The sequence below is a fragment of the Odocoileus virginianus genome, chromosome 10 (genome assembly GCF_023699985.2).
Source record: "Odocoileus virginianus isolate 20LAN1187 ecotype Illinois chromosome 10, Ovbor_1.2, whole genome shotgun sequence".
Classification (NCBI taxonomy): domain Eukaryota; kingdom Metazoa; phylum Chordata; class Mammalia; order Artiodactyla; family Cervidae; genus Odocoileus; species Odocoileus virginianus.
In genome coordinates this window covers 28577534-28710389 of record NC_069683.1, presented here as the reverse complement: position 1 = coordinate 28710389, position 132856 = coordinate 28577534, and the positions used below count along the sequence as shown (strand labels likewise).

Here is a 132856-nt window from a genome sequence, read left to right as displayed (position 1 = left end):
AGTCTTCCCCACCTGACTACAAGCTTAATGAGGTAAAAGCTCATGTCTTATATTCCCAACATTTGCAGAGTGCTTGCTCCACGGTAAGCATGTAACAGATTTTTGTGAAATAAATGAGAGATTATTTTTAGTTTTCTTCAAAAGGTGAACACGATTTGGGCATATGGAGATAGAAGGGCAAGAGCATTTTGGAGAAAGAAAACATCACTTAAAATCGTGTGATGTAAATTGATACTGCATTCCTTTAAAACACTTATGGCAAAGATGCCCAGATCAGAATTTCATAACTAAAAATTGGTGACAGTGGGAGAGGACAGCCTTGGCAGCTCCATTGGGAAAGTACCAGAGCAGTTTTTTGTTTTTTTTTTTTTTCCATTAGTTTAAAAAGGATTGCTAATTTGAAGCCCATGAGTGTGATCAGGAATCTAACACACAGAAATCATAATACAATTACAGCTTGTCTTTCTGCCCCCAGAAAAAAATCTCCTAAGGGAGGACCAAGATTTCATCTTATTTCCTGTGACAGACACTATTTGTTGCCTATCCAACCCAACACACACACACACACTTCCACAATACATATTGGAAATGATGAATACTTTTCCAACTTCTCTTCAACTAAGCTATATGGGCGCCTGACTTTATCTGAGCTGATGGGATACAAAGGAAATGTGCCAGAGACTTCTAAGATAAATTTTCTCCCTTGATGAAAAGAGATAGATGAGGAAAAACTGCCACTTTTCTGCCACTGAGTATGGTTATATAAGGACATGATATCTAGAGCAAACACATTATGTGAACATTAATATATAATCCTGAAGAAAAAGGTCAACTCACTGATGATGGCTAAGCAAAACCTAAAAGGCATCATCGTATCACTGAACTTCCTCTGGGTTTTTTAGCAAAATAATAAATGTCTTTATATGTATTAATGTCTTCACAATATGTCTTTGTCATTGTTACTTGTGGCTGGAAGCATCTGATAGTCTCATCTTTAGATCCCTTGAAATACTTCACACAACTCCTTAAACATTAGGCACTCAATACTGTGTGTGTATGTATGTATACAGTAATAGTTACCAGACTGGAATGCCTTTTTCTGCTTACTACTCCCTAAAAAGAATTTATTACTCTTGGAGAGGCAGGAAATCAATAAAAGCAGAAAAATTACCCAGGTAAAAGAACTGAACTCATATTGCTCATATTTGAAACAAATAATAACTCTGGCAGGAATTCAAATTCCATCAAATGTGAAGCCCTTCTAACCTATTCTGAAAGTTATTAAAATCATTGCTACTAAAAATAATACTGGATCAATATTACAAAGCATAAAAATGACAAATGCCCAATAATTCAAGGTGACCAATTAAATGACCACAATTAACACAAGAAATATTTAAGCAAGTCCTATTTCAAAAGGACTACAATTAAAAAAAAAAAAGAAGAAGTGGGAGGCCTAATATCAAAACCTGTTTTCCAAATACCTTATGTGCTGTGGGAGTAGCACAAAGGTTATTCAGTCAAGGTGGAGGAGAAGGCAGTTAGAACCTCAGTGGAATGGTTCTTCCTATGATTATGGCCAATTCATAAGCTAAGTCAGAAGATATTTTTGCTACAGAGTGATCTGCACAATCTATTTTTGATAGTTCCATTTTGTTCTGTTCATGTGAATCATGGTCCCTGTTATGAATAATGTGGTTTCTCAGAGACTTAGCTGTGAGATGTTACTTCTAGGCTTTGAAATGCAGTGGGGGAAGAGGTTGCTTCTTTTAAAACTAGTCCAGAATGTGTAATACCTGACACATTGCTGGAGCTCTCGACTCCCCACACTCTACCCCCCACAAATAACAGTCTCCTCTAAGATGTGCAGGAGAATGAATCATCCCACCTGCTACTAAGAGATTATCACTCTCACAGAAGAAGAGAACAACTGCTTTTACTGCTGTTTATGTAAAGAACAGAGTATCTTAGGACAGAAAAATGAGACCAATACTGTTTGCACTTAAATGCCAACAGACCGTACAGCCAAATTTTAACTTGCCTAAAACACCAAGAGAAACCACCTTTTCATGAGCATTTTTCTGGATTTTTGAATTTTAAACAAAAATCAAAAGATATCAAAATCATTATTTTGTAGCTGAAACTATCCAGTGAGGTGATAAGCTACAGTATCATTTGGAAAAACTGAACAAACTTCCAGTTTTAGCATAGAAGATTAAAGTTGTTTCTGCTTTCTTCCTTCTCTGGAATTGTTCCAAAACAAGAACGAAAAAAATAAAATGCAAACTCTGGCTTTAACATCTCTAACCCAGTTCCATAATATTTTAAGTTAGGAGACAAAGAACAATGGTAGCTGACTGAACAGAGGATAGAAAGTGCTTACTGAAGGGGAAAGTAACAAGAAGCAAGTCAATCAGCCAAGCAGAACTCCAGAAAAGCTCAGGAATGTGAAGTTCCAGGTACCACAGAAGTTAGGGAGGAGAAAAGGGACTCAAAACAAAGGAATTGTATCAAAGATCATATAAACAGTAGTTACAAACCTATCCCTAAAAATGGAGGAATTGAACATACGAGGCTCTAGGCATAGTACCTCTAGGCATATACATATCAGGCATAGTAGAGTACTAGGGTGAGGTGCTGTCAGAAGATATGGGGCTTGATAGCCAATGGTCTCTCTCCAAGCACCTTTCGTAACACGGGCAGCAACTTATGTCTGAAAAAGAGATGGGAAGATCCTTCTTTATATAAGCTGAAACATCTCAGAGAAAGGGCCAGTAAATTCTGAATATAGAGGTAAATTCAGTCAGTTCACCATCAAATCATCCTATAATGAACCCTTCTAATCAGTAAATGCCACCCCCTCACACTGAGCTTCTGATTATTTTGATGCTTCTCTAAAAACCTGAACAAGCTGTAAAGGTTTGCTATATATTTGACAAAATCTCCAATATTAAATAGAGAATATAAATAAACCAGGAAAAAAAGGAAGATGTATGATAAAAGCTATTGCATTTTTGAAGGAAGAGCAAGATCCTATTTTTAAAAAATGGACACTTTCAAAACAGGCTTTCTTGGAAATTAAAATTATGACAGCCAAAGTTTAAAAATAAAATATTTGGAAAATAACATTAAAGAAATGTTCCAGAAAGCATAACAAAAAGCTAAGAAATGGACACTAGATAATTTGAGGAGTATCTAGGATTAATCCAGAAGACTCAGCATACAAATAATAGAAATTCTATAGAGAGAGAATAAAGAAAACTTTAATGCAGAGATTATTATAAAATAAATTATATAAAATAAGTTCTCACATCTGGGAGACATGAGTTTCCAAATTGGAAGGGTATGTCATACATCCAGCAAAAATAAAAATATTTCAGGTTACATCACTATGAAATTCCATATCAAAGACAAAAGAAGATCTTAAAAGTTTCCAGAAATTAAAACAACACATGTTGAAAAGATTAAAAACCAGAATGGCATCAATATTCTCAATAATAACACTGGAAATTGGTGGGGCGGGGGTGGCGTGTAGGGGGAATGAAGGAACGTCTAAGTGAAAAGATTTTCAACCTAGAATTCCATTCCCAAGCAAACTATCATTTAAATGTGTAGGTAGAGTAAAATACTTCCAGATATTTTAAAGGTCTCAAAATTTCATTCTTTTCAAAAAAGCCATTAAAGAAGCTAAATAACGAGTTAAACAAAAGAAAAGAAAGTTATAGATCTAGATATAGTAGATCTACACACGAAAGAAGTAAAAGGTATTCCTAGGAAAAGCCAAAATATAAAATCTAGAGAGTAACCAACCCAGACAGAAAAGAGTAAAGTTAATTTTACTCTTTGGCTGCACCACACAGCCTGTGAGATTTTAGTTTCCCTACTAGGGACTGAACTTGCATCCCCTGCATTGGAAGTAGCAGAGTCTTAACCACCGGACTACTAAAGAAGTTCTGAGACTGATGAAGTTAAATTTGACCATATGGAAAATGGAGTTGAAGGAAAACTTACCAACAAGTCAAAAAAAAAAAAAAACTAGACAAATGAAGAGAGAATTACAGCACCATTAGACTTTTTAAAACTATACGTATACACATTTTGATTAAATGTAATTGAATTCTATAAATGGTGTTGGAAAAACTGGACAGTCACATGCAAAAAAACTGAAACTAGAACACTATCTCACACCATATACAAAAATAAATTCAAAACAAATTAAAGACTTGAATGTAAGACTCGAAACAATAAAACTCCTAGAAGAAAACATAGGCAGTACTTTCTTTGACATTTGTCTTAGTAATCTTTCTAGGTGTGTCTACTCAGGCAAGAGAAATAAAACCAAAAATAAACAAACGGAACAACATCAAACTAAAAAGCTTCTGAACAGCAAAAAAAACTATCAACAACAATAAAAAAAAAAAAAACTAGTAAGTGCAAATGAAATATTCAATAAGGGGTTTATATCCAAAATAATAAAGAACTCATACAACTCAACGACAAAAAGCAAATAACTCAATTGAAAAATGGGCAGAGGAGTTGAATAGACATTTTTCCAAAGAAGACCTACAGATGACCAATCGGCACAGAAAAAGATGCTCAACAGCACTAAATATTAGGGAAATGCAAATGAAAACTACAATGAGATACCACCTTACAACTGTTGTTTGTTGCTGTTCTAGTTTCTAAGTCATGTCTGACTCTTTTGCAGCCCCATGGACTAGTCTGCCATGCTCCTCTGTCCATGAGATTTCCCAGGCAAGAACACTGGAGTTGTCATTTACTTCTCCAGGGGATCAAACCTGCATCTCCTGCATTGGCAGGCAGATCCTTCATCACCAAGCCACCAGGGAAGCCCCTCATAACTGTTAAAATGGCTATTATAAAAAAGGCAAGATATAGCATATGCTGGTGAGGATACAGAAAAATGGAAACACTTGTGCTGCACAATTGTTAGTAAATTGGTGCAACTATTATGGAAAACAGTATGGAGGTTCCTCAAAAAAGTAAGAATAGACCTAACGTGATCCAACCATCCCAATTCTGGGTATTTATCCAAATAAGAGGCAATTAACATGAAGATACTAATTCAAAAAGATATATGCACCCCTATATTCACTGTATCATTATATATAATAGCCAAGATAAGGAAACAAACTAAGTGCCCATCAATGGATGAATGGATAAAGATGTGAGATATATCTATCTATCTATATATATATAAAATCAAATACTATTCAGCAATAAAAAGATGAAATCTTGCCATTCATGACAACATGGGTGGACCTTGAGGATAATATTCTAAGTGAAATAATTCAGATGGAGAAAGACAAAAACTGTATGATTACACTCATTTGTAGAATATAAAATAAAAGACTAAAAAATGAGCAAACTAAACTGGACAAAAATATAGCCATAGATACAGAAAATAGAGTAGTGGTTACCAAGAAGGAAGTGGCAGAGGAGAGAGAGAAATGGATAAAGGGAATCAACTTCTATGGTGACAGAAGGAAGTGATGTAACATATATAGTGATGTAAGGTATAAGGTATATAGAATGTTTTATACATGAAATTTATATGATGTTATAAACCAATGCTCCCTCAATCAAAAAATAAATCAAAATTTAAAAATGTAAGTGATTCTTTTAAAGTACCGAGATGGTTTATGCCAGGCCACACTGATCTTTTCTACTACACATCCATTTTCATTCTTAAAATTTGTGCCAGTCCTTCATTAAGCATTAATCACATGTTACCGTCTATTGTTATTAAATTTCTTTCAGAAAACTAAATATTTGAGTGCCTATTAAGCCCCTAATTTAGTTGTTGTACTTTACAATAATGCTATGAAGTAGATATTATTATCTTCATTTAAAGATGAGGGAATAAGAGAATCAATCATAGAGCTAACAAGATGTGGGAATTACTTAAATCAGAATATTTACTGTCAATCTTGACCTTTTCTTCTTCCTTATCATTCATATTTAATTAGTCACCAAACCATATGATAGCTAATTCTTCAACATCCCTCTGTTACAATTAGTTCCATCTTCACCATTACCATTATTCAGTTCAGTTTAGTTCAGTCACTCAGTCGAGTCCGACTCTTTGCAACCCCATGGACTGCAGCACACCAAGCCTCCCTGTCCATCACCAACTCCTGGAGTTTACTCAAACTCAGGTCCATCGAGCTGTTGATGCCATCCAACCTTCTCATCCTCTGTCGTCCCCTTCTCCCACCTTCAATCCTTCCCAGCATCAGGGTCTTTTCAAATGAGTCAATTCTTCTCATCAGGTGGCCAAAGCATTTGGAGTTTCAACTTCAGCATCAGTCCTTCCAATGTATATTCAGGACTGATTTCCTTTAGGATGGACTGGTTGGATTTTCTTGCAGTCCAAGGGACTCTCAAGAATCTTCTCCAACACCACAGTTCAAAAGCATCAATTCTTCTGCGCTCAGCTTTCCTTATAGTCCAACTCTCACATTCAAACATGACTACTGGAAAAACCATAACTTTGACTAGACGGACCTTTGTTGGCCAAGTAATGTCTCTGCTTTTTAATATGCTGTCTATGTTGGTCATAGCTTTTCTTCCAAGGAGCAAGTGTATTTTAATCTCATGGCTGCAGTCACCATCTGCAGTGAGTTTGGAGCCCCCCAAAATAATGTCAGCCACTGTTTCCACTGTTTCCCCATCTATTTGCCATGATGGGACTGGATGCCATGTTACCACTATTAAGATAATATGAATGAATCTAGGCCTTTATAATTATACTCCTACCACAGGCCCATTTCAGCATGGCACCACAGTCCAAAGAAACAAAAAATATCACTCTCTCCACTCCGCTGTGTTCTCCAGTAGAAAGTCTCATTACACCTACAATCAAAATCAATCTAAGGAATCTCAAAAACAAAGATTAGGGAACCCCAAGCTGAAACTAGTGACTCAAAAATCTCTAAAGGTATGGCCTAGAAAATCCGTTTTTAACATGTTTATTAAATGGATTTTTATGCACCCTAAGTTTGAGAATCAACATGCTATTCTATACTTTCTTTGTGTCCTAGTTTTCCAATTAGATCATAAGTTATTCAAGGTAGGGTTGTACCTTGTGTATATAATATACTTATAGGGTCTTATAGTGTTTGGTGATCAGAAATACAGGTATTTTGGTGCATCAGAGTTAACATCATGAGTCATTGCCTTTCTGACAAGGGTGACATACAAGGGTGGCATACTGGCAGAATTTGAATAGATGAAAAGGGAGGAGAAAAAAGTAAAAGTACTGAAATTTGTATAAATAATATTGTAATAACTGCAAACAACCGGTGTCAATATTTATCTTTAAGTCTCCTGAATATAATTACCATTAGAATTCTCCCCTTAGATTAGAAAATTCCAGCACTGAGTGGTAGAATCAGGCTGAAAATCCTCGTTATTTTCATCAGTAAAAGCAAGAAGTTTCCATATCACTGATCCTAAAATACATTTTCCTAGCTTCACTTGACATGCAAATTACTGGTTTTTGTTATCTAAACCTGAGACTATCAAGGTTAATATGCAAACAGTCTTGTCAGAGGAGGTTTGCAAGAACATCTACATTGCAGCTTGAGTCCAACACAGACAACCGAGTCAACGTGTGCTCTTTGTCCATAGTCCACGTAGTCTAACGAGGAAAAGAAAAGGCATAGGTTATTTACTATGTTATCCTTTTACTGAAATTATCAGTTAGGAATCTTTCAACTGGAAGAAATAGAAAACTCAACTCTAAATAGTTAATAGTTTAAACAGTGGGGCAATTCACATAAAGAAGTCCCAAGTTAGGGCAGCTTCAGTAATTTCTATCCAACAATGTTTGTAAAGACTACTTTCTTCTGTCTTTCTGTTCTGCTTTCCTCAGTATATTGACTTTGCCCCTAGATACTAGCTTACCAAATAATCACAACATGGCTGTGGTAGTTCTAGATAGTATAAAGTCCCAAGAAAGAAGATATTTCTGTGTATCTTCTTTTTTTTTTTTCTGGCTCCATATGTGATTTGTGGGATCTTAGTTTCCCAACAAGGGATTGAACCTGGGCTCTGGGCAGTGAGAGCATGAAGTCCTAACCACTGGGCCGCCAGGGAATTCCCCAATGTATCTCTTTATAAGTGAGAAACTTTCCCCAGAATCTCCCCAGCAGACACCTCATTACATCTCACTGGCCAGAATTTCTTTATATACCCATCCTAAATTTGTCCCCAGCGAGAGAAATAGGATTACTCTGATAAATACATGTGTATGGCTGTGTGGAGGGAGATGGGTTATTATAATAAAATTACAATTTTCTAATAAGGAAGAAAAGATGGAAAATATCATTTGGCAGTCCACCACCAATGTGCACTACATTAACACACCATTTCAGTTTCAAGTGACATACACATTTATTCATTCTACAAATACTTTTACCTACTTTATACCAAGCACTGTGCTTTCCTACTGGAAAGACAAAGCAGAAAAAGATTTGGCCCCTGCTCTTGAGTTTATATCAATCTACTGGTGAGACACATATATAAAAGTGCTAAATTCAATGATATAATAGAGTTTCAGGTACATTAAAATTCTATTTAAAATACACAGTCAACTAAGAAGAGTGTATTATGGTCTTACATATAGTCTTAAAGACTTCAGAGATCATACACATATTCCATATTTCATCCACCACTTTGAAACTTTAACACAGTATGGGTGAATCTTAATTTCCTTTCCCAAGAGGAACAGTATTTATCTGCTCATTTGATGAGTTTTCTGTTGCATTTTATTACAGACAGAGAAGAGCCACTGTTGATGATAAGTAATTTTACTACTCTACTCTACCAGACTGGAGCTCATGGCACAAGTCTCAGCTGGAAATAGAAATTTTGAAGACATAAGTTTGTAGATGGCAGTTGTGGCCATAAAGATGAACACAATCATTTAAGTAAAGAGTACACCGAAAGGTGAGGACAGAACTGGATGGAATAGCAATATTTGAAGTCAGGGAGAGAAGATAATCTGTGAACTAGCAAAAAGTTAGGAGGGAAACCAGGAGAAAGTGATTGCCAAAAAGAAGGGAAGAGAAAGTTTCAACAGGAAAGGTGTGGTCAGTAGGGCCAAATGTATTCAGAGCAGTTAAGTAACTTGTGGACTGAAAATCATTCATTGAATCTGTTCTCAAAAGGTAAGTAACTGCAAATGGGCACAAGGCTCTTTTCTAAGCACTAGAAATGTTCTAAAATTTTATTGTGATAATTGTACGATGCTTTAAATTTACAAAAAAATCACTGGATTATAATTAAGTCACTTATTTTTATCATAGGTAAATTATATCTCAATAAAGTTTTCTTTTCTTTATTTTTTTTTCCATTTATTTTTATTAGTTGGAGGCTAATTACTTTACAACATTGCAGTGGTTTTTGTCATACATTGAAATGAATTAGCCATGGATTTACATGTATTCCCCATCCCAGTCCCCCCTCCCACCTCCCTCTCCACCCGATCCCTCTGGGTCTTCCCAGTGCACCAGGCCTGAGCACTTGTCTCATGCATCCAACCTGGGCTGGTGATCTGTTTCACCCTAGATATACATGTTTCAATGCTGTTCTCTTGAAACATCCCACCCTCGCCTTCTCCCAGTTTTCTTTTCTTTAAAGGGTCACTGGCTTGAGTTAGAAGTTTCAGTGGAGAGAGGAGGACAAAAGCCATATTTGGGTTTAGGAGGAAATGGGAGATTAAGAAATGGAGACAACAACAACAACAAAAAGAATAAAAGAAGAAATGGAGGCAGATGGAGGCTCTTTCATCTAAGGAATTTGGTTCAGAAGAGAAGGAAGGAAAAAAAAGGTAGCAAATAAAGAGGTGAGACATACAAGGTCAAGGAAGGGAAGAAGATAGTGAGTTTAGTTTTATACATATTGCATTTGAAGTAAGAATTTAAATAGCTAGAGGTAGATAATTATTAGTTTTTGTTTAGAAGTAGGAATTGTAGTACAAGGTTCCACAGTCGGTGGACATAGGATTGAAGCTGGAAAGGGAGCAACCACATAAAATTCCCCTCTTTGATCTCCAGGCAAACTCCCTTTCCCATAATTACTGAGCTCAGAGAATATCTGTAGGATTTAATCATCTCTAACAGTTTCTAGGCATATAAACATCAAATGATTCTTTAGTATACTATATAGTAAAGAAAATCTCTCCAACCTCCCCACTCCAGTTCTTCACTATCAGCAAGTTTTTACTTGTATTGAACTCAGCTTTCTCTTTTCAAAATTAAGTGCTTTCAAACTCATTTAAGAAAAATGTTGTGTGCTGTTGTTTTCTGTTATTAGTGTTTAAAAGACTGCCAAATAGCCTACAAAAATATTGGATCACATCTCTCTCTGTAGCCTTGATTTCTCCATCAGGATTAAATTAAATAATATCTGTAAAGCATTTAGTATATCAGCACATAGAAAGAACTCAATAAATAGTTACCATTTGGAGGGAAAGATAAAAAAATGTTTATGTAGAAATGTTGCTCTCTTCCACATGGGATAACATCCCTTTTGTATTGATAGAAAAGTTAATATTAGTATGAGCTACTAACCCATTTTACTTATAAACTCATCAATTGGTCAGTGAAATTATTCATATTGCAAAACAATTCATCCATTGCAAAGGGGTCACAGACTTCCTTTTAGTACCATCTTCTTGTTTGTTTATTTATTTTTATTTTATTTAATTTTTTGCCACACAGAGTGTGGAATCTTAGTTCCCCAATAAGGGATTGAACCCATGCCCTTGCAGTGGAAGCATGGAGTCTTAACCACTGCACTGCCAGAGAAATCCCTTTAAGTGTTTGTTTAGAGATCATTAAATTCAAAAAAAAAAAAGAGAGATCATTAAATTCCATTAAGTTCTTAACAGAAGGCAAACCAAAAGCTCAAGTATAACAAACCACTATTGATTAAATATCAATCACAAATGAAGATAAAGCAAGTTTGAAATTATAATGAAAAAAAGAGCATCTAAGTGTATAGCTTTCTAATTTTTCATTTTACTCTAGAGAGAATTAAAATATTGGACAGCACTGTTCAATACCAGTTTTTATGCTTTGGTAGCAACAAACAGAAAAACCATGCTAATTTCAAGATAGAACTTCACTATAGACGAAGGACTCTTGTTTTTACAAACACCTGAGAAGTACCAATATTCAACATTCAAAGAAATAAACTACAGAGACATTGACAATCAGTTCTATATATTAATTTTACTATACATGTAATTTTCATTTGCTTATATATAATTTCAGTGTCTGCCTGGTATCTTCCAATATTATAAAATCTTTGAGGACACACATTTTACCTTCAGTTTGACCGACAAAGCCTAGCCCAACATTTCACTATAGTGATGTTCAATAAAACATATTAAGTTGAAATAATAAATGCAAAATATTGGTATATTAATTGAATTGTGTTGCCGGATAAAACACTTGATACCAGATTAAATTAGAATTTAAAATTCTATATTCAAATTTAACTGGGCATCCTTATTTTTGTTTGCTAAATCTTGCAACTCTATGAGTAACCTTTAGTAAGAAATCAGATCTTGCACTCCCACAGATTGGCTAAGGGTTTCTTTCTGCCTTAATCTGAAAGCTTTAGAACCAAGCAGTCTCACATGCTCAACAGAGAGACTAAAATAGAAAACATGTACTATAATGGTCAGATTTTATAGAAGATAGATTAAAATACTCACTATAATCCTTATTCGCAGAAAAATTTGGAAGGAGATAATTATTATGCCTTTTTATATTCCTGAGAAGACATATGCTCTGCAGGTACAAAGATCATATTTAGACACACTTTTCTTTCAGATCTGTTTACTTTTAAAGGCAGTTCTGATAGAAGATGGGCTGAGGGTTGGGAAGGTTTATGGAAAGGTTTGAAAGAGACAGTATTATCATTGGCAATTTCTTCACTTTTTAAATTAATTGCTTAGTGAATGCAACATTTATTTTGGACAATTAAAAAAATTTTTTTAAGTAAAAACTTCCTTTTTTTTTTTTAAAGCACAACATAATATGGACAGATGGAACTGGAACCTCTGACTTCGGTGTGGTCATGTTTTTCAAGTATTACCTCAAGGATCAAGGAGACTGGGTCTATACAGTGAAGAAGCTTGACCCTATGGGACAACAGACTTGCTCAGCCCATTCTGGTCTGTTAACCTCAGACCACAAATACTCTTGACACCCAACTACCATCAAGGAATGCTTCAAGGTACTCATGACTCATTAACCATCCCCTCATCCTCTGAGGATTCTTAAAATTTCATGTCCCTTCTGCTACCTGCTAGCTCTCAAGAGACTTTCTGAAACCAAGCTCTTCAATCTGTGAGCCCTGAAGCCTTCCTACAACTCTTGCTGTTCAGAATCTGGTCTCATTATTGCCTTTGATCATGCTTGTTGTAAGGCAAGGTAGCATCCCCATACTTTGAATCACTGCCAGAGTATTAAAATGATTTGAAGAAAAAAGAACATAATATGACCCTACCAACCTTACCACCTACTTCAATTAGGACAGGGTCTAAGATCCCTCCTATTCCTGTGATTTCTAATTGATCTCTATTCCAAACTTTATAGTCTCAAGGGAAAATAATAATGCTATTAAAATGTCCAGAAATGAACATGATGAGGAAGCACTGGCACTATAGATACACCACATTTCTTCTTGACTTGTATACATGCTAAAAGGAGTAGCCTTGTTCAAGTCCTAATAGAGAGCACCATATACATTTCAGAGAAAGAGAAATTCATAATACTTACAAATTAATGAACAAAATAGGAATAAAGACCCTAACAGACCTAAAGTTCTCTATAGGTATTTGTTGAATAAAATGACTTTAAACTTCAAACATATGTGCTCAATTTTAAAGGCAATTTTGCAAGGCATTTCTATTCATGTACACTGGTAAAAAAAATTAAGTGAAATTGACATTTTGGCTCTTGGCCTCAACAGGGAGCCCCCTCAAGTAACTCAGACAGTAAAGATTTAGATTTCTAAATTCCAGGTATACAAGGTCATGAATTAAAGGGTCATTCTATAAATTTTATGTCCTGAAGTAAGCCAGGTTCTTGCTTGTTTCGTTCTCAAAGAGATCAATTTTTATTTGTTTGTTTAATACCAACTCCAAAAAATGAGTCAACCAGAGTTGTCCATTGTCACAATAATTTGAACTATATATGCAATCTTCTCTGGTTATTCTGAAGGTTCTATTCTATTATACTGTTTTATTATTGAAGGAAAAATTCCCCTCAATTTTTTAAGCATTTTGAAAAATTGATGGTTTTGAATGGAACTCTTGATTTTAGTCCCAACTGTCATTAATTGATGGCAACACTGAGCCCTCAAGCTTTTCCCCATGTAGTCTTCAATTTCTTCATATCTAAAATGAGATGGGCCATATGACCTTAGATTTGGCAGTGATTTCTTAAGTATGATACCAAAGCACAGGCAACCACAACAAAATAGATAAATTGGACTTTACCAAAATTAAAAACTTTTGTGTACTAACAAATATATCAAGAGAGGGAAAAGACAATTCACAGAATGGGAGAAAATATTTGCTAATCGTATAGCTGATAAGGAGTAATATTCAGAATATATAAAGAACTCCAACAACTCAACAGTTCAAAAATAATGGGCAAAGGACTTGAATAGAAATTTGTCCAGAGAAGATACACAAATGACCAGTAAGCATATGAAAAGATGCTCAATATCATTTGTCATTAGGGAAATGCAAACCAAAATTACAGTGAACTACCATTTCACACCGACAAGATGGCTATAAAAAGTAAAAACAAAAACTGGAAAATAACAAATGTTGGTGAGGATGTGGAGAAATTGGAATCCTTATCCATTGTTGATGGGAATGTAAAATGGTACCGTTGCTGTGGAAAACAGTAGGACAGCTCCTCAAAAGGTTAAAACATAGAATTACCATACAAACCAGCAATCACACACCTAAGTATATACTCAAAATAATTGAAAGCGTGGACTCAAACAAAATATGCATATGGGAGTGTTCATAGCAACATTATTCACAATAGCCAACAGGTAGAAACAACTGAAGTGTCCATTAGCTAGCTAGTAAATAGATAAACAAATGGAGGTATAACCAATGGAGGGCTACCCTGGCCACTCAATGGTAAAGAATCTGCCTGCCAATGCAGGAGACATGGGTTCAGTCTTTGGGTCAGGAAGATCCCCTGGAGAAGGAAACAGCAACCTATGCCAGTATTCTTGCCTGGGAAATCCCATGGACAGAGAAGCCTGGTGGGCTACAGTCCATGGGTTTGTAAAAGAGTGGAACACAACTTAATGACTCAATAGCAACAACAAATAACCAATGTAAGGTTATTATTCCATTGTATGGAATGAAGTACTCATACATGCTACACTATGGATGAAAATATGCTGAGGAAATAAGTCAGACCTGAAAGGACAAACACTGCATGATTCCACTTATGTGAAATATCTAGTACAGGCAAATTCAAAGAGATTATCAGGGACTAGTTCTGTTGGGGTTGGGAGAGTAGGGAGTTATTGCCTAATGGGTAGAGTTTCTGCTTGAGGTGATAAAAAGTTTTTAGAAACAGATACTGGTGATAGTTGCACTATACTGTGAATGTAATTAATACTATTTAAAAATGGTTTAAAAGAATTTGCAACACCATGGCTGGAGCTGGAGGGTATTATGTTACGTGAATAAATCAAAGACAAATCCTGTGTGTTCTCACACGTGGAATCTAAAAAATAAACAAATGCATATAAAAAATAAATACAAATTTAAAAAGTACATAACAAAACAGAAACACACGTACAGATACAGAGAACAAACTAGTGGTTACCACGATGAAGCAGGGTGGGGAATGGGCAAGATAGCTTAAGGGGATTAAGATGCATGAAGTAGTAGGTATAAAATAAATGATACAAATATGTAATGTACAGCTGATGTAACTTTAAATGGAGTAAAAGCTATAAAAATATAGAATTAGTATGTTATAAACCTGAAACCAATGTAACATTGTAAATCAATTACACTAAAATTAGAAAATAAAAATGAGAAAAGTTAAAATGGAAGTGTTTGTTACACACATTTCAACACACACACACACACACACCACAAACAAAAGAACCGGGCCTAGGATCTGATGATCTGGAGTAGGGTGGCTCTAAATTTCCAAACAGTTCACATTTATGACTGTTGTGTCAATGCTAATTATTAACAGTATTCCCTTAGGCTTTCAAAGCTGTCGCAGTTTGAATAATAAACTCTACGGTCACCCTGTCTCTAATGATCTAAGGTTCTGAGACCCTAACTACCGGGCATTAGGACCTTGGAAAGGTTTTGCGATGACATCACCTCTGTAAAACTAAAAGTCCCACCGGACTCCCGGGAACTGGAGGCGAGGCAGGAGACCTCTGCTCGTTACTCGAAAGCCCCACTACCAACTGGGCAAATTGCCCTTTCCTCTCGGTCCTGATAACCAGAGACTATAGAGAAACACAGGGAGGGGTAAAAGCCAAAGCGCCAACCACACCCACTTTTACGCCCCGCCACACTCAGTATGGCTACTCCTGTCGGAAGTGGGGGAGGGACGCACCACCTTTAGCAGGCCCGGGGGGCGGGCTCTAGAAGGCAAATAAGTTTCAGTGGACCAATGGGGAGAGGCAAAGGGCGGGAGCTCGCCAAGGGCGTGGGCCAGAAGGCCTTCCGGCACCACTTGGGCGGGGCCAGCCTAGCTGGCGTTTTGGGGCTGCCACGTTATTCCCAGGTTTTGCCGCTGGATTTTGCCCGGTAGGGTGCCACCGTCAGCGCTTCCGGTTGGACTCAAACTTAGCTGATCAGTCCCCACCCTATCCAGAGCTTGTCCCTCCCCTTCAAAGCCAGCCGCTGTCCTTGCCTCGCTGGCCCCTCCTTCGCCATTAAGGTGACTCATCCCTATATTCCCAACAATAAATTGGCGGCGCCTTAAAAGGTTTTTTTCTGATTGTGAGAACAAACATAATTTCGAAAACTGGGAACTTGGGAAAAGAATAATGAATAGAAAAATCCACCGACCAGAAATAATCATGGTTGATTTTTGTCGTTCTTTTATTTTCTTCTGTGTACCCAATTGGGGCAATGCAGTATAAAGTTACGTAAAAATAAAATAGAGTTATGTACCGTTTGTTACAAAGTAAATATTTCTTTTATTATTTTAATTGCATACATAGTATAAAATACTCCGTGGATGAATGTGCCATAATTTTTGTATTCCACCAATAGGCTTTTAAATGTTTGTTTATTTGGCTGCCTTAGGTCTTAGTTGTGGCCTAGTTGCCAGGTTGAATGGCAAGGAAGGCAGGTTCTAACCCTGTCCTAACCTGCTTCCCTTGGATTGGAAGGCAGATGCTTAACCACTGGACCACAATAAACACCTGAGACTTTAAGTGAAAAGCAGATCGGAGGTGGGGCAGGTAGAGAAGGAGAGACAGCTAAGAACTGGCTAGTCCACAAATTGATTTTCCTTTGGAGAGTTCTTCCATAAGAATTACAAAATTGTAGAGCCTTCAGAGTCTTAGGATTCTAGAGTGTTACAATCTTGAGAGACTCAGAATCATAGTATCTTGGGGTAGTAAGAATCTCTGAAGAAACAAATCCAAACTTTCACCAAATGGTGAATATCTAACAATCAGAGTCTTCTCAAAAGTTGGGTCCTTCACATTTAAAATGTCACCTCTGGTTTTCCTTGGTGGGTCAGTGGTTAGGACTCAGAGCTTCCACTGCAGGGGCCTCTGGTTGGATCCCTGGTCTGGAATGTTCTGCATACCTTTGGATGCAGCCAAAATACCCCCCCCCCCCAAAAAAAAAAAGACACCTTTTACTAGATATACTCAGCATTTCTCGTGTGTTAAAATGGCTCTAACAACTCTTCACAGCCTGGTCAAGAAATGTCAGGTGGTGTAGCCCCAACTTCTTCCTACCTATAAGCTTTTCTAGGTATCTGTCTCACACTGAAGTTTCTAATTAGCAGGATAGGAAGGTGGAGTTTTTCATGATTTTATTCACTTATTTACTTGATAGGAGAGAAATAAGTTTTGATCTCTTGTTCCCTTCCATGGGACCTTCCATAGGAGTAGAGAGACTGACTGCTCAGGGATCCTGTAATAAAGATAAACTGACCTGAATGTGAGTCTCCGAGTAACAATTATCAAATGATAAATTGATGGTGGCATGGTGGTTAAAAATCTGCCTACCAATGCAGGAAACGAAAGAGTCCCAGATTGGGAATTCCAAGTTGGGAATTCCCTGGGTTGGGAATATCCTCTGGAGTAAGAAATGGCAAACTACTCCAGTATTCTTGTCTGGAAAAATCCCATGGACAGAGGAGCCTGGTGGGCTACAGTCCAATGGGTCATCATAAAGAGTCAGAACAGCTGAACAACTAAGCACACACGTAATGTTGAGTAGTAGAGATTGGATGAAAAGATTATTGGGCTAGGAGATTAAAACCTGAGTCCACTTTCTAGCTGTGTAATATTGAGCAAGTCATTTCAATTTTCTGAGTCTTATTTTAAAAAAATATTTAATTGGCTGTACCAGATCTTAGTCGTGGCACGCAGAATCTTTGATCTACGTTGAGGCATGCAGGATCTAGTTCCCAGAACAAGGACTGAACCTGGGCCCCCTGCATTGGGAGCATGGAGTCTTAGCCACTGGATCACAAGGGAAGTCCCCCTTTTGAGTCTTAATTTCCTCATCTTGTGATGAAGATGTAAGTCTTCCTTATAGATTATGTATAAGGAAGATTGTATATAGAATAATTGAGAGAATGTCTGTGAAGATGTTTTATTAATAGAAAAAAGAAGGCACTGTATTGTTGTTATTATTAGATGGCATAAACACTTTTTAAAAGAAAGTTTTGAAACTTTTAAAGAATCATAATCCAGAAAAATTGGAGGAGGAGATGTGGCAAAGGTAAGGTGTCATAGTAACTCCCCTAGGCCTATATGGCTGTGCATGTAGGGGAGTCCCTCCTGAGGTCAGTGCCGACTTCCCATGTCATGACAACATTATCAGCAAGGGGTGACTTCTGTTTTACTTTGAAGAATTTGCTTCCTTGACTTGGAAGGGACAGAGTTACTTCAGGTGATTTAGGGTAGAGATTTGTTGAGCATTTCATGGTAAGGATTCATGTGCTGGAGAACCCTGAAATGCTGAGCAGCTCAGTTTCAGGGAGAGTTGGAATGCATGAAGGAAGAGTGGTTCTGGAATCAAGAAGCGGCTAGGGACCACAATCGAGTTGGAAAGTATGGCTTCCTCTTAGCCCAACTTGAAGAATAATCTGTCCATTTGGGTTTAGTTTCCTGTCTATGAAATAGAAAAAACAACAAATTGCCTATGTATGGCAGAATAATGGAATCCAAGACCCTTAGAGACCAAAGGGCCTTAAGAAGTGTATGTAAATGAGGGAGACCTGGGTTCAATCCCTGAGTTGGGAAGATCCCTTGGAGAAGGGAAAGGCTACTCACTCCAGTATTCTGTCCTGGAGAATTCCATGAACTGTGTAGTCCATGGGGTTGCAAAGAGTTGGACGTGACTGAGCGACTTTCATTTCACTACATAATAGATTAAAAGAGAGCTGTTCTAGTTAAAGAAGAAGGCAGGAGTTTTGGATGGTAGCCACTTGGTCTTTCCCTTGATCTTACAGCTCCTAGTGTATCACCCTTATTGTATAGTTTTGAATATTGAGGTCTAGAGAACAGTGACTTTCTCTGGGTCATGTAATGGTAGTGTTGGGGCTTGAAACCAGATTTCTTGAAGCTCAGGGTGGTTTTCTTTCCTTTCCTATAAGCTGCTTCCTTAAACATGATAAGAGTATGTATAAAAGGCTGAACTTGGCAGAAATAAGAGTATTAAGACTCCAAAGGATAAATAGGTAACCAGCAATTCACAAAACTATGCAATTTATAAACTACCAAATTTGTGAGGATTTTTGATATGAAATTTTTTACTTAACGAGCTTTGAAAACTCAAATATATTAATATTCAGTGCTTCACGAAATGTGGTAAAAAGAGGAAATACAAAAAGATAAAGTGATAGCAATTTGACAAAATATACCAAAAACTTCAAAATGAATCTATCTAGAAGTAATTCTGCTTCTCATGATAACTATCATAAGGAAGTAACTTTTTTAACGTAAGAAGAAAATCTATATATTTATTTGGCTATGTGGGGTCTTAGTTGTGGCACACCAGATCTTTGATTTTCTTAGCAGCATGCGGGATTTTTTTACTGTGGATGCGGACTCTTGGTTGAGGCATGTGGGCTCTAGTTCCCTGACCAAGGATCCAACCTAGGCCCCTTGAGGTGAGAGCTCAGAGTCTTAGCCATTGGAACACCAGGGGAAGTCTCAAGGAAGTAATTTTAACATGAAAATTTAGTATGATCTGTAATATTCAAAGTAGACAATTTAGGATCCAATGATATATCTTTGTAATAGAATATTATGCAGCTACAATATGATATTTGCAATGAGTTTTTTAATAAACTAGGGTATAGTTTATGTTATACTGGAAATAAAACTACCTTTAAAACTGGATGCAAAAATAAAAAATAAAAAAATAAAAATAAATAAAACTGGATGCAGACTACGTCAAAATTATTTTCAAAATACATGGATAAAAAAGAAATATAATGAAATGTTAACATACTGGCTGTCTTTGGCTAGTAATGATTTTCTTTATTTGCTTTCAGTTTTCTATCCAAATGTTTTGCACTAAGTATGCCCTCCCCACCCTTTTAAGAAAAGCTCTCAGGGACCCAAATAAGAGTAGCGTATCATTAGAACTATTTATGTTTTTATTAGGCTTCTCTGGTGGCTCAGATGGTTAAGAATCCACCTGCAATGCAGGAGATCTGGGTTTTATCCCAGATTGGAAAATCCCTTGCAGGAGGGCATAGCAACGCCACTCCAGTATTCTTGCCTGGAGAATCCCCATGGACAAAGAGCCTGGCAGGCTACAGTCCATGGGCTTGTAAAGAGTCAGACATGTCTGAGTGACTAAGCACACACACAGGTTTTGATTAGAAAACCTGGGGTCAAAGATGTTAGTATTCTTCTGCAGGCCCAGTGTTTGTCTACAGATATTTTCTGGTGCCTTCAATATGCACATGCAATAAATATTCTGAGAGAAACACAATGCTGAATCAGACAGGGATTCTCAAATCAAAGAGCATTTTCTAGTGGTCAAACACATCTGTAAACAGCTATAATAAAAATGCTGAAGTCCAAAAGGGAAGTATAGGAAAAGAGGTAGATCAGAATTTCAGTGTAATAGAACCAATGAGTATGTAAATAGGAGTGGTTGGAATGGCAAACTGGCAATAGATATGAGAGTTATGAATTCCAAGGAAAAGAGTGTGTTGTTAAACTGGAGGGCTATAAGTGGTGATTGAAGTTTGGGGTTTTTTTTTCCCCCCCTGGCTGTGTTGCAAGGCATGCAGAATCTTTAATTCCCCAACCAGACTCTTTAGTGCCCCCTGAGTGGAAGCATGGCACTGGACTGCCAGGGAATTCCCCTAATGTTTTTAAAATTATGATCTCCATGACATGTACTTCAGGAACGCAGCTTTTGGAAATAAACCGGAATGGGGATGAGACTGAAGGCCGTAAGAAGCCAGCACAATAGTTCAGATGAGAGACAGTAAAAGTGGATCTTGGAAGGTAGATGTGGAGGTAAAGAGGAGGAGGCATTCAAATAAAGTCAGGAACAGGATAACTGGAGATGAAGGTTAGAAGCTCCTATCTCAGTAGATCAAGGAAGTATTATTTTCTGAGGAATTTATTTAAAATGAGACTTCACATCATGATTTTATAAAATCTGCGTTTGTGTCTCTGATCCCAAGTTGCTGGGGAGGAAAATTACATTTGAAACTGTGAGCAGTTTGCTAGAGTGAAATTACAGTTTTTCTATTTTTTAGTACACATGTCATATCTGGGGCTTGGGCAGCAGCAGTACAAAGGATTCTTCCTAGTCCATAAGAAGAGTTTTTCAATATTTAAAGTTTTTAACATGACGAATGTCCTTGTTGCTTGTAAATATTAAATATTATTATAGTATTTAATATAGAAAATTGCTACTTCACTACCAACCTTTTGTTTACTTGTGACCATGGAATGATAGAAAATTAAGGGTGTAATAGCAATTGTCTGTATTAATCACCTATATGTACAATTTCAGTGAACAAAGTGCAGTTTTTGTAGCTTTTTCTTTCAACCTATGCTATTTTTTGTTTCAATTCTGTTTATTCAAATGTAATTTTATTTTTAAGATATTTGAAAGTGAAAAAAAAGAATTTTCTTGCATCGAGTAATGGTGTGAACTAAAGAAGTGGTTTTGTGCAGGCCGACCTGAAAGGGATGGGAGGAGGTGGGAAAATATGGCCTCTCAGGTATCCAGAGGAGCTGTGTGCGGCAGGAACTCTCCCAGTATCCCTGGGCTGGAGGCTGGGTTGGACCAACCTGAATACAGAATCCAGACTTCAAGAGAGATTCTCAACTGAGTTGCACATCTAGCTGCTTGGTGAGAGGGTTGCACCCTCTCTCTCCCTTTTTGTAGGCTTCTAAGATCCTACTAACCACCTGAGCTTTCCTCTTGCAGCCTATTTCATCATCCTTTCTCCCTCTCTTCAGGATTAGGTAATTCCCATTCACTTGGCCCAGCACAAGCAGAAAACTCCTGGTAAAGTATAGGCGGGAGAGATAGCACCATTTTTTCTGGGTTTTTTTAGGTAGCCAGTTTTCTTCCACTTCCAGCCTTTGATTTTATTTTTTTTCCCCTTTCAAGTATGATTTTCTTTGTACCAAAATCACACCAAACATAGAAGCAGAAGAGTCCTACTGAAGCTGAAATAGTTTTCAGTTGGAGGCAGCTTAATGCATATCTTTTCACGTAAGTCAAAAATTAGAGCTGTTTGACACTTTTGGGAAACTTTTTATAATAGGTCCATAGAATTATTACTTTAAAGGAAGTTTAGCCTGAGATCAAACATCTTCTTCTAAAGGGCTTCCTTTTATCCTCTCTTATTTCCTAAAGCTTTCTCTGATGTGGTTGTGCTGAGGGCTGGGAAAGTATTTTTAAAAGCTTCTAAAGACAGCTGGCCTGTAAAAATAAAGCCAGAAAGGCAAAAGTTTCTCCATGCTTTGTGTGTGTGTGTGTGTGTGTGTGTGTGTGTGTGTGTGTGTGTGTAAGATCTGGAGAAAAATCTAAATCCATAAGAACCATTGAGGAACCTTTAAATACTCACTCATTCATTATTTCATCCAACATTTTAGGAGCTTCATTATGTTCTATGAACTGTGTCAAATGCTGGGGATATAAACGAAAATAAAGAATATTCCTTTATGGATATGCTACACAGGACTAAGTATAATATTAAGTTGACAAAGATTGGGAGACACCTGTCTTAAAGGGGAGGAGAAATTTACAAAGCTGAAGCAGAAGTTGATCTTTCAGTGCATTTAGCCTCCATTCTTATTTGGGAAGACAGTGATCCCATTATTAGTTCCTCGCTTAAGTTGCTTGTGGCCAAATTAATTTGTTATGTAAATACCAAGTCACCAAGTGTTGGTTTGAGATTTGGGATTGGCAGTGAGAAGATCTCAGAGCTTCTAGTTTGCTTTTGCTCTTGTTGACCATAAAAGGGACTTTCAGAGCAAAAAAAAATCTATTGTCATTATCCTGTTTTTGTCATGTGTTTTTGTTGCTGCTCTTCAGTTCCTTAATCATGTTAGACTCTGTGTGACCCCATGAAGTGCAGCGTGCCAGGCTTCCTGTCCTTTACTATTTCCTGGAGTCTGCTCAACTTCATGTCCATCTCATCCTCTGCCACCCCCTTCTCCTTTTGCCTTCCATCTTTCCCATCACTAGGTTCTTTTCCAAACAGCTGTCTCTTCAAATCAGGTGGCCAAAGTATTGGAGTTTCAGCTTCAGCATCAGTCCTTCCAATGAATATTCAGGGTTGATTTCCTTTAGGATTGACTGGTTTGATCTCGCTGTCCAAGAGACTCTCAAGACTCTTCTCCAGCCCCACAGTTTGAAAACATTGGCGCTTGGCCTTCTTTCTGGTCCACCTCTCACATCTATAGATGATTACTGGAAAAACCGTAGCTTTGACTACGTGGACCTTTGTTGGCAAAGTGATGTCTCTGCTTTTAAATATGCTGTCTAGGTTTGTCATAGCTTTTCTTCCAAGGAGCAAGCGTCTTTTAATTTTATGGCTGCATTCACCATCTGGAGTGATTTTGGAGCCCCCAAAATAAAATCTGTGACTGCATCCACTATTCCCCCCATCTATTTGCCATGAAGTGATGGGACTGGATGCCATGATCTTAGTTTTAAGCTAAAACTAATGTTTTGTTTGAATGTTGAGTTTTAAGCCAGCTTTCACGCTCCTCTTTCACCCTCATGAAGAGGCTCTTTAGTACCTCTTCACTTTCTGCCATTAGAGTGGTATCATGTCCATTTCTACGGTTATTGATACTTTTCCTGGCAACCTTGTCATGTACTAACTGTTTAAGCTTAGACAAGCTACCTATCTTCTTCCCTTCAGTTTTGTCATGTACAAAGTGAGAAAACACACTTAGTATCCTATCTTTGATAAAACTACATAATGTTCACATAGATGGGTTGGAAAGTACAAACCAATAAACAAAATAATATCTGTGTTAATCTTTGAGGTGGAAAAAAAAACTCCTTTAAAAATGCTTACAATATAGTGGGAAAGGTATACAAGTGAATAAATAGTTACAATACACTTGTGTTGAGGGCATGAAAAATAGGCTGGACAAATACAGTAGAGTAGAATTCATTTCATTCCTGTGAAATGAATGCAAGAAGCTAAATAGGAAAGGTAACATTCAACTTCTGTCTTGAAAGATGAGTAGATATTTTCCAGGAGGATGAGTAAAGAAAGGTCATTTTAGCAGAGGAAATTGCAGATACAAAGGCAGGTAGGTGTGAGAGAGTATATCGTGATTGAGTAATTGTAGGAATTTATTGACTGGGGAGTAATATTTGTGCTGAAAGGGGTGAGAAATGAGGCTAGATAGATAGGCAAGTTCTAGAGAGTGAAGGACTTGAAATGTTATGCTCTTACACTCTGGAGTTTACACCTGATCTGGATCCAACAACACAAGAGAAGACTATACACATGGACATCACCAGATGGTCAATACAAAATTCAGATTGATTATATTCTTTGCAGCCAAAGATGGAGAAGCTCTATACAGTAAGCACAAACAAGACTGGGAGCTGACTGTGGCTCAGATCATGAACTCCTTATTGCCAAATTCAGACATATATTGAAGAAAGTAGGGAAAACCACTAGACCATTCAGGTATGACCTAAATCAAATCCCTTATGATTATACAGTGATAGTGACAAATAGATTCAAGAGATCAGATCTGATAGAGTCCCTGAAGAACTATGGATGGAGTTTCATGACATTGTACAGGAGGCAGGGATCAAGACCATCCCCAAGGAAAAGAAATGCAAAAAGGCAAAATGCTTGTCTGAGGAGGCCTTACAAATAGCTGAGAAAAGAAGAGAAGCTAAAGACAAAGGAGAAAAGGAAAGATAAACCCATCTGAAGGCAGAGTTCCAAAGAATAGCAAGGAGAGATAACAAAGCCTTCTTCAGTGATCAAAGCAAAGAAATAGAGGAAAAAATAGAACGGGGAAGACTAGCGATCTCTTAAAAAAAAAAATTAAAGATACCAAGAGAATATTTCATGCAAAGATGGGCACAATAAAGGACAGAAAGGGTACGGACCTAACAAAAGCAGAAGATATTAAGAAGAGGTGGCAAAAATACACAGAAGAATTATACAAAAAAATCTTCATGACCCAGATAACCATGATGGTGTGATCACTTAACTGGAGCCAGACATCCTGGAATGTGAAAGTCAAGTGGGCCTTAGGAAGCATCACTACAAACAAAGCTAGTGGAGGTGATGGAATTCCAGTTGAGCTATTTCAAATCCTAAAAGATGATGCTGGGAAAGTGCTGCACTCAATATGTCAGCAAATTTGGAAAACTCAGCAGTGCCACAGCACTGGAAAAGGTAAGTTTTCATTCCAATCCCAAAGAAAGACAGTGCCAAAGAAGGTTCAAACTACCACACAATTGCACTCATTTCATGCGCTAGCAAAGAAATGCTCAAAATTCTCCAAGCCAAGCTTCAACAGTACGTGAACTGTGAACTTCCATATGTTCAAGCTGGATTTAGAAAAGGCAGAGGAACCAGAGATCAAATTGCTAACATCCATTAGATCATCAAAAAAGAAAGAGTTCCAAAAAAAAATCTACTTCTGCTTTATTGACTATGCCAAAGCCTTTAACTGTGTGTGGATCACAGCAAACTGTAGAAAATTCTTAAAGAGATGGGAATACCAGACCACCTGATCTGCTTCCTGAGAAATCTTTATGCAGGTCAAGAAGCAACAGTTAGAACTGGACATGGAAAAACAGACTGGTTCCAAATTCAGAAAGTAGTACGTCAAGGCTGTATATTGTCACCCTGCTTATTTAACTTATATGCGAGTACATCATGCAAAATGCTGGGCTGTATGAAGCACCAGCAGGAATCAAGATTGTCAGGAGAAATATCAATAACCTCAGATATGCAGATGACACCACCCTTATGGCAGAAAGCGAAGAACTAAAGAACCGCTTGATGAAAGTAAAAGTGGAGAGTGAAAAAGCTGGCTTAAAACTCAACATTCAGAAAACGAAGATCATGGCATCCAGTCCCATCACTCATGTCAAATAGATGGGGAAACAACAGAAACAGTGAAAGACTTTTATTTTGGAGGGCTCCAAAATCACTGCAGATGGTGACTGCAGCCATGAAATTAAAAGACACTTGCTCCTTGCAAGAAAAGCTATGATCAACCTAGACAGCATATTAAAAAGCAGAGACATTACTTTGCCAACAAATGTCCTTCTAGTGAAAGCTATGGTTTTTCCAGTAGTCATGTATAGATGTGAGAGTTGGACTATAAAGAAAGCTGAGTGCTGAAGAATTGATGCTTTTGAACTGTGGTGTTGGAGAAGACTCTTGAGAGTCCCTTGGACTGCAAGGAGATCCAACCAGTCCATCCTAAAGGAAATCAGTCCTGTATATTCATTGAAAGGACTGATGCTGAAGTTGAAACTCCAATACTTTGGCCGTCTGATGCAAAGAACCAACTCATTTTAAAAGACCCTGATGCTGGGAAAGATTGAAGGTGGGAGGAGAAGGAGATGACAGAGGATGAGATGGTTGGATGGCATCACTGACTCAATGGACATGAGTTTAAGCAAGCTCCGGGAATTGGTGATGGACAGGGAAGCTTGGTGTGCTGCAGTCCATGTGGTCTCGGAGTCGGACAGGACTGAGTGACTGAACTGAACTGAGACCTGGTCCTATAGACTACTCCAGGGAGCTACTAGCCATATGGTGCTATTTACATTTTAATTAAAATTAAATTAAAATCCAATTCCTAGGTTGTACTAATCACACTTCAAGGGCTTAATTGCCACAAGTGGTTGGTAGATACCGTTTGGACAGAGCAGATATAGTACATGAATATATTTTCAGGAAGTTCTGTTGGATAGTACTGCTATAGGCAGTGTGTGGGAAGTATAAAATGTCCTTGGGTGGAGGAGTGATATGGTCATATTTGTGTTTAAAAACATCACTCTGATGGCAAAACTGAGTGGCTTGGAGGAGAGCAAAAGGGGGATTTGTCAAATCATTTTAAAAGGGAAGCAACCACAGGACTTCCCCAGCTGAGATTGCCCTTTTGGAAACCTGCAGTTGCAGTTCTATGGAGTAGAAGGAGTCCAGGTGATGAAATCAGCCAGCTCATCACTTATAGTGTGACTTCTGTTAACTAGGTAACTTCTTCATACCTCTGTTCCTCATCTATGTAATGGGTATAATGATGCCCAGATTCTCAGGGTTATTGGGAGAATCAAATAAACATACCTGAAAAGATCTGACCTTGTACAATCTAAGAACTTGAAGTGTTTCGTTTCCTATTTGAAAGCTTGCTTCTGGGGTTCCCTGGGGTTCCAGTGGTTAAGAATCCACCTTGCAATGTAAGGAATGCTGGTTTTATTCCTGGTCAGGGAAGATCCCATGCCAGGGTCCAGCCCCAGCAGGATCCAGGGGAACCCTCAGGATGAACAGCGTCGGCGAATGAGAGAGAGAGAGAAAGAAAAAAGGAGAGAAAGAAAGAGACCAGACCGGAGTGTGTGGCAGAGTCTGGCAGTTGCTTTATTTTTCACCATCGCCTTTATACCCTAAGTCGGTACATTTCTAAGGGGGAGATAAGCATACAGACTTAGTTTAACATTCCATTAGCTGTCCTTCACTAAACCAGGTGTGCTCTGTATATTTTTTGTTTATGAGAGTCTTTTCCCATAGATTTTTGTACATTATCTTCTGGCCTTGAGCTTAGCAGAAAACAGAAAAGTGGCGGTCTCATGGTACAGCAGGTTGCAACATAATAGAAATACAATCCTGTTAACATAAAAGTCAGTCTTTTTGCAGAAATTCTCAGCTAAATTTATCTAAAAAGTTTAGCACACAAAGACTCTGCGGCTCTGGTGAGGGAGACCCTGTTTAGCACTCCTGGTTGAAATTAACAATTATCTTATTGTTTTTACACTAGGGCTAAACTCTTATTTTTCTAGATCTCCAACTATATTAACAATAGTTTCCAGTGCACAACCTCAGCACATTAACATCAATCAAAAATTGATCTAATAACCACTTTTAAAACAATATTTTTTGTATTCTCTAATAGGGCTTCCTCAGCCCCCAAAGGGCTCTGTGCCTATTCTGGCCTTTTTTATGGTTAATCTCTATGTGTAATATCTTTTGGCTTTCAGGCCTGTTGACAATTTATGGCTTGCACCTGGTGCAACTTTAAGCAACTTCAGTAGCCGACCCTGTCTTTTTTGTGGTTAATCTATTTTCTTTCTATTAGGTGTCTCCATGGGAACTAGATAGGATTACATTTTTACAGAACAGAAATGCAAAGGATTGCAAAAACAGCAGATATGGCACAAAACAGGCTCTTAGTCTAAAAGTTAACTACCTGCAAGAAGTCACCAGCTAATCTCTATCTAAACTATTTTCTATTAGGCACATTTGTGGCTATAATATCTGTGGAGCTTTTCTCACCCCGCGGAGGGACCTATGCTTAATAGTTTCTTTTGTTAGTGTACTGTGCTTAGGATGTTTAGAACCATCATGAGCATTTTTTGCAATGAGAGCACACATTTATCAAACAAGCCAGAATGCCAGCAAAAGGGTTTGAATAGAAGCATTTCCTTCATCCCTGGCCCCTTCATAGGGTACCAGCATCCAGGAGATTTATTAATTAGGGTTTTAAGTTGGTCTTTATTCAATGAAAGAGGAGCAGGAGAGCTCTCGGCAGGCAACACAAGAATCCGCAGCAGGGTAAACAAGAACAACAGCAGAAAAGGGGGGAGGATACAGGGTGAGGTAGAGGCCGGGGCCAACCTGGAGGGTCCCTTATATCCTGGACGGCCTTGCCTGTCAGGTTTCTTCCTCATGACCTCGTCATGGATGGGGTCCCTGACGGCCTTGCCTGTCCGGTATTTTCTTCGTGACCTCGTCATGGGCGGGATCCCTCATAGTGGCTCCCGGCAGTCCCACAGTCTGCTGAGCAACTACCTACAATAGCCCTTTGTAACTCCTTAGAATTTCAGCATAGGAAGGGCTGATAAATCAATAGGATAAGGTACCTTGGCAGGGTTTCTGACAACAAAGCAAACTCTGACTTAACTGAAGACCCATTCATGTTTACCAGTTTTTACATCTTTTACTTGCTAAGAACAAAAATAATAATAACAAAACAGAAGCAAAGTAATAATAACAGCAACAATAAAAATGACTGCATATTGGTGATTTCACTTGATGTTGACTTTGTGACCATGCACTCCCTTCATATACAGAGTTTATGTGTGTATCTCTGTAAGTGGAATTCCTCATTGCTTTATAATTGTCTGTTTACAACTTGGCCTTCCTACTAATCTCTATGTTGTTGCTGAGTTGCTAAGTCTTGTCCGACACTTTTGCGACCCCATAGACTATAGTCTGCCAGGCTTCTCTGTCCATAGAATTTTCAAGGCAAGAATACTGGAGTGGGTTGCCATTTCCTTCTCCAAGGGATCTTCCTGATCCAAGAACTGAAGTTGCCTCTCCTACTTTGGCAGGTGGGTTCTTTACCACTGAGTCACCAGTGAAGCTCACTAATGTCTACAAGCCACTTAAAAATTATAAAATATAATTTAATATATGTATACCTAGTGAATTGATTACTACAGTCAAGCTAGTTAATATATCACCTCCTCACAGCTTTTTTTTGTGTGATGAGAGCATCTGAAACACTCTTAGCACATTTCCAATATTCAATACAGTGTTAACAACTATAGTCATCATGCTGTACATTAGATCTCTAGATTTATTCATCCTACATAACTGGAAATTTGTATCCTTTGACTAACATCTCCTCATCTCTCCTCTTCATCCCCACTACCTCAAGCCCTGGTAACCACCATCCTATACTCTGTTTCTATGAATTTGATCGTTCTACATTCCACATAAGTGAGATCATGGAGTATTTATCTTTCTGGGCCTGGCTTATTTCATTCAGCATAATGTCCTTCAGTTTCATCCATATCATAAATGACAGGATTTCCTTCTTTTTAAATGCTGTTGTAATATTCCATTATACATACACTGTTTTTACTGTTTTCTATAATGGCCATAGCAATTTACATTGCCACCAACAATGTGCAAGGGTTCCCTTTTCTCAACATCCTCACCAAAGCTTATTTTTTATTTCTTTGATAATAGCCATTCATTCAGGTGTGAGGTATCTCATTGTGGTTGTAATTTGCATTTTGCTGATGATTAGTGATCTTGAGCCTTTTTTCATATACCTATTGACCATTTGTACGTCTTATAAGAAATGTCTCTTCAGATCCTTTGTCAAATTTCAAGCCAGGTTTCTTGCTATCAAGTTGAGTTCTCTCTCTCTCTCTATATATATATTATATATATATATATATTAGATATTAACTCCTTATCAGATGTATTATTTGGAAACACTTCCTCCCATTCTGTTGGTTGTCTCTTCACTCTGTTGTTGCGTTTCCTGCACGGAAAACTTCTAGTTTGATGCATTCCTCTGTCAGCTACTTAAGGACTGAAGCTGCCTCTCCTACTTTGGCAGGTGGGTTCTTTACCGCTGAGCCACCGGGGAAGCTCACTAATCTCTACATGAGTAGGATACTCAGTTGCATCCTACTCTTTGTGACCCTGTTGACTGTAGTCCGCCAGGTTCCTCTGTCCATGGAATTTTCCAGGCAAGAATACTGGAGTGGGTTGCCATTTCCTACTCTAGAACATCTTCCCCACCCAGGTATCAAACCCGCGTCTCTTGCACCTCCTGCATTAGCAGGCAGATTCTTTACCACTGCGCCTTCTGGGAAGCTCTCACTTGAGGGCAGGGACTGTATAATACTCATCTCTGTTTTTCCAATGTTCAAGCAATAGATTGGCACAAAGTCATACTAAGTAAATGATTGATATACGTAAATAAGTAAATGAATGTGTGCTGTGACATTATTATCTCGTGAGAAGGTGTCTGTCAGAGGGAAAACACTTTGCATAAAGGAGACAGTTTGAAACTCAGTTCTGCCTCGGTTGCTTGGCCCTAGACAAGCCTTTCTAACCTCTCGCAAAATCCTTACATGTAAAACCCAGTGATAATATCTCACTAATAGGCTTGTTATAAGGAATAAATTGATGCTCTGAGCATAATGCACTGCATACAGTGGCCACTCACTAAAAAATAGCTATTATCAATTATTATGAGGCAACTGAATGTCAGGAAGGCTCACTTAGGGTCATTCAGTTTTTAAATAGAGGTTAGAAGTCAGATTTCCATGTCCTCTGCTAGACCCTGGAATGAATTAATCAGGCAGGACTTCAGTCCCTGCTGCGGCTTAGTTGCTCAGTCGTGTCCAACTCTCTGCAGCCCCAAGGATTGTAGCCTGGCAGGCTCCTCTGTCCATGGAATTTTCCAGGCAAGAATACTAGAGAGTGGGTTGCCATTCCCTTCTCCAGGGGATCTCCCCCACCCAGGTATAGAACAGCATCTCTTGCGCCTCCTGCAATGGCAGGCAGATTTTTTTACCTCTAGTGTTACCTGTGAGAAACTCGCAATTAAACACGGGAAAGAGAAATTAACAAATAATTAATATACAGTGAGTGAGGTGAAAGTCGATCAGTTGTGTCCGACTTTTTTGAGATCTCATGGACTATACAGTCCATGGAATTCTCCAGGCCAGAATACTGGAGAGGGTAGCCGTTCCCTTCTCCAGGGGATCTTACCAAGACAGGGATCGAACCAAGGTCTCCCGCATTGCGGGCGTATTCTTTACCAACTGAGCTATCAGGGAAACCGATAATATATAGTATGGCAGGTCAAATAGCAGAATTGTCTGCAAATTATTGGGGCAAAACAGAGATGGCAGTTATTTCTGCCTGGAGAAGTAGCACTGAAAGCGACATTTGAGCTGTAATGAGAACGGAGACTGAGGGGATTTTTAGACAGAGTCTCAGAAGCTGCCGGAACCAAGGTGCTGATGGAGTTGAGTGAGTCTCGGTCGGATATTGTTGCCGGACTGGGTCGAGGCCGTTCCGTCAGTGTTTTCAGACACCCTGGGGTCGCGGCTTGTTGCGCCCATCTTCATCTGGCAAAAGTACCGGCCACGCTGCCGCCAAGGATGAACGGAGCACTAGGAAAGGTAACGCAGTCCATCCAAGCTGGGTGCGGGAGAGGTGGTGAGAAGAGCGGAGCTGGGAGGGGGCGGCGGCGCCATCACGCGGCTGCCGACATCCGGGTAAGAGACTTGGGCAAGAACAAGCTCTTCCCGGCAGCACGTGCGGCGCCCCGTCAAAGGGTTGCGCTTTCTCCTCTGTTCCAAGGAGGATTCGGCTGCGGTTACCCGAGCGCCACGCCCCCTCCGTGCTACCGTCGCCTCACATTGGCCTGGAAAGAGAGGAGACCTGCAACGGGAATCACCCGTATAGATCCGGATAGTATCTATGACCTTCAGCAGGTCATTTTATTTTTGCTCTAAGTTACCAACTTCCAGATTTTTTTTCTAAGAATACCGTTCTTGACTCGTTGAACAGATTGGGATGTGAGGCAGCTTGGCGATAGGGAAGCGTAATATTAAAAAAAACGTTTTGACTTAGAAAGCCTTAGTTACGTGACTGCAGTAAAACCGTATGAACCACCATAAAGCATTCCTTTGCTTTCCTTTGTCCTCTTAACAGATTAAAATTGTCCTTTTTCAGTTGTATCATACTGTTTAGAATAATGACTTTTTTTTTTTAGCAATTTATGTTAAAATTTTATTTGAGGAATTAATTTGGAGACTATACCTCCATGATACATAAATCAGCATGATCATTGTCGGTCACGGATCTACCAGGCTTTACTCTGGGGCAGTCCCTGAATCTCTCTAGCTTTGTTTCCTTAAGATCCTAAACCTCACTTTATTCTTAACGAAATAACTCCCAGTTCTTCACTTTAGCCAGATTGTGAGAATTTGACTAGATCTGGTGAAAGGAATTACAGAAAAAAAAAAACCACAACTGGAAAGTTTCTAAATTTATTTGTTAAAGACGGTCAGATTGGTGACTCCAAGCTCTTACTCTAAAAGCTTTGAATCTGAGGAATGCTGCTGAAAGGGAGGGGTCATTGTTCAAGGAGTACTGTTTTTAGCCATTCTACCCCCATGGACAGAGGAGGCTGGTGGGCTGCAGTCCGTGGTGTAGCAAAGAATTGGACACGACTGAGCGACTAAGCATAGCACACAACACACATACTCCTGAAGAACCCATGGAAATCTGTCATAGGCTATCACCTTAAGGTATAAGGGCATATAGGGCCCCTCTGAGTCCGATGCCACTTTTCCCTTCCAGATTGCTTTGTTACTGATTTCCTTTTTCCTTTTTTTTTTTTTTTTTCCTATTCTGACCTGTTACTTTTGACCAGGTAGTGTCCTCTTTATTTACCCATTACTAAATTCCTAGTGTTTGAGCTCCAGGAGCTTTCTCAGAATGCCCTTACTTTTTCACCACCTCCAAATGCTCCATTTTTCAAAGCCCAGCTCAGATCTCATCTTTTCCTTAAAACCTTTCAAACCATTCTAGCCAGAGTGCTTGTTTATTTTTTTAACTCTTAGCTGATGTTATCTCTTGGCACCTAATCATATGCAGTCTTGTATTTGCCTGTCTGAAGTGTTAGTTAATACTTTACATCTATGGGATTTACATCAGAGCTGTGTTCTACCTCTTGCTAGCTGTGTGGCCTTAGGCAGGTAATTTGGCCTCTGCTTCAGTTTCTTATATGTAAAATGCAAGTGATAATGCCCATCGTATGGAATTGTAAAAATTACAGAAAATAATGTCAGTAAGAGTATTTTGTGTGAGGAACTATACAAATAGGAATGTTAACATTCTACAGCTAATGAACTGCTTACATTTTCATAATTTCATTTAATCTTGCTATGAGATAATCTTGGCAGGCACAACAAATAAGGAGATGGAAACTACTGGTACAATACCTGATACATAATAGTTCTCAAACACTTTACCAAATGCCTGTATGAATGAATGCCTTGCTTACAGGTCAATAGTCTCTTCTGTGGTAGTACTGAGATTGGAGCCTAGATTTTCTGTTCTAAAATCCCACTGCCTTTCCTTTTCTGAGTATTTTACATCTCCCTAATTTGATAATAATCTTGTTTCCTTCATGTGTGAAATGAGGAATGAGAACCTTCCTTGATCTTCCCAGCAGTCAGTCCTTCATTTCTTTGTGACCTGTGCAGCCCATTATACTGATCTCTCATTGCAGTATAATAAGTAATTTGCACATCAGCTTTCCTCATTAGAAGGATTGTGGGTGGGCAATTGTATTTTCTTCGTGTCTGTATGTCCCCAGTCTACAGTATACTTGGCCTAAAGTTGCTGATATTATTCATCACTAAGTCAAGTTTGACTCTTTGCAGTCTCATGGACTGTAGCAGGCCAGCCTCTGTCCTCCCCTGTCTCCCAGAGTTTGCTCAGATTCATATCCACTGAGTCAGTGATCATATCTAGCCATCTTATCCTCTGCCATCCCTTTCTTCTTTTGCCTTCAATCTTTCCCATCATCAGGGTCTTTTCCAACGAGTTGGCTCTTTTCATATAAATGAAATCATATAGTATGTGAGGACAAATATTTTTTAAGAGACGTGCCAGAGATCATACAGCTAGTAACTCAGAGGAGCTGATATTCAAACCCAGGTCTGTATGAATCTCTAATTTGTGTTTCTAACTGCTATAAAGACTCAGTGCAAAGACAGGCTTTGATAGTCACCATATTATACATATTCAGAAGAATGACCAAAGGAAAAACTACAAACAAAAGCAACTTTGAAAGAACTTAGGAAAAGGTCAGCTCAAACATCACTTACTAGCTATGTGCATCAGGCACGTTAATTCATCTTTCTGAGCTTTGGTTTCCTCACAGTAAAATGGGAGTATAAATACCTGCTTCAAAAAATAAATAAATAAATAAATAAATACCTGCTTCATAGAATGGTTGTGAGGATTAATGGAAATGATGTTTGGCATATAGCAAGTACTCAAAAAATGGTAGAACTGTTTAGGCTATTATTTTTATATGAATTTTGCTGCTCTTAATTGCTATTGTGTTTTTGAGAGATAGTATGGCAGAATGGGCTTCCCTGGTGGTATAGTGGTGAAGAATCTGCTTGCCAGTGCAGGAAACACAAGAGAGGTGAGTTCAGTTCCTGGGTCAGGAAGATCCCCTGTAGTAGGAGACGGCAACCTGCTCCAGTATTTTTGCCTGGAAAATCCCATAGACAGAGGAGCCTGGTGAGCTATAGTCCGTGGGGTTGCCAACAGTCAGACACCACTGAGCAACTGAGCACACATGTACACAAACACACACCAGAATGAAAAACATGGACTCTGGAGTTAGATTGGCTTGAATTCTTGGCATGTCTTACCAAACCTAAAACTTTGGCAACTTAAAAGCTTTTGTTTTTTTTCCTCTGTCAGTCCAGTTCAGTGCAGTCGCTCAGTTGTGTCTGACTCTGCCACATGAACTGCAGCATGCCAGGCCTCCCTGTCCATCACCAACTCCTGGAATTTACTCAAACTCATGTCCGTCGAGTCAGTGATGCCATCCAACCAATTCATCCTCTTTCATCTCCTTCTCCTCCCACCTTCAATCTTTCTCAGCATCAGGGTCTTTTCAAATGAGTCAGCTCTTTGCATCAGGTGGCCAAAGTAGTGGAGTTTCAGCTTTAGCATTGGTCCTTTGAATGAATATATAGGACTGATTTCCTTTAGGATGGACTGGTTGGATCTCCTTGCAGTTCAAGGGACTCTCAAGAGTCTTTTCCAACACCACAGTTCAAAAGCATCAATTCTTTGGTGCTCAGCTTTCTTTATAGTCCAACTCTCACCTCCATACATGACTACTGGAAAAACCATAGCCTTGATTAGACGGACCTTTGTTGGCAAAGTAATGTCTCTGCTTGTTAATATGCTATCTAGGTTGGTCATAACTTTCCTACCAAGGAGTAAGCATATTTTAATTTCATGGCTGCAGTCACCATCTACAGTGATTTTGGAGCCCCAAAAAATAAAGTCTGTCACTGTTTCCACTGTTTCCCCATGTATTTGCCATGAAGTGATGGGACTGGATGTCATGATCTTTGTTTTCTGAATGTTGAGCTTTAAGCCAACTTTTTCACTCTTCTCTTTCACTTTCAGGAGGCTCTTTAGTTCTTCACTTTCTGCCATAAGGGTGGTGTCATTTGCATGTCTGAAGTTATTGATAATTCTCCTGGCAATCTTGATTCCAGCTTGTGCTTCCTCCAGCCCAGTGTTTCTCATGATGTACCCTGCATACAATAAATAAGCAGGGTGACAGTATGCAGCCTTGACGTCCTCCTTTTCCTATTTGGAACCAGTCTGTTGTTCCATGTCCAGTTCTAACTGTTGCTTCCTGACCTGCATACAAGTTTTTCAGGAGGCAGGTCAGGTGGTCTAGTATTCCATCTCTTGAAGAATTTTCCACAGTGAATTGTGATCCACAGAGTCAAAGGCTTTAGCATAGTCAATAAAGCAGAAGTAGTTGTTTTTCTGGAACTCTCTTGCTTTTTTGATGATCCAGTGGATGTTGGCAATTTGATCTCAGGTTTCTCTGCCTTTTCTAAAACCAGCTTGAACATCTGGAAGCTCATGGTTCACATACTGTTGAAGCCTGGCTTGGAGAATTTTGAGCATTACTTTGCTCCCGTGTGAGATGAGTGCAATTGTGCGGTGGTTTGAACATTCTTTGGCATTGCCTTTCTTTGGCACTGGAATTAAAACTGACCTTTTCCAGTCCTGTGGCCACTGCTGAGTTTTCCAAATTTGCTGACATATTGAGTGCAGCACTTTCACAGAATCATCTTTGAGGATTTGAAATAGCTCAACTGGAATTCCATCACCTCCATTAACTTTGTAGTGATGCTTCCTAAGGCCCACTTGACTTTCACATTCCAGGATGTCTAACTCTAGGTGAGTGATCACACCATCGTGATTATCTGGGTTGTGAATATCTTCTTTGTACAGTTCTTCTGTGTATTTTTGCCACCTCTTCTTAATATCTTCTGCTGCTTTTAGGTCCATACCCTTTCTGTCTTTTATTGAGCCCATCTTTGCATGAAATGTTCCTTTGGTATCTCTAATTTTCTTGAAGAGATCGCTAGTCTTTCCCATTCTATTGTTTTCCTCTATTTCTTTGCATTGATCACTGAGGAAGACTTTGTTATCTCTCCTTGCTATTCTTTGAAACTCTGCCTTCAAATGGGTTTATCTTTCTTTTTCTCCTTTGCCTTTAGCTTCTCTTCTTTTCTCAGCTAATTGTAAGGCCTCCTCAAGACAGCCATTTTGCTTTTTTGCATTTCTTTTTTTGGGGGGATGGTCTTGATCCCTGTCTCCTGTACAGTGTCGTGAACCTCTGTCCATAGTTCATCAGGCACTCTGTCTATCAGATCTAGTCCCTTAAATCTATTTCTCACTTCCACTGTATAATCATAAGGGATTTGATTTAGGTCATACCTGAATGGTCTAGTGGTTTTCCCTACTTTCTTCAATTTAAGTCCGAATTTGGCAATAAGGGGTTCATGATCTGAACCATAGTCAGCTCCCAGCCTTGTTTTTGCTGACTGTATAGAACTTCTCCATCTTTGGCTGCAAAGAATATAATCAGTCTGATTTTGGTGTTGACTATCTGGTGATGTCCATGTGTAGAGTGTTCTCTTGTGTTGTTGGAAGAGGGTATTTACTATCACCAGTGCGTTCTCTTGGCAGAACCCTATTAGCCTTTGCCCTGCTTCATTCTGTACTCCAAGGCCAAATTTGCCTGTTACTCCAGGTGTTTCTTGACTTCCTACTTTTGCATTCCAGTCCCCTATAATGAAAAGGACATCATTATATAAATTATATTTTTCCTCTATAAAAAATGGCAGTTATTTCGATGCCTCTATTAGAAGATTGACGAAAAATGGAGCAAAGTGCTTAGAACAAAGGATTACTCTGTAAGCGATAGTAACAATGCTATTTTAAGTAATATTTGTTAGTATAAAAATATATTCTGTTAATACTCTTAGAACAGCTCTCAGGTGCTTGCCTCATAGGACCCTTACCCACTTCTGTCACCACCCACCCCAGGATTGTGGTGTCTGAAGCTACTCACACACTATAGATTTTGCCCCATGACTGGTTCTTAAGTCACTGTGTAATCTTTCCTGGTTCCTGACTCCCAAGCTTATGGGACAAGTGTTTTTGTAACCCGCTGGGGCATCTATGTCCTCATTCATTCATTCACTAGAGTCACTGGCCTCCTCTTCCATTTGCTCCAGAGATGGAGCTGTTCTTCCTTTGCTGACTGGGGAGAGAGAGTATTTGTGGACACAGTCCCAAAATAGATTGCTTTTGTCCTGATAAATAATGCCAAGCATTGTAGGGAAGAGGAAGCACATTTCCCAGAGCTGAAAGGAAGAGTTCATGCCATAATTTGGTTGTCTTCCAGACAGTTGTCCACCATTAAAAAGGGTTGGCTTTTAGATAATTAAATTCATAGCTGTTGTAGAGACTCAGAAATCTGAACATTTAAAGTGAGGAAAGATCAGTCTTATCTAGATCTTTCTTCCCATCCAGTACCTCTTCTGTATGAAGTGACCCATTTAAGAATACATTCTGTTCACTCTGATTTCTGTTCTGTTTGTCGTGGTTGATAGATCTTGGCTCTGGAGGGACCTTAGAGTAATTGGCTCTAGCTCCAGAGAGGGGAAAATTACTGACCAAGGTATGGTGGCCAGTGGTGGGGTAACCAGCCAGAGGCCCTGTGACTGCTCTTTTATGCTGGTCAACATTAGGTTAAGAATGTTGTATACATGTTTACAGAGTCTTTTAGTATCTGATTTAATTGTCATTTTTAGGATAGTCTATATACTTTGTCCTTCCTTCTACTTATTCATATCCCAATCTTCATGACCTCACATTCTCTGGGAGACTTTTCCTAAATTTGAACTCTTCCCTCCTGATTTCCTAAGCACTAACACCTTCATTTATGGGAGAGAGGGTGTAGAATAGGGGGAAATTACAGGCTTTGGAGTCAGAAACCTAATATCCTATGCTAGTTCTGATAGTAGCTGTTTGACTTTGTTACAATTAAAGTTACTTAATCATACTTAATTTCAGTTTCCCCAGCTGTAAAATGGGATAGTAATACTTATCTGGTAATGAAATTATGATTTAGACACACGATAGGTGCTCAACAAAATAGATGTGGGTAGTAATAAATGGTAGCAATGATTAGCAGTTATTCACTTCTTCCTAATCATTTATTTATTTATTAAAACAACAGTGTGCCTGAGAGGAAGATGACATGACTCTTGCCTTTGAGGATCTCTTGTTTTAGCATAGTGGTCTGTGGGGGATATTAAGAGTTTAAGTGAATCTCTTGAAGTAGAATGCAAACTTTTTTTCCTCCCTCACTTTATTTGGTTCTACATCCTGCATTTTTTTTCTGCATTTAAAAAAATTGAAATATAGTTGGTTTACCATGTTTCAGGTGTATAGCAAAGTGACTCAGTTATATGTATATATTAATATATACATATTCTTTTTCAGATTCCTTTCCATTATAGGTTATTAAAGATTTTGAATATAATTCTTTGTGCTCAGTATGCAGCCTTTTGTATATTTGTGTCTATGTATGTCTGGGGAGAAGGTTCATGACTTGGGGCAGATTCTCAGCAATATCTGTAACATCTCCAAAGCTAGAGAACTTCTCCTTGCCATTAACACCCAGATTTCTTGCTAGGGGTATCAGTTGTTTGTGCCACCTATTTTGACTTAATCATATGATGCTGTGGTATTACTTAGCTGTTTAATACAAATGTGTGTTCATATCTTCAGCCATTCAAATTCCTATAAAATGGGGGTCGTGCTTACATTTTTAAAAAGGCTTTATTGAGATATGTCATATACCATACAATTTGCCCATTTAAAGTGTACAATTCAATGACTTTTTTTTTTTTTTAATTTTTTTTCCCATTTATTTTTATTAGTTGGAGGCTAATTACTTTACAATATTGTAGTGGTTTTTGTCATACATTGACATGAATCAGCCATGGATTTACATGTATTCCCCATCCCGATCCCCCCTCCCACCTCGCTCTCCACCCGATTCCTCTGGGTCTTCCCAGTGCACCAGGCCTGAGCACTTGTCTCATGCATCCAACCTGCATCCAAATGACTTTTTAATATATTCAGGGTTGTGTAACCATCACTACATGCAATTTTAGAACTTTTATATCACCCCAGAAAGAAGTCCCAAAGATGTCCCATATCCCTTAGTTGTCATCCCCAGCTTCCCAGACTCCCCAACCCAAGGCATCCACTAGTCTTTCTTTTTCTATAGATTTGCTATTCTGGATATTTCATATAAATGGAGTCATACAATACCGGCCCTTTGTGACTGTCTTCTTTTATTTAGCATAATAGTTCCAAGTTCATTCATATTGTTGCATTTTGTTCTTATAGTCCCTTTCATAGTCACCACAACAGTTGGCACCTATTAGGCTTTTAAAAAATAAACTTTAGAGGACTTCCCTGGCGGTCCAGTGGTTAGGATTCTGTGCTTCCACTGCAGGGGGCAGGGGTCCGATCCCTTGGTGGGGAAACTGAGATCCCACGTACCATGCAGCACAGCCAAAAAAGCAAAACAAGACTTTGGAATAGTTTTAGAATTACAGCAAAGTTGCAAAGACAGTATTGGATATACGCCATATCCAATTTCCCCTGTTATATGTGTATGGTATACTTTTTATAATTAATGAACTGATATTGATATATTATTATCAAGTCCATGTTTTACTGATATTTCCTTCATTTTTTAAAAATCCAGGGTAAAAAAAAAAAAAAAAAAGAAATCCAGGGTCCTTTTTCTGTTCTAGGATCCTACCTAGTATATTACATTTAGTCTGTCTTCTTAGACTCTTCTTGTCTATGACAGTTTCTCAGACTTTCCTTTGTTTCTGAAGGCTTTTACACATAATGGGCTTCTAACACATATATGTTGAAGGAGTTGAAATTGTTATCATAGTGGACAAGATTTTCTCTTTATGTTATGGAACCTTAAGGCCATTTATTACTTATTATCCAGTTACTTTATGCAAAGACCTCCTCTTTAAGGACTACTTTAGTAAAGCGATACCAGTGATCTTTTGAGTGAGTGTCAGCAGGGCAGAGTGAGATGGGAGTGACTGGCTTATTAGGGGTAAGATCGGGAAGGGAAGCTGCCATTGCAGCTACCTCCTTTCATTGTCATTATTTTGTTCATGTTGGTATAGTTGTTATTATTGTTACTATTAAAAGAGAGTATGCTATAATAGAGACATAGTCTTTGGAGTAAAGCAGTCGTTTTAGCCACTTGTTAGCTGTAATTTCTTGGCATATAACTTCTGTGGGCCTTAGTTGCTTCACCTGTAGGATTGCCTTGCAGTGTTTTGAGCATTAGAATTCAGAAAGTCCCTTGCATGGTGCCTGTGCTTGACACATGCATAATGATTGTTGATATTAGAAAATATAAATCAAATTAGAAAGGAGAAATAGGGTGAATTTAAAAAAGCAGCCCCCAAAAGGGGGGCTTCTATTTTTCCAGCACTTTCTGTAGTGGGTGAAATAGGAAAGAACATGGCCTTGGTTTGCCTGCATGTTTGGTATTAACTGTAGGGAAGCTTCTTTGCTAGACAAGAGACTTGGGTTTTGTTTTGGTTTGTGTACTGTGGGTTTCTCGCCTCTGTGAAGAGGTACTTGGAGGTCTGTGAATGCCTATGGTTGGTCTAATGTGGTTGTTTTGCTATAGGTGCTGTGTCTGAGGAATGACACCATTTTTAAGCAAGGCTTTTCCCTCTTGAGGTAAGGATATTTCCCTCTTGAGGTAAGGTAACAGTAATTAAATATAGCTAATATTTGCATCCCTCTAGGATGTTCACACAGCATTCTTCTTTCATCATCTCCCCTTACATGTTTCTTAAGCATCTCAAGCATTAACTCCCCTGCCATCTTACTCCTTCCCCATTTCTCGGTAAATGACAACTCCAATTATCTAGTTTCACAGGACAGAATCTTTGGAGTCATTCTTGCTACTGTTGTTTCTCTTACTCTGCATCTAATTCCTGGACAAACCCCATCAGCCTTACTTGTGAAATGTGGCCTAATAATGCACGGCTATTGTAAGAACCACTTGACTGGTGGTTTCTCTTCTCTCAGTTTCACTTCTTCTCATTCATTACTCACCAGGGTTAACTTTCCAAAACTTAAACCTGATCACATCACTTTTGTGATTAAACTCTGCCAGGAGCTTCCCACTGCCTACACAGAGCAAAGACCAAGCTCCTTACCACCAGTTATGAGGTCTTCATAACCTGGTATAACCTGGTCCCTGGTTACCTCTTTTGCCCTGTCCCCTTCCCTGCAGCTGAAGTGCCACTCACACCCACCTGCTTGCTGTTCCCCAGATATACTACTTTCATATCTCTGCCTAGAATACTTTTTCTGTAAGGCTAAACAATTGAGAATAGTTCTTTGTTTTTAAAAACTCAGTTCCAGTAGTTTCATCCCCTGGTGGAAATCATCACACTTTCCTGTATATTCCATTAAATCTTGTATGTGTTTTTGCTCTGTACCAGGACTATGTTGTGGCTCACATCTGTTTACTCATCTCTCTACCAGCTAGACCATAGATAGAGATGTTTTACTTACTTTCGCATCTTCAGGACCTAAAACATTGTCTGACCTATAGTAAGTACGTAGTAATATTTATGGAAAGAAGAGAAGGATAGCATAAGGAAAAGTATAGTATGGACGTATCTATAATGAGGAGCATACAAGTTTTGGTAGCTGTGCAAATAAAATGTGCACATCTAACTGTACTAAACATGCTTTCTCCCTCTTTTTAGGTTCAGAACTTCAGGAGAGAATCCCATTTGTTCTGCAGGTAAGCAGTTATTTCCTGATGTGGTCTAGTTGGTTTAAGTGACCCTCTAGCACTAGTATAATTTTGTCTGAAAAGTTGCCAAATATATCTTTGGGAAGATAGGCCAGGACCAAGTCCTACCCCTCACATGGAATTGGACAATGAGCAAGAACATAAATTGTGGGTTAAGAGCAAGAGTTCTATCGTAGGTTTAGATTTCCAGCTCTACCACATACTGTTCTGTGACCTTTAACTACCTCTCTGACTTGGTTTTCTCACTTTAAAAAATGAGGGGAATTTATAGTACAAACTACAGTGAATTATTTGAAGATTCAGTGAGGTAAAATATATAAAGTGCTCAAAAATGTTTTAAAAAAAACTATTTTTATTATTATTCTTGCTACTATTCCAGACCTGTCTGTCATGTCCATTATCGACCAGGCTAAGGCTTTTTCTACAGGATTTTATCCAAAATAAATCCACTCAATCTGGTTAACTCAATGAATTTCAATGTTTCAATCCTATTACTTGCCATTTTTACTTTATTATGTGACAGATTTCAAAGCAGCCATTAGATAATGACATCTGTTATATGACTAAAGAGTATCAGAAACCGGGAATTCCCTGGTGGTCCAGTGGTTAGGAATCTTCACTTCCACTGCAGGGAGCATGATTTGGATACCTAGTTGGGGAACTATATTAGATCCTACAAGCCACATGGTGTGGCCAAAAAAAAGTATCAGAAATAAAAGGATGGGAGTAAGGAATGGAACTAACATTTACTGAGTGCTTATTATGTGCCATGCATGATATAAGTTTTATGTCTTAATTATTTCAGACAATGGCAGCAATGTGTAGAGAATCACCACTTCCACCAGGCCTAAAGCCCAACCTTTTAAAATATGTTCTTCTTTTTATTTATTTCGTTCTCTCAACAAATATTTACTGGACTAGGCTGCATTTTAGATGCTGGGGGTACAAAATTAAGATTATTTGGTCCTTGCCATTTGAAAACTTACAGTGTTGTAAGAAATAATTTTTTCCCCAAGAATAATATAATGAACACTTCTAGACCCATCACTGAAATTCAGCTATAGTTAACATTTTGTCAGGTTCAGCTTTCTTGATCAGATGTTATGATGCTTCACCGTAAATACTTAAGCATGCATTTCTAGAAACAAGGATATTCTTTCCATTCTATTAAAGAACCACAATAGCATTATCTCCTTGAAGAAAGTTAATGCCTCAGTGTCATCTAATACTCTATCTACTTCCTTGGGTGTCCCCCAAAAGTCTTTTATGAGATTGTTTATAACCAAGAGCCCAAAGAAGGGTCATGCTTTGCATTTTGCTATAATGTCACCTTTAATATAGAACAGTTCTTTCACTATTTTATTTCTGCAACAGATGCTTTTTGATTAGGCTAGACTGTTTGACTTATAGAATGTCCTTGCTTTTTGTCTGATTATTTCCTTTTGGTATTTTATGACATGTTCTTCTGTCCCCTTCCTGCAAACTGGAAGTTAGATCTAAAATTTTTGCTAGATTTAAATTAAATAGTTTTAGAAAGAAAACTTAATAATTGATGCTCTGAATTTTATATCATATCCTATCAGGAAAGGAAAAAAGAGCTAAGAAAATCAGATCATAAAAGCGAAAAGCATGCATTTTAGAGAATATGGAAAATAAATACCACACACACACACACACACACACACACACACACACACGAAGAAACTGAAGGAGATGAAGAAAATAAAAATCACTTGTAATCCTAGCGTATCCTCCAGAAATTATTGCTTAACATTTTGATGTATATCCTACCAGATCTTTTTCTAGCTTTTTCTCTTTCTCTTTCTGTCTCTGTGTGTATATATGTATTTTTTTGTCTTGCAGTAATGGGAACAAATTATATATAACTCTTCATAATCTGCTTTTTTCCTCCACTTAATCTATGGTGAATATGTTTCCACTATAATAAATAAATATTCTACATACTTGTTTTGAATATACTACCTTAAATGGAACAATTTGTAGGGTAAGAACCTGAGTCTGGTGTTTGCATATGTCAAGTTGGAGTGCTTATGAGGAAAATATACTAAGTAGTTCACTGGAGACACTGATCTTGAGCTCAAAATATAGGTCTGGGTTGAAACTGAATTTGAAAGTCATCATACTGTTGATTTTTCTTGAGAATGAATTAGACTATCCAGGGAACACAAATAGAGAAGAGGCCCAAGGATCAGGCCCTGGGGAACTCCAACATTAAACAATTGGGTAGAGGGTGAGAGAGATGGCTAATGAGCTTGAAAAGGGAGGCCAGCATGGTAGGAGTTGGTATAGCCAGGATGGTATAGTTTCATGGCAACCAAAATGATAGTGCTTTAAGAAGGAGAGGGTGGTTAACCAGTTTCAGCTCTGTGCTGCTGAGAGGGGCTTCCAAAAGATATGGACTACTTGATATCCCTTGGTTTTAACAACATAGAAGTGACCTTAGGGAGAGTAGTATCTGTGTAGGTGTGGTGAGGTCAGTTGTGAAAATCAACTGCGTTGACAAGTGAATGGGAATTCAGGAGTCAGAGAAAGCTGTTACAGACAATATATTTACGAAGTTTGTTTTTGAATGGAAGGAGAGAGAACTGGCAGGAGCTGGAGAGGGATGTGGGGTTAAGGAAAGATTAAAAAAATAATAATTATATATATATTTGTTTATTTATTTTTGGCTGCACTGGGTCTTTGTTGCTTTGTGTGGGCTTTCTCATGATTTAGCCAGTGGGGGCTACTCTTTGTTGTGGTGCACGGCTTCTCGTTGCAGTGACTTCTGCTGTTGTGGAGCACAGGCTCTAGGTGCTTGGGCCTCAGTAGTTGCAGCCTGCGGGATTAGTAGTTGTGGCTTGAGGGCTCTACAGTGGGGCTCAGTAGTTGTATTGCAGGGGCTTAATTGCTCCACAGTATGTGGAATCTTCCCGGACCAGGGACAGAACCCATGTCTCCTGCATCCACGGGTGAATTCTTATACACTGCCCACCAGGGAGGTCTGGAAGGATTTTTTTTTCATGGTTATGTTTCTCTTAATGACACTTAATTCTGAAAGATATAAAAAATTATAGAAAAGTGAAAAGATAATATGTCAGTGAGCCCAGTTTGGCAGTTATTCACATGTTGTTTGTGGGCTTCCCTGGTGGCTCAGATGATAAAGAATCTGGCTTCAATGCCGGAGACCTGGGTTCGATTCCTAGGTTGGGAAGATCCCCTGGAATAGGGCATGGCAACCCACTCCAGTGTTCTTGCCTGGAGAATCCCCATGGACAGAGGAGCCTGGCAGGCTACAGTCCATGGGGTCGCAAAGAGTCAGATATAACTAAGCAACTAAAGCACTGCACATTTTGTTAGACTTTCATTGTTTTATTTTTTCTTGTATATTAAAAAATAAGGATTATGTTCAAGACCTGTCTGTCCCCTAGTCTTGGACTCATCCCTTATCCCATAACCAGATAATAAGTTCATTTTGAACTACTGTGTATTCTGAGGAAGGTTTTAAAAATATATTAAAATTATCAACTGTTGAAAATTATAAAAGCATTCAGATATTAAAAAAATAAATAGAAATTGTACAGAAGGATATATGATGAAAGGTTTTTTCCCCAGGTGTTACTCTTGTTTCCAGGTCTTACACCTCAGTGGTATGCATTGATGGGAGTTTCTTGTATATTTTTCAGGAAAGTTTTACAGTATATGAACATATATGTTATGTATGTATATTATTGTATCTTAATGCTGGCTATTTAGGTTGTTTTCAGTTTTTGTTATTTCAAAAATGCTGCAGCAACGATTTTTATACATCTTTGTAAAGTTGTTCCTGTACATTTGTAAAATAAATTCCTGGAATTGAAATTGCTGAGTCAATGAGTTGTGAGTTGAAAATTTTGGTAAGTATTGTCAGATTGCCCTTCAGAGAAGTTGTATTAATTTACATTTCTATTTTCTGGCACAAAACTGGGTTTTCTAAAACATCATACTTTTTTGCTGGTGAAAATTATGTCTGATTTTAATTTGCATTTCTTTTTTTTTAATTTGCATTTCTTGAGAAAGTTTGTCTTTTTTTTTTTTTTTTTGCCATTTGTATTTCTTTTCTTGTGAACTGCCTGTTTATATTTTTTGCCCATTTTTCTTTTGAATTGTATGCTTTTTCATTTTTGATCTGTAAGAACTTTTATATAGTTTTCATAGAGTAAGGAAATAAGCATTTTCCTGTCATAAATGCTTTGTGTTATTTCTAGTCATTTATCCCTTGACTTTTGTTGTTTTACTTTTTGCTGAATTGAAGTTTAAAATTTTTATGTAGCTCAGCTCATTAATCTTTGATTTCTAGATTTTGCTTCATGCTTAAAAAGATCTCTACTCCCACTTCAAAATTATTTTTAAAATTCCTTCATTTATCTTCTGTTTTTCTTTTTTTTTAACATGTGGTCCATCTGGAATTAGAAGTGGGTATGGATGCAGTTTTTTTCCCCTGCAAATGGGCAGCCAGTTATTTTAACCTTTATTGAAACACCCAACATTTCCCCCATATATTTGAGGATGTTACCTTATCATATACTAAGTTTCCATATAGATGTAGAACCTACTGTATTTTAACTTTGTGTTGTTTCATAAATCTATCTGTATATTTGATAGCAGTACCAAGTTGTTTTAATACTATTGGTTACTATAGTTTTGTGATATATTTTAGTATCTGATAGCTACCTAATTCTGAGGTAACGTTTTGTTTTATTCTTGATTTTAAAGCTAGATCAAATGGGGGCATGTTAAATGTTATTGAAAAAAGTTCAATAGAAAAAAAGATCCTTTTGAAAAGAAAGATGGACAAATAGCAGTTTACTTAGCTTGCTATTTGGAGAAATTTTAAGTTGTCTTCAAAATTTGGAAATGTAAACAGGTATGATAAACATGCTTGCACATTAGTATTTGTGCTCATTGTGGGATTATTCACATAGGATATATATTTCTAAAAGTCTAATCATTGGGCCAAAGGAAATGCACATTTTTAGGTTTGGTGCTGTTTTTTTTTTTTGGTTGCGCTTGGAATCTTAATTCCCCCACAACCAAGGATCCAATATGAGCCCCTTGCATTGGAAGCTTGGAGTCTTAACCACTAGACTGCCAGGGAAGTCCTTGAAAATGCATGTTTTTACAGCTATTGATGTGTATTACCAAATTGCTCTTCAGAAAGATTGTACCATTTTGTAGGTTTTTTTTGTATTTTAGAATCCCTGTTTATATACTCATCAATATTGAGTGTTGTTTTTTATGTTTACTGATATTAATAAGTTTAAAAATGCCATCCCTTTTATTTGTAATTTGCATGTCTTTGATTACTAGTTGGTTGAACATATTTTCAAACATTTACAGACATTATTTTCAAGGCCATTGATCCTTTCCTTTGCCCATTTCAATTGCGGAATCTCAGTGCCTAGAAGGCTACCAGGTCCAGGGTAACTTACCTTGCATGCCAAGGTAATTCTCTTTGAAAGGACATAGCTTTGTTGTCGTTTTTCATGGGTCCTTGACATTTCTATAAAGTCAGACATTTTAAAATTGAATTATAATGATGTTCAGAAAAAATGAGGAGGAAGCAGTGTCCTTTTCCTACCTTTACCCATCATACTTCGTGGGTCCTGGCTACCATCCCAGCTGCTCTCTCTAAGGGAAAAGCCTGATTGTAGTGACCATCTTTTTTTTTTTTTTTTAACTGATTTAAATGTACAGGGAGAGGTAAATATATAAGGAGGTTAAATGAAGGGAACTCAGACTCCTCTTATTATAGCATGAGCAGAAAGGTGGAGTCAGCAAAGCATGGTACATGCAAGTCCGAGTAGTTCAGTGTAATTAAAAAGCTGAAAGAAGTTTGAAAGAGATTTTTTAAAAAGTGGGTAGCTGCCAGAGCCAAATCATTGCAGATTACCTTGTTAAAACATCTCTAGAATTTCAAAACAAGCAAACAAAAACACCCCAACACTTACTGAACACACACTATTTGCCAGATGCTGGGGGTTGTATCTGCCCTTCAGGGACTTGTGGTCTATTGAATGGAAAAAATATCCTGTAATTAGATTCTTGGCTGGGGTCACCCCAGTTTTTCCCTCTTTCTCTTCTGCATAGCCCTGCTTTAAATGCTTGTTCCAATCTTGAAGGAGAAATAATGAAAATGAAGTTGTTTATCCTCATCCTGGATTGATGAGTTTAGTTCCCAGTTTAGTAAACAAGGACATTGAAGGACAGTTAATGCTGGCATATATAAAGGGAAGGGACATGTTGTGGGAAAACTCAATACATGATTACATTCTATAATTGTACCAATTGAAAGATTTTCAAAGCCTTCTTTTGAAGTCCTGGGGTTTTGTGTCTTCTTCAATGAAAAGAGTTGCCTTTTCTCTCAGGAGGCTGCAGTGTTAATATGACAGCAGGAAACCAGCTTAATGACACAAGCAGGGGAAAAAACTCAGTTGAACTTAATGGAAATCAGAGGCTTTCAAAGTTGTACATTTTATAATTAAAACAACTGGCTAATTAAGCAGTTTAACCATTGGTAATTTGACCAAAACTGTTCATTTAAGAGAGAAGATGGTTAATTTAACAGTAGTTTGAACTAACTTCTTAATTAACCAGCTGCTCTAATTATAGGAATTGCCCCAAACTAAATTTGAAAATGTCTCCTTGCCAAGGAATTCCAGTAGATGATAAGCTGAGGCAAGCATTTGTGGTATTTTCACCTAAGATGTGTCATCATCTCAAAGATCACTTTTGGTTCTGTTATTTAAAACCAGTGGTGGGTGATCACCTGGGTTGTTGTTGTTTTTTAATTTACACCAAATATTTTACTATACAATGGAGGCATGGGAGAGCTGTAACCATCAAGTAAACTCTTGATGACGTTTGTATGTTTAGGGACGCACAGAGACGATGACATTTGAGCTGGCCTTGGAGGTGATGAAGGATATCACCAGAGAGGTGCAGTCCCGGCATGGGGGACAGCCGGCACAGCGCAGAGGCAGGAGAACTTCATGTTTTATACAGAATGCCAAGTGAAGCTCTGTGGCTGAGAAGCAAAGTTTTAAAGGCCTGGAGGATGGAGAGTGAGGGCATGAAGTGGTTGGAACTAAATTACAAATTAAGGTTCTTAAAAGCTTGCCTAAGGAGTATGAACTTCAGACAGTGGAAAATCATCAAACATTTTGAAATACAGCAAAGACTTTTTAAAAAATTGTGTGTGTGCAATGGATAAATGGTTGAATTAATGAAAGAAAATAACATGATTCGGTTTGTGTTTTAGAAGGATTCATTTGTCAGCTTTAGAGGATGGAATAAAGATGGGAGTGTGGATACAGGAAGATTAACAACAACTCAGCCAAGGCTACTACTTGAATCTTTGCTTGAACTTCCGTTCACACTAGCCTTCCCCCAACAACAACCAAAGTGATCTTTTAAAAACACATTAGGCATATAATTTCTCTCATGTTCAGCATGAAATCCAAACCCTTAACAAGGCCCTAATCTCTGGTGAATGCAGTCACTCTTGCTTTGCTTCAGCCAATGGACAGCCTTTTTAATTCCTTGAATATGCCAATCAGTGTCACCTACTGAGGGCTTTGCACGTGCTATTCCCTCTGCCTGGAACATTCACTCTATCTTTTACCTAATAAACTCCGTATCTATTTTTTTTTTAAACAGAGCTATCTTTATTAGTTAATAATATCATTAAGTGAAGTGAAGTAACGTAACTCAGTGTCTGACTCTTTGCGACCCCATGGACTGTAGCCTACCAGGCTTCTCCGTCCATGGGATTTTCCAGGCAAGAATACTGGAGTGGGTTGCCATTTCCTTCTCCATCCATACCTATCTTTTGGGTCTCAATTTATTATTTTATTTTTTTGAGTAGATAATGCATGTACACGAAAAAAATTTTTTGAAGAATCAAGAGTATAAAGTCAGCCGTAAATCTCTCTCTCCTGCCTTCTAGCCACTTCTCCCTGGGGATAGCCACTATTATTATTTTCCTATGACATCTAGTTTCAGTTCACAGGTCATTCTATTTTAGAGAGGCCTTTCCTGATATTTCAGTCTAAAATAGATCCACCGATTGAATTGCTACAGCTCTTTTTATCATTTCACAATTTGTAATTTCATATTTTTTTGTGACTATTCCCTCCTCCTACTAGACTATAAACTCCATAAGCAGGGTTTTGTTGGTCATGTCCCCTGTTATATCTCCACCTCTTTGCACAATGTCTGGTACATCATAAGTACTGAATAATTAAGCTGTTCCTAAGTTTTGCCTGTTTCTGTAAGCTCGTCTCTTGCCGCCTTTCTCCTCATACTCTGCCTTGAAATTCTCTCTCTGGCTCTTCCTCTCCCCATACTGTGTTCTTGCCTCACTAACTCCAAGCCACCTGTCAGGTTTTACTTAAAAGTCTCCTGCTCTAAAAATCGTTTCCTGACACCACAAGTCCAGTCTTAATGCCTACCCCATGTATATGGCTCTTATCATAGACAGCCCTTTTCACCCAGCGTTGGTATTAGTCTCGCCAACAGACCATAGATTCTGTATTGCAGGGGCTTTGTGTTTGTCCATTGTTAGAGCCCCAGCATCTAGGGCAGTACCAACCAGGCCTTCCATGGATATTGGGCGGTTTGTACACTGCATAACTCTTGATGTGTGCAAGTCACATGGTTGAGAGGGTATAATTGTTGCTGGCTACTCTGTTGGGTAGTAATAAATATTTGTTGAATGAATAAACATGCTTTGGGGAGTTCATTACTTTTTAGAAGGTCATGTATTAAAGTCATAATAAAATCTTGGTGGATGGATTCATTTTCAAAGCTGTGATCTGAGCATGATTGTGTACCCATCAAGGCGTTTTGCATATTAGCTCTTTGGGTGGTACCTTTGGTTGCAGAGTCTGGAATGCAAAGGCTTAGAGGGTTAGTTGGGACCATGACCAAAAGATACTCAGTTATTTGGAAATCTCTGCCAAAAATACTTCCTTCTTCCTTGCATGGTAAACTCTTACTCCTCTTTCAAGAATGCAGCTGTTACTTCTCTGGACCCTTCCCCTGTGCCCTCCTTCACCCCCTTGCCCCCACCTCATGCCCCAGACAGAGTTAGTTGTTCTTTCATCTAGGTTCCTTGCTTTTATCTCCATTAAAGTATTTTGTACACCATAAGGTAGTTATCTGCTTTCCCATTATCCTTCGTCAGTATGTACTGAGTGTCTCGAGGGAAAGTGGCATATTATAGTCATCTTTGTAACTGTCCCAGTATCTATACAGTTGTTGGCATGTAATTGTAAATGCAGACTGATGCATATCATGGAAGGGATCCATGATATCCAAGGGTTGTCTTGATGAAATATTGTGGATTGTGAATTCAAGGAAATTTCTGAAGCCATGACTTTTTTTTTTTTAAGTATTTATTGGAGTATAGTTGATTTAGAATGTTGTGTTAGTTTCAGATGTACAGCAAATTGAATCAGTTATATATGCACATATATCCACTCCTTTTTAGATTCTTTTCCCATACTGAGTAGAGTTCCCTGTGCTATATAGTAGGTCCTTTTTAGTTATCTATATTATATATAGTAGTGTGTATATGTCAATCCCAGTCTGACAATTTATCTCTCCTCACTCTTGCCTCCTAATAACCATAAATTTTTCTACATCTGTAAGTCTATTTCTGTTTTGTAGATAAGTTTATTTGTACTTTTGTTTTAGATTCCACATATAAGTGATATATATTTGTTTTTCTCTTTCTTTCTTTCACTCAGTATGACAGTCTCTTTGGTCCACTATTGCTGCAAATGGCATTATTCCATTCTTTTTATGGCTCAGTAATCCACTGTATATATGTACCACATATTCTTTATCCATTCCTCTGTTGATGGACAATTTAGGTTCCTTCCATGGCCTAGCTATTGTAAATAGTGCTGCAATGAACATTGGGGTCCATGTTTCCTTTCAACCATGTTTTTCTCCAGATGTGTGCACAGAAGTGGGATTGCTGGATCATATGGTAGCTCTATTTTTAGTTTTTAAAGGAACCTCCATACAGTGCTCCATAGTTGAAGCCATGACTCTTGATTGGCCTGACACAGAGCAGACTACTTGGAAGCACATTTTAGAAAAGAGAAACTTAAGAAATATTTTACTAGAATGTCATTAAACTTTTCCACACGATTTTGTATTTAGCACCCCACAAAGTGGTGGCTTTGGGGAGATGAGGGTAGGACCACAGGAACTAGGAGAAAAGAGAGCAGAACCTAGGACCAGTACTTTTCCAGAAGGTGGGGAGTGAGCAAAAGAGATACACAGACATAGCACAGCTGGTTCCATTGAAGGGTAAAAATAAGGAACTGATATCAGATATGGGAATGATCAAGTCTAGCTAGATTTTGTATTCTAGAAATTCAGATGTTATAACACATCTGAGCACAGGCTGTTTAGTGAGATAGACCTGGATTTAAATTGCAGTTCTGCCTTTTACTTGCTGATGACCTTGGCCAATTCTTGTTTTTTAAAATATTATTATTATATTATTATATTAATTATTTTTTTAAATTTTATTATTCATTTATTCTGGCTGCAGCATGGCATGCAGGATCTTAGTTTCCCAACCTGGGATCAAACCTATGCCCACTGCAGTGGAAGCACAGGGTCTTAACCACTGGATCACCTTGGCATTCCCTCCAATTCCTACTTTTTGAGCTGCAGTTTCTTTGTTTGTAAGTGAAGATAAAAATAATGGGGATTATAGGAGGATTTGTATGTATCAGCAAGTCCTTCTTTGAAGGGGATCTGGGTGATACATCTCTGGCTCTACCACAATGAATATGTATTAATATATAATATATAGAGTATTAATGTAGAGTATCAATATATGGTGATTCTATTTTTTATCTGTGTACTGTTCTGTACCTTATGTTTTTAGTTTTTATTGTAATTCATTTGAAGCCTGTTGGAGATCATTATATATCAACACAAATAAAGCAAATTGGATAGTTTTAGCAACTTTGTAGTCCTTCTGCTGGTTATTTTTGCCACCTCTCTCTCTGAACAATCCTCACTGGAAAACTTCAAAAGTATTATTGCCTGTTGAGGGACAAGAGAAAATGAGAGTCCTGTGAGAATGTATATTGTCCCCCTACACCAGTGGCTCTAACAGGAGAGAGTTTCTCAAAGTGGGAACTAGATGTAGTCCAGGGGCCAAAGGAAAGAGAAAAGGGGTATATTGAATGTCAGCTCAGGATCAAGAAATAACTCTGGTTCTTTAAACCAACGAGAGGCTTGCTGTCCCCAGATATTCCATCTTGCAGTGGAGAATTTATCTCCTCATGTATGACCTGTCTGTCCTTGAGGAATTTTGAAACAGGTTTGTCTTATTTTCTGTCTTTCAGGTGGCATTCTGTTGACCACCAATCGGCACTACAGGTCAAAGCCCACGCATGGCATTGGAAGATACAAGCATCTAGTTAAGCCAGAAGAGGTAAAGGGAGCAGTGGTCTTCTGTTTATTTATTTTCAAAATTCTTTTGGCGGAGGCTAATGGGATCTTAGTTCCTCAACCAGGAATTGGACCCATGCCCCCTGCAGTGGAAGTGCAGTCTTAACCATTGGACCGCCAGGGAAGTCCCTAGGGGTCCTTTAGAAAAGGATAGTGTGTAGCTTTTGCAAAGACCCAGAAGATCAGATGTGCATAGATTGGATTATATTGGAGCCAGAAAGGATAGGGGGTCGTCCCTCAATTCTCTCCAGTTATATAGTTTGGATATGATCCAGAGTGGAGATGTTATTGCCAGTTCCCAATCTTGTCCCTAGGTTAGATTATCACAGGGAAAAGGAAATGATTTGGTTTTATTATCTGTGACACTTAAAGAAAAAACCATCTTAGTATTTCATTCAATATGGACCTCACAATGAAAGAGATACATTTAGTTTAGTTGAATGAATGGTTTGTGGCATATAGAAGTGGATTAACATTTTCAGCCAAATTGCTGATTTTTTTTTTTTTGCTTATGTGTTAGCAGATTTAAAAGATGCATGTGTTTCTTGAATCCACTATCACAGATAACTGAGAGTTATTTCTAGGATTACTTAGGCTATTGCTCTGGCTCCAGCTGCAGGATTGCTTCTGTGGTAGTTAGATTTTTGTGCCTTTGAAGAGGACTTTGTGGTGGGATGGACACAATGTTGGCTTGAAAGTCAGTCTGTCTTTGAGTTAGGATTCTATCACTTCCTGTAAACAGTATTGTTCAGTTGCTCAGTTGTGTCCGACTCTGTGACCCCATGAACTGCAGCATGCCAGGCTTCTCTGTCCTTCACCATCTCCTGGAGCTTGCTCAAACTCGTGCCCATTGAGTTAGTGATGCCATCCAACCATCTCATCCTCTGTCATCCCCTTCTCCTTCTGCCTTCAATCTTTCCCAGCATCAGTCCTTCTGATGAATATTCAGGGTGGATTTCCTTTAGGATTGACTGGTTTGATCTTTCTGTCCAAGGGACTTTCAAGAGTCTTCTCTAGCACCATAGTTCAAATGCATTAACTCTTCCATGCTCAGCCTTCTTTATGATCCAACTCTCACATCCATACATGACTACTGGAAAAACCATAGCTTTGACTGGGTGGACCTTTGTTGGCAAAGTAATGTCTCTGCTTTTTAATACATAGTCTAGGTTTGTCATAGCTTTTTTCCCAAGGAGCAAGCATCTTTTAATTTCATGATTACAGGTGCCGTCTGCAGTGATTTTGGAGCCCAAGAAAATAAAGTCTGTCACTGTTTCCATTGTTTCCCCACCTATTTGCCGTGAAGTGCTGGGACAGAATGCCATGATCTTAGTTTTCTCAATGTTGAGTTTAAAGCCAGCTTTTTCACTCTCCTCTTTTACCTTCATCAAGACGCTCTTTAATTCCTCTTCACTTTCTGCCATAAGGGTGGTGTCATCTGCATATCTGAGGTTTTTTATATCTCTCCCAGAAATCTTGATTCCAGCTTGTGCTTCATCCAGCCCAGATTTCACGTGATGTACTCTGTATATAAGTTAAATAAGCAGGATGACAATATATAGCCTTGATGTACTCTTTTCCCAATTTGGAACCAGTCCATTGTTCCATTCTAATTGTTGCTTTTTGACCTGCAAACAGTATAGTTAGGAAGATTTTGCTGTTCTTACTTGGGGAGATTTCAATGTCATTTTTGGTTCTTTGGCTTAGTTCGATGGTCCCACGAAACCCTGCACATCTCCCATTGTTTCTCACCTTAGCAGAGGTCCAGGACCACTGCATTTGGACCTCAGAATTCACTAAACTTGCCACATTCTTCTGAGCATCATCCTTATATCAAGGAATTTTGTAAGAGAAACATTGCCACACCTGAGGCTTGTATCAGGAACCCTCCCAGCAAGAAACAACCCTACTAAATTTTTTCCTTTGTAATGAGAAGAGTACTGAATTGGGAACCAGGAAACTTGTATTCTAGGCTTGGTTCTACTACTTATTAGCTTTGTGATTTGGGGCAAGTTAACCTTACCTCTCTGGGTATGACTGGCCATGAAGTTGTACGTAAAATGTTTTCTATGTATGAGTTTTTCTGGGAAGAGAATCCACAGCTTTTGTCAGATTCTTTACAAAGTTTGAGAAACTCTGGATTAGAATATCTTCAAGAGTCTCTTAGCTCTGATATCATGTAACTCCATAAGGCTATCTTTTTCCAAGATCTATTACGGGCTAGGTACCATTGGGGGTATCTTGCCTATTCAGACTGAGCTGCAATAAAGTTTTCTAGTATGAAAGAGCAAGACCTGGTTCATGCTCACAGGGAGCTGATAAACCATTAGAGGTAAGACACAAATAACTATGCTCCCAAGCAGAAAGTGACAGTGCTAAAAGGAGGATACAAAGTGCTTTTAAAATTCAGAAGGAGTGATTTACACCCTTTCTGAGTTGTGACGCCTTAGAGTAAGTTCTTGGAGTTGTTTTATTTTGGGATATCCTCCTTCTAAAAGTCTTACATAAATTAGCAGGGAATAAAATTAGTTTTGTTTAGGTGTGAGTTTTTTGCTTTTTAAAATTTCTTGGGATCCTCTCTCTCATAGATGATTTTCTGTGTATACCATGCTCTGACCCACTCCTTGGCTTTTTATAAAAGGAAGCCTAATGACATGTCTAATGCCATCTGTCCCATCTTTCTCTCCAACTTCCTCTCCCATCTCATAGATCATCATACTGTTTCGAGATCTCTCACACGCTGTTCTCTTTACTTGCAAGACTTTCCTTCTAGGTTAATACACCCTGAACCTTTAAATCCCATTGAGGAAGATCGGATGAGAAGGGGGAAAACAAATCTCCCTCTCTGAGAAACCTCTAATTCCCTGCACTGGGTTACTTCTCCTGCCACGAACAAGGGGTTCCTTGTGCTTCCTCTGTTGTAGGACTTGCTGCTCTATTTTAACCCTGTTTTGATGACTGTTTCTATGCCTAAATGATGAGCATCCTTAGGGTAGAGGCCTTGTCTCATGTTTCTTCTGTATCCTCAGTGTCCAGCCCAGGGCCTGGCATCAAGTAGAGGACAACACACATTGATTGAGCTGAACCTAAATGTGGTTATTGGAGCTGCCCCGAGGTTTTGTAAATCAGAACTGGCAAACACGACCCACTGTCTGTAAACAGCTGTCTCCAACTAACCTTGCTTGCTTGAAGGGAGTGATGCTCCCTTTTGTTAGGGCTGTAGGCTTTTCTCGGGATACTATTCATGTTCCAGGGTGGCTAGCACAATAGTGCTGGGTAGTCGTGGAGGCTGCTCGATACTCCTTCCTTTGCGTTCGGGACAGCCCTATGAAGACTTTCATCTGCTAGCTCTCAGAGGCCCTGTCCCAAGTCCCTGTCTCTTGTTCCCCTGGTAAATTGGACTGGAAAAGCCAGAAGGCATCTTTGGCCTCCTTTCTTTCCCTAAAGTAACAGCCTATAAAATATCATAAACAGCCAGATTTCCACTTTTTCTTCTTTGACTCAGGCTGACTCCTCTACTCTCTTGAGCCCTACAGCCCTGGGACAAGAGTTAATTCTCATGTACAAAGTGGCTAGCGCTTGTCCCTTTTCTGCTGGTATAATCTCTTCATTCCTCCTTCCAGAGGTCCCACACTCAGTCTTATGACTCCTGAACCTTGGGAAGGAAAAGGCACATCTACTTCACTCAGCTTTTCTTTTCAATACTGGTTTTATCTCTCTCTTGCATGGCCTGGTTTATAACTCCAGGTTTGTTCCCATCCCTCCATCCTGTGCCCTGTCCTTGCTGCCTCTCTGAGGAGTCAGTGACAGAAGAGATGAAAGCGAAAGATCCCCCCAGGTGGCAACATGAGGATGAGAGCAAATCATGGGATTCCAGGTCTGTCAGCACAGACCCAGCCTCCTTCTCAGTGATTTCCCACTTTTTACCCTGTGCTTCAGGTGCATTTTCTCATACGTCCATGCTGTCTCATGCCTCTGTGTCCTTGTACATGCATATCTTCCTTTTTTTCCCCTCTCATCATGTGAGACCCACCTTGACTTACGGCAGTGAGGGACTATACTTCAAAGCATATCTCCAGACGTAGCACTGTGTCTCAGTGTGTAGATCTCATTATTCCTTCAAGGGCCCTGCATCATTATTCTGTTAAAATTTAAAAGGCTTCAGATTGTTTAGAGTGGTTTTTATTTGATAAAAATAAAAAGAATGTAGTCCACATTTGTATAGTGCTAGGTCTTATCTCCCAAGACCACTTACTTACTTGCCCTCAGCTGTTGTTCAGCCTCCAATCCTAGGGTAATAGCAGCCGAAGAATAAAAGCAATGCCAAGAGGAAGATGTGGGAGGATGAAATAGAAGCAGTATAAATGGCTGTCAGTTTTAGCTTTTATACGTTCTATTTTTCAGGCTCTGGGGCAAGAGAGTAAGATTTTTGAACTCAGACAATTTACTTCCTCTTTGTAGAATGGCCCCTAGGAAATCAAGATGTCTTTTCTCTTGGAAACTTCATGCTGTTTTGACTGTTGACATAGCGGAGGTGTTTGTCATTTCTGACACCTACTTATTTTGTTGTAGCACTCATAGATTGATCAGTGCTCACAGCCACAAGTCTGTGAGGAGACTATGGCATCATTCCCAGAAAAATCAGCAGATCAAAACCACTTTATGGTGACAGTCCTAGCTTCCTTGAAACAGGAAGATTGGTTTTGCTGGCCTAGTGACTGTAGGGCTAGACATGGATTTTAGGACTGGCTTACAGAGAGCTGTTTTAAACTGGCATCCATGTTTTCCCTCAAGTCTGCCTCTTGTAACTCACTGAAAAGAACAACCGGCATTGAGCATCTGCTATGTGCCAGGCACAGTGCTTTGCACAGATGATGCTGTGGTGAATGGGGCACAGTCTCTTCTTAACAAATACTATAAAGTGGGCTGGAAAGGATAGTGCTAAAAAATGTAACTAAAATACATGTGGGAAATGCTTTACTAGAGAAATGGACTAAATATCAGTGGAGCAAAGCTAAAGAAGCAGTTCTCCTTGAAAGGGTCAAGTGGAGGTCTTACAGAGTTCAGCTCAACAAACATTTATTTATTTTAAAATTAATTTATTTACTTTAATTGGAGGCTAATTACTCAACAAGCATTTATTAAATACCACATGTATTCTTACACTGAGTACATAAAGTGAACTCACACTCGTTTAGGAGTGTCCAGTTGCTTGGGATAGTGGGAAACACTGGGGCTGTAAAAACTATTTTAGAGTTTCCCAGAGCTTTTCCAGGTACAGAGTGATTTTTGTGAAGACCTGACTTTTAACTTGTGCCATTAGAGCGCCCTGGTCTCCAGCCCACTGGGCTCTCATCCTGCCTTGCCTATTCTGCAAATTACAACAGTGTCAGAGTTTTAGAGAGAGTCATATTTGATGTGAATAAAAGTAATAATCTCTTTCCATTTTCAAAGTGCTTTCACGTCCACTATCTCATTGCCTGTCAAACCATAGGCCCTTGGAACGCTGGTGATGCTAGAGTGGAACCCCTCTTTAAGTTTAGTAATGGCAGTCTGCCATATTTTAGAAGATATTAAGCTAATGGATAGAGTTTTCTAAATTTCAAGTTTTTCTCCCATCAGTTTTATTTGATGAAAATAAATGTTAACAGAGAAACTCATGGTTTCATATTTTTTGAGCAGACAACTCCATTTATATAATATAACTGTATTTTCTGCTAGTTAAGTCATTCTTTTTTTTTTTTTTTTTATTTCCTTTCTCTTTATTCAAGAAGTATGCTGTTAGGGTTGCTGGTTTTATTTATTAAAAATATGGAACGCTTCACGAATTTGCGTGTCATCCTTGCGCAGGGGCCATGCTAATCTTCTCTGTATCGTTCCAATTTTAGTATATGTGCTGCCAAAGCGAGCACTAGTTAGGTCATTCTTGTTTTATATGATGAAAGTACATTGATGAGTATTTCATGTGCTTAACAAAGGGAAACATGATTTTCTTTTTTAGGCCCTTTGTAACCAATAAATTTGAAAACCATGCTTTTTGGCTCACCAACTATTCTGTGAGGTAGACAGGGCAGAAAAGGAAACTGAGGAGAATAAGTGATTTCTCTCTGACAGTATATATATTCTGCCAGTAAATAACCAAACTAGAACCAGAACTTAATTAAGTTCAACTCAACATTTAATGTTGCTGGACTCTAGGAATAGAGAAATGAATGAGACACAATACCTTCTTGTTGAGATAATGATTTGGCTGTCATATAGAAATTCACTTAATCAAGGGGCTTAAATAAGATAGAATTTGTTTTTCTGTCATATAGAGTATAGGTAGATATTCCAGCTTTCTGTTTTGCAAATGTATCATACTGCTTTTATCTCCTAGTCTGAGATGGCTGCTCCCACTTCAGCCTGCATGTCCACATTCCAGCCTGCAGGCAGGGGAAGGGGAAAGCACAGGCATGAGCTAATATCCCACTGGCCAGAACTCAGTCATGGAACCATATCCAGCTGTAGGATTGGTTGGGAAATGTAATTTTTATTAAGAATGGTCATGTACCCAGGAAAAATTCAGCAGTTCCATGATTAAAGGGAAAAGAGAGAATACTGAGGAAACTGGCAGGCTCTGCACACCATCATTAAAGGGAAAGGCAGAGATTAGGAGAAATGTTTTGGAATTAGGCAGACCCAAGTTAATGATTCAGTTCTTTGCTTACTAGTGTATGTCCTTGGGTGAGTTACTTAACTTTTCCAAGCTGCGGTTTTCTTGCCTTTAAATAGCTATTTTATTTAAATGTTTTGTGAGAATTAAGTTAAAAAAGAAAGTTTTAAGTACTTAGCACAGTGTCTGAAACATGGAGCCCATGAGTAGTATTACTAGTGGTGATAATGATGATGTTGATGATAGCATTAGTCCTTCTTTTTACAATCCCATAGTACTCTATTTTCCTCCCTCAAATTATGCATCTTCTTATAATTACTTATTATATATATATATATATATATATATGCCTTTTCCAATAAATTGAGAGTTTCAGCAAGCAGAAACTATGGCTGTGTTATTTACTATTATATCCCCATTGCTAACCCTGGTCTGGCTTATCACTTGTGCTTAGTCGCTCAGTGGTGTCTGACTATTTGTGACCCCATGGGTTGGACTGTAGCCTGCCAGGCTCCTCTGTCTATGGGGATTCTGCAGGCAAGAATAACAGAATGGGTTGCCGTGCCCTCCTCTTTTGAGGGGATCTTTGAGGGTTGAAAAGGGGATCTTTTCAACCCAGGGATTGAACTCAGGTCTCCCACACTGCAGGAGGATTCTTTACCATCTGAGCCACCAGGGAAGCCCTGGCTTATCACTAGTGGTTGGAAAATATTTGTTGAATAAATGGATACATGTGCTAAGTGATACTGGTGTCTAAGGGAAAGAGGGTTGCTATGGGAACACGTAAGCATAGTACCTACTTTAGCATGAGGAATGAGGGAAGGCTTCCTGAGAGAGCATGAATGGAGTCTTAAAAAATGACTAGACTAGGAGGGACTTCCTTGGTGGTCCAGTGGTTAAGACTCTGCATTTCCATTGCAAGGAGCACAGGTTCCATCCCTGGTCGTGGGAAAAATGACTAGGAGTTCCTCACATTGAGGGTGTTGGGTGAAGAGTCAAACTGCAGGAAAGGGAAACATTCTGGGCAAAAGTGGGAAGTCATTGATCCTGGAGATGCAGTTGGGAAACTTTAAACAGTTTGTGTTAATCCTGGAATCTTGAGGAGGCACGTGGAAGATGATGGGGCATCAGACCTAAGAAGTAGACAAGTCTCGATCAACTTTTTTAAAAGATACCATTTATATTGAGTAACTGCTGTATACTCTTATATGTCCTACAAAAAACCTAGGAGTATTGACCTGCGTGTTGTCCTTTCAGGCTCAGCCACCTGAGGTCGTTGCTTTTGGGTTTTAATTGCCATGGTACAGCAAGGTAGCTTGTGCTGAACTTGCCATGGGAGGTGGCCTACTCGTTATGATTAAATTGAGAGGGATGGTTCTTTTGTGTGTATCTCTCTCTCTCTCTCTATCTCAACTGTAAGCTCCTTTAGAGTTGGGACTGTGTTTTCTCTTTGGTGTCTTTCCTTAGGGTGGTTGAATCAGTACTTTGCATACAACAGGGGTTTAATGAGTGCCTCATTCTGTAAAGCATACCAACAGGAGCATGCTTATGTCCAATTATAATAATAATAATGTCCTATCTTGCCCTATCTGTGTACATTACTCAGTCTTTCTTTAAAGATATCATTTATTGAGCAACTACTATATACCAGATCATGTCATCACTATGTGCCAGGCTTTTAAAAGCATTATTTCATTTTATAGAATTACAAATGATACCATTTAATCCTCAGATATACTGTGGTTATTAAGGACCCTGTTTGAGGAATCTAAGACTTAGATTAAATGACTTGCCCAAGTGACAATAATTTCCAGAGCCAGTATTTGAACTAAGGATGGTCAGAATCCATCTAATGTCCACACTATTTCCATTTTACAAAAATTCACTACTTTGAGCTTCACAGCAACCTTAGGAGTTGAGATTGACACCTAGAGAGGTCACTAAGTGTCATGTAGTGACTAAGCAGACAATATTTGAGCCAAGATTTTCTTTCTTTCTTTCTGACCGTGCTACACAGCATGTGGGATCTTAGTTCCCCAACCAGGGATCAAACCAATGCCCCCTGCAGTGGAAGCATGATGTCTTAACCACTGGATTCCCAGGGAGGCCCCCCAGATTTTCTTGGGCTTCCATCTTAGTCAAGTGCTCTTTATGCAGCACCAGGCTGCCAACCCCATCAGGGCCATGCCTTCTGTCTTGTGTATGTTTCTTGAGTGTGCTACACTCAAGTTGGCATGTTTATGTTAGTTATAAACATAACCACTTGATATCTATGTACCTTACAGCTTATTATGGACTGTTCAGAGTACCATCACCAAAATCATTTAAGACCCAGGTATAATTTTTAAAATTTCTATCACTAGAATTCCTGGAAGCTATATATGCTGCAGGCCTGTCTGCCTTTCTTTTGAGGATTAAGAAGATACAATTTCTTCCCAACTTTCCCACCCTGGAGAATGCTGCATATAGTGATAGGTGGATACTATTATTATAATTTTTGCAGAAGCTAGAGGAGAGAGCTTGGGTTTGGGGCCACAGACTCAGCTTCTAGCCATGGCTAGACATACAGTGGTTGCCTTTTCCATTTCCTTACTGTTGTAACCTTTAAACAAGTCATTTCCCCATTCTAGACCTTGACTTCCCCCTTATATAAAATTAGGGGAGAAAGGAAGGAGAAACTAATTTATCTGTAAGATACCTTCCAGCTATAACAGTCTGTGATTCTAATCTGACTCCTTTCTCTATCTGTTCTTTGCCAGCAAAGTTTCCCAGTAACCCTGGCCAAATACAACATCCTTTCAGAGGATCCTTCAGAGGACCTCAGTTTTCTGTCTGTAAAATAGGAGTAATATGGATATTTTTGTACAAAAATGGTTTAGTGATTTATCCCATGATCCATTTGGAGCATCACAGTGTACTCCTACAGGGATCTAAGTGTTAGGTAGTTAGAATAGGGAAAAGGAGTCCAGAATGGCGGTGGCTAAAAGACCTGGAAGGGAAAAGCCCGCGAAAATAGAACAAAGGAAGGTCCAAGGGCCGGAGTGAGAACCTCGGGTAAAACAAACAACACTCCTGGCTGGCCCAATTTACAGAGGACAGGCCCAGGGACAGAGAAACATATAAAAAGAGGAGCCAAAGCTCTCCTCTCTCTCTCTCCCGCGCTATGGGGCGCTCTTCTCTTCGCGTCTCTGGATCAACGTACCCTCACGCCTCGAGGATAGATTTTCCTGCTAATATCTAAATAAAATAGAGCTGTAACACTGATTTATTTAAAGGCTATAACACGGTCCGTTCGAAACCTGAGAGCTATAACACAGTCTGAGAGCTGTAACATGCTGAGGGGGCTTTAATGTCCGTCACTCCAATCTTTGTTGTGACAAGACAAAAACCGAGGAGCTTACACTCGCCTGACATCAGGATGTCTGTCCTGAGCCATCCCACAGTGAATCCAGGTCAGTCACCCCAGCATACAGTTTGATGGTAGACAGCAGTCCATCTTCCCTACCACCTTTTTCCTAGCCTCCATTTCCTGCGTAATTCTCCTTCACGGGCAGGCAGGGTAACTTTCCCAAAACACAGCTCTAGTCATATACATCTCTAGCACAGATATCTTTAATAGCTCCCCATGGCAGTCATGAAGGTTTGAACTCAGGCAGTGAGAATAGAAAGGAAAGGATAAGAAAGACTGTGAAGGTAAAATTATAGGAACTGGTATCTGAAATTTCATACACTCAAACTCTTGCCTGGCTATGTTGTGCCCTGGCTCAGAACTGAAATATAATATCACAGTGGCCTCCTGATGGTGTGGATCAGTCCAGACAGATCTAGGTTAACATGGAAAAGCAAGTGAGATGCCAAGAGGGATACTAGAATCAACCTTCTTTTTGTTCTCCTAAAGCGACACCTTTGAAGAGCCCTGGCATTTTTCCCTGGTTAAGAAAAGCCTCCTGCAGGCTTCAGAGAAGCTCCTCCCTTCTTTGCTGGAAAATTTCAGCCGCACCTTACTGTATTCTGACTTTAGCATTCTTCACAGCTCCTACTGCAGTGCTGTCATGATGAGAAGTCTGAATTGCTGCATTTGGCCTCAGGTATGGTGGGCTCTGCACCACCACACCTGCACCTTGATGTTTGGTTGATAGAAGTTGGCCTCTCACTCATAGCAAAATCTAGGGCCCTGGGGTGACTACCCTGTTAAGAATTTTAATAATGCAGAGGCTACAATGGAAAAATTTCTGCATTGGGAGTCAGGAGGTCTGGGTTAGTTCCTAGGATCTGTCCTGTGTGGCTCTGTGACTCTGGGGGACATATTTAATCTCTATGGGCTTCATATTCTTTCCCTGCAAAGATGAAGAACTGGAACAAAGTTATCTCTAAATCCCATCTTGTTCTAAAATTCTAAACTATGATTCATTGCATGTTTTGTCTCTGTTGGCCCCTGTGCTAGATATGAGGAGCATGAAAACAAAAAAAATAATAATAAAAGTTAGTGCCTATTGAATGTTTAAATATGTGCCACAGATTGAATTAAGTATATACAATGTTTTGTTCAGTTCTCAGAATATCCCTATGAGACTAGGTTTGTCATAAGTCTTATTGGCCTTGTGAAAGGACCATTTTTTGGTCCTCCCTGTCCCCCCAGGTAGGGCCCCTACTCTCGTAGATGGACCTGGAGAGCAGTGATGTGAGAGACCCATTCTAGGTGCTTAGCCAGAAACAACTCTGCTGTGGCAATAACTAGGCTGTTGGTTAATAATAGTGGTGACTTAAGACATGTAAATAGATTGCCCCTCCCCACTATTTCTTAAAAAAATTTTTTTTTCTATCAAATAGCAAGACTTACATTAAATCTCCAGTAATTAGAACAATGTGGTATTAGCTCAAGAATAGACAAATAGCCCACTGGAACAGAATAAAGAATATAGAAACAGACCCAAGTATCTATGAGCATTTAGCATATGACCATTCATTATATGACAACACTGATTGCAGTGGTGTCCAGTCAACTGGATTGGACAGTCATGTGACAAAAGCTGACTTGACTCCTACTGCACACTGTACACAAAAAACATTTCAAATTTTTGTAGATCTAAATGTAAATATAATTATCAAACTTCTGGGAGGTAACATACACAAATATACTCATGATCTTAAACTAAGCAAAGATTTCTTAAATAGGACACAAAAGTCATTACAACTATACAAGAAAAAAAAATGAGTAAATTGGACCACATTAAAAAACAAGAATTTTTGCTCAAAATGCACCATTAAAAAGTGAAAGAGGAAGATACAGGGAGGAAGAGGATATTTGCAACATGTACATTTAATAAAGGATCATATATAGAATATAGAAGGAACCTCTACAAATCAGTAAGAGAAAGGAAGACCACCCAATCTAAATAATGGGCAAAATACTTGAGTAGACAGGTTACAAAAGAGAATATCCAGATGGCCAGTGGACATAATGGAAGTGTGCTCAAGTTCAGTGGACTTAAAGGAAATGCAAGTTAAAGTCTCGGTGCATTACCACTTCATACCAACCAGAATGGGTAAAAGAAACCAACCAGAAAACCTGACTATACTAGGCTTTGTAAGTACTGGCAAGAATGTAAAGCACCTAGAACTCTTATGTACTCTGGTAGGAGTCTAAATTGGAAACGATTTTAAAAAACTGTTTGAGAGAACTATTAAAAATGAAGCTCTAAAAAAAAAAAGATGAACCTCTGCATTGCCTATACCTCAGTAGTTTCAGGTTCTGGTTATATCCCCAACACAAATGCATACATATGTTCACTGAAAGACACATGCAGAAACATTAGTGGCAATACTGTTCATAGTGGTCCACACTGGAAACAACTCTAATTTGAAACAACTCTGATTTCTACCTCCAATAAGAAGTATAAATAAGTTATAGCATATTCATATAAATAAACTACTAGGGCAATGGGAAGTGAAGAGTTACTGTTTCACCTAAAAATGATGAATCTTGCAAACATAATCAGTTAAAGAAGCTGTACACAAAAGAGAACCTAGTATATTATTCCATTTTCACAAATTTAAAAAATAGGCAACATAACCCTTTCATTTTGGAAGTCAGAATAGTGGTTTGCCAATTTGGGGAACAGGATACTTTTGGGGTGCTGGTAGTGATTTGTTTCTTATTCACGATAATGTTTATACAGGTGTTTTCAGTTTGTGAAAATTCATTAAGCTGTTTACTTATTTATGCAATTTTCATATGAATGTTGTTCAGTTGCTAAGTTGTGTCAGACTCTCTGTGACCCCATGGACTGCAGCATGCCAGGCTTCCCTGTCCTTATCTATCTCCCAGAGTTTGCTCAAATTCATGTCCATTGAATCGGTGATGCTATCTAAACATCTCATCATGTGCAGCAGTCTTCTCTTCCTGCCTTCAGTCTTTCCCACCATCAGAGTCTTTCCTAATCAGTCAGCTCTTTGCATCAGGTGGCCAAAGTATTGGAGCTTCAGCTTCAGCATCAGTTCTTACAATGAATATTCAGGTTTTTATTTCCTTTAGAATTTACTGGTTTGATTTCCTTGCAGTCCAAAGTACTTTCAAGCACCTTTTCCAGTACCACAATTTGAAAGTACCGATTCTTCAGTGCTCAGCCTCCTGCTACTGGAAAAACCATAGCTTTGATTGTATGGACATTTGTCAGCAAAGAGATGTCTCTGCTTTTTAATATTCTGTCTAGGTTTGTCTTGGCTTTCCTTCCAAAGAGAAAGCACCTTTTAATATCATAAGAATATTGTATTGTAAAAACATTTTTACTTAAAAATTTTAAAAAACAAGGTAGATTTTAAGATTCTAACTTTGAATTGATAAAAGATTCATATTATTAAAAATTAAAAAAATATAGAAGGGAAATAATTTAAAAGTCTGCTTTCCACCCCTGTTGCCCAGCCATCCAGTTCCCTTCCTCATAGGTAACCAATAGTATTAGTCTTTTTGGGTATCTTTCCAGAGTTATTTTTTAATATCCAAGCAAATACATATGTAAGTAGTTAAACATACACATATCTATTCTTCCCCACTTACCCTTTTTATATGTATGGCAATATTCTGAACACATTATTCTACAGTCTGCTTTTGCCGTTTATCTTAAAAATTTTTCTATATCAGTACATAAAGAAGTTCCTTATTTCTTCTTACAGCTGCATAATGTACTACTGAAAGAATGTGCCATGATTTATTTAATAGATTCCCCTCCTGATGGGCATTTAGGTTAAATTATTTCTGGTTGAGAAGCTTTCTTGATCCTGATCTATGTTGTGTTACATATCTATTTTTCCAGGCCTCATTTTAACTTTTTACAGCAGTTTGAACAGGTTGATCTGTAGTAAAGCAGTACTTTGTATGAAATAAGAGGATGGAAATAAAATAATTTTTCTGCCTCTAAACTTAAAAGAAAGGCTGTCTAAGTAACTGGACTGCAGAATTTCAAAGCTAGGAAGGCTGGCAGAGAACTAACTCTGTGCTTTCTTATGATTGATTTCTTTAATATTATGATGAAAGTTAAGGATTTTCCCCTTAGAAAAATAAACACATATGTAAAATTTTGCATATAAGTTTTGGAGCTGACAAACCCCTTAAAATTCCTCTATGGGTTCTAGATTAAGAATCTGTTGGGACTTTCCTGGTGGTCCAATTAAGAATCCCACTTGTAGTGCAGGGACATGGGTTCAGTCCCTGCTCTTGCAAGATTCCACATGCCACGAGGTAACTAAGCCCTTGTGCCACAACTATTGGGCCTGCACTCTAGAGCTCGTTCTCTACAACGAGAGAAGCCGTCTCACGCTGAGAAGCCCATGCACCACAACTAAAGAGTAGCTCACCGTAACTAAAGAAACCCTGCATGCAGCAGTGAAAACCCAGTGCAGCCAAGAATAAATTAAAAAAAAAAGAATCTGTTGGGAATTCCCTGGTGGTCCAGTGGTTAGGACTCTGTGTTCTCACTGCCAAGGGCCTAGGTTCATGTCCAACTCTTTGCAACCCTGGAGTTCTCCAGGCCAGAATACTGGAGTGGGTAGCCTATCACTTCTCCAACAGATCTTCCCAACCCAGGAATCGAACCAGGGTCTCCTGAATTGCAGGTGGATTCTTCACCAACTGAGCTATCAGGGAAGCTGAAATAAATAAATAAATAAAAATTTAAAAAAGAGAAAGAATTCTTAAAAAAAAAAAGAATAATAATCTGTTGGGAATTCCCTGGTGGTCCAGTGATTAGGACTCTACTCTCATTGCAGAAGGCCTAGGTTCAATCCCTGACCAGGGAACTAAAGTCCGATAAACTGCACAGGCAGCCAATAAAAGAGAAACTCCTCAAGAATCTGTTATCTCGTATAACCCCAGTGATATAAAAATGGGGAAACTGAGGGCCAGAGATGGAAAGTGAGTCTCAAAGCTAGTTAATGGCAGAAGACAGTCACATGAATTTATGTTAAATAACTGCCAGCAATATTTCCTCTCCTTTCATTGACTGATGCTACAGCCCAGAATGGCAAGGGAAGCTCCCAGTCCTACCCAGGAAAAGTTCAGTTTGTAGGTAGGGTAATCAGAGAGAAACATAGTAAACAAATTTAATTGAAAGATTGATTTATATATATACATATATATATATATCTCAAGATGGTATTGTTAGAATTTCTTGTATAATACTTTGACTTTCCTTTCTCTTTTGTTTTGTGTTCAGCCCAAAAAGAAGAAGGGAAAAGTGGAAGTGAGACCCATTAATCTGGGAACAGATTATGAATATGGGGCTTTAAACATTCACCTGATTGCGTATGACATGGCCCTGACAGAGAGTTACACCCAGTATGTTCACAACCTCTGCAATCACCTCTCCATTAAAGTCGAGGAAAGGTATGAAAGATGTCTTTGCATGGGATGTTCTTGGTGTGGGTAGCGTGCTCTACATTGTTGTTCTTAAATGAGATATAATTTTTGTTTTGAGAAATAATTTACATGTAGTAAAATTCACTCTTTTTTTTTAGGTATGTAGTTTGCCACAATCAAAATAAAGAACAGCTCCATTAAGTTTTAAAAAGTTCCTTGGTGCCTGAGGTATAGTTAATCTCCTCTGTCTTGCCTCTAGAGTCCCTGGCAACCACTGATTGATTTTCTGTCCCTTTTGTTTTAAGTTCTCCAGAATATCATATAAATGGAATCATACAGTATGTAGCTGTTTGTTTCTGGCCTCTTTCACTTAGCATAATGGGTTTAAGATTCATCTGGGGTTTTGCAGACATTCTTTTATTCTGAATATATATTCAGAATTCTGAATAGTATTCCATTAATTCTGAATAGATATTCAAAGTTCCATACTGAATATCTATTCAGTATTCCATTAACTCTGAATAGATATTCAGAATTTTGAATAGTATTCCATTAAATGGTAAACCTTAATTGGTTTATGCCTTCACTGGATTCTTTCTAGTTTATTTGTAATTATGAATAAAGCAAATAGATTCAATAAAAATAAATAAATAAAACAAATAGATTCAAGGGATTAGATCTGATAAGAGTGAAGAGCTATGGATGGAGGTTCATGACACTCTACAGGAGGCAGGGATCAAGACCATCCCCAAGAAAAAGAAATGCGAAAAAGCAAAATGGCTGTCTGAGGAGGCCTTACAAATAGCTGAGAAAAGAAGGAAATCGAAAAGTAAAGGAGAAAAGGAAAGATAAGCCCTTTTGAATGCAGAGTTCCAAAGAATAGCAAGGAGAGATAAGAAAGCCTTCCTCAGTGATCAGTGCGAAGAAATAGAGGAAGACAATAGAATGGGAAAGACTAGAGATCTCTTCAAGAAAATTAGAGATACCAAGGGAACATTTTATGCAAAGCTGGGCTCAATAAAGGACAGAAATGATAGGGACCTAACAGAAGCAGAAGATATTAAGAAGAGGTGGCAAGAATACACAGAAGAAGTGTACAAGGGGCACTTCCCTGGTGGCCCAGTGGCTGAGACTCCCAGCTCCCAATGCAGGGGGCCTGGGTTCGATCCCTGGTCGGGGAACCAGATCCCACATGCTGCAGCTAAAAGACCCAAAGTACCATGACAAAGGTCAAAGATCCCGCATGCCTCAGCTAAGACTTGCCACAGACAAATAAATATTAAAAAAAAAAAAAAAAACTGTACAAAAAAGATCTTCACGACCCAGATAATCACGATGGTGTGATCACTCACCTAGAGCCAGACATCTTGGAATGTGAAGTGAAGTGGGCCTTAGGAAACATCACTACAAACAAAGCTAGTGGAGGTGATGGAATTCCAGTTGAGCTATTTCAAATCCTGAAAGGTGATGCTGTGAAAGTGCTGCACTCAATATGCCAGCAAATTTGGAAAACTCATCAGTGACCACAGGACTGGAAAAGGTCAGTTTTCATTCCAATCCCAAAGAAAGGCAATGTTGAAGAATACTTAAAACTACCGCACAATTGCACTCATCTCACACGCTCGTAAAGTAATGCTCAAAATTCTCCAAGTCAGGCTTCAGCAGTACAAGAACCGTGAACTTCCAGATGTTCAAGCTGGGTTTAGAAAAGGCAGAGAAACCTGAGATCAAATTGCCAACATCTGCTGGATCATCGAAAAAGCAAGAGAGTTCCAGAAAAACATCTATTTCTGCTTTATTGAGTATGCCAAAGCATTTTACTGTGTGGATCACAATAAATTGTGGAAAATTCTGAAAGAGATGGAAATACCAGACCACCTGACCTGCCTCTTGAGAAACCTGTTTGTAGGTCAGAAAGCAACAGTTAGAACTGGACATGGAACAACAGACTGGTTCCAAATAGGAAAAAGAGGACATCAAGGCTGCATACTGTCACCCTGCTTATTTAACTTATATGCAGAGTACATCATGAGAAACGCTGGGCTGGAAGAAGCACAAGCTGGAATCAAGATTGCCTGGAGAAATATCAATAACCTCAGATATGCAGATGACACCACCCTTATGGCAGAAAGTGAAGAACCAAAGAGCCTCTTGATTCAAGTGAAAGAGGAGAGTGAAAAAGTTTGCAGCCATGAAATTAAAAGACGCTTACTCCTTGGAAGGAAAGTTATGACCAACCTAGACAGCATATTAAAAAGCAGAGACATTACTTTGTCAACAAAGGTCTGTCTAGTCAAGGCTATGGTTTTTCCAGTAGTCATGTATGGATGCAAGAGTTGGACTATAAAGAAAGCTGAGCACCGAAGAATTGATGCTTTTGAACTGTGGTGTTGGAGAAGACTCTTGAGAGACCCTTGGACAGCAAGGAGATCCAACCAGTCTATCCTAAAGGAGATCAGTCCTGGGTGTTCATTGGAGGGACTGATGATGAAGTTGAAACTCCAATACTTTGGCCACCTGACGCAAAGAACCGACTCATTAGAAAAGACTCTGATGCTGGGAAAGATTGAGGGCAGAAGGAGGAGGGGGCGACAGAGGATGAGATGGTTGGATGGCATCACCACCTCAATGCACATGAGTTTGGGTAAACTCCGGGAGTTGGTGATGGACAGGGAGGCCTGGCATGCTGTGGTTCATGACGTCGCAAAGAGTCAGACATGACTGAGCGACTGAACTGAACTGATTATGTGGATCTTTGTAAGCAAACTAATGTCTCTGCTTTTTAATACATAGTCTAGGTTTGTCATAGCTTTTCTTCCAAGGAACAAGTGTCTTTTAATTTCATGGTTGTAGTCACTGTCTCTAGTGATTTTGGAGCCCAAGAAAATAATGTTTGTCACTGTTTCCGTTGTTTCCCCATCTATTGCCATGAAGTGATGAGACCAGATGCCATGATCTTAGTTTTTTGAATGTTGAGTTTAAAGCCAGCTTTTTCACATCTCCTCTTTAAGCCAAATTTGAACTTTTAAACCTTTATTACTTACAGTATAACTGTGCTAAATGTGCTCATTAGAAGACTGGATTGTCAGCTGTGACTTAAGTGCTCATAGCTGATAGTACTTCAATTGTTTTAGGCCTAAAGATGTGCTTTATCTTTTTTCTGATGCCTGGGAGAGTTGGTTGCTCTTTCAGCACTTGACACATATCTCTATCATGTCACTTAGTGCTCTGGGCTGTAATGATCTATTGATGTGTCAGATTCCTTCCCCACTGACTACATGGGGACTATGTTCTTTATTTCTTTAGTACCTAGCATAAAGACTGTCCCATGGGGGACATTAAGCCATTCTTGAAAGAACGATTAAGCCATCCTTGAATATGATTGCACAATCCAGTTGTGTATACATTTCCTAAAGTTTAATGAACGAATTTTTAATTAATCAAAAACCACTGGCTGAGCCTCTTTTTGCTCTATGGTCCACATGCTCAGTGAGACAGAAGGCACTGGACTTCTTGCTCTGTAGTGTAGGCACTTTGTATCTTTTGTCTGGAGGATACAAAGGTAAATGCCCCTGATTTCAAGGAGAGTCTGTGTGTGTACATGTGTTTGCACACATGCTGCTAAGTCACGTCAGTCGTGTCCAACTCTGTGCGACCCCATAGACGGCAGCCCACCAGGCTCCCCGGTCCCTGGGATTGTCTAGGCAAGAATACTGGAGTGGGTTGCCATTTCCTTCTCCAATGCATGAAAGTGAAAAGTGAAATTGAAGTCGCTCAGTCATGTCTGACTCTTAGCGACCCCATGGACTGTAGCCTACTAGGCTCCTCCGTCCATGGGATTCTCCAGGCAAGAGTACTGAAGTGGGTTGCCATTGACTTCTCCGATGTGCACACATACAGACACATAAAAATAATTATAATGTGGAAGGTGGTAAGTGAAAGAAAGTTTAATGTCAGTTCAAGGAGACAGAGTAGAATAGTAATTTAGGGCTATGTTTCTCAAAGTACCACTCTGTGAAGCTATTACGAGCTTGTGCCAAAATGTACATTAACACTTTGCTTCCTTCATCAAGAAAGTCTTGCTACTGAAAGACTTTGTATTGGAAGCTATTGAAAACAAAGTGTTGATTGAATAAAAGTGTTTAGTGTCTGGTTCATGCTTCTTATCTTGTCTTGAATTGAGAACAAGTTTGCTTATCAGCAGTTTGTCTTTGGATCATACTGAGTAACAAATGGTTAAGAGTGAAAACTCTGGAATCAAACTGCCTGGATTGAAATCCTAGTTCTACCCATTATTATCAAGATGACCTTGAGAAATTCTGAACCTTGGTTTCTTTGTCTCCATAATGTGATGATAATTTTCCCATTTTTTGAGTTCTGAAAATTAAATAGGAAAATATATGATAGCACTTAACAGAGAGACCAGCACACTGTAAACACTCTGTAAATAATATTATTGTTATTAATAATTAATGAGATTTTTTTCAACTGGCACGGTTTACAGGTAGCATCTCAGAAGCTGTGGTGGCAAAGGGGCATTAGATGCCGTTTACAGAATGTTACCATACCTTCAGTGAATCAGCTCCTTGAAGTAGCGTTTTAAATTTTCAGATGAATTTTTTAAAAATTTTGTTTTTAAAAACTGGCTGTGAAAAGCTCTGACTACATTTGAGTAAAGGTAGGAAGCAGTAGCATTTGTTGAGCACCTACTATCAGCCAGCCACTCTGCCAAATAATTTTCTGTATATTATTTTACTTAATTCATATAAGCACCTTGCCATAGTGGGTCCAAGCATTGACTTTGGAGCCAGACTGCTTCAGTTTTTCCCCTGTTCTACATTCTCACTGTGTGACAGACCTTGGGCAGTTTTCTTAACCTATTTGTGTCTTGGTTTCCTCATCTATAAAATGAGGTTAATAAAAGTACCTATCTAATAAAGCTGTAGTGAAAATTAGCGAGTTAATATATTTAAAATACTTACAATTAAGTTTAGAAACTGTTGGCTGCTATTAGTAGCAGTAGTAGTATAATAGAAGCTTGCCTATAGTCATACATCTAATCAGTGGCAAGGTCTTGATTTGAACCCATTTTTTTTCCTTCAAATTCTAAATTCCCTCTAACTGGTTCTCACACTGCTACTTGTATGATCTTTCTAGAATGGAAATATGATTATGTCACTCCCATGCTTAAGTTCTTCCATGGCCTCCCATTCCTTTAAGATCAAAATAAAAGTTCCTCACATGTCTTGCTAGGTGCTCCATTGTGTGGGCTTGTCTCTCTTGCCTTAACTCACACTTTTCTCTCCTCCTTCTATCTCCAGTTACACTGACTTTGTTTTTTTGTCCTTTCCCACCTCAGGACCTTTGCATATGCTCTCTAACGCCTGGAATACTTTTTCCCCTTCAGCTAATCAACCGCTATGTTTTCTTAGGCTTTATTTTGAATGTCACTTCTTCAGAGAACCTCATTAAGTTAGGTCTTTACGTTATGTATTTAGGAGAAGCAAAGAGTATAAAACTTCCTTTTATAATGCTAACTCCTTACCATCATAATTACTTGACTATTACTAGACTCTAAGATCTGTGAGGCAGGGACTATTTCTGTCTTTATCAGCAGTCATGCTAAGACCTTGCATAGTACCTGACACATGGTGGGCACTGGATGAATACTTGTTGCATTGGATTTAGTTCCAATAGGCATAAACATAAATTCCTAGTATAACAGAATGAATCATATGCTGCTTTTTGCCTCTTTCCTTGTTCTTTGCTCCAAATAGTGCGGAGCATAAAGAAATGTTCACTTTTAGCAATTCACTTCTTTGCATTGATTGAGGTTTTCAGACCATTATATCAGGTATTCTTGCTGCCCAGTTTTTTAGAGATAAAATGATCTTCTTTTCTTCTGATTTTCATTTTATCTTGATCCATTTTTCCTTTAGGAGTTGGGAATAGGGCTCTGACCTTGAGATGGAATTGAGCAAGTGAGCTGTGTGCTAGCTTTTGTTCTATAAATGGTCTGCATCGCTGCAGCTGCAGCTCACCCAGAGGAGGAGAGGAAGAAAGAAGCCTTTCCTGTGGGTCCTTTTAATTTTCCTGTCTCCCTTGCCGAGCAGCTGTCTGAAGAGATGGAAATCTTACTTATCTGGGAGCAGCTTCCAAGCCTGAAGCTGACCAGTGCCTGTTCTCTGTGGAGAGTGAAAGCATCATTCTCTGTAAGGCTGCTCTTTCCTTTTTTTTTTAAATCCACTTACATTTTTTAAATGGAGGTATAACATATAGAGTCCACCGATTCTAAGTTCCCTAGCATCCTCGCAGGCCCTCTTTTGTCCTGTCCCAGCAGTACTCTTCAAAAGCAGCACTATTTTGTCATGTTAGGTTGACTCTTGAAATTCAACTACTTCATTTCTTCTCTTCTGTTTTCACTATCTAATTATCCAAATAATGTTTATTGCAGAAAACTGGGGAAGTACAGAAATATGTAGATACTAAAGAAAAATAACCTTTACTCTTATGACTCAAAGGTCTATTCTACTTTAAAATGACTACAGTTCCCAGTATTATTTTTTTTTTTAAATCAAACTATGTCTGATTTTTCTATTGGTTCTCTTTGAGGGCCTCATGCCTCCTTGCCTTTGTAGACTGCCCTTTTTCAGAATGCCCTCCAGGCAAACATCTGTGTTCATTCTTTACATCTTGATAAAGCACTGCCTCACCTATGAAGCCTTCCTCAGGCTCTCCCGCTTTTCTCCCTTTTGTCTCTGTAATATTTGGTATATACCTATATTGCCTTTGTCTTCCTATCTTGCCTGGAGAATCCCAGGGACGGCGGAGCCTGGTGGGCTGCCATCTATGGGGTTGGAGAGTCAGTCACGACTGAAGCGACTTAGCAGCAGCAGCAGTGCAAATGTTTGTGTACTTACCCGTCTCCAAAACATTCTTAGCAAGCTCCTTGAAAGCATAAACTGCATTGCGCCCATCAGACTGCCTCGGACAGAACAGGATCTCAGTAAATGTTTGTTGAATAAGTGAATGAATAAATAAACAAATCAGTAAAATCTTGCTGAAGTAAGTGTTGAAGAATAAAGTGCATGCTCAGTGGTAGGAATGAACAAGTCCCACGTTATTCAGTCTTATCTGTGGAATGTCAAAAAAGAAAAAGAACATTTTAGAGGCTGTTTACTTTTCTGAAAGTTTTTACATAATTACTTTATTTGATTTTCCATAATAAGTTTATGAATGTGCCCCCCTCCCCATTTTTGGCCGTGCCATGCAGTGTGCAGGATCTTAGTTCTCTGACCGGGGTTCGAACCCATGTCCCCTGCAGTGGAAGTGTGGAGTCCTAACTACTAGACCACCAGAGAAGTCCCTGATTTTTTTATAAAGAAATTATTGCCAAGTGTAAATTTGAAGTGATCAGAGATTGTGCTATAAAATGGAAGGGGTTGTTACTTCGGGTAGCTTACCTGGAAGTTTGCAATACCTAGCATTTACTCACAGTTGTAAGGGCAAGGGAATTGGCATTTGTAGGCAGAGTATGCCAGGCAAATTACTTACATAATCTTATTTAATTATTGCTAAAACCCTATGAACTAGGTATTATTATCTTCATTTAATAGCTGAAGAAACAAAGACCCAGAGAGCTGAATTAGTTTGTCCAAGGTCAAATAGGTAATAAGTGGCAGAGCCAACATTTAATCCAGTACTGACTCTCATGTTTCCAAATCACTTTCCGTTACACCAGACTTCTTTTTGTAGCAGTCCATCTGTAGAGGGTCATGCTCCTTTCTCTTAATTCATGAAGTTTTGTGTAGTATGAAAATTCAGCAATCCTACTGTTGTTATTAGTATTCCATTTATCTTCAGTTTTAGGAACTTTTTGATAAGATGAACACAATACTAATATCATATTTCTGTGTAATCATCAGTTCTATCTCAGCACCATATCTGATTCTCATAATTGTCTTTTGATATAAGCCTGGATTGTAATTCCCATTATTCATGAAGAAACAGAGTCCAAGAAGGAGAAGGGACTTGCCTAAGTAAATTTGCTAATAAGTGGCAGGGCTAAGACCTGACCCCAAGTCCAGCACTCTTTTCATTGTGGTATACAGATCTACTGAAGCTGATTATAGTGAGCATAGATTACAACACTGTTTCTCAACCTGGAGACATTTACCAATGTCTGGTGATAGTTCTAATTGTTATCACTTTGGGGGTACTACTAGCATTTGCTGGATATAGAGGTTAGGGATGCATAAGCCAGCCCCCACAACAAGTTCTAAAGGATCAATAGTGCAGACATTAAGAAATCCTGCTGTAGAACTGGAGCAGGGGACTCCATTGGTGGTCCAGTGGTTAAGACTGTGCTTCCACTGCAGGGTGCATGGGTTTAGTCTCTGGTCGGAGAACCAAGACCTCACATGCTTCACAGGATGGCCAAAATTTTAAAAAAATAAATAAGTAAAATAAAAATACAACTGGAGCAGGATTGGGTTTCATGCCTCATTTCTTCAGAAGAGATGAAATACCCAAGGTTAGCCTCCAGAGTGTACCTAGTGATGAACTTAATTCTTTTAGAACTGGCTATTATTTAGTAGCAGCAAATACTTTAGTAGAGTAAATGCCAGGCTTTATTCAGAGTGTTATATTAAGCATGACTACGGATGCATAAAAGTATTAGACATGGTCTATCCCCTCATGGAGTGTAAAGACTTCTGGAGAAGGTGTAAGAGGATCTGGTTACTTTGACCCTGGCTGCAGATAGACAGCCCAAGGTTGCAGGAGCTACTGCATGCAGTAGTGACTGCACTCAGGGACTACCCTGACTGAAGTGGTGTGGCTGGCTTAAAGGAACCCTCCCAATAGCTGACTTTTCCTTCCCACAGTTATGCGATGCCCACCAAAACCATGGAGGTGTTGCAACTTCAGGACCAAGGCAACAAAATGTTACTGGACTCAGTTCTTACCACCCATGAGCGAGTGGTTCAGGTAGGTACTCTGGAAGAAACATGAAATGTCTCTATCTCTCCTGGTTCTTTCTTGGCTGAGTTTCAAACCTGATATCCAGTTGTCTACTGGGTTTCTCCACCAAGATGTTCAACAGGTGCCCTACACTCAGTGTATACAAGACTAATTGTAGGAGGACTGTTGTTTTTCCCCCTATAATCCTCCTCACCTTTGAGCTTAATGCTTGACCCTTCTTTGTCCTTGGGTATCCATTCATTCTCCAGATTCTATGGTTTCTACCCCTAAAAACCTTTCAGATCCATCCACTTTGCTTTACACTTATGTCAATGTGATCATGTCATTTTCCCACATAGACCCCCTCAGTGGCTTTCCTTTAACTCTGTATTCATTAGCAGTCACTCCTTTTTCCCCATTCCCCTAGCTCCTGGCAACCACTAATCTACTTTCCATTTCTGTGGTTTTACCTCTTCTAGACATTTCTTCAAATGAAATTATATAATATATAGCCTTCTATAACTAGCTTCTTTCACGTAGCATACTGTTTTCTAGGTTCATCCATGTTGTAGTAGTAGCACATATCAATACTTCATTCCTTTTTACTGCCAAATAATATTCTAACACATGGACTTCACCCTTTTTGATAAACTCAAGAAATGTATCAGGAAGATAACCAGCAGGATGTTAAGGTAGCAACACCTTAAATCTATGTTAAATTTTTAAATGATTAAAGTACTTACAATCTTGGTTCTTTAAATATTATCAGGAATAAATTATTTGAGTTTCATTTTATGACAGATCTAACTTGCCCCCAAGGCCCATAGGATAAAGTTTGAACTCTTTTGATTAGCACCTAAGTGGCTTCATGATTGTTCTCCAGCTTTTCCTCTTCACACCTTCATTCATTCCAGCCACACATGGAACTAGTTTTAATTCCCTAGTACTGTAGTACTGTGCTATTCCTCCACATTTTACTGAATATTATTTTCTCTGCCTTAAAAAAAAACAAACCAACTCCACACTACAGTTGAATTCTCCCAATTTACCCTTGTTTTTCAAGACTCCAACCAGATGTTACCTCTTTTGGAAGCTTTTTTTTTTTTTTAACCTCCCTGATTAAGTTAGGTAGATGTTTCTCTTCTGGGTTCTGCCTGCCCCCTGCATGCCCTTCTTCCACACATCTGATTTATCTTTGGATCCTCAGCACAGGGTCTGATGACAATCAGGTGGTGGTCTATGTGGGTAAACTTGAGTTGACTCAGAAAGTCATCCTGGACTTAACCTCTTGATCCAGTTATGACATTCGTTGCCTACAAGAGCAGATATTGGCCATGACCATCTCAGTAATCAGACAACTTGGCAGATCAGCAAGAGAAATTGAAATCCTGTGAAGTCTGAGCTCCAAAACCAGCTCTGGGTGTTAATCCTTCACCCAAAGCCCCTCAGGCTCTACTGGAGCTGACATTTGAGCCCTTGCCCCTTCTGCCCAACCACCTAACTTTCAGTGACTCTCTTCGATCATCTTCTTTCCTTTGCAGATCAGCGGTTTGAGTGCTACGTTTGCAGAGATTTTCTTGGAAATAATCCAAAGCAATCTTCCTGAAGGAGTCAAATTGTCAGTGAGGGAGGTAGGTGCTAATTTGAGAAGAGGCCCACTGGTGGGCTCAAAATATCGATAAGGAAATCTGGACTGGCTGACTTTAGAAACAGCAAAGGCTTGTGGATAATTTAACCCAGATAATAATCAGGAAAGGTATGCAGGCTGCTTTACCATGATCATTAGTCTGACTGTTCCAATGCATCAGGGATGATACTTCATAGACCATGAAAGCTGAACTCTGTCAGAGCATCCTGATGTTAGGGGTAGCCCATTTTACCTCCAAATTCCCTCCCTTGAGGCAGCTGTATAGCAGAAAGAATATGATTTAAGATCACATACACTATAAGTAATCAGAACACAAATAGGGAAATGTACTAAAGCAAGGAGGAAGTCCAATTCAAGTTTAAGTCCTTGATACCTAGTATAAGTCTGGTACATAGTCCGTGTGTGCATGCTAAGTCACTTCAGTCATGTCCGACTCTTTGCAACACTATGACTGTAGCCTGCCAGGCTCCTCTGTCCATGGGGATTCTCCAGGCAAGAATACTGGAGGTGGATTGCTGTGCCCTCCTCCAGGGGATCTTCCTGACCCAGGGATGGAACCCTGGTACATAGTAGCTACTCAGTAAAAGTTAGTTGAATCCAAATAATTTTCTACAGAGCTGGCTGATGTATCCTTTTCTGATGCTGGGCATATTTGAGTGACTCTGTAGTAATTCCGTCTTATTTTCTTTTTCTTCTCCACAGCACACTGAAGAAGACTTTAAGGGAAGGTTCAAAGCTCGACCAGAACTGGAAGAACTGTTAGCCAAGTTGAACTAGCTCATTGCAGACCCTTTCATGCCTTTCAGCACTGGTGATATTGAGTGGCAAGGGGAAGAGCTTCCTGGGTGGCCAGAGTTGAGCAGGAGACCCTGACCCTCAACATCATAAGTACCCATCTCCACTGCCAGGAGTGTCTCCTCTCCTTGCTTACCAATTGTCACCACTTTTCTTTGAGCCAACCCTGGGTATCCTCCATCTAATAAAAAGCTGCTGCTGATGGATGTGTGTGTGTTTGAGAAGTCAGTCCATCCTGTGGAGTATCTTTAACTAAGGGATTGGATTTCTCTTTGCCTGGTGCTTTAGCACACAAGTGTGTTCCCCTTCAGAATTTCTCCAATGAAGAGTGAACTCATCCTTTAAATCAACCTGGCATGGAGTCCCTTTAATGAGGCAGACAATCACAAGTAAACTCTCCACGTATAAAAGGCACAGGGAGGGAGATTTTGTATGTGAAAAAAAACCCTCCAGATAGAATCAAGGTGTTTATAAGTGAAAAAAAAATTACCTTGTGGGGTAGTGAGTGACTTGTCATAAGTATGCAGGTAGATGTTACATAACCGCAAATTAGGGTTGCCTGGAATAAGTTTAAGCAAAGAATTAAAGGTTGATCTTGGTCAGGTGTCAGGAAACTGCAGCCTGTGAGCCAAATCCCATCAACTGCCTATTTGCTTTTTAAAAATAATTTATTGAGGTGACATTCATGTGTCACAAAACTAACCACTTGAAAGTGAATAACTGCACGGTATTCAATACATTTGCAGTGTTGTGCAACCTCTATCCAGTCCCAAAACCCTATTTCAAACCCCCATAGACAAAAGGTTATGGGAACAGAGCCCTACTCATTCATTTATATATTGTCTGTGGCTGCTTTTATGTTGCCATGGCGGAGCTGAGTTGCTGTGACAAAGACGGTTAAGCTAAAACATTTTTACATGGCCTTTTATAAAAATAGTTTGTCAAACATGGATCCAAGTCATTGGTTTTCAGACTTCAGCATGCATCAGGATCACCTGCAAGACTCTGAAGAACACGAATTACTGGACTCCATTCCCAGATTTTCTGACTTAGATCTTGAGCAAGGGTGCTGCTGCTGCTGGTCAGAGTTGCCTCTTTGTTGCCGCGAGTCTTAAGGGCTTCCCTGGTGGCTCAGACAGCAAAGTGTCTGCCTGCAATGTGAGGGACCCAGGTTCCATCCCTGAGTTGGGAAGATCCCCTGGAGAAGGAAATGGCAACCCACTCCAGTACTCTTGCCTGGAAAACTCCATGGACAGAGGAGCCTTGTAGGCTACAGTCCATGGGGTCACAGAGTCGGACATGACTGAGTGACTTCACTTTACTTCATATGTGTGTGCATGCAGATGATAACCGTGTGTGAAAATGTGTGAGTGCATCTCACATTTATTGACCTCTAATTATGCTCTATACTTTATACAGATTATCCTTGGGGTTGATGGTATTATTTCCAATTTTACAGGTGAAGAAACTGAGGTTTGAAGAGCTGAATCGACATCCTAGGGTCACACAGCTAAAAAGTGGCACACCTCTCCCCTCTGTTACCCCCTACTTCTCTTGGATAACCTATACAGAGGTCTGGGAGAGTTTTAGAGCATTCTTAGCACTGCATGTACTTTCCTGATACTTTTCAGAAATTTTCAGCTTTGAAGTTATTTTGGTTTCTTTGACTTGGTTTCTAAAAGCAACAGGGGAAACTCAGATTTCTTCTCAACGTGTAACACTGGGGAGGGCTGTCAAGATAGCAGGTACCCTCAATTAAAATGCTTTTCTGAATTCAAATTGAAGGTTCAGCAGGCCAGGACTTAGAAGGGAACCCCACTGGGAGTATGGGCAGAATTTGCCAGGTGAAGACTGATATTTTGGTTGGAGAATTAATCATTGCTGAGTTTCCTTTAGGGGAGATGAGAGAGCAGCAGCTAGTGGATGAGTGTAAAGTTGGAGGATGTGTAGTGACTGAAGATAAGGTGAATAAACATATGTATACACAGACAGGCTTCCCAGGTGGCACCAGTGGTAAAGAACCCGCCTGCCGATGCGGGAGACATAAGAGACAAGGGTTTGATCCCTGGGCTGGGAAGATCCCCTGGAGGGCATGGCAACCCACTCCAGTATTCTTGCCTGGAGAATCCCCATGGACAGAAGAGCCTGGGCGGACTACAGTCCATAGGGTTGCAGAGTTGGACACAACTGAAGCGACTTAGCACACACATACACACAGACACACAGTGCCTCCATATCACACGGGCAATGGGCAATGTCACATGGGCCCCATTTCAGTTCAGTTGCTCAGTCGTGTCTGGCTCTTTGTGACCCCATGAATCACAGCATGCCAGGCCTCCCTGTCCATCACCAACTCCCAGAGTTTACTCAAACGCAAGTCCATTGAGTCGGTGATGCCATCCAGCCATCTCATCCTCTGTTGTCCCCTTGTCCTCCTGCCCCCAATCCCTCCCAGCATCAGGGGCTTTTCCAATGAATCAACTCTAAGCATGAGGTGGCCAAAGTATTAGAGTTTCAGCTTCAGCATCAGTCCTTCCAATGAACACCCAGGACTGATCTCCTTTAGGATGGACTGGTTGGATCTCCTTGCAGTCCAAAGGACTCTCAAGAGTCTTCTCCAACACCACAGTTCAAAAGCATCAATTCTTTGGTGCTCAGCTTTCTTCACAGTCCAACTCTCTCATCCATACATGACTCCTGGAAAAACCATAGCCTTGACTAGATGGACCTTTGTTGACAGAGTAATGTCTCTGCTTTTTAATATGCTGTCTAGGTTGGTCATAACTTTCCTTCCAAGGAGTAAGCATCTTTTAATTTCATGGCTGCAATCACCATCTGCAGTGATTTTGGAGCCCCCAAAAATAAAGTCAGCCACTGCTTCCTCATCTATTTCCCATGAAGTGATGGGACCAGATGCCATGATCTTCGTTTCTGAATGTTGAGCTTTAAGCTAACTTTTTCACTCTCCTCTTTCACTTTCATCAAGAGGCTCTTTAGTACCTCTTCACATTCTGCCATAAGGTGACAGCATTTTCACAACTGATCAGATATACACTTAAGATTGTTGTTTCACCATTATCTCCATTCATACATTATCTCCATCTCAAGTTCCTAAAAGGGATTACCCCCATTTTACACATCAGAAAACTGAGGTTTGATGAGATTAAAATAACTCACCCGAGACCTCAAAACTAATAAATGTAGAAATTAAGAATAGCTCAGGTTTGTCTGCCTCTTTTCTTTATAATAGGTTCTTTCAGGAAGGCAGGAGAAGGAATTAATATTTTCAGCCTAGAGCCCAGAGACTTGTATTCCATTTGATTTCCCTTCCATGTGTTTCTAGGGAAGTTCACTTCCCTCTAAAGAGTCAAATGAAGCTCATAATTGTTTTGTTAGCTCTGAAGTTATAGCAATCAGAATATCTGTCCCTTTTACCAGGATAAGGCATGATGAGTAATTTTCATCTGTTTCAGGGCAGACTAATCACGAGCAACAAAATCCCTTTGGCTCTGGTGAGAGGATAAATCACTAACTAGGTCAGTGACACAAGAGCTCCAAGGTGACAGAACCCAGAAGCCTCCTGTTTAAGAGGGAAGCCTGACTCATCCCTCATGATGTAATGGAAAGAGATGGACTGGGAATCAAGAGATCTGAATCCTGCTCCCAGTTCTGCCGATGAGGTGCCTTGTCACCTTGACTAAAGCACTGCCCTTCCTGGGCCCTAACCTGCACTTGTAGAATAAAAGAGGTTAGGCTGGCTGGGTCCCAAGTCCCTCAGCTCTAGAATCTTGTAGATTTGTGAAACCGTGCATTTTGCTTTCACAAGTTATTAACAAGGAAAGGTGGACAACTGGAAAATACCACTGTATTCCAGGTTCCTATATTAAAAAGCAGAGACATTACTTTGCCAACAAAGGTCCATCTCGTCAAGGCTATGGTTTTTCCAGTGGTCACATATGGATGTGAGAGTTGGACTGTGAAGAAAGCTGAGTGCCGAAAAATTGATGCTTTTGAACTGTGGTGTTGGAGAAGACTCTTGAGAATCCCTTGGATTGCAAGGAGATCCAACCAGTCCATCCTAAAGGAGATCAGTCCTGGGTGTTCATTGGAGGGACTGATGTTGAAGCTGAAACTCCAATACTTTGGCCACCTGATGTGAAGAACTGACTCATTAGAAAAGACCCTGATGCTAGGAAAGATTGAGGGCAGGAGAAGGGGATGACAGAGGATGAAATGATTGGATGGCACCACTGACTCAATGGACATGGGTTTGAGTGGACTCAGGGAGTTGGTGATGGACAGGGAGGCCTGGCGTGCTGCGACTCATGGGGTCGCTAAGAGTTGGACACCACTGAGCAACTGAACTGATACTGATGAAACCTACACTTTTATCAAGTTAAAAGACATTTCCACCCCCCAGAAAGTTCCCCTACCTTCTTTGATAGTCATTCTTCCCAGAAACAACCAGTAATATCATTTCTATTACCACAGGTTAGTTTTGTCTAACAATATATAAATAGCATTGAGTATATACCCTTTTATGCCTAACTTCACTCACTTATCCTGATGTTTTTACTCATGTTGTTGCATGTAACTGTAGTTCATTCCTTCAGCATACTTTTAGTTTTGGACAGTTAGGGTTAAAATATGTCTAGTACTGCTGCAAAAACATGAGGGCTAGGCAGGAGATAAGAAAGAAAAGGTTGGTGGGAATGCAAATTAGTACAGCCACTATGGAAAACAGTGTGGAGATTTCTTAAAAAGCTGGAAATAGAACTGCCATATGACCCAGCAATCCCACTTCTGGGCATACACACCAAGGAAACCAGATCTGAGACACGTGCACCCCAATGTTCATCGCAGCACTGTTTATAATAGCCAGGACATGGAAGCAACCCAGATGCCCATCAGCAGACGAATGGATGAGGAAGCTGTGGTACATATACACCATGGAATATTACTCAGCCATTAAAAAGAATTCATTTGAATCAGTTCTAATGAGATGGATGAAACTGGAGCCCATTATACAGAGCGAAGTAAGCCAGAAAGATAAAGACCATTACAGTATACTAACACATATATATGGAATTTAGAAAGATGGTAACGAGAACCCTATATGCAAAACAGAAAAAGAGACTCAGATGTATAGAACAGACTTGTGGACTCTGGGAGAAGGCGAGGGTGGGATGTTTCAAGAGAACAGCATTGAAACATGTATATTATCTAGGGTGAAACAGATCACCAGCCCAGGTTGGGTGCATGAGACAAGTGCTCGGGCCTGGTGCACTGGGAAGACTCCAACTAATAAAAATAAATGGGGAAAAAAAAAAAAAAGAAAGAAAAGGTCAGTAGAATAAGAATCAGAGTAGCTGGGTTCTAGTTTTGACTCTATCAATATATAACCTTTAAGATAATCTGTTCTGGTTTTCATTTTACAGATGAGTTAACTGGCCCAGGAGGGAAAGAGACTTGTCCGAGGTCACTCACAGGGATAGCTCTAAGTCACTGGATTCCTGGTTCAGTACACACTGCTGAAATTTTTAGAAATGGATTCTTATGTGGATCGTTAACTTTCTTTCTTTTTTTTTTTATTCCTAATGTTTTTTTATTTTTATTTTTTTTTCCATTTATTTTTATTAGTTGGAGGCTAATTACTTTACATCATTACAGTAGTTTTTGTCATACATTGAAATGAATTAGCCATGGATTTACATGTATTCCCCATCCCGGTCCCCCCACCCACCTCCCTCTCCACCCTGATCCCTCTGGGTCTTCCCAGTGCACCAGGCCCGAGCACTTGTCTCATGCACCCAACCTGGGCTGGTGATCTGTTTCACCCTAGATAATATACATGTTTCAATGCTGTTCTCTTGAAACATCCCACCCTCGCCTTCTCCCAGAGTCCACAAGTCTGTTCTATTCATCTGAGTCTCTTTTTCTGTTTTGCACATAGGTTTATCGTTACCATCTTTCTAAAGTCCACATATAAGGACAGAATGCCCAGGTTAAATGGGCAGTTTTCCTCATGAAGGCAGTGGATTCCTCAGCTTCATATGTTAGTCCTTTTCTTCTGGCTGAGGATGCTTTACTCCACCATCAAGCCAGCTGTGGATTCTGAAAGGGTGTTTTTAGTTGCAGAGAAAGAAATGGAATCTGGATATTCTGGGCGTTCAGACACTGGTACAATACTCACAGACCCCAGTCCTCACTGTTCTAGGATGTAAAGTATATCCAGGGGTGGAAAGGTCTCTGAGCATGCACTGGGCATGTCTGGAACCTGGTAAGGCACTAACAGGTAGAAACAGCCAATGTGTCTCATACTCGTTCAATCTGTACTTTGATCTCTCTGTGCCATTTTTGTCTTCAAATGTCCGATCTCCCTGGAGAATTTGAAATGGTTCATTTAGTTCTTATATTCCCCTTGGAGTAACTTTCATTCTCAGATATTTCAGATTTAGAGAATCAGCTTCACGTTGAGACAGAGTAGCCAGGCTCTGCAAGACACTCAGGCCCTGAGGAATGAAAACTCTTCAGAAGATAACTGCTAGCAAAGCAAGGAATCCCCCCACTCCTGCTTCCTCTGCCTGCTTCAAGTCCCTGCTGGAGCAGAGCGGGAAGCCCTACCCTTCCAAACAGGGGGGAAAGTACAGGGTTTCAACCTGGACTCCCTCCAGTTCTCCTTGGATTTCTAAAGTCAGCAGCCCAGGACTTGGTCTGGCAACTTTACCTGAGGGAGGAAAGTGGGAGGAGTATCTGATTACTCATCTAGTAGAACACTTCGCAGTGCACCTTTGTACTGAGCACTGGCCACGTCCCCAGCCAAGGACCTTGCAGGGAAGAGCCAAATCATGAGTCTGCCTTAGGCCTAGCCAACGGTGGCACCCAGCCAAAAGGTCTCTCTGCTCATCCGTAGCACTGAGCCTCTCTGCAGAGGTAGGTATAGAGTGTACAGACAGGCATGGACCACCCTAAACTCCAGCTCCATGGCTGTGGGTTGCAGAACTGAGAGACTGAAAACACCATACTAATCTAGAACACTGTGGGCAACTTGCACTGGTTAATTTCCTTTTTTATAAAGCACTAAGGAAAAGCAAAGTAGTATTTACACACTAAGTATGGTTACTTACTGTTATGCACTGTGCTAGGCACGAGATGCTTGTGAGAGAGCAGAGTGGAGAATAACATAGGCTTAAGACACACATGGGGTCTGATCTGCAATCTGCCTTTTACTTCCTCCTCTGTAAAGGGGAGTTAGTAGTGTTATAAAGATTAAATGAGGTATGTAACTCAGGACAGTGACCAGCACACAATAGTGATGATAATAGCTAACATTTAGTGAAGGTTTACTATGTGCCAGATGCTATTTTTAAGCTCTCTATCAATATTAACTCATTCTTCCAACAACCCTATGGAGAAGATCTACACTTATTAGCTTTGATGCCTTTGAGGAAGGTATTACTTACTGCATTTTTACAGAAGAAAAAACAGATCCTGAGATGTTAAGTAGTTTGCTCCAAACCATACTAACCCCAAATCTAGTAAGTGGCATAGTGGGACTGAAAGCAGCATATCATAGGGACTGAGAGCACAGACTCTGGAATCAGATAGCCAGGGTTAAATGCTCCATGTATATTAGTTATAATAGTTCAATAACTTTTATTACCAGGTATTTACATATTCCCCTGCATTTAATTCTCCTAGTGTGCCTATTAAATAGGAATTATCCCCATTTATTATACTTAAGGAAACAGTCTTGGGTGTCAATAGGGGCCTCTTTGCCCAAACACATTCTGTGACCCTTCCAGTGTTGGTTCTGTGTTAGACTGGAATCCTTCCAAACCTGTTCCATCCACTTAGCTGGTGTGAAAGCCATTCCTCTTGCTGAGACGGTTCTCCTACTCTTTCTCTGTTAGAATTCCCTGCCCCCCATGACCTATTATTTCTATTTTAATAATACAAATTAATAAATAGGTATGTTTCTTTTGTACTGTTTGTATAAGCAAATAGTCCTCACTGATGGAACTTCATATCATGACCATTTATTCACTATTAAACACATGCTGCAATGAAAATAATAGTGTACACATTTTATAAGATGTTTAAAAGGATTCCTAAAAGAGGAATTGCTTTTAAATATTTAAAATATTTGCAGATCTCACCAAATTGCCCTGAAAAAACTTTACTAATTTATGATCCCTACAACAGTGTGAATGTGTCTCTCTCCATCCCCAAGAATATTGGTGATTATACTTTTTTGTCAACAGGATGACCTAATTGTACTTTTTTTAAAATTTGTGTTTCTCTGATTATAAGTGATGTAGAATATATTAACATTTTTCTATATTTTGGGGGCATAGTTAACTTTGTTCACTTTTCAGTTGGGCTATTTGCTTTTTCTTACTGATTTCCAAGTACATTTTTTGTTTGTTTGTTTTGCCTGTCCCAAGTGGCATGCAGCATCTTAGTTCCCTGACCAGGGATCAAATCCGTGTCCCTGCAATGGAATCGTGGTGTCTTGACCACTGGACCACCAGGGAAATCCCTCTAGGTACTTTTTATTTGTTGCAGATTGTAATCCTTTCTGCTATATATATTACAATTATGTAATGTTTACTTCGTCTTTAACAGTGTCAACTCTCTTCTCTTTGAGATTCTTGCTGACAGATGTAGTTCACACTGCTACCTCTGATGACCCACAGCACAGCACACATGGCCCAACAGATTCATTCATCCTTTTACACACATCCAGTCACCTCTTTCTGCTTGAAATAAGATTTTATGGTTCTTTGAACTTGAATCCCTCTTAACTTCTCCTCTTTTCTCTTTTTCTCCTTCCAAAATACCAACAGAAAGGCTCAAAGTAGTTTTAGGGCCTATTCTATTTCAGATTTGTGCTTCTAATATATATATATGCTCAAGAAATGTTTCTGATGATGATAAGAGCATATGTCCCTTTGCATTCCAGTTCTATAGCAATGGTCACTCTCTCAACTCCCTTCCCACTCCCAAATGTCAGAGACAAAATAATAGAATGGGTAATGCACTTCTATGGAAGAAAAATGGAAAGCAATGGCAACTGTTGGGAGCTGCAGTACACATCCACCTAAAAGAATCATTCATTCAGCTCCAGCAAATTGCTGTTAAAGTAGAAATATAAGCTCCATGTTGACAGATTCTCCAAACTTGTCAAAAACTGAAAATCTGTATGTTATGTTAAATTACTTTTTAAACATCAAGTCAACATTATGTATTTCTTTGGTTGGGAGCATGTTCAAATCAGACTCTGTATCTGTGAATACAACAGTTTGACATATGAGAGGAACTTATTATTTGTTTTCCCATTTGCCTTCTTCATTAGACTGACTGAAATATCCAGAACAGTTGATGAAAGATAAAGTCATTTGTATCACTATCAGAAATTAGTTGTTCTAGTGTTCTGTTTCTCTCTCAAACCAGAGTAAAGCAATATGAAGGGAGATATATTTGCATCACATCAGTTTTCCTACACAGTGCCTGGCACATGAGGTCTCATAAACCTGGCTGCTTTAGAACCTATGACCGAATGAAGAAATGATTAAGGGTAACCAATTTACCTTTAGATTGTGAATCTACTTTGAAATTAAATGTCCATGTAATCAGCACAGTACTTGGCACACTGACCCAAGATGTAGCATAGGAGAGCATCCCTTAACCCCACTCTGTTTTACATGGCAAATACTGGTCAATATTTAATATTGGTGACACAATATGGGTGAGGGTGCGTGGGATCTCAATATGACAGCTCATGTCCAAACCCACGGCTGCCTGGCTCTCAGCCTCAGGCCCAAATACTATCCCCAAGTCTTACAGTTCTTGGCCCACACTTCCACTGTTCAGGATTTCTTTCTCCCATGATCTGTCTGGGTGCTAGTTTCTGCAGGGCCATCCTCTGGGGATAGATGATTTGGGGTCTCAGTGGTGGGCGCTGCTTTGCTCCTTCAGCCTCTGCAGCTCCTCCCGCCGCCTCGCCTGCTGTGCACTCATGCAGTCCCGGAAGGCCTGCACCTGTGGCTGGCACTGCCTCCAGTCCTGGTGCTGGGCCATGCACTCCTGCACTGCATAGTGGGAAGCGGCACAGCCTGAGCGGGAGATGAGCTGGTCCAGCGGGTCCTCTTCTTCATCCTCCTTCTTCACCTGTCGGGACCAGGCATGGCCTTGGGCTGACATCTTCCAGAGTCTCTAGAATATTAACAGGAGCAAGGTTAGAGGAGGGACATGATTATATATGTTTCTCTGTTATAAACAACACTGACCACTGCACTGTTATAGCCTATTTATGCCTATGTCTCCCTTTGAGATTGTGAGCTATTTGAGGACAAATACTGGGCCTGATTCATCCTGGTACCCCCAGCACTAGGCTTGCAAAATGGTCTCAACTGAACAGAATGAGATAAAGTATGTAAGAATGCTCAGCACAGAACTAATAAGCTCAGATGGATTCTAATAGAATTGGAATTAGGTGAAATGTCACATTTATGGGAAAGTTATCTCTTTTCTCCTATTGGAGAAGAAATTTTTTCTCCAATTAGCCTTATTCTATGGCTGGAGAAAAACAAAGTTTAGTACTTGAGAGAGTAAACACATATGGGTAGGGTTTGACATTTGGGAGAATGGAGAGTTGTGTGGAGAACAGAGAGCATACGAGGTACAGGGCAAGAACTAAGTTTGTAAGGTGTGAGAATACTTAATGTGAGGTGCACTTGCCCACATTGCCTTTCCATGATCACCTGCTTCAGAGCACCCAGCACAATGTAGCATATAGAAGGAACTTAAGAGAGGTTTGAAGATAAATGACTCAGCCTTTGTACAAATTTAACCATGACAGGCTATAAATAAGCTAAGAATCCTTAATGCCTTTCCTGGGTCTCTGATTCATTTAACAAATTATCATTGAGTATCTATCATGTACCAAGCTCTGTGCTAGAGTTGAGGATACAAGAGTGACCAAGGCAGATACACTTCCTGCCTTCATAGAGTTTATAATTTAGGTAAGTTAAAAGGCTATTTACTTGTGCACAGTGTGTATAAACAGCTAAAACTGGGAAGACAGTGGAGACTACCTAAGCCAAACAAGGGGACAAACAGGCAGGGAGGCCTTCTTGCAGAAAGTGATTTTTTCTTTTTTAGATATTTTAATAATTTTTCCAGACAGTGATTTCTAAACCGAGACTTGAAAGATGAAAAGGGCAGGGCAGAGATGCAAAGAATACCCCTAATCAATGGAAGAGCAGGGTGGGGATTTGAGACAGAATTTAACATGAGATGAACTGAAAGTTTTACATGACTGGAGAATAGAGTATGAGAACAGGAAAATTAATGAAAGTGATGAGTTGAGAAAGTATCTGATCTGAGGAAGACCGCATGTTAAGGTGTCAAGAGGGCAATGGGGAAGTCACAAAAAGGTTTTAAGAACTCTATGTAAGTGAAAGTGTTAATTGCTCAGTCCTGTCCAGACTCTTCATACCCCATGGGCTGTAGCCTGCCAGGCTGCTCTGTCCATGGATTTCTCCAGGCAAGAATACTGGAGCAGGTTGCCATTTCCTTCTCCAGAGGATCTTCCTAACCCAGGGATTGAACCCAGGTCTCCTGCATTACAGGCAGATTCTTTACATTCTGGGCTACCAGAAAAGCCCAAGAACTCTAGAGCCCGACACAAAATTCATTTGCTTTGAAGGCAAGGGAGGAGGGAGAAAATGGGCTTTGAAAACAAACTTGGATTGGAAAATTAGCTTGGTCACTGACTCACTGGGATACTTTGAGCAATTACACTTTATAATCTCTCTTGAAAAACAGAGATCAAATCTATCTCACAAAACTGAAGACTAAATGAGATAATGCACGTAAGGAGCCTGGCACGTCCAGAGTTCAATAAATGATAACTCCTATTACTATACATGTTTCCTCTTTCTAAGTATACTATGAGCTCTTTAAAGGCAAGGGCAAGCCTCTTGAAACAGTATGGTGGAAAGAACAGTGCCTTAGATTCTAAGCCAAAAAATTCGGATTCAAATGCTGGCACCTCGTTTTACTATGCACACGCCTTAGCATGCATTTTTTTTTTTTTTTTTTAGTATTTTGGCATGTGGGATCTTAGTTCCCCTACCAGGAAGCGAACTGGTGTCCCCTACAGTGGAAGGGCAATCTTAACGACTGGACCACACAGGAAATCCCTTAGTTTCCTTCTTAAGGTAATATCTAACTCACAGAGTTACTGCAACGAATAACATGCTAATAAGGGACAAGTGCATGGGCTACAAAAGGACTTAAGTAAATGCTGTCATATTCTTTCCCCACCCCAACCTGGCTTCAGTCTCCCATGAGTAAAAAGTGGAAGACCCTCGCTCAGAGACCAGGGCAGGCTGGATGGTCGGCAGTTGGTTCGCGAAGGCCAGCCTGGACTAAGAAGGCACTGAAAAGATGGGTAAGCAGAAAAAATCCAGGCGGCCAAGTCACTTAAAAACTCCTCGACCACCTCCCGGAGAGGACGCGTGCGCACTCGCGAGCCCGCGCTGTGCCCGCTAGGCTTCACCGCGTAAGATCGCGGCACACAGTGCTCACCGAACAGGCAGACAGGACTCGAACGCGCGCTGCAGCACAGCGGCGTCTGTTTTGCAGGCAGCTGTAACTCTACCGAGTTACCCGGTAAACCTCCGGTCAGGAACCAGCTTCCTGCAGGGAGCGCACGCGCAAAGGGGCGGGAAGAGAAAGAGAATCCACCGCGTATTTTCATTAGCAGCTTTTCGGGGTAGATCCCGCCCTTCGTTCTCGACGCAGCCTCTATGGGGAATCCACTTCCGGGAGAGAGCGGAAGGGGCGGGGTGGTGGAGGCGGGTCAAGATGGCGGCACCTTTGAGGATTCAGAGCGACTGGGCCCAGGCTCTCAGGTGAATCCAGGTCCAGAAGTGGGACATAGGAGGCGGGTAGCGGATGTTGCCTTTATGTTAAGGAGCGCCACCCCCGACCCAGGATGTCCATAGGGGTTGCCTCATCAATTGTTGAGGGAACCCTGGGCCTAGAAAAAGAAGTCTCAAACCCACATGGTCATTGTTTTTCATTTTCGGAAGAGTTATGCTGAATCCCAGGAAACACGTATGCGTCGTGTGATGGCAGAGGCAGAATAGGATCAACGAGTTGGAGAAAGACAGGAAGACTGAGAGGCAGGAAGACTCTTGGCCAAGTAATGATGGTCATTTAGCAAATACTTATTGGTCCTCAGCTATTTCCAAAAGTCCCAGCAGTCTGCATCACCAGAGTCTTGGCATGCTTCTCGACCCCTACTGCTACTGCTACTGCTACTGCTAAGTCACTTCAGTCGTGTCCAACTCTGTGCGACCCCATCCTTGGGATTCTCCAGGCAAGAACACTGGAGTGGGTTGCCATTTTCTTCTCCAATGCATAAAAGTGGAAAGTGAAAGTGAAGTCGCTCAGTCATGTCTGACTCTTCGCGACCCCATGGACTGCAGCCTACCAGGCTCCTCCGTCAATGGGATTTTCCAGGCAAGAGTACTGGAGTGGGGCGCCATTGCCTTCTCCGACCCCTAGTGGTGTGTTAATCATGTTGTGTATAGTCCATGGGGTCGCAAAGAGTCGGACACGACTGAGTGACTTTAACTTCACTTCACAGGTCTTTTCAGGGAACAGTGGAACCCCTACCATGTCCAGACTCTGACTTGGATAGATGCTCGGCGGAGTTCAGATGTGTACTCTAAACTTAAGGGGTGGTTCCTGCTTTCGAGACGCTAACAGCTTAATTGGAATGCACAGCAAACCATTCATTTATTTAGCAAATATGGATCATATACTGTGCAAGTTATTTTGCTAGGCACCAAATTGAGTACAGCGGTACCGCGGTGTTTAGCCGCTAAGTCGTGTCTGCCATTGACTAAAGCCGGCCACGCTCTTCTGTCCTTGGGATTTCCCAGGCAAGAATACTGGAGTGGGTTGCCTTTTCCTTCTCCAACAGCAGTGCCATGAATGGCAACTATTATACTAATGGGTTTTTAAAATGGAAACAATGGTGAAGATGAATGAAACGTAGTCTCCTGCATTTAAGAAACTTGTGCCTTACTAGGTGGGCTGAAATAAAATAAACCTTATTACTACAACACCAGATGTGTAATAGGAAGAACACTGACACTTATTGAGGATCACCTTTGAGAGAACACAAGTCCAGAATCAAGAAGTAAGTTGCCCACAATTGTGCAATTAATAAGTGTTTCATGATGAAGTACTTGAGCTTCATTTAACTAACAGGTCTATGCATTAAACACAACCCATAAGTATTTCTTCAGCCAATAAAATTTGTCTATGCCTGGATAAGGTATTAGATTGATTTGTGTAAGTGCTGTGGCTAAACTGGAAATTATATGTTCTTTCTCCCCTTCATCAATAACATCCATTTTGACATTGAGTGAATCTAATTAGGTTTTTGTTTCTCTTCATAGGAAGGACGAAGGGGAGGCCTGGCTGAGCTGTCACCCCCCAGGTAATATCCTTAAATCTGTATGCCTTCCCTTTAGAGAAAGAGGATTTACAGCCCCTAGGAAAGAGCTTCCTACTTTGTCCTGGCCTAGACTACTTGCACAGTGCTCAGTCTTCAGATCTTCTTGACCATTCTGTGCTGTAAAGATGTCACTGCAACTCCTGCATTCGAGGGGAAGGGCTTCTAATTGGTGTTCCATTGGGAGCCACAGACATTTATGGAGACATTGCTGCTGCATCTTAATCGGTGTCTTTGCCACATATTATTATATTCTAAGCAGTTCTGTAGCTTCAGTTGTGATCTTCCTGATTATGATTCCTGGGTCTATAGCTCTAGTCCTGACCTCTCTTCATTTTCAAGCAGAGATTGAATATTTACCTGCTAAACATTTCTGGTTAAAACTCCCGTGGCCATTTTGAGCTTATCAGATCCAAAATCTGAAGCTGAGCTTCTGTTGTCAAACAGGTTTTCTTTCTAGATTTTCTCAGTTCTTAAGTTATCACCATTCTAGACATCAGAGTGAAAAAACCTGGTCACCTCATCCTACCATATATAGTTAGTTCCCAAGTCTTCCAGATTTTTCCTTTAGATGACGTTCCTGTATTCCCATCTATTTGTTTTCAGTTAGTGTGATAACATTAAATTTTTTTTCCTTTTAAATTTGTGAGAAAGCTTTGTCTTGCTGATAATTTTTCATTTTCAGAGACCTTTGATGTCTCTCCATAATAAGATATTCTAGGAGAAATAGAGTTTTAAACAGTTTTCTTTTGAGGAAATAGGTGTTGCATTGAAGAAAGGTGGTAGCTGGAAGGTCTCAGAATCAAGGATTTTGTCTTATTTTTAAAGATGGAAACTAATTGGAGAGCAATTAAAATACAGGTTATACATTAAAAATATTCATCTTTGTTTCATTTAAAAATGCTGTGCTTAGTCGCTCAGTTGTGTCTGACTCTTTGCAGCCCCATGAACTGTAGCCGCCAGGCTCCTCTATCCATGGGGATTCTCCAGGCAAGAATACTAGAGTGGATTGCCATGCCCTCCTCCAGGGGATCTTCCTGACCCAGGGACTGAACTCAGGTCTCCCGCACTGTAGGCAGATTCTTAATCGTCTGAGCCACCAGGGAAGCCCTTAGTTAAAAGTAAATAAATATATTTTCAAAAAAGAAAAAGTATGTAGGTTGTAGGTAGAAAAGAGGACTAACTGAAAAATCAGTATCTTAGATGAGAAAGAGATTGAATTAAGTTTAAAAGACTAAGATGAAAGAAGGTGAGGGTAAGTGTACATATATTGATAGATATATGCATAGACATGGATATAGAAATGGGAAATTTTCTTATAGCCTCAGTTTTCTTTGTGATGTTGGAGTTAGGGTCAGCTCTTAAAGAAGAAGATTTTTTTGTTGTTGTTTTCCCCTGAAATAGCAGTTTTGTTGAAATAAAATGTGTGCTATGTGCTAGGTGTCAACCATAACATGTAGGTACTGCTAGGATTCTGATTTTTTTTTTAAGGTAATAACTGTACTCAGATATAATTCACATACAGTAAAGTTTACCTTTTTAAGTGTACAATTAAAAAAAAAATTCAAAAAAAAAAGTGTACAATTCAGTGGGTTCTAGTATATTCGTAGAGTTGTATGTCTGTCAGTAATTCTACATATTTTCATCACCTCTAAAAGAAACCTTATGCTGTTTAGCAGTCTCTGCACATTCTACCCTGCTCCTAGCTCCTAGCAACCACTAATTGACTTTCTCTGTGGATTTGCCTGTTTTGGACATCTCTTGTAAATACAGTCATAATATGTGGCCTTTTGCACCTTTCATTTAACATAACATTTTCAAGGTTCATCCATTTTGTGGCATTCATATGTTTTTATGGCCAAGTAATAGTCTGTTGTAAGGGCATATCACATTTTTGGTCCATTCATCAGCTGATGAACATTTGAATTGTTTCCAGTTTTTGGCTGTTATGAAGAAAGAAGGTTTTGATGATAGGCTAGGTATAGTGAGAATTGGCTGCCCTGGGAACAAAGGGGGCAAAAGGACTCCGAAACTATGCAGAGTTTGAAAACTGTGGTAAGCTGAGGCGGTGCCAGTTTGCACAGTTGTGTCCCATACTGTATCTGCACTCAGCAGCCTATATGTAGAAATGTAGAAAGGTGAATGGTTAGGTTAATCCAATCCCACTTTTGTTACACAGACAAGATACTGAGACTGAGATCATGTCAGTGACTTTGTAAATGTAGAGAGGTCATTGACAGTGCTGACAGGAGATTGGTAGAAATAATATACCAAAAGGGCCAGACTGCCTAGGATAATTTGAAGCCAGGAGGAAATCATGGAGTGGGACAAAAAGTAGAGTTCACTCAATCCTATTTTTTTTTTTTTACATTAAATGCTTGATGGCTTTTACTTATTTTTTTTTTCCATTTATTTTTATTAGTTGGAGGCTAATTACTTTACAACATTGCAGTGGTTTTTGTCATACATTGAAATGAATTAGCCATGGATTTACATGTATTTCCCATCCCGGTCCCCCCCTCCCACCTCCCTCTCCACCCCATCCCTCTGGGTCTTCCCAGTGCACCAGGCCCGAGCACTTGTCTCATGCATCCAACCTGGGCTGGTAATCTGTTTCACCCTAGATATACATGTTTCGATGCTGTTCTCTTGAAACATCCCACCCTCGCCTTCTCCCACAGAGTCCACAAGTCTGTTCTATACATCTGAGTCTCTTTTTCTTTTTTTGCATATAGGGTTATCGTTACCATCTTTCTAAATTCCATATATATGTGTTAGTATACTGTAATGGTCTTTATCTTTCTGGCTTACTTCGCTCTGTATAATGGGCTCCAGTTTCACCCATCTCATTAGAACTGATTCAAATGAATTCTTTTTAATGGCTGAGTAATATTCCATGGTGTATATGTACCACAGCTTCCTCATCCATTCGTCTGCTGACGGGCATCTAGGTTGCTTCCATGTCCTGGCTATTATAAACAGTGCTGCGATGAACATTGGGGTGCACGTGTCTCTTTTGGATCTGGTTTCCTCAGTGTGTATGCCTAGAAGTGGTATTGCTGGGTCATATGGCAGTTCTATTTCCAGTTTTTTAAGAAATCTCCACACTGTTTTCCATAGTGGCTGTACTAGTTTGCATTCCCACCAACAGTGTAAGAGGGTTCCCTTTTCTCCACACCCTCTCCAGCATTTATTGCTTGTAGACTTTTGGATAGCAGCCATCCTGACTGGTGTGTAATGGTACCTCATTGTGGTTTTGATTTGCATTTCTCTGATAATGAGTGATGTTGAGCATCTTTTCATGTGTTTGTTAGCCATCTGTATGTCTTCCTTGGAGAAATGTCTGTTTAGTTCTTTGGCCCATTTTTTGATTGGGTCATTTATTTTTCTGGAATTGAGCTGCAGGAGTTGCTTGTATATTTTTGAGATTAATCCTTTGTCTGTTGCTTCATTTGCTATTATTTTCTCCCAATCTGAGGGCTGTCTTTTCACCTTGCTTATAGTTTCCTTTGTTGTGCAAAAGCTTTTAAGTTTCATTAGGTCCCATTTGTTTATTTTTGCTTTTGTTTCTAAAATTCTGGGATGTGGGTCATAGAGGATCCTGCTGTGATTTATGTCAGAGAGTGTTTTGCCTATGTTCTCCTCTAGGAGTTTGATAGTTTCTGGTCTTACATTTAGATCTTTAATCCATTTTGAGTTTATTTTTGTGTATGGTGTTAGAAAGTGTTCTAGTTTCATCCTTTTACAGGTGGTTGACCAGTTTTCCCAGCACCACTTGTTAAAGAACTTGTCTTTTTTCCATTGTATATCCTTGCCTCCTTTGTCGAAGATAAGGTGACCATAGGTTCGTGGATTTATCTCTGGGCTTTCTATTCTGTTCCATTGATCTATATTTCTGTCTTTGTGCCAGTACCATACTGTCTTGATGACTGTGGCTTTGTAGTATAGTCTTAAGTCAGGCAGGTTGATTCCTCCAGTTCCATTCTTCTTTCTCAAGGTTACTTTGGCTATTCGAGGTTTTTTGTATTTCCATACAAATTGTGAAATTATTTGTTCTAGTTCTGTGAAAAATACCATTGGTAGTTTGATAGGGATTGCATTGAATCTATAGACTGCTTTGGGTAGTATAGCCATTTTGACAATATTGTCAATCCTATTTTTATGGCATCTTTCTGAACTAACATTTCATGCCACTTCTCTGCGACACCTTCTTCACTAGATCTTCTGTAGTCCCAACTTCTACCCTAGATTGTGAGTTACTCTGTTAATATCTTTCAGTGACTAAACTAGTATATTAATTGATGCCTCCTCCCCCCTTGTTCCTGTGTGACTGTTCTTTATTCTTGACATGCCCTTCTCTGACACGGAGTTTCCTTTCCCTTGTGCTCACTCAGTCGTGTCCAACTCTTTATGACCCCATGAACCGTAGCCCACCAGGCTTCTCTTTCTGTGAGATTTTCCAGGCAGGATTACTGGAATGGGTTGCCATTTCCTTTCCCATTCCTTTCCCTTATTTTCTACCTAGTCGTAGCTTTCAAGATCCCTACTTAAGTCCCACCCTCTCTAGGAAGCTCTCCTACTCTGCATGAATGATTTTTGAATGATGATTTTTACCTCCCTCTTACTCCTAGAATTTAAGTTTGGTGCACCAGTTATTTACTGAATAATTTGAGCACTTTGCTAGTTTTCTGAACTCAAGGACTTCATAGACTGGTGGGGAGGCCAGAAATGTAAACAACATATTATGGGCTATAGATATATAGCTATATATCTATATATAGATAGATATGTGTATATATATAGTGCAGAAGAAGAAGAGAACATTTTAACATTTATATGCAGGATAATATCTTATTTAGCCCATATTACTGCAAAAGCAGTGTCCTGCTTAAGCAGATTTCCCAATTATTGAAATGTAACTCTTTAGTCTCTGTTAATATGTCTGTACTGTGGATAAATGCATATGTTCATGTTGATCTTCGTCTTGGGAAAATTCCATTTCACAGGCAGTAAAACTGGGGTTGAGATTACTCTAGTCGCTTTACAAATACTATATTATATCTCAAAATCTTTGTTCTTGGCTTTTAGCCCTTGAGTATATTTCTTCCAGATTAGGTTCATCTAGGCTATTTTTCTTTCTACTCACCTCACTACTAACACAACTACCTGCTTTTATGAGCCAGTTTTCTCCCATATATACAGATGCCTGAATTGGGCCTTCAAAGAGAAAAATGTTTAATTCTTCTTATTTTTTGAAACATGCATCTTTGTCTATATAGGGAAATCAACTTTGTATGGCAGCCTAACTTGTCAAGGAATTGGCCTTGATGGCATCCCAGAGGTTACAGCTTCTGAAGGATTTATTGTGAATGAAATAAACAAGGTATGTTTTTATGTCTTCTAGCTGGCGTCATATCCAAAACTATGGTAGTAGCTTGTATATCTACTTTAAATATTTATACTCATTTGTGTATCACTGTCATCTCCATTTCATTCATATGATAATCATAATTTTTACTGCCTTTGAATGTCAAGAGTTTTTTTTTTAATACTTAGACATGGTTTTAAATGCAAACTTTCTCTTACTTCCCTTATACTAGTGCTGTTCGCTAGAGAGCCACATGTGTAATTTTTTTTATTGAAGCCTAGTTGATTTACAGTGTTTTAGGTGTATAGCAGAGTGATTCAGTTATGTATATATGTATATGCATATTATATATGTATTCTTTTTCAGATTCTTTTCCATTGTAGGTTGTTACAAGATATTGAGTATAGTTCCCTGTATTATACAATAGGTCCTTTTGTTTATATATATAGCAGTATGTATCCACATGTGTAATTTTAAATTTTCTAGTAGCCACATATAAAAAGTAAAAAAAAAAATAGGTGAAATTAGTTTTAATAATATATTTCATTTAACCAAATATATCTAAAATATTATTTCTACCTGTAATTAATATAAAAAATTATTAAAAATAGTTTACACTTCTTTCTTCTTACTCTTTTTTTTTTCTTATTAAGTCTTTGCACTCCTTTGTATTTTTAACTTAGAGAACATCTCAATTCAAACTCTAATTTTTCATTTGGAAATACTTGATATGTATTTAGGTTTAAAAAAATTTACAGTTGAAAACAGATGGTTCATGTACCTAAGTAGTTCCAAACATACTTAAAGTTTTCCAATAATTAGATCAAGTATCAGTTTTTAAATTAAACTTTAAATAAGATTAAAAATTCAGTCACTCATTTGTATTAGCAACATTTCAAGTGCTCAGTAGCTTTATGTAGCTAGTACCCCATATTGTACAATATATTATTATGTGTTTGGCCACACCTTGGTGAAGGCCTGTACTTAATATATTGCTTTTCTCATCAGCCATTGAGGTGAGTAGATGGCCATCTCCTTCCTCATTCTGATGGCTGCAGTCAGTGTGCTCTGGTGGATGATTCCCAAAGGGTGAAACAGCCTTTTTTTTTTTTTTTTCTTTTTTTGGTGTAATTAAGCTTTCTTAGTTATAAGATGTTTCGGGTGTACTGACAAGAATAGGGAATACTTTGTTTTTTACATAAGATTTTTAGCAAATGTTCATTTACTACCCTCTGTGCCAAATAAGCTATATGTTTTTATATATTTTTAGATTTGTTTTTCATAAACAGTATTGTAGAAAGTGCCAGAAGATCTGAGTCCAAGTCTTAGTTACTGTGACATTTACTAGCTATATAATTTTAGACAAATAACTTGGTTACCTGAGCCTCAGTTTCCTCATCTATAAAACAGAGACTGTATTATACTTCATAGGCTGATTAGTGGGGATTGAGAATGCATATAAAAGAAACTAAGGTATTTCAAAAGTGAGTTATTGTTTATCATAACAATCCTGTGGAATTAGCATTTTAAATTTCCATTTTGCAGATAAGCAAACAGACTCAGATAGGTTAATTAATCCTTAATAATCAAAGCTGGCTGGACTGTGTCAGAATTGAAACCCATTTCTATTAACTTCAAGTATAACACCACCTTGCAAGCCTACATTTTCCCCAGGTGGTTTGCCAGTATCCATTCACAGCCTGGGTGCTGACTTCCTTTCTTCCCTTTGTACTCAGGCCCTTCCAACATCATTGCTAATTATTGCTGAATACCTGCTAGGTCAGACAGTAAGTGCTTATGGTTAAACATTCATGTTTCCTAACTACCATGAGTCACTTGCTATTTGATGTTGCTGCATTGTCCTATTAAAACAGATCTGTCATTATGCTTAAAAACCTAACCCCTCGAAAAATAAAAGTTTTGACTTTTAATTTTATCTTAGTGTGGAGTATTCACTCTTCCCCTTCACACTGAATTTTGTCTGGTTTTATACCTCCCGCAGCTTTTCTTTTAAATCTTCTCATTAACAGCGTGAACATGTTCTACTGCTGGAAGAAAATTCAACATTTATCTTCCTTCATAGTCTGTTTATGGATTAAAGTGTGATTTGTAGGATTGATGAGCAGGAGAAATCCACTCATTTCTTGAAATCTTTTATATAATTAACTCCAAAGAAATAAAGTCTTCTGAGAGAAAACCCAGGTCTTACAGAGGCCTGAACACTAAGCTTTTAGAGCTCCTCATGTATTTCCTTGGTATAAATATTTAGCCAGGAAAGTTTAGCTGACACTTTAGTTTCCAAATCCAGGTCAGCTGTGTTGCAGCTGTATGAGCTTTGTCATGCGGTTAGAAGTAAAAACTCATTTAATGAAAGGCCTGCAGGCAGCCAGGCATAGATATGCTGGCTAAGGAAGAACGGTCTGTATAGATAACCTAATTGTCTTTTTAAAGGAATAGAAGATCTGTAATAAGAGAATATTGATTTTCAGTGATGAGAATACTATAACTTTGAAACTGTTCTTTCTCATGAACTGTGAAAACGGTGCTTGTTGTACATAAAGAGGTTTAGAAAGTCTTGATTATTGAAGACATTTTCATTGTCCAGAAGAATTTTCAGAAACTTTTAAGTACTATTCCATAAGGGATAACAGATTAGGGTCCATTTGGTGAGAGCAGCTCCTCAGCTCTGTGTAGGAGATACACACTTAGGGGACAGTGTTAATGTTCTGATTAGAGTATGGGATTGTTGTATTGCAAGAATCCTTGAGGAGGTGTTTACCAAGCCTTTTATATCTTGGCCTTGAAACACCAACATACTTAAATGGTTACCGTCTGCCTTTAGCAAGTCATGTCACTTGAATCTAATGTCTGGTGCTAGGTATAATTTAATACTATGTCACTAGTGGTTTCTTGCTACAGTAGCTGAAATATATGTGGTAATGATTAGACAGAACACATGGGACACCATAAGACAGCTATTTGGTAATGACCAGTCTATGAACATATATAGTCAGTTTAAGCCTGGGTGGGATTGGGCACCACAAGCCTGAACAGGGCCTACACATTGTATGAGCATACCATAATTTACCTCCTTTCTTACTCTGGTAACTATACATGTCAGTAGTCTAACATTCTTTCTGAAAATTCTTGTAGGCAGCAAGTTTACTTTTAGATAAGTCTTTTGGGCCTTAGGCCTGGGGGCTGATGCTGTTGGTCCTGTTTCTTGCCACACTGCTGATTGAGAGTAGTGGTATTGGATTTTCTTAATGAAAATTAACATTCTCATGTTTGTCATTTGTATCTTATTGTTGGTTTATCTTCAGTTGAAACTTCAACATGAACCCACCCCTCTGCAGTAAAAGGACTGATTATCTATAGGGGAATGATAGTTTTATGGGTTGGGGAAAGAGGATTAGAGAGGGAGGGTACACTTAAAAGGTAAGAGTTTCTTTCATCCTAATGTTTTCTTAAGAAGCTTTATTTAGTTCCATTGGTGTAGCTTTACTGATGGATTTCGTTTTTCCTTCTCTGTTTAGAAAAGCATTCATGTTTCATGTCCAAAGGAAAATGTATCTTCAAAATTTTTGGCACCATATACTACTTTTTCCAGAATTCATACGAAGAGTGTAAGTATTTTGATAAAATGAGAAAACATAACAACATGTTAGTTTTTCATTTTATCTGCTTGTCTGGTGCTATAAACATTTTAATAATTAATGTGGTTTTCATTTACTTTGTGTTATAACACAGCTGATAAAATGTGACATGTTTGGCAAAACTGGTACTTGGGTCCTTAAAATAAATGTACAAATCCACTCCCTGATAATTTTTTTATTATTATTATATTAAAGGGAATCCTCCTACACTGTTGTTGGGAATGTAAGTTAGTATAGCCACTATGGAGAACAGTGTGGAGGTTCCTTAGAAAACTAAATATAGAATTACCATGTAATCCACCAGTCCCACTCCTGGGCGTATACCCAGACAAAACTAAAATTCAAAGCAATACATGCAATTACTGGTCATCTTGAAGAGAGGAATTGTGGGAAATTTTCTTTTTGAAATTTTCTTACATATGCTTTACTCTAGTGCTACTTACCAACTTTTGGATAATGATGATAGTGCTTGATGTTTGAGTAATTTGCTACTGCTCATATTTCTCTCCCTTTGCCTATAGAAAGAGGCATTTTCTCAAAATTCCAAGAATAGCATATTGAGGGATAATTTTCAGAGATCTTTGTGATAAAGCCCTTTCTAGTACCATAGGCTTTTTTGGAAGCAGAAATGATGGATTATATTAAAGCCTACTGCTTCTTATTGTGTGATACATTTTCAAAAATAGCTGTTTTTGGAAGAATTGATGGCTTTTGAACTGTGGTGTTGGAGAATACTCTTGAGAGTCCCTTGGACTGCAAGGAGATCCAACCAGTCCATCCTAAAGGAGATCAGTCTTGGGTGTTCATTGGAAGGACTGGTGCTGAAGCTGAAACTCCAGTACTTTGGCCACCTCATGCAAAGAGTTGACTCATTGGAAAAGACCCTGATGCTGGGAGGGATTGGGGGTAGGAGGAGAAGGGGACGACAGAGGATGAGATGGCTGGATGGCATCACCGACTCCATGGACATGAGTTTGAGTAAACTCCAGGAGTTGGTGATGGACAGGGAGGTCTGGTGTGCTGCGATTCATGGGGTCGGGAAGAGTCGGCCACGACTGAGCGACTGAACTGAACTGAACTGAGCCCTATTGTGAAACACATATATTTAGTGATCAAAATTTAGGAAATACAAAATAAAGTGAAAATCATTCATTTCTATAATATAAAGATAATATGAGCTTTTGTTATATGGCACTTACTACTAATAATCAGTGATTTTGCCACTTGCAACAATGTGGATGGACTTGGAGGGTATGCTAAGTGAAATATGTTAAACAGAAAAAGACGAATATTGTATGATGTAGAATCTGAAAAATAAAACAAACTAGTGAATGTAACAAAAAGGAAACAAACTCACAGATTTAGAAACTAATGGATATAAATAGGGGGAGGGAAGTGAGGAGGGCCGAGATAGGGGTAGGGGATTAAGAGGTTCAAACCATTATGTATAAAATAAATAAGCTACACTAATATATTGTACAACTCAGGGACTATAGTCACTATTTTATAATTATAAATGGAATATAACCTTTAAAATATTGTGAATCACTATGTTGTATACCTGTAACTTTCTAATATTGTCTATTAACTATATCTCAATTTTAAAAAGTAAAATTAATAATAATCATATTAGTAATAGCTAACATATATTGATTGCCTGATATGTGCCAGCACCATACTTTCCGTATCATTATTTTACTTGATCCAGTCTTTTTTCTTTAAATATTTTACCATAATAGGTTTTTACAGTACATGCTGTTTTTTAGGTTACTTTTCATTTCTTAATATGTCCATCATTCTGTGTTTACTTTATGTGTATTATTTTAAGAGTCACATCATTTTCCACTGTATGACTTTACTATAATTTATTTTTCTCATCTTACATTACTGGGCATTCATTTATTTCTAATTTTGTGACTTCATAGTTTTGATGATATACATATAGCTAACCCTTTACTCACAAAGGTAAGGAAAAATTTTTTTAAAAAAAAGGAAAAATTAGAGTACATTTATAAAAGTAGAGTTGTTGAGTCACAGGGAATGTACATTATAAGGCTTTTGGTATGTTCTACCTGGCTTACACTTAACTGATTTATTGAGTCAACTGTTAGCTCTGCATTTCCTTTGTAAAGCATTCTGATTCATGCTCACAGCACATTTGCAGCTTGTAAGGTCTTTGAGGTTTGCATGCTGACACTACTGGTTAAGTTGAGTGCTTACCAAGGGTCAGTTACAATGTCTGTTGTACTGTTTTTGAAATTATGTTAATTAAATATGTTAAGCCAGTGAAATATAAGTGTGAAAAGCAGAGTGACTATGTCTTTGGAAACTAAGTTTCATTGCTCTATAGAGCCTTGATACAGAGAGGAGTTTTTTTGGCTACATCACACAGCATGCAAAATCTTAGTTCTTCAACTGGGGACTGAACCTGTGCCCCTTGGAGTGGAGTCCTAATCACTAGACTGCCAGGAATTCCCAAGAAGAGTTTTTTAAACTCTTCTATTGCTATTTTGGTATATTTGGACAAAATTAATGTAGTACAGTATTAGGGAAAAGATTTCTTTAAAAAACCCTGGATAAATTTTTGCTTTTAGAATGCTTTGTAAGTGTGACTAAAGATTTGCTTTGCTTTCAAGAAACTAGAAGTTGTGTACCTTTTGGTTATAGTTTTTAACAAGAAATTCAAGTCTTTATAGTAATTAGTGGACTCATGAAAAGATTAGTATTTGAGTTATAATAAAATGTAGGGGTATTTTTATATCCTTTTTTATTATTTTCTACTTGTACTGAATTTTCTGATTGATTGACCTGCAACTGGGCCCTATCTATTGCCTAAAAAGACTTTTTTTTACTGTATTGCTTTTGTGCCAGTCTGACTTGACATTCTCTGCTAATGCTGGCTATTCAAATTTTTTAAAGTTTTACCATTTGAGGGATGATGTTTCATTACTATTTTAATTTACATTTCCTTTGATAAATTATGAATTGACCACTTTTTCATATATTTATTGACCATTCTTCATGTCATTTGCCCATTTTTCTAAGTGTGAATTTTTTTCTTTATTGATAAGAACTCTTCTTATATTAAGGGTATTTATCTTTTGCCATGTATTTTGTAGATAGCTTTTTTCTAGTTTATCATTCATTGTTATTTGTTTATGGTGTCTTGACATATAAATTATTTAATTTTCTAGATAATAAAACCTATCAATTTATGATGACTGCCTTTGGGATCCTGCTTAGGGTAGTCTATGACTTTATATATATATATATAAATGTATATATATATATACACACACATACTTTAAATTACGGTGTAATGGGTAAGAGCAGGGACTCTAGAGTCAGGTGCATTGGATTTGATCCCCTGGATTTGAATTTCGGTTCTGCCACTTTAACTGTGTGACCTTAGGCCAATTGTTTAACCTTCCTGTGCTATAGGTTCCTTATCTGTAAAGTGGTAGTAAAAGTATTTATCTCTTAGGGTTGTTGTGAGGATTGAAGCAATTAGAATTGGCCCTGGAACATGGCAAACACAATATAAATAGTGTTTGTTAAATACAATTATAAATATTGTAATTTTTGAATTTTTATGTTTTTATTTTTTACATTTCAAACTTTATTTTTTTTAATTTTTTTTTCATTTATTTTTATTAGTTGGAGCCTAATTACTTCACAACATATTTTTGTTATTTGATTTGAAGTAGGGGTCTAATTTAATTTTGTTTTAATTATTTTATTTACGTATATTTGATTTACAGTGTTTGTGACAATTCTTTTTGAAATGATTAGCATGTTACAGTACTACAAAATAATCCATCCTTTATCTCAAGGACACGAATTATCATCTGTATCCAATATTTATAATTGCTCCTTTGATCTGTTTTTTCTTTTGCCATAACTAAGGAATTGATGTTTAACTTTAGACTCTGACTTAGGTTTGTATCCTGGCTCTGCTCTGTCACCTTAGGGAAGTTACTTAACTACCTCTGAAACCTCAGGTTTCTCAGCTGATTTCACACTAATGCTTAAAAGATTTTTGAGTGGATTATATGAGAGTAGTGTCTGTTACATGTTTGGCACATAATAGCTGTTCAGTAAATGTTAATTCTCTTTCCTCCTCTAATAAAAATTTGGAGGAAGGAGACAACTGGTATGATCTATAATCTACTTTTCAATGTTCTATCACTTTGGAAGAAATGGATAGTCCAGACTTAATTACCTTTTAGGTTGAGGAACTAGGGCCTCAAAGATCTATAACTGAGATGATAACACAATGTCCTCACCCCCTCCAGGGAGAGTTTATTAACTGAGAAGGTACCAAACAGTATGTCAGAGTTTCTCAATCTTGGCAGTATTGACATTTTAAGCTAGATAATTCTTTTTCGTAGGAGGCTGTTCTGTGCACTGTAGGATGTTTAGCAGCATCCCTGGCCTCTACCTACAAGTGGCCAGTTAGATAGCGCCCCCAGTTGGAACAACTAAAAATGTTTATGCATCACCACATGTCCCCCCAGAAACAAATTGCTTCTTGTTGAAAGCCACTGTAATATATAAATATAGAACTGAAGACCTTGAGGGGAGGAAGTGGTGAACTCCTTCAGGTGTAAGAAATCACATTAATTGTTCCTTTATTCTATTTCTTATTCTCCCTTTCTCTTATTTGAGCTCATTATTAGGTGGTTCACCCATTTACTAATCACCTATTGTATTCCAGATAGTCTTCTGGGCACTGGAGCTATAGCAATGAATAGAACAGGTGGTGTAGAGCCTATATTTAGGGTGTGGGACCAAATAGGATTTGTCAATGACTTGGATATGAGAGAGAGAAAATGAGGAGTTGGGATAATCCCAAAGATTTGGCCTGAGAATTGGGTAAATTCTGGTGTCATTTACTAAGTGGGGGGACAAGTAGTTGTACTGGTAGGGAGCAGAGGGCTTCCCTTGTAGCTCAGCTGGTAAAGAATCCCCCCACAATGCGGGAGACCTGGGTTCGATTCCTGGGTTGGGAAGATCCCCTGGAGAAGGGAAAGGCTACCCACTCCAGTATTCTGGCCTGGAGAATCCATGGACTGTATAGTCCATGGGGTTGCAAAGAGTCGGACACGACTGAGCGACTTTCACTTTCAGGGGAAAATAAGGGTTCTGTTCAGACAGGTTAAATTTCAGGTGTCTTTTATAAAGCCAAAGATAGATGGTACCTGAGTCAGCAAAGAGGTTTGGCTGTGTTACTTTAGGGATTAAATTGATTTCAAAGTGAGTAGGAAAGTGTTAAATATGTTTTGTTTCTGAGACCCTATGAATGGGGACAGTAGTTGGTCTCCTTGATATAGATCATATGGCTTTACTTTCTTATCTGTTGATGAGGTGCTTCATCCTTATTCCCAAACTGGTATTAGGTATTTGTTGAATAGTTACTATGTACATAGCCTATGATTTGTGTAAGAAGGTGGTGCTGGACATGGTTCTGACACTTATAAAGCTCATCATGTAGTTGGGAAGCCAGAACAGAGTTGAAATTGACAGTACTGCTAGTCACTGTCAGGCCAAGGATTGGGGTGGTAGCAATGGGAGAAGAAAGATCTGAGAAATGTCTCCTAGACATGAATATGAAAGCAGTATCCACCAATGAGAAGCTAGGAGCAGAATGGGATTATTATGAGGATCAAATGATTCAGTGTATTTGAAAATGTTTTATAAATGATGGATCATGATATAAATGTTAATTGTTGTCATAACCCTTAAATTAAAAGAACTACAATTAAGTTAACAATCCTTTTATTGAGGAATCAAAGAAAGAATCTTAGTGTTAGAACTGACCTATATAATCCCTTTAGTTTTGCCACACCTTTCATTATGGCTTAATTGGCATAGAAATGTAAACTGGAAAGTTGAATAATTAAAGTCAAAATTCCTACTTTTTAAAAAATAATTTAGGTCATATGAGAATCGTAGTTGCTGGAAATATGGCTGGAATTATATATCTCAGTCTAACATTTCTGAAATATTTGCAACTGGGTGTTTTTTAATAAAAGGGGGATAATACATATGCATGTATATGAAAACAACTTGGCATTCTAATCATGGCTTATTCATGAAGTGATTTCTAATATTGAAATTGCATAAGTGAATCTGAGGATTTTCTGTTACTTGTTCTGAAATACACAAACACGATTAAGGTTTTAAAGAGGCAGTGTGAAGTAGTCAATTGGAAGCCTCTTTGCTTTTCCTTGAATCCTTCTGGTGCATCTTGGAAGTCTGTCTTTTGTGTAAGTTGGTTCCTAAGAATCAGGAGAGGTATCTTAAAAGTAAAAGCAAAAGGTGGAAACTATGGAAATAATATGGGAATAGGGACTTTACAGTTATATAAACTGCAGGAGGTTATATAAGACTACAAGAATATCTTTTTGTTTTGAGAAATAAAGGGTTTTGGCTCTAGCCTTGTTGGGAGATCAGTGATGATAACTCAGCCTTCATATGAAATATATGTTCTTTGGGTTGGGAAACATAGTCTTGAAGAAGTCTTAGAGGAGTGTGAACTGAGAGAGGTTTATAACATTTCAAGGAAAGAAGAGCATTTCATTATTTGTAACACTGGTTACAACACTGGTTTTGTCTTTTGAACAGATAACATGCCTGGACATTTCCAGCGGAGGAGGCCTTGGTGTGTCTTCTAGCACCGATGGAAGCATGAAGATCTGGCAGGCTTCCAATGGAGAGCTCAGAGTAAAGGCTTTGGATACACTTTTAGGGTGGTCTGAGAAACCTTAGACTGGGCCATGGAAAGAAGAGTGGCCCATTCTGAAAATGTAGGAACACTGCACTTCAATTGGTCTTTGTTCTTCCACTTGTTAATATGAGAACCAGGCTCAAGTTTGACGATTTGCCAGAACAAATTGGGGCTGAAACAGTGGGAGAACCCGGCTAGTGAATGTCTGGATGGTACCTTGATATGAACTGCCTTCAGTGATACATTTCTATGGCAGAGTAGCTAAGCTATTACACTGACTGTATGGCTGAGCCCCTCAACCTGTACAGAGGATTTTAAGTAAAAGAGCCCTCAAACCTCCTCAGCTCCTTATGTGTAGGAATAGAATTATGGAGAGCTCTGGAGTTCACATTCACAACATCTACAGCCATAGTCCAGGAAAGGGAGCCAACAGCTCCTAGAACATTACCTGGTAGGCAGGTGAACTAAACAGATTCTTTGGATCTCTTTTGTCTTAAAATCCAGCATGTAGATGTATCATTTAAGGGACTGAGGATATGGGAGGTAAGAGGACATCAAGGGATGGACAAGAGGACTAGCATGGAATTCTCTTTTGTTTTTCCAGAGAGTATTGGAAGGACATGTGTTTGATGTGAATTGTTGCAGGTTTTTCCCATCAGGCCTTGTGGTTCTGAGTGGGGGAATGGATGCCCAGCTGAAGATCTGGTCAGCTGAAGATGCTAGCTGTGTGGTGACCTTCAAAGGTCACAAAGGAGGTATGAAGAGTGATTTTTCCTAAAAGCTTCTGTAATTAGATCCCCAGAAGTGAAGCACCAAAAAGATAGAATCTAGTTGTCCACAAAAACCCAAATAATTTATCTAACTGGCTCTTTAAGTGAACTGATATTTCCCAGGGATTAAAAATTCCTTTCCTACCCAGTTTTGTTATTGCTACCTAGAACTAACTGCCCTACATAGATGGTTGTTTTCCACAATTGATAAGATAAAAAAAAGCCACCACAGGAGATCATCTGCTGTGTGCTGGGAAAAAAAGAAAGAAAGGTGTGCCAACTGTTTTTTGTTAGTCCTTTGGCTGAGTTGAGATTAAAGCTGGGTTGCAAATGGCTGCCTCACCAGACATGAGTCAGACCTGGGTCCTAACCTGCTGATATCAGATTGTAGAGATAGAGTGAGAACATCTTTCCTCTTTAAATGATTGGTTGGTTTGCTGGGAAAAAAGAATTTAGACATTTTATCCTTAATTAGGAATGTTTAAAAAAAAGTGGTAAATATGTCATTCTAATTTTTACGGGTTTGGATATTTTTGAAACTGTGAAAATATCCTCAAGTAATTTCTCACCTTGATCCCTCCTTTGGGACCATAATACACATCATCTACACCACCCATTTGAGAATTCATTATGTATCACCCTATACTTACAGTAGTTAACCCAATGTTTTTGCCTTGTGTATCTGACTATATTATAAATAATGTGTTGATTTTTTTTAAGTTTTAATATTTCTCTTTATAATGGTTTGTCAGATTACATACAGATCGTCTAGCAAACACATATGTTAACCTTCGCAAATGAATTTTCTTCTTAGACTCAAGTACATGAGGGACTAGAAGGGATATTTAGAGCTTTCCTCACATTCAGGCCAAAGAACTAACAGGTCTGAGGCATCAAAGTGGCCTGCACAGTTGGGGAGTCTAGAGGAACACTGAGGGGTTCACCTGAGATCTGGCCACCTTGAAGATGTGGGGCATGGGGCAACTTTCCAGTGAAACAAGGCATAGCCCTGCATGTTGAACTTAACAAGATGTATATTCAGCATCAGTGCATGCTCAACTTCAGAATACCTTTGGATTACTGCAGTTATGGACTGTGCCCTCCACATGAATCCTAAGTCTCCCAGTTCTCCTTAAGAATCCATTCATGTCTCTCAGAGTGAACTATATAGAGTGTTCACTGATCTAAATTAAGCTTTTATTCATATAATTTTTCCATTCTTTTGAGAGAAAAGTTTTGGGGTGGGGGCTTCTCCAGAGTATGACAACCTTGACTCTTTTTCCTTGAGAAGTATTTCTTTTTTAATTAGATTAAACAAAAGTAAACTTTTAGGGGGAAATTGCATAAATTAGTCAGATCCAGGCTAATGTCTGTCAGGTCTTGAATACTCCTCTCCAGTTACTTCTATTTAGCTGACTGGTTTGGGGTTGCTCATTCTTAAGAAGGGCTTCCTTCACAGCTTAGTTGGTAAAGAATCTGCCTGCAATGCAGGAGACCCAGGTTCGATTCCTGGGTTGGGAAGAGCCCCTGGAGAAGGAAATGGCAACCCACTCCAGTATTCTTGCCTGGAGAATCCCATGGACAGAGGAGACTGGCAGGCTATAGTCCATGGAGTTGCAAAGAGTCAGACACAACTTAGCGACTAAACAAACCACCACCACCATTCTTAAAAAGTATGGAGCCAAAATCAAGATTTCTCCAGTAATTTAGCAGCATGTGTGGGTCATTGTCTTTACCCAGTTGACTTCCAGATTGCTCTGTGTGACTCCTATTCTACAGTCTTTCTGCTTCTGAGGTTACCATATAGAAAACAGAATAAAGAACTATTACCTGTATTTATGATCTTTAGTAGTTTCACAACTGGTGACTAAATAAGAAAAGCAGAAGATAGTATCAAAAGTGAACGTGGTCTTATTGCCTAGGTAAGTTTGGCAAGCAAGATATGAAAGGAAGACTTGACTGAACATCACCTGATGCTTACTGCAAAGTATCGTTAGGACACTAATAGAGCAGCTTTGTATAAAGATCTGCTATAAAGGATAATCTTTTGTTAGCTTAAGTCCCTGGCTTGTTTATTACTTCTAGTATATGGAAACATGATAGTAAGGGAGGCAGTATAGTAGAGTGGTTAAGCTTAGGATTTGGAGACATACAAATCTTGGTTTAAATCTTAATTCTTCCACTTCACAGCCTGTGAAGCCTTTTAAAGTTGCTTAACTTTTCTGAGTCTAAGTCATGTGTAAAATGAGGATGTAGTATTAAAAGAGATGGTGCATATGAGCGATTTAGCATAATCCCTGGTGTAAAATAAATGCACAGTGAATATTATTATTATTGTTCATTAAAAATATAACACTGCACTTTAAACTCTGCCAGGCAAGTTGAACCTTGTGATGTTGTAACATGCTTGTCAACTGTGAAAAGCAGAAATTGTTATTTCTAATAGAAAAATATACATTTTTTATCTTCGTTATGTAATTGGCCTTTTCTAATACTTTTAGATACATATTTTATATTTAATTAAAGGATTAATGTGTTCATTATTTAATTAACAAGCAGAGGTAAGATTTTTGTGTTTCTAAATTTTTCTAATGAAAAGATAAACTAAAAGTAGTGTTCTGTTTGTAATGTATGAATTTACTAAGTAGTTCTAAAGTGTGTTTTAACCAGTTTGAAGTTTTTTACTTGCCCAGGCCATTTAATTAAAGTTGCTGAATTTGGATATGTATATATATTCATAATCTTAATTTTTTGTAGTAAGCACCAGATCTTTCATAATCTTTGAAAATATTGAGAACAAATGAAGCACCATTTTAGTTGATTTGCGGTTTTTTGTTTACGAATGTAGGAAAGATGCTTATATTTGAGAAACCAAGTTACATTTTCAGCACTTGGGCCATTCTTTTCAAACTCTAATATACTTCCTTTGAAATAGGATATGCTGCCTCCAAGTAATAGAAGATGCTTCAAGACTTATTATTTTCTGAGAACTGAATTGATTAAACTTGTTAGAAACCTGTATAGAAATATGAAATTTGCTCTCTTTGTTCCTAATGTTTATTCAGGCATAGTTTAATGTAACTCATTCTTTATTTCCCAGACTTTGGCTAGGATGTTTATATGTCAATCAGCTGAATCTTTTCTTGAATGCGATTTTTTTTTCTTGTTGGTTTATATGTTGAAGGCCTGTGTCTGTTTGGTTTGATAACTAAAGCCGTGGCAGCTCTGTTACATCGTTAAGTATGGCTACTCCTCTTGCAAAGGCATTCCTACTCCTTTTATAGCTTTTTCCTAAAGTCATTCCTCACAGATCCCTGCTCCTATAAGGCTTCTCTTTCTTTTATTCTTCCCCCTAAGAGTGAAGAGACCCACACTAGATGCCACTATGTTGTGAGTGACATTTTATTAGAGAGGGGGTGATAGTTTTCCACTCTACTTTTCATAAAAAGGGAAGACTTTCAACCTCTTTACTGAGTATTAGTTGAAGTTTCTACACAGATAATACCATTCACAGCTCCCTAGCCACAGTAGCATCCTCCTTGGGTACATATTTTTCATAACTATTTGTTCTTTAAACTTTGTATCACTTCATGGAACTCAATATTTTTAAATAGTGGTTGGAACTTTCCAGTAAGGATATAAATAGATCTTTGATTTCTTGGTAAGAGCTGAAGGCCCTTCCTTATGTTCCTACTAGTGATTCTTCATGATTCTTAAAAAGATTAAAATCCTTTTCTAGCTAGAATGATGTGTTATGGAAATAGAATGGAAAGGTGAATTTTCTAAAGTTAAGGTACTTTACAATTACAAAATATGTTATAAGTAAGAACCGTAAAATAGCAATAAGACATGTTACCTTCTTCAGTCTACTTCTGAGGGAAAGGCTACTTTTAAAAGCTTATCTATTTGGCCCTTATCCAGTTGATATATAATTATGACGATTACATTTTATTTTTTCAACAACCATAACCAGCTACATAAATTGTATTTAATTTTTATTTTATTTTTTTTAAATTTTTTATTTTATTTTATTTTTTTAATTTTTATTTTAAATTGCATATATTTGGAAACTTACCCTGTGACTTAGGTCCTACCTGAGTTGTCTCTATCATATTTTCTCAAACAGGCCCCAAATTGGCTACTTTTTCAATTTGCGGCTTTTTTTTTTTTGCGGCACTTTTTATAAATTCATCTTTTTCTGGAAAAGGCTTTCAGAGTAAAATTTGCAGTAGGAGTTGAGGCCTTTTGTTAACCGCATGGATCATCCATCTCTTGTGCCTTATGTTGAGTTTTTGTCAAGGTTTGTATATCTGAAGTTGTCTCATCTTGAGAAAAATAGGAACAAGCCAAAGAGCACGTGTTTACTTCAGTAACCTTTGGTCAGCCTGCAGGTGTTTACTGGGCATCTATAATAGGATAATTAAATGGGTTTTAATAAAGCAAGTACTAGCCCTGCCTGTATCACCATAGGGTCGGATTCCCTTTCTACTCTGCAGTCCTGTGTTACCACACAAATGTCCCTGAATTGTAGCTCTTTATGTCCATGACTGTCTCCAGGGATCATAGCAGATAGATAATAGGTAACAGGGCTTCGAAAATTATAAAATCTGTGGACATTTTGGATCTTATAACACTCTGAATCTTGTTTGATCTTTTTTAGCAGGCAGTCCCCTGTTGAGGTATGATGCAAGGGCCCAGGAGGTGTGAATACTCAGCTTCTTGTTGGGTTCCTCTAATAACACTGCTCTGGCAAAGGTGGAGCACTGGCTCACACTATCTCTTTGCAAACAGGTGAGGTAGAAGCTCAGCTTCCCCTTGATCGTGCTGATGCCTTCCTGGTGAAAGTGGGGCACCAACTTGCATCACCTCAACTGTACACCACTTCCTTGCCTCCCCCTGGGCCTATAAGCTCTGTTCCCTGTGAACTGACGCCAAGGGAGGGGTTGGGGATAGTGGGGTGGTACTTCCTGGTCCCTCAGGAAAGATTACCTCTTTCCCCATGCATGAGAGCAGAGGCTCAGCTCCCCACTGACAGTGCCCTGCTGGACCTGCTCAGCATCGCTGGGTGGGGGAACATTGGAGTTCTGTCTCCTGCTTCTTTGTGGGGGTGGGATGGAAGATCACTCCCTGTTCAGCCCCACTGAAACTTTAAGCGGGGGAGGTAGCAGTTTTTCTTTTGCTGTTTGAGGAAGATGGATATTGCCAAAATGTTTTCTATTCTGTTAGGCCACCCTTTTCTCAGTCTTCTGCCTAGAGACAACAGACTTTCCTTGAAGTTGTTTGGTTGTTGTTTTTTGCTATTATTTTTATTTGTGCCTTAAAAAAAAAAAATCAGTTCTATGTTAGAGGCTTCAGCAGTGTCCTGTCTAGAGTATATGGGAGGCAGTAAGGAAATGCAGGGAAACTCATTTCCCTGTTGTTCTTCAAGTCCTGAGGTCCCTAGGTGAACTGCCTTCTTACATCTTTCAACCTTCCTGAGCTTGCTTGTTGTCTTATGTCCAGGTTTTTTCAGTTTTAAGGGAAGGACCTGGAAGGAATGGAGCTATTTGATCTTGGCCAGACGAGAAGTCACATCCTTTTTTATGAAGAGGGGACTAACCCTTTCAGTTACTCCTCAATGGAAGCACCAGGAGCTTTTAAGACAGTAATTTTCATACTGAGCTGCCTAAAATGACTTCTTAACTTTTGTTTTTAAAAAACATGTTTTAGAGCCAAAAACAAAAAACAACAAAAAAACCTGGAAAACCACTGCTCTAGAACATGGCACTAAAAATTAAATCCAAAGCTCCTTTTTCCATCTCTGTTTCTCATAACTAGTCTTTGAACTGTTGGGAAACAGGGACTCTGTTCTATTTATTTCTGTTTTTCTGGCACTTGAAAGTGCCCAGCATGTAGTACATATCCAGTACTCTTTTGTAGAGAAATAGTCATTTATGCAGATCCATGCATGTACTCTGCCCGTTAGTTCCTTCACTGTCTACTCCTTATGGTCTTCATTTTTCTCTCGCCAGGTATCCTGGATACAGCCATTGTTGATCGGGGGAAGAATGTGGTATCTGTTTCTCGGGATGGGACAGCACGACTTTGGGATTGTGGGCGCTCAGCCTGCCTGGGAGTCGTTGCAGACTGTGGTTCTTCCATCAATGGAGTGGCTGTGGGTGCTGCTGACAACTCCATAAACCTCGGCTCCCCTGAGCAGATGCCCAGTAAGTTGATGACAGTAAATGAATTTGTTTCCTTAGGTTCCTTCAGTGTTTGCCTTCTTTCCTCCTTTTCTTCCTCCTCCTTTCCTGCTCTGTAGGTATTTCTGTTTTTATCGTAAGACTAATATTTATTGCATATCTACTACGTTTGTGTTGCTTTGAATTTACAAAGGAAGTATATGTCATAGTAACTACATTTGAGTAAGTACAGTTTAATTTAGCAGTTGAGGCTAATGCCTGTAAAACAGAGATCAATGCAGTTTTGGCTAAAATAATGATTCACTGAATGCAAGTATAATAGTTTTTTTTTTTTTTTAAGAGGAGAGTGTTTTAGGTCAGTATAGATGAGAAAGGAGTCACAAAATAAGTTGACTTGAACCTTGCAGGATGGATTCAAGTTGAACTGGGAAAGATGGGAGAATGGGACCAGGGCAGGGGTAGAGGTAGTCAGTTCACATTAAAAAACAGTATGGAGGTAAAATTATCCATTGGGTAAAGGTATGCTTGGCTGGGCCAGAAGTTGGTGTAAGCTTCATAGGGGGAAATAGGTGAGTAGAATGATAGTTCCGGTGAGTCAGAATGATAAAGGTCCTAATAAGGCAATTTGCCTTCTTTTCTTATTTTCCTATGATTATAACATATTTGCTTCTCTGATGGAAACAGAGGACTGTTTTTCTCCCAGTATCTCTGCATCTAGAGCTATTAGGTCCACATAAAATTGAGGAGAAAGTAAGAGTTCTAGTATACCCTCTGACCCCACAAACACACAACCTCCCTTATTATTGGCATCCCCCACAGAGTGGTAAATTTGTTACAGTGATAGACCTATACTGATACATCATTAACACTCAAAGTTCAAGGTTGACATTGGGATTCACTCTTGATGTTGTATATTCTGTGGGTTTGAACAAATGTACAATGTCATGTATCTGTCATTATAGTATCATGCAGAAATTTCACTATCTGAAAAATTGTCTTTGCTCCACCAATTTGTTCCTTTCTCTCCTATAACCCTTGGCAACCACTGATATTTTTACTGTCTTCATGGTGTTGCCTTTTCCAGAATGTTTTGAAATCATAAACTATGTAGCCTTTTCAGATTGGCTTCTTTCACTTAGTAATATGCATTTAAGGTTCCTCTGGGTCTTTTTGTGCCTTGATAGCTCATTTCTTTTAAGCATTGAACAGTATTTTAAGCATTGAACAGTATTCCATTGTCTGAATGTACCTCAGTTTATTCATTCATTCATCTACTGAAGGACATCTTAGTTGTTTCCAAGTTTGGACAATTATGAATAAAACTGCTCTAAGTACTCCCCTGTACGTTTGGGTTAATTTTGCCCCTCATTATGGACAGAATTCTCCTCATTCTCTTAAAGTTCCCATATAGATGCACTATGGTCCAAGAACTAAAACTGTTAGGACTACTAGCCTGGCCCCTCTTTGGGAATTAATGGATTGTGAAAGGAAATCCAAGAGACAGGAAGTGAGTAGCCATGCAGTGTGCGTCTGCTAAGTCGCTTCAGTTGTGTCCAACTCTGCCACCCTGTGGACTGTAGCCCACCAGGCTCCTCTGGCCAAGGGATTCTCCAGGCAAGAATACTGGAATGGGTTGCCGTTTCCTTCTCCGCAGGAGACTCCTGACCCAGGGATCAAACCTGTGTCTCTGTGTCTCATGCCTTGGCAGGCAGGTTCTTTACCACTAGCACCACAGTGGATTAATAGGAAAAGTCTATTCCCCAAAGTGTGATGCATGTACAGCTAGTGGTAAACAAGATCATTTCAGGCAGTACTCATTTTTAAGTTATATATTAATACACACACATCTCACTTCAAACCTAAAATTTCACAGATATTACTTAAAATAAGGTTGAGTTTTTTAAAATCAGTTGGTTTAAATGAAGGTATTCTTGTTTTCTCTATTCCCTCACCTCCTACTTTACTCTTCAGCCTGTCTTAGGTGGGTTTGTGCCCCAGTTACTTAACTGGCAGCAGCTCTTGTCAAGGTCACCAGCAACTCCATGTTGTGTAATCCAGTGTTACTTCTCTGTGGTTATCTTTCCAAATTCTCAATAGGTTGCAGCATAGTACACTCTTCTTTTCAGGACACTGTTCTTTCTTGGCTTCTGTAACACCACATGACGCTGCTTTTTTTGTAGCTCATTGGCTACTGCTTCTTAGTCTCCTTTTGTATGTTTCCTTTATTTTACCTGTAAATATTGGAGGGCCCTCAGCCCTGCAGTTACTGTCTTAGGTGATCTTATCATTTCCATGACTTTCAATATTGTATTTAAGCTGGTGATTTCCAAAAATATATCTAAAGCATGGATCTTTTACTTGCATTTTAGACTCTATTTAAATGTCTAATAGACAGCTTGAACTTATTGTATGGAGTGTTTGATTTTTTTCCAACCCCAAATGTTTTTTTTTCATCTCAGTTAATGGCACCACCATCTCCTTGCTTAAGCCCAAAGCCTAAGATTCATTCAAGATCCACCACTGCCTTTCCTCTTGTCCCACATCAGCAAAGTCTGTCATCTCTACTTTCAGAATGTTTCTCGTTTTTCCATCTCATCCTCTCCCTCCAGGTCTCTCATTTTCCTGCCAGCATCCTGATTCAGTCTGCCATTATCTGTTGCCTGCTCTGTTTTGTAATCCATTCTCATAGGAATCATCACGCTCATTTAAAAAACAGAAGTCCAGGGCTTCTCTGGTGGTTCAGTGGTGAAGAATCCACCTGCCAATGCAGGAGACACAGGTTCGATCCCTGGTCTGGGAAGATCCCACATGCCGTGGAACAACTAAGCCCACGTACAACTATTGAGCCTGTGCTCCACAAGACAAGCCACCATGGTGAGAAGCCCGCGTACCACAACTAGATGATGGCCCTGCTTGCCAAAACTAGAGAAAAAGCCCACACAGGAACAAAGACCCAGCACAGCCAAAAATAAATAAAATTACTTTTAAGAAAATGTAAATTGAGCTGTATCACTCTCCTGTGTCCCTCCTCTCCTCCAGCGGCCTCCTTTTATATTGTTACATATGTTTGGCCCTACTTTGTTTAGCATTGTACTCTGTACATTGTTCCAAATATGGTATCTTTCCACATTACAAAGGACTTGATAATCATAATATTTTAAAATTGGGTTTATTGAGGTATATTTTGTGTATAGTAAAAGTCACTTTTTTTTAATCACAGTTCTGTGAGTTTTGACAAATATGTACAGTCATATAAATAATACCAATGTCAAGATACAGAACATAATAAATGTTTTTTAAAACTACTAGGTAAGTGACTAACAGAGTAATTCAGTAAACAGCTGTCAATAGCTATGTTTTCTGAGTACTGCCAGCTGATCATCCTAGCCCATTATTGACATAGCTCATCTGTCATGCAGGTGAACGAGAGGTTGGAACAGAGTCGAAAATGCTGCTGTTGGCCCGAGAAGATAAGAAACTTCAGTGCTTGGGACTGCAGAGCAGGCAGCCGGCAAGTGGTTCCTCTAATACCTTTGAACACTGGGCACCCTGGGTCACACTGATTCTTGGAAAGCTGTTTTAAAAGCATTTCTAATTTCTCTGTATGTTCACCTTTTGTGGAAGCTACATGTGTGAAAGGCAGTACAGTATAGTAATTAAGAGCACGTGGTATGGGATAAGGGCAACATTTAAATCCTAGCTCTTCCTAATGGCTATGCTATTAGACTCATTACTTAACCTCTCTGAGCCTGTTTCCTCATCACTAAACTTGTCATAGTAGGACTTGTACGTAGGGTTATGTGATAATATTAAATGACCTACTGCTTTGTGACCTTTATTAAGTCACTTTCCCACTGGCCCTTAGTGTGCTGTATGTAAAATGATGAGGTTCTATAGATTTTCTTCCTCCTGTAAGGTAATGTGGAGATTTTTTGAGTAAAGTTCTCATGCATTCAGGGCTCTCAATTAATTAGTGACCAGAATGTCTCTTATAGAAGAATGGGGTTTTCTTCCTTCATTTCCTGGGATTTTCCCAAGCAGGCTATGCTCTTAATTAAACTTGGAGTTCCTTTAGATTAGATTTTCTAAATTTCTTTCCAGTTGCTGTCATCATCACCCAGACAACTTAATGATTTGGTTTGGCTTTGTATTTTCATTTCGTCTCATCACTTCATTGTGTTGGTGATGTTTCCATTTTCAAAGTTTGTTCTGGGAGCATTGCTATTTTTGATCATACTGCCTTTGCACTCTGAATTTCCATGCTGGCTTTTACTTCCAAAGGGAAGTCAGAGGGTTTTGTTGTTTTGTGTCTTTCTTTCATTTTTTTTTTTTTTTTTTTAGAACATTCAAACTTTACTCTTTGAACTAATAGTAAGAAATTAAAATCTAATATTTTTTATTTTCTTAAGTACATGGGTAAATTGTGATTTCTTAAATTGCCACATTAAGTTTGTTTCTTTACCTTCAAAAGATTGTCATCAAGAAAAAAAAAAAGATTGTCATCAGTGTCTTGAAGCAAAACGTAAATGTGTGAATTGCAAGTGTTTAGCAAATGGAAGGTTGTGCTGAAAACAGGAAAAAACGATTTTTGGTATTAAGGATCCCATGAGTCAATGTGTTGAGGGGAAATAGTGTGAAAACTGTTACCTTAGACTATGATATTATATAACCTGCTTAAGTCCTCAGCCAGCCTCAGGTTCCTGAAATCCTGGGAGTGCTTCCCCCTCAGTTGTTGGTGAATACTTAGTTTAGATCAGGAGTTCTTAAAAGGAGAAGAAAGAAATTCTGTACTAAAAATAGTAAAATTCTTCTTTTCTTGGTGCCTGTTTATTCCTGGAAACGAATCTTTAAACAGCATTTTTGTCTCCTACTTGTTCCCAGCTGTTCCTCTTTATTGGCTCAGATGCCTTCAACTGCTGTACTTTTCTCTCTGGCTTCTTGCTATTGGCTGGTACACAGGATGGAAACATTTATCAGCTGGATGTAAGGAGTCCAAGGTGAGTCACCATTCATTTGCATGATGCAGGGCTTCTGCAGAGTGGAAATTTTTATTGGCTTTCACAGTGATTTAATCTGGCATATAGATGGCTGTTGAATCAAGGGTATATTTTTCCATTTATAAAGGCTTTCCAGTGTGAATTGTCTGATTGTTCTTATTATTCCTGGAATCACATTGAAAGGTAATTTGATTCATACTGTCATGATTGCTTTGTAAATTAAGCTTAAATAATGAACTAACATCTCACAATAATTATATAAAACCTTTAATTTTAAGGACCTTAGTAATTTTCTTCATCGTATTACATCTGGGTTGGCCTGAGATTGATCATTTATAGTTCAAGTAAGCCAGCTCTGATTCTTTATTTGGCTGTGATCATAACCTATCTTATATAGGCTTTTTCCTGGTCTTACAGATATCCAAAAAGAGTCCATAACCTGTTTGTCCCAGGACTTAACATTTTCTACTGTCACTTTCTCTTTCTGCTTCCTTCCTTTGTTCAACTGATACTTATTGAATGGCTCCTGTAGGCATTAAGCTTTGTTCAGGGCACCACACAACAGAAATAAAAGATAAAGACTCTGCCTTTGAGGCATTTGGAATCTAATAATATATATGGACAAGTAAAAGACTGTTAGGACACAGTATGATTAGTAATCTCAAGAATTTGAGGAAGCACTGAGAAGGAGAGAAAAGAAAGTGAGACTGCTCTGAGGAAATGCAGCTTTACTCGATCTTGTCTAGCAGAAAGTTACCAAGTAGAGAAAAGAAGGACCTGCCTTAGGTAGCATAGCATATAGAGAAGCATGAAGGCATGTGAAAGTATGGCACTGTAAGGTATCTCTGAGTAGTTTGACAAGACAAGTATATACTCTGCCAGTGGAGTAGTGATGAGAAGTGATGCCAGACAGGAAAACTGGAATTTGCTTAGAAAGGACTTATATACCATGCCAAGGAGTTTGGACTTTATTCCAAGAGCAGTGAAAAAATTTCAGCTAAAGAGTGACTAGCATATACCTTCTCTTCCATAATTTAAGTTACTTTATTTTTGTACTTTTTTTGCTCCATAGAGATAGGGAATCTGATCACTGTTATAAAATCTCATAATTATAAAAATTACAAAATCATCAATTATAAAAATTTATTGTCATCTTTCTGTTTGATTTTACGAAGTCCTAACAATTTTAATATATTACAGCTGACTTAATTCTGTCTATAAAGAGATTAACATATTGTTAACATTGTTATCTTAAACGCTTGTCAGGCTTCCTCTAAAAACTGGAAATATCAGTGTTTACTTAGTTCATTCAGCTCATTAACATATTTAGAGACATGTTTAGATTCCCTCCAAGGTGGTTTTGAATGGACTACTTTGATCTACCATCTAAGGATCTTGCCAGGAAAGAAACTATGAATGTTTAATCTCTGTCCATATTTGTCCAGTGTGCTATTATGCAGTTAGTACTGTAGGTTGAATATAGTCAAGTATTGCTTTTTAAGGGAAAGAGTAAAATTGCTCCATTTATTCTGTATCCTAGGACTCCAGTACAAGTCATCCACAGATCAGGAGCACCAGTTATGTCTCTGCTGAGTTTCAGAGATGGATTCATTGCTAGCCAAGGTGGGTCCAGGGGCCAACTGAGGGAGGTCGTTCCATATCATTCAGTGAAACATAGGTTTAAGTTCCTGGTCTGTGGCAGGGCTAGGAGCATCATCCTCTATGATTCTTTGGCATATTGTGCTTTTTCAAATAACGTTTAACACCCTAATTATAATTATCTGTGCCCCCTCCAATGTAAGCTCCTTGAGAGTAGTGGCTGTGCCTTATCATGTTGCCCCCAGCATTTTAGTTCAGTGTCCACCATGTAACTGGTGCTCAGTAAACATTGTCAGAATAAATACACTGGCTCTTATTACAAATTACTGAGAATTCAGTTAACAAATCAGTTACAGTCTCTGCTCCAAAGGAGCTCACAGTTAGTAAGGCAGACAGACATGTGGACATGTGCTTGAATACAGTTTGATAAGTACTGCAGCAGAATACTGTATGGGAATGTGGGGAACAGCTAACTTGAGTGGTAGGAGTACTGCAGGCATGTCTTTGTGGACTTGTTTGCTTTAGTCGCTGAGTTGTGTCCAACTCTTTGCGACTTCATGGACTGTAGCCCGCCAGGCTCCTCTGTCCATGGGATTTCCCAGGCAAGAATACTGGATTGAGTTGCCATTTCCTTCCCCAGAGGATCTTCCTCACCCAGGGACTGAACCACATCTCCTTTGGCAAGCAGGTTCTTTACCACTGAGCGACCTGGGAAGCCCCTTCAGGGACTAAGCAACATTTAATCCAATGACTATTTTACCAACTGGAGATGTAAATAATGCACACTGACGGCCAAAGCTGTAGTGTTTCAAAGTCATAGATGAGTGAAAGGGGGCAGAAAGAAGGGATCTGTCCTTTAGTTGCCTATCTACCATACAGTAGGTACTGTGTTTGATGCTTTACAAAGACAGTCTGGGTAAAGTGAGTGAGTACCTTGGTGTAAGCAGTACAGAATATTTGGAATGGAGTTTGGGAGTGGGTTTGGGAGAAATGCATGGAAGAAGGTGTCCATTAAGGGACACTGAATCCTCATAGGAATGATTTAGGTGAGGAGGACTGGCCTATAGGCCTGGAGGGACCATCTTACCTTAGTACTTCAGTGTATCAGTTAGGATATTTTTGGCTGTTAGTAGCAGAAGACTCAACTGAAAATGGCTTCAATAATTCAGAAAATGTAGTACTTCTTTGACAAGACATCCAGATTTATGGTGGCTCCAGATTATATTAATTTAGTGATTTGAAAACAAATTCAGTGGAGAAACTAAGAAAAATTGACAGCTCACTCAGTGTGGTATCCTGGATTGTATCCAGGAGGTTTAAAGACTGGTAAAATCCAAAAACATATTGAATTTAAAAAATTAATGAAAGCTTTAACAAGAAGAGAAGAAATAAAATCAAGAACGCAGCTTTTCTCTGTTTTTTTGGCACTCTCCTCCTTAGCATACTGGCTTTTGTCCTCAGTCTTATTACTCAAGGTTACAGTGCAGGATAGCTGCAGCAAATCTTATCTTCACATAACATGCATATTGTTATCCCTTTTAAGAATGAGAAACATTTCCTCAGGAGCAACCCGGCAGGCTTACTAATCTCCTACGTCATTGATCAGAATTATATAATATATGCCGTGCCCAGAAGACCTAAATAGACATTTCTCCAAAGAAGATATACAGATGGCCCATAGGCACATGAAAAGATGCTCAGCAATGCCAGTATTAGAGAAATGCAAATCAAACCCACAATGAAGTATCACTTCCCACCAGTCAGAAAGTCTACAAAGAATAAAAGCTGGAGAGGGTGTTTAGAAAATGGAACCCTCCTACACTGTTAGTAGGAATCTAAATTGGTACAGCCACCATGAAAAACAGTATGGTGGTTCCTTAAAAAAACTGAAAATAGAGTTGCCATATGATCTAACAATCCTACGCACTCCTGGGCATATATATAGAAAAGACAAAAACTAGTTCAAAGAGATACATGTGCTCCCATGTCCATAGCAGCAATATTTGTAATAGCCAAGATGTAGAAACAACCCAGATGTCCGTTAACAGGTGACTTGCTTAAGAAGATGTGGTGTTGGACGCCCTTGGTGGCCCAGTGGATAGGAAAACACAGGTTTGATCCCTGGTCTGGGAAGATTCCACATGCTCCAGAGCAACTAAGCCCGTGCGCCCCAACTTCTGAGCCTGTGCTCTTGAGCCCATGTGCCACAACTACTGAGCCTGCACGCTGCAAATACTGAAGCCCCCATGCCTAGAACTTGTGCTCCATGGCAAGAAAAAGCACCGCAGTGAGAAGCCTGAGCACTGCAATGAAGAGTAGCCCCCACTCACTGCATCTCAAGAAAGCCTGCATGCAGCAATGAAGACCTAGTGAATAGGTCTTCATTTATTTATTTGTTAATTTGTGTTTATATAAAAATGGCAGTTATATATGGTTTAATCTCATCATCCTGTGATCTTTGGTGAATGAGTTCGCTTTTCTAAGTCTCTACTTAGAGATAAAATAGGTACTTGAGGTAAAGTAGATATTCTGTAAGTGATAGTTTCTTCTTACTCCTGTAACTAACCCTTGCTCTTGTGAAGTGAAAGTTGCTCAGTCGTGTTCGACTCTTTGCCACCCCATGGACTCTACAATCCATGGAATTCTCTAGGCTAGAATACTGGAGTGTAACCATTCCCTTCTCCAGGGGATCTTCCCAACCCAGGGATTGAATCCAGATCTCCTACATTGCAAGCAGATTCTTTACCAACTGAGCTATCAGGAAAGCCCTGCTCATAACCGTTGTCCTATGCCCTCCTAAAAAAGTATTTCTGATCATCATGATCCAATGGCGAAGCACACAGTCACCAAAATTAGAATTATAGTATAGGGAAAGATATGTGCAAGTGTCAGAGCAATAGTAAGTGTTACAGGAGGTCAATGGAGAAAGGGTTTACTATATTGATTGGTTAGAGATGGCTTCCTAGACAAATTGGGAATGAAGCTTGGGCTTATCAAGTAGGTTTGTGTATGGAAACTTGAATGCAGAGGAAGAGCTATAGTAATTGTACTTTCTTACCTCCCTGTACCTCTAAGCCAGACCACCTGACCTGCCTCTTGAGAAACCTGTATGCAGGTCAGGAAGCAACAGTTAAAACTGGACATAGAACAACAAACTGGTTCCAAATAGGAAAAGGAGGACATCAAAGCTGTATATTGTCACCCTGCTTATTTAACTTATATGCAGAGTACATCATGAGAAACACTGGACTGGAGGAAGCACAGGCTGGAATCAAGATTGACAAGAGAAATATCAATAACCTCAGATATGCAGGTGACACCACCCTTATGGCAGAAAGTGAAGAAAAACTAAAGAGCCTCTTGATGAAAGTAAAAGAGGAGAGTGAAAAAGTTGGCTTAAGCTCAGCATTCAGAAACGAAGATCATGGCATCCGGTCCTATCACTTCATGACAGATAGATGCAGAAACAGTGGCTGACTTTATTTAGGGGGGCTCCAAAATCACTGCAGATAGTGATTGCAGCCATGAAATTAAAAGACGCTTACTCCTTGGAAGGAAAGTTTTGACCAACTTAGACAGCATATTAAAAAGCAGAGACATTACTTTGTCAACAAAGGTCCATCTTGTCAAGGCTATAGTTCTTCCAGTGGTCATGTATGGATGTGAGAGGTGGACTGTGAAGAAAGCTGAGCACCGAAAAATTGATGCTTTTGAATTGTGGTGTTGGAGAAGACTCTTGAGAGTCCCTTGGACTGCAAGGAGATTGAACCAGTCCATCCTAAAGGAGATTAGTCCTGGGTGTTCATTGGAAGGACTGATGTTGAAGCTAAAGCTCCAATACTTTGGCCACCTGTTGCAAAGAGCTGACTCATTAGAAAAGACCCTGATGCTGGGAAAGATTGAGGGCAGGAGGAGAAGGGGACGACAGAGGATGATATGGTTGGATGGCATCATTGACTCGATAGACATGGGTTTGGGTGGACTCCAGGAGTTGGTGATGGACAGAGAGGCCTGGCGTGCTGCAGTTCATGGAGTTGTAAAGAGTCAGACACGACTGAGTGACTGAACTGAACTGAACCTCTAAAATATAAGGATTCTTTTTTGGAAAAGGTTATTTTTAATAATGAGAATGCAGGAAAGAAGATCCTCTGTATACTGCTGGGTCCAGTATAGATTGATTAACAGATAAAATTGATAACTTACATATAATTTTGGAAAGCAGTTTTTCAAATTTTAAATGTTTGAAATGGTTAGTTAATATCTTTTGATTCTTTTCCAGAGTTCTGTACAAAGTCATAGTCTTAATATAGAAAAAACTTTATGCATAAAGATATTCTTCTATGCTATGTGCTCCAGAAAAGGTTAGAAAAATACATTAAACTGTGAATAGTATTTATCTTTGAGGGGTATATATGGATGATGTTTTTAACTTCTGTTTCTTTATTTTTCAAGTTTTTTGGATACCATGCCATTCAGCACTCAGGATCTTAGTTCCCTGACCAGGGATTGAACCCACATCCCCTGCATTGGAAGGCAGATTCTTAACCACTGGACCACCAAGGAAGTCCCTGGGAGCATAGTTGTCTTAAAGAAAACATTTATATAAGAAAATTACTTGTTAAAAATCATTGTCTAGGATAAGATTGCAAATACTTGTATAAGCCTGTAGTTGCTTGCTCTGTGCTCTTGGTGGTTATTGCTAATCAAAGACAGTTCTTCCCATTGAGCTTGCACTTGGCCTTCAAATCCTCTTGAGCCCAGCATTTTAGGGAGTCACTGTAGGACCTCATATCTGGCCCACCATGAGTCCTGTCTGCCACTCTAGGTCTTAAGACAATTTTCTTTAGGCTAGTGATGTACAGAAATAAAATATTGAGGAAGTTTTCTGTCTTTTAGGTGATGGAAGCTGTTTCATTGTCCAGCAAGACTTAGACTATGTGATTGAGCTCACTGGGGCTGACTGTGAACCTGTATACAAGGTACAGACCTGAGATGAAACCAGGCCTGGGTGGTTTTCACCTGGAACCCAGGGCTTTGGAGGGGAATGAATCCAGAAACTTTGTGATTAGTAGGGGTAATAAAATACTTAGGAGTGGGACAGAAAGAAATAATTGAGTCAGAGTTTCTTCATCGTTTACTGGCTCTAGAAACTGAAAACATCACTTTACTTCCTCAGTCTGTCAGTTTATCTGTAAAATGAGGATAGCAGTGAAATAATGCATATGAAAACTCTATTCTGTAAATATTACTTTTATTGTTGTTGTTATTATTTAAGTTCAAGACTGATTTGATTAGAGTGTGGTGTTGGAGAAGACTCTTGAGAGTCCCTTGGACTGCAAGGACATCCAACCAGTCCATCCTAAAGGAAATCAGTCCTGAATATTCATTGGAAGGACTGATGTCGAAGTTGAAACTCCAGTACTTTGGCCACCTGATGCGAAGAGCTGACTCATTTGAAAAGACCCTGATGCTGGGAAAGATTGAAGGCGGGAGGAGAAGGGGATGACAGAGGATGAGATGGTTGGATGGCATCACCGACTCAGTGGACATGAGTTTGAGTAAATTCCGGGAGTTGGTGATAGACAGGGAGGCCTGGCGTGCTGCAGTCATGGGGTTGCAAAGAGTCAGGCACGACTGAGCTACTGAACTGAACTGAGGAAAGAGAAAAATGAAAGGGGAAATAATGTTTGTTGACCAGACATTGTTCTATCTGTTTTACATATCATATTTAATCATTGTTATCATACCTTGAGGCATAGATATTATTATTCCTATTATTTTCTTATATTTAAAAAAATATTATAATTTATGCACATGTATAAAAATTCAAACAGTGCAGAACTGTGCAGACTTAAAAGTCTGCCTTAAGACTTTTGGTTTCACTGTTTCCTGAAGTAAGTAGCATTAAGTTTGTCATGTATCTTTTAAGACTGCTTTTGGAGAATTTGTACTCAGACCTTTGTTTATGTAGTTATGTAAATAATATAGTTTTGTCTTTAGTTTATACATAATTGGGATCATTCTGTTATGTATTGCTGTATGACTTGGGTTATTTTACTTAACATTTTAGAGCTCTTTCCAGACAAATGCTTATAGATATACTTCATTTTTAAAAATTCCTGCTTAGTGTTCTATATTGTGAATTAACACACCATTTTGATATTATTAATGAAGAAATGGGACCAAAGGGGTTGAGAAAGCTGCCCTAGGTCATGCAGCTACATATTGGCACACCTGTGATTAAAGTTAACTCCAGAATTCATGCTATTTGCTTTAAATTAATGGTTCTTAATCTCCTTTGTCTCACACTGCTTCGAGAATTTGATGAAATCCTTCTCAGGAAAAAAAGGCACTTATTTATTTATTTATTTTTAAAAAGGCACTTATTGAGAACTTCTTTGCATATAATGTTATGAGGTTCGGGGATACCCAGGCCTTCCTTTTTTTTTTTTTTTTCCTCCCCCGAAGGCTTCCAAGTATAATTTAATAACAGATGTAAGGGATCAGCTTAATTTTAGCTACACCCCCTCTCTATTCCTAGGCTCTGTCAAAAGAGATTTTAGGGTTTAATGTGACAGCACCCTCTTCTGGAGGAGGCAATGTTGTTCAGTCCCTAAGACGTGTCTGACTCTTTATGACCCCATTGACTGTAGAACCCATGGATTGTAGCTTGCCGGATTCCCCTGTTCTCCACCATCTCCCGGAGTTTGCTCAAACTCAAGTCCATAGAATCAGTGATACTATCTAATCATCTCATCCCCTGCCGCCCCCTTCTACCCAGGCTTTTCTGTGGACCATCTGCTCCCCTGTACAGACGCCTCTGCTCTAAACCATGTAACACTAGTCCGTTTTCTCTCCAATTGGCCACTTAGTTTCTCTGTTCTGTACTCATGAGCTCCCTTGATTCTGGTCAGCTATTTTTAAAATATATAACATGGATGTAAAAAAAAAAAAGAACATGGATGTAATTCTTGTCTTTGGAGTCAGTAAATCTTTTCAGACTCCCTTGTACTAGTAGGGGTCAATGACAAGACTCTTATGTTTTTGAAGTGGAAGAACCCCAGGCTTCCTTTGAGCTGTGAACTCTTTGTGTTCCAGGTAGCCACATGGGAGAAGCAGATCTACACATGTTGTCGAGATGGTCTTGTGCGACGCTATCAGCTCTCTGACCTCTGACCCCTTGGGAAGAGGAGTCCCAATAAATGAAAAGGATTGACTCTGATCAACAGTGAGCAGAAACATCATCAGGGACCATGGAACGACCATGAGTGATCTTTGTTGTATTGGGTACCCTTTGGAAACAATAGAAAGTCAGCTGCTTTGGCCCATGTGGAGCTGTCATTCCATGACAAGACCCACTTTGAACTGAGTAAGAAGCTCACATGTGCTCGCTGCATTTGTCCCAACTTCTCCCTTAAACTCAGCCCAGCACATAGGGCAGGGAAATGGATGCTTATAGTGTGATTCCACACTGATTGTGTTCAGTGTTTACAAGGACTGGAGGAATAAAGCCTGTTCTCTGGAGGAAATAAAGAGAATATGGAGGAATCTGAATTTGAGAAACTTTGTTAAATATTCTTGCTGTTGCAAAAAGTCAGTCACGGTGATGGGATTCCTTACTCAGGCACTTCAATCAGCCTGGCTATAGGGAAGGGCTACATGACAGTAGCAGTAAGTATCCCATGTGCAACCTGGGAAAGATTCTTATACAGGAAGGGTAGTAACCACCATCCCAGTTTTCCTCAGATTAAGGGGTTTTCTGCTATATGGGACTTTCTGTCCTGGGCAAACTGATA

The 132856-nt window shown here is 39.0% G+C and overlaps 3 protein-coding genes and 1 non-coding gene across 4 annotated transcripts; 2 read left to right on the top strand and 2 right to left on the bottom strand.

Moving 5' to 3' along the window:
* Window positions 1-15716: 15716 nt before the first annotated feature.
* Window positions 15717-81425, top strand: MRPL48 (mitochondrial ribosomal protein L48). Its single transcript, XM_070472799.1, has 11 exons — window positions 15717-15853; window positions 27218-27339; window positions 31790-31936; window positions 32118-32251; window positions 41638-41690; window positions 42734-42771; window positions 54201-54289; window positions 69673-69842; window positions 78701-78803; window positions 80318-80407; window positions 81127-81425. Exons 1-11 carry the CDS (start codon window positions 15717-15719, stop codon window positions 81199-81201), a joined length of 1158 nt encoding a protein of 385 aa, XP_070328900.1. The 3' UTR covers window positions 81202-81425.
* Window positions 60112-60218, bottom strand: LOC139037283 (U6 spliceosomal RNA). The gene has a single exon (XR_011490105.1). It is a non-coding gene; the product is annotated as a U6 spliceosomal RNA (small nuclear RNA).
* Window positions 81426-90934: 9509 nt separating the features above from the next.
* Window positions 90935-94012, bottom strand: COA4 (cytochrome c oxidase assembly factor 4 homolog). The gene is made up of 2 exons (XM_020902781.2): window positions 93817-94012; window positions 90935-91437 (listed from the first exon to the last, which is right to left on the bottom strand). Exon 2 carries the CDS (start codon window positions 91423-91425, stop codon window positions 91171-91173), a length of 255 nt encoding a protein of 84 aa, XP_020758440.2. The 5' UTR covers window positions 91426-91437; window positions 93817-94012; the 3' UTR covers window positions 90935-91170.
* Window positions 94013-94070: 58 nt separating this feature from the next.
* PAAF1 (proteasomal ATPase associated factor 1) lies at window positions 94071-132614 on the top strand. Its single transcript, XM_020902782.2, has 12 exons — window positions 94071-94142; window positions 95703-95743; window positions 101038-101141; window positions 104663-104752; window positions 111410-111508; window positions 112117-112267; window positions 118294-118488; window positions 121884-121975; window positions 123346-123461; window positions 125002-125084; window positions 129957-130039; window positions 132159-132614. The coding sequence occupies exons 1-12, from the start codon at window positions 94096-94098 to the stop codon at window positions 132234-132236; spliced, it is 1179 nt and encodes a 392-aa protein (XP_020758441.1). The 5' UTR covers window positions 94071-94095; the 3' UTR covers window positions 132237-132614.
* The last annotated feature ends 242 nt before the right edge of the window (window positions 132615-132856 follow it).

Excerpts from the sequence above, each read along its gene's own strand:
- MRPL48 (XM_070472799.1), top strand. The coding sequence starts at position 15,717 with ATGGGGAGAGGCAAAGGGCGGGAGCTCGCCAAGGGCGTGGGCCAGAAG. Across the intron at positions 31,937-32,117 it reads TGAACGGAGCACTAGGAAAG|GAGGATTCGGCTGCGGTTAC; the intron begins GTAACGCAGTCC and ends CTCTGTTCCAAG. Across the intron at positions 32,252-41,637 it reads GTATCTATGACCTTCAGCAG|GTGCTGTGTCTGAGGAATGA; the intron begins GTCATTTTATTT and ends GTTTTGCTATAG.
- COA4 (XM_020902781.2), bottom strand. The coding sequence starts at position 91,425 with ATGTCAGCCCAAGGCCATGCCTGGTCCCGACAGGTGAAGAAGGAGGAT.
- PAAF1 (XM_020902782.2), top strand. The coding sequence starts at position 94,096 with ATGGCGGCACCTTTGAGGATTCAGAGCGACTGGGCCCAGGCTCTCAG. Across the intron at positions 101,142-104,662 it reads TTGTGAATGAAATAAACAAG|AAAAGCATTCATGTTTCATG; the intron begins GTATGTTTTTAT and ends TTCTCTGTTTAG. Across the intron at positions 111,509-112,116 it reads CTTCCAATGGAGAGCTCAGA|AGAGTATTGGAAGGACATGT; the intron begins GTAAAGGCTTTG and ends TTGTTTTTCCAG.